The 144,179-nt window shown below is 41.5% G+C and overlaps 1 protein-coding gene across 3 annotated transcripts; it reads right to left on the reverse strand.

Moving 5' to 3' along the window:
* Window positions 1-7,254: 7,254 nt before the first annotated feature.
* On the reverse strand, window positions 7,255-64,494 carry FMR1 (fragile X messenger ribonucleoprotein 1). 3 transcript variants are annotated; one of them, XM_074962636.1, is made up of 16 exons: window positions 64,078-64,493; window positions 53,823-53,875; window positions 52,213-52,306; window positions 50,050-50,121; window positions 49,609-49,757; window positions 47,174-47,267; window positions 46,969-47,085; window positions 39,855-40,025; window positions 39,685-39,763; window positions 35,785-35,894; window positions 34,252-34,314; window positions 24,524-24,610; window positions 19,691-19,886; window positions 16,337-16,516; window positions 15,474-15,556; window positions 7,255-9,711 (listed from the first exon to the last, which is right to left on the reverse strand). In XM_074962636.1, exons 1-16 carry the CDS (start codon window positions 64,126-64,128, stop codon window positions 9,550-9,552), a joined length of 1,761 nt encoding a protein of 586 aa, XP_074818737.1. In that variant the 5' UTR covers window positions 64,129-64,493; the 3' UTR covers window positions 7,255-9,549. The 3 variants fall into 3 exon arrangements, with proteins under 3 accessions (XP_074818737.1, XP_074818738.1, XP_074818739.1); XM_074962638.1 differs by having other exon boundaries at window positions 9,572-9,706; window positions 64,078-64,494; XM_074962637.1 differs by lacking the exon at window positions 34,252-34,314 and having other exon boundaries at window positions 64,078-64,491.
* Between the last annotated feature and the right edge of the window lie 79,685 nt (window positions 64,495-144,179).

Raw genomic sequence — 144,179 nt, forward strand, 5'->3', positions numbered from 1 at the left:
AAGGACCTTACAGCAGGCAATAATCATGCAACAATGAAAGCAAATCTATGTTCCAAATGTAGATATAATGTCACATGGCTATAATGCCACTTCTAATAGAACCTGCTAAATGACATTGTAACAAGGTTTTACCAATTGGGTTGAATGTTTCAAATACATTGAATGCACGGGAAAAAAAAAGAGAACAATACAATGATCACAGCAACACTTACTCCCTGGATTGAAGAAATTTAATAGAGCTTCCGATATATCTTCTAGCTTCGTTTTAGGTTTGTTGGGTGCCACTTCACTTCTTTTTACAACATCCTGAAGTGGTGCAGCAAAACCTGAAAGCTCATAATGATTAGCTCATTACTATCAATATATACATAATTAATTACATGCAATGACATTTTCATACTGATTATCTTTTATTACAAAGGCATTTATAGTCATTATGAATTGTGCCTACTGATAGCTAGCAGGGTTAAGTATAAATGTCTTTTTTGGCTCTATTCAATTATATTACTTCAATTTGCTTCATGAAGCAAGATGAACAAAGAACTATAGCTTTGTATAATTTAAATTATACTAAACACTTTCCATCAGAAATTGTCAAGATCTAAAGCGTTACTGTTCATACACAAGCTGTAGATGACTTAAAACCTGCACCATATAACAGTAGATGTATTTCCTTTTCATTATTTATATAATAGCAGTCCTTTAAGGTCTCACCTGAGATCAGAATGTCATTGTACACTGTACCAACACACCATAAGAACCAGTCTCTGCCCCACAGAGGTCAAACTTAATAGCCATGTCTATACTTACGTCTAGATCAACACTGCTGCAATCGATGCAGCGGTGTCGATTTAGAGGGTCTGATGAAGACCTGCTAAGCCGATGGCAGAGCACTCTCCTGTTGACTTCTGCACTCCAACTCCCCAAGAAGCGTAAGGTAAGTTGGCAGGAACGCGTCTCCCATTGACACAGTGCAGTGTAGACACCTAAGTCTACCTAAGTTATGTCGATGTCAGTTACGTAACTTATGTAACTGAAGTAGAATAACTAAGGTCGACTACACTACAGCTGTAGTGTAGACCAGCCCAAAGGTAGGGGAAAGGAAGTATCATCACTATCCACATTTGGCAAGCGGTGAAATGAAGCACAGAGAGATTGCCAAGGCCACACAGGAAATCTGTGGCAAAGGCAGGGGTTGAATCCAGACTGCCTATGTCTCAGGCCAGTGTCTTAACCACAACACAATCCTCTTTCTTGGTACAACAAAGATAATAATTGAAAATGAAGAAATTCATTACACAATACCGCCGAGGCAATATCAACAGATGGATTAAAAGGAGAGGTGGTGAAACCTGAGAAGCAAAATGTAATGAATCACCAGGACTCATGAGTCAACACAAGGCTGAGTTCCAGCATCTCATAGCTGAGATATTAGTGGCAGATATTGCGGAAATGTTGGTTGGCTAGCAGTCATCTTATTTTTCAATAACATTTGTGGCCATTTCTTGGAAAAACTGTGAAATTACACGCTCCCCTCCAGAGGCTAGGCCATATAAGAGGATAAGATCCTACTATTGCTATCAGCTTATGGGGTTACTCCTGTAATCAAGTGGCAGGGGCAACTGATTATACTGCTGATGAACCTGGTCGAGCCCAGGTTTCCCCTTCTTATGGAGAACAATCCAAGTCTATTAAAGGAACATGCATGTGGCTCCATACTAAGAACAGAGAGAGCTGCGAAGCTGGAACTACCCTGCACACAAGTAGATCCCTGCACGGTTGAAAAATTTATATCTGTATCTGATCCACAAAAATGATCCACAGGTATTGAAGATTTGCAGGGCTCTAGATTTAAAACCTGGATCTGCATCCGTAAAAATGGTCTGTGGATATCTGTATTTGCATCCATAGCTGTGGATATAAAGCAGATATCTGCAGATTGGCAGGACTCTATGCACAAACACAGCTTGTACTATGGAGATTCTGAATGTGTGCATCCATGGCTGGATGTAAACTCTCCCTAGACTATTAGGAGTTGAAGGTGATTAAAAAGTAATTTCCCCTCATGTTAGAGCAACGGACTCTTCCAGATGTGTCTGAACCCTTTCAATATCACTCCTGAAAAGTACTCACAGCGGAGCAACCAATGGCTCTTCCTCTCCCCGCAGGCAAAGTGTGCTGCATTTGTGGTGTGACATCCCGAAGTGCAAAGGGTCAAATGTGAGCGTGGATCCCTCATGTGTGCGTTGTTCTGTTATGCATGTTTGACACTACAGGGTGTGCTTCTACTCATAGCACCCATTGCCTGACAACTTGGCTTGCCATAAGTCCCCTTAACCCTTCCGTGCTATCATTGTACAGGGCCCAAATACGGCACTTAACAGGCTTTCTGGCTCTCCTGATTTCACCCTTTGACAGGCTGAGTCAGATTGTCAAATGGGATCACTAATTATTTCTTTATGGCAGAAAAATCTATAAAAAAGGTAAAAAAAGAATAAAATTCAATACCTGGTAGGAGACAACAGACAGCTGTTTCCCATCTAAAGCCTGGACAGACAGGCAAAAGAGATGGGCTACAATTTGGGGAGAGAAATATTTTTTTTAAAATTTAACATAAATCAATCTGCAGCATCCTGTGCAATTTGAAACACTGGAATTTCTATAGCACTTGGCGTACTGCAGCCAAAAATAACGTCGATGAGACAATATCTTACTTTCCCTATAGTAAAATTACTTGCTACTTCTATTAAAATACTTTTTGCAATACTCACTTGGACAGATGCTAGGAGACATCACCAAAATCACACAGTTCCCCCAAAAGTGAGTACCAGTCACCATTTGCATCATTACTGCAACAAATCAGAGTTATACGTGCATTTAAGTCACCATACCTTAAAAGCCTTTCTGGATTTTTCCTTTTTGTAGGTTTGTAAAAATGCAACATAGGAAGTTGGACAGAGAGCCACAGTAGAAGGAACTGTATCTTCCTCCATTAAAGAAACAAAGAAACAAACGAAGCATTTCCAAAATGTGATGGTCAGGGGTTTTCAAAAGTGACTAGAGATTTGGGGTGTCTGAAATTTTGGGTGTTTAATGTGAGACACCTTAAAAGGGGACTGATTTTCAGAGGGAGGGCAGGGCATTCAGCACTTTTTTTTTTTTTTTTTTTTCTTTTTTAAGAAGAGACTCCCCCTTTGAGGGAATCTCAGGGTGGATGTCTAAAACTGAGATAAACCCAATCTCTAGTCATTTTTAAAAATCTTCCCTCAGAGTGTTAGTCCAGGTTAAGAGGCCAAGATTGAAAAAGCAAAGCCTATGGGTCTTGAGATTCTAGTCATCGCTCAGCCAGTTAAGTTCTTCATCCTTCCAAGCTTGGTCAATAGAGATCCTGTCAGAGTATGAGGGGCTTTTGGATGAAGGCATTACAACAGAGGCCCTGTCCATCCTGCCTAGTCACGAAAGGTCTCATGGCACTTTAACAGTTGGTTTGACCTGATATCTTTGAACAACATTCCCCCCCCCCCCCCACTACTCTGCAGGATGCTGCGCAACATTGATCTGGCTGTTAACTTATTTTCTCCCTGCTGATGACTGACTCTTCAATTGTCATACAGATTAAGCTTTTAAAGCATGCTGGGATCCTGAGGATGAAAGGCCCATCATGATTATTTGTATTGTAGGCGCTCCAATTGAGGGGATCAGGACACCATTGTGCAAGGTGCTGGACAAACGGATATAAAAGTAAGATGGCATTTTATTCAGATAGTCCCCTTAAAATGGTTTTCTTTTGAGTGATCAAGGAAACCCAGTGAGAAGCTGCTAAAGGAGAAGAAAAACACTTGTGCAGTGGGATGGATTAATATTGTAGAATACTATAGAAAAGGATTGGTGTCAGAACAGGAACAAAGAGCCAGAAGACACTGGAGGAAAATTCCTGATTTCCCTGCTCCAGACACATCTCTGCTCTCTATCTACCTTCACCGCAGTCATAGCAGAAACAGGCAGATGCGGGATGTTATGTCTCAGCCAAGGAGTCCTTGTGCAGGTATAATCACTGCAAAGCTGTCCAGGGCAGGCGAGGAAGGATAGTAAGGCAGCAATGTCCATGACAATAGGAACCTCTGTTACCAATGGGATAGGTCACAATAGAGAATACACAGGTGATAGCAGTGCGCCAGAGTCTTTTGTCAGAGATCTGGGGGAAAAGGGAGCAGTCAAGTCAGATGCGGGATAGGGAATTTTATTCCCTGAAGAAGCCAGTACCAACTGGAACAGCGTAAGTTATGGCCTAATAAGACTGCTCCTGTCTTTGTGCTAGACCTAGAGGTACAGGCCTTATTTCCCACCCACCCCCAGCACCGACATGGGAAACAGCAGGACATAATTTGATAGTTTCAACTTCATTGTAAAGAGGCTATATCTGAGCACTCCCAAACTCATGTATCAGTGGAGAGTTGAGAGATACCTTAACAGGTCTGAGTGAATTGAACTAAAACACAAATCCTTCTCTATTTTCTGAAGCCGTTTGACTAAAAGTGCCTTTCTGGAGCCTTTAAGATTTTAGGAATTTCACCTTGGGCTGCAGGATTACGGAAATCTGTGTTTACCTGAAAACTTCCTTTGTGTAATAAGGTCCACAGATCATTTACAATAGGTACTGCAGCCTGGAGGCAGCTGGACCTGTCAGTCGCTGAGAGCAGTGAATGCCCAAAGCTCCTGAAGTTCCCTTCAGTTGAGAAAACTTCCATGGTCAGGGTAATTCAAATCTACTTTCCTACATTACACAGATTGGTCACCAGCCCACCAAACTAATTTATGGTGAGTGATCTATTTCTGGGTGTTGGGGCCATTCTGCAAAGCTGACTTCTGCCAGGCAAATTTTGGGTGTTCATCTCTGAGCACGCTGTGCACATTGAGATAGGACACTTTGCTCCATCCAGGTCAGGAGAATCATTTTGTTCCAACTGGTGAACACTCTGCTTTCTTTTTCTGGCACCCATTCCCATATCACTGTGTTTGCCCTTTAACTCTCTGTACAAAACCCTAATCAAAAATTTTTTTCTGGAAGAAATTAATTTCCTTCTTCCCTAAAAGCCAGTATTATTGCTATCATGATCCTGTACAGATGTTCTAGAGGCACATGCAAGATCAAGAAGTAATAATCAAAGTTGGGAAAATTAAAAAGGCTGCCATCCATCCATCTGCAAAGGTCTGGGGCTGGTAAACTAGGTATGCTTTGAAGACAAGACTCCTTTAGGAACTTTAGATGTTTCTGCTAGTCTCTGATTCTCTGAGGCTAGAAATAAGATTGGGAACAGATTAAAATGTTCTGAAGTAGATGATGGATGATTTCATTCATGTTGTGGCCTGTCCATGAGTTAAGTGGGGAATGGGACAAAGCTGTTCCTGAAATTCTTGCACAGCTCCACAGGGTACTGTCTCTGGACTATACCCATGATGGACCTCATTTGATCAAAGCTATTGGTAGCCCTTTTGTTGCCCGACAGCCTGGCACTGATCAGGGGTCTAACTCCAGCTCTGGGGCAAGAGTGCAGTTACTGATCCTACATTTGCTCTAGTATCACATGTAAAGAAGTATTTTCTATTGTTGCTCTTCACACACTTCAAACTTGCCCGATCACCTCTATTCCTTTCTATAAATTCTGGCAAGGGTCAGGAGTCTAAATTGACTTTTCTGATGAGTGAATAGCCTCAGCTTTCCATAAAGCTTCCCACAGTATCACAAAGATAGCTGGGAACTGATATGCCAGAGCACCAGATCCCAAGGATCAAAGCCTCATATACATGCATGAATCAGAACTGAATCTCATTATCTCCCCCGCCCTTTAGGATGTGTGATATATATATATTTTTTTTTAGGTTGAGACGGACCATACCTTGCAATGCCATCCACTCAAGTGAGCACTGCTTCTGAAAGGATGCCTGGACCCCTTAGGATTTCAGCTGACAGTTCATATTTTTGTTGTTGTTGCCACTTCAGAGCTTTCATGCCCAAAAGAAGCCGCTGAGATGACACCTCCCAGAATGTAGCTACCGGGGGCCGAAGGGGATCTGAATAGCAAGGCCACTCTTTCAGTTAAAGTTCTCCCCCAGTTAGAAATGCATAGTCCCTGGCCATCAGAGAAGATGGCCACATTTCTCTTTGGTAGTGATACCACATTAAATTTTAACTGCTGCACAATGAGGAACATCTTGGCCTTATAAAATGGAGACTGGCACAAAAATAAATAAATGGTGGGCCAAAAGGACCCTTATTACTTGCCTCTTCCACATCTGGGCTGCTGTCCCTCTCATGACTCCATAGTCATCTGCTGTGGGAAGGAGGTAGAGGTGGTAGTGAGACATGGTAACCTGCAACAGAAACTGGGAACAATACTTTGCACATTGGGGCAGGGTGACCCACAACAGCTAGGGATGACAGTCTGATACTTCTCCAATCTTTTAAGTATGGCAGGAAATCAGTCGCCCTGTATTACACCTTCCCAGGCTGTATAAGGAGGAATAATGTAACTATAGCTAGATCAGGGCTGCTGCTGACCTAAGCATAATTTCAGAATACCATATTGAGTACTCTCTTACCTGACAGTCTATCCTCTGGTGGTTTATATTTAAACATATTTTACTATTTGTTTCTCTAAATCTGATTTGGACTGCTGGCCTTCCTCTCGTGAGTAGAGAATTCCCTTTGTGTGGGGTGTCTGTGTCTGAGTACTTAGCATATCCCTAGTGCCTGGCAGTGATTCATCTGCCAGGCTGCACTCCGTGAGGGTAAACAGGGGAACTGTAAATTGAGAATTATACCCCAAGATGCACTCAGTGAAGGTGAGCAGGAGAACAGTGTTAGTTTTATTAGTTATTTGTTTTCCCCATGGGGAATTTCCCCCTGTAATTCTGCTAAGGAGGGGGTGGTGGGGTGAGATAATCTCCTATTACACGAGGTTTCTTATGATCAATAAATAGAACACCTATCCTCCTTGATGAGGCTATACGCTAACTTTCAAACCTCCCTCCCAATAAAAACTAGCTGGGGAACAAAGAAAGGAAAAGTGATTTTCTCCTTATTTTTGAAGATACATTTGTTATTTTAGAGGGTTTGTGTTTAATCCTATTGAGCTTAAATCTTTGGCATCATTCACAAATACCTTTCACTGTTTAAAAAAAAAAACTTTATTTTTTAAAATAATTTTAATCCATTAGACCATACTTTATAAGTTACCAGTAGGATCTGAACCCAAGCATCAGACATGTTGCACTTTCAAGCTTTGTAACAATGCATGATTTTTCAAAATAAAATTTACATTTAGATTTACAATTTATGTTTTTGAAATTTACTAACACTTAAAAACATTGAAATTTGAATTGAAAGGGATACATGTTTAACTTTAGCACACAGAAATACTGTAAAACATGCCATTACCCCAAAAATGCATTTGAAAATGGAATGTGATTAGCCCATCAAATTGAAGTTTTAGTAATTAGTAATTCACATATAACCTAGTTAGCACCTTATTGAACTCAGCCTTTGAGTGTAAAAAAAATCTAGTGCATATTGTAATAGCTCAACATGTATTGTACAATTTCACCAAAGAGGTTCCGTTTTTTTAGCATTATCTGCCAATTTTTGAAAACTGGTAACGTTTCAGAAGCTTTCTACAACATATGGAACAATGGCTACAGTTAAACTTTAACAGAGAAATATAGGCTCTCTCTACTTGTTATAAGTTGACTGTTTTTAAAAGCAATCATTTATAAGGATTGCATCAACATCAGTTAGCAGAGGAAGATCAAACTTTATTGAAACTGCTTGCATACAAAATATATTGCACTATAACCAAACAAATGTCAACATAAAATCCAATCTGTTGTAGCTAATATGTACAGAGAATATTGCCCAAGAGCGGTTACATTACAAGGTCAGTCTACCTTGGTTAATTATCTACAGTATTTTAAACCAAACAGTTTACAGATGATGTGTGCAAGGTACCAATTTCTGTTTTCAAATACTATACATTCCCAAAATAAATAACTAGAAATCAACATTAATGTTTGGCAATACTTTTTAAGACATTTTTATATGTGTTAAATCATGTGCAGTTTGTTGCCATTTTTATATGCGTACTTGTATGCAAGGAAAAACAGTGGAATGAAAAAAGCAAAGAAACAAAACTCACAAAATACATCAGAGGCAAGATCATGTTTGTACAGTTCTGTACATAATCAGTGGCACTCCTACTGGAGTAAGTTTAATAAAAATAGATTAAAATGAAAGTCCTCACACAGTTTTACCCAGTAAATTTAATTCATGATCAGAAATAAAAAGAAAAAAAGTACGTTTAAATCCCCCTTTATGTACTTTGCATCAAGTTCCCTAACTCCTTCCAAACCTGCTTGTGAATCAGACCTTGTACCTCAAAAAATTATGAATTATTCCTGCCTCCAATGTTAGTTAGCTATACTACTCCCTGCACTTAACAGGTTATCACATGTGGGAATGTTCTTCTTATCTCCCTTGAGATAAGCTCCAAATTAAAATTTTAAACAATCTCAAAACTTTTGTGAGGATGAAGAAAGGTTATTTTTAATTGGTCATCTGGCCAAAAAGCAGGCACACATTACTAGCTTGTGAACAAGTTACATTTGTTCCCTCAGTAACAATGAATTTTTAGTTTCCCAGAAATGGAAAGATTTTTTTTTAAACTTCTTGTACTGTCTACAAAAAAATTACACCCCGTCTCAATAACACTATTTGCCAAATCTTCAGTGCAAAAGAAATCTCCTATTCTTACAACTGCCTAACCTGATGCTTATGTAAGGAAAAAATTATGGAAAGCATGCATTCTTCTATAAAGTACTAATGTCTGACAAGGTTTGCTACATATATTTTACATTTAGTGTTTCCAACTCATCTTCCCTGATTTCTGCATCCAAATATAATATTCCTACCTGCCAAGATATAAAAAAGGCACAGATCATACAACTTTTTTTGCTAATGAAAATGACAATTGTTACATCACACATATTTCAGAGTCCACTAAAATACTGAAAAAGTGGACCAAAATGTGAACTGACACAGGACATAAAACGACATAGCATTTCATGAAGAACTTGTAAGTTAGATTGAAAACAGAAGCCCAATTTATTACTGCAAACACTATTTATTCTGAAAATTGAAATTGAGCAGTGATTTTTGACCCAATGCGTTAAAATGGTACAACTGAACAAAAAGTATACCAATGCACAGCTCAGTATTTTTAAAACAAACGAAAAGAATCTCATTGTTTGAAGTGCAAGATGTACTTGAAAGCATTTTTCAGAAGTTCAGATATTTTTATGCAAATATTTGTATAACTTCTTATTCTGAAAACAACTGCATACTGCTGATGTTAAAAAAGGCTAACAGAACTTTTATGTTCATTTCATGCCCTGCGCCATTTTGCCTACTATTTGTCTTTGGCCTAACAAGTTTCTCTAACGTGGAATAAGAATCACTGAAACAGTATAGGAAATATGACTTTAGAATTATGCAGTTTAGGGTACTCCATTCACCAATGGTTGCTGACCATCCACACTGTCTGATTTCTCTTTCTTCTGATTACGATCTTTACCCGTGCGCAGCCGACTACCTTCATTGGAGGTATTCTGTAACGTTTTAGCGTGGACGCTCCTTTCATTATTGCAGTCAATTCTGATCTGAAACAAGTTACAGTTATATAAAGCATACCCTTTAAATATTCCTGAAGTTAACTGTTAAAAGAGAGCGGTGTCAAATAATTTAGGTGCCATCTTTAAGATTTTATTCAAAAAGGAAGCTAGCTTTACAAAAAAGTATGAAACAAAATCCCCCTATGATTTTTTTTTAAAAAAATATTTCAATGAACACCTGTAACTTTTAAAAATATATACATTTCATTGAGTGTTGGAAAGTCAAAACACCATAATGCACTGTATTAGTATAGGAGAACCAGAAAGCAAAACGGATCCGTCTACTATAGTTTTGATGTTCATGCAGAACTGAAAATACATATATCGAAAGATTTTAAGCTTGTTTCAGTTTTAATCAATCAAGATATTCCTAGTCATACAGTGAAAGAAGGATTTTTGAAAATCAACATTGCAAAGCTGTGATGCAACTATACTAATAATAATAAAATCCACTCTGCCACCCTTTGCTAAGATTGAATTTAATCAATCAAAAAGAGCTGTGGCTTTCGAAGTGGGCAAGAAGAATTTTGTTTGAAATGCAAGATTTTTAGCTTGATAATAGAATACCTTTAAATCCATTTTTGGCATACTTTTTTTTTATTTGTTTTTTAAAAAACAAACTTTATTTACCTCCTGATTAGCCAGTAATTACGGAGGATTCATCAACATTCTGAAGCGCTTATTTTATTAGAGTATCTCATACAGCTCTCAGAAGAGTAAGAATTCATGATATGTTGATAAAATGGAGGCTACTTACCTGTAACTGGAGGTTCTTCAAGATGTGTGGTCCCTATCTGTATTCGACCGGTGGGTACGCATTTGCACAGTATGCCTGAATCTAGCAAGTAGTGTCTCTTGGTCCACACATGCGCACTTGTTCTCCTTGTGCTCTGGACTGAGGGTATAAGGCAATGTGGACTGGTGTCTTTAGTTTCTCTTCTTACTGCAAATCCAGTCATGATCCGCAGCAGAGGGGATGGAGGGAGGGTAGTGGAATTAACTTATATTTCTTCTTTGAGTGCTGTCCCTATATGTATTCTATATGTGGGAGATTGTTAAGCAGTAGTCAAACAGGAAGGAGTGCAAGGATACAATTGGTACAGAGATCTGCAGTACTGGTAGCAGTATCAGCAGCAGCCACTGCAACCTGAACAGATGTTTTTGCTACGAGTTTTCCCTGATCAATAAGGGCTTAGCATTGAGATCTGTCCTTCTAGGGGAGTCTGTCCTTGAATTCTTAACATTTTGCATAGTTGATGAAATCATATTTTGCTAACAGTGCCAGGCAGTTAGTAATTTTCAATCCAAGACCTACTGAAGAAAAAAACTTGTCTTTCCAGGAAATCAAGGAGTTTGGTGCCCTTGTCTGAATGTGTTGCCTTGGGATGTAGCAGCCTAGATCTCTCAGTGGCCGCTTGTCAGGTGCTGGCTGAGAAAACAGGAACTTCTCTTCTTTGGCTGGAACAAACTAATGCCTCTCAGCCCTGGAGGTTGCAAAATGTCCAACAGCTTATGCTATGTCTCTTGGAACTCCTCAAGCTGGATCTGAAGCTCATATGTTAATCTCTATAGGAGTTCTTGATATTGCCTGTGATCATCAATGCAGAGATGGTGAAGATGGAGCAACCACCTCATCTGGAGGAGGAGGAGGAGACATCTGTTGGGACTGTCGGATCTGTCTCAGCTTCTTCCTCATACTCAAACGGAGTTAGTAGGTGTTGGCTAGGAGAGTGTAAAGTTCATGCACGGATCCAAGGCGGTCTAGTTTAAGGATCCCAGGGCACCAATAATGCTAGTATGCCAGGTTGATCCATTGGGGAGGACCCCAGGGCATTGGGAACCGCTGGTTTGCTAGGAAGTCATATCTGGGTGGATGATGGAACCCAGATCTTCTGGAGCTTCTATCCAGACTAGTCTCCCTATGTGGGGATGATGGTTCACAGACTCATAGGACCGGAAGGGATCTCGAGAGGTCATCTAGTCCAGCCCCCTGCACTCATGGCAGGACTAAATATTATCTAGACCATCCCTGACAGGTGTTTGTGTTCATCTGGAACCTTCAAGTAGTCCAATGAGAAGGCAGGTTCCTGTTCAATTGGTGGAGCTACCGGTCAAATGCTCTGGCTCATGGGAGGGAACAGGGTGGTGACCCAGGGTTCTTGAAGCAGATTATTCAGGAACACACCAGAGGAACAAAGTCTGAGAGGAGAGGAGACTGATAATAGAATGACTATCTCTAGGATACCAGTGAACGAGACTGTTGGATCTGATACTTCCCTGGTTACAGCGGACATTGGGTCCTTTTAGGAACAGGCCTGTACTGGCACAGAGTCTACTCTTGATCTCGTAGACTGTGCCCAGTGGGTGCCTATCCTCAGGTTTATGCGTCTGAACTGAGGTCGGTACCAACGGATCCTTACTTCTTCATGTTACACTCAACTGAGGAGGTTTAAGTGGGTCTAGGTCCTTAGGACCCACATACAAGGAATCACCAGACTTGGATGGAGTCAGGGAAGGATCTTCTTCAAAATCTGCTCCCAGAAGTAAAGATCTGCCCTTGCCTGAGTGCCCCTTACTCTCATGAGAAGTCCTTGAGAGGGATTCTTAAGATTTAGAACTTGTAGCCTTGGCTCCTGAGCTCATGCTTGGAGGGGCACTGCCTATCGACTGAGCTCGGAGTACCGAGGGGTCCCCCCAGCCAAGATCCGACTGGAATCACATGGCCTTCACCATGGGATGTTTACTCAGCTGGAGCTCTCAAACCTCACATGTTTGGGAAGGGAAGGAGTGGCAGATACTGCACTTAGCTGAGATATGAGCCTCACCAAGGCAATAAAGGCAACACTAATGTTTGCTGCTCACTGAAAAGATGTGGGGGGGGGGGGGAGGAGACGGGGGATGGGGGAGGGAGGTCAGGATATGCAGTGTGTAAACCCCAAGACTCTGGGGTCCTTGTCCACAGGGAAAAGCTTCCCAAGGTGGGGAAAAGCTAACTAAACCACACTAACTATGCTAAATGGTAAAAACTATCAAAACTAAGAAATATTCACCACACGATATGGATTACATTGAAGAAACACTGAAGGAGCTGCGGACACTGAAGATTCCAACTCAGGCCATGTTGCGGTAATAAGGAACTGAAAAGACAATGGTCCACAGTGCCCCTTATAACCTTGGTTTGGAGCAAGAGGAGAACAGCTGTGCATGTGCATTCTAACAGAGGCTACTTGCTAGAAATCTCTGGACTTGGACCATGGTGCACATGCATAATGAAGTGTGGAATACCCAAAGGGACCAGCACTTGAACTGGTTAAGTGTCTTCCTGATAGAAAATTTCTCAGTTATTTCCTTCAAAAATATTATTTAGCAAAGACAAAATGCACACTTGTAAATCATGTGTCATTGCAAAATTCCGCAAACAAAAGTTTTATTCTTCATGTTTGTGTGGGGGAGACGGCATCAACTCTACCAGCTCCACTTCACCCCATCCAGGAAATAGCTTTTTGGCCCCGGCTCTGCAAAACCTATTCACCTTACTTAGGAGTGGGAGCCTCTCAGAAATGGCATTTTATTTCTTCAGGGGGTCCTTCCCAAGCAAAGTTGCCACAAACTCTCCAAGCAGAGACTGCACATATCACCATGCAGGAGGAAGTAGAAGCAGCTCATCTTTTCCTTCTGTTGGGGCAGCTCTTACTAAGTGGCAGAAGACTCTCTGCACATGCCTAAGGCCTGAAGTACACTGGAGGTGCTTCCTTAGAAGACACTACATACACAGGAAAATACACATTCCTAGGCTGGTGTGTTTGTCAAACACCACAAAGGGAACGTTTACTTGTCATAAAAGATTGGAAACAAAATGAATTGTAGAATTCAGTGTCCCTTTATGTGGATTTTAATTTGCTTTCTAAAGTTACTCACTGCTTGACTAGTTCATTGGTAATGAAACATTACAAATGTTTAATTTAATACCATAACTAAATTTAAAGATGTACCTTGTCCCCTCTAGAAAGCTATACTGGTTTCTTACTACAGGGTACTAATTTTTCATGCATTCAATAATGCTTTTTCTAATTTTTTATAGTTCCTTCTCTTCTCCCCCCATTATAATACTTGTGTTCTAAGTACATAAGACAAAAGGTATTGGTGAAAACTAGGAAAAGCCAGGGAAACTAAACTGAATTTAAAATGAAGAATGAGTTAAATTTTTTTTTTTTTTACGTACATCACAAACAGCCTGCCAAACAATCAGTGGGGCCACTGGATGATCGAGGCGCTAAAGGAGCACTCAAGGAAGACAAGGCCACTGCGGAGAAGCTAAATGAATTCTTTGCATCGGTCTTCACTACAAAAGCGGTGAGGGAGATTCCCTCAGCCATTCTTTTTAGTTGACAAATCTGAGGAACTCTCCCAGATTGAGGTTTCCACACAGGTGGTTTTGGAACAAAGTGATAAATTCAATAGTAATAAGTCACCAGGACCAGATGGTATTCACTCATGAGTTCTGAAGGAACTCAAGTATGAAATTGCAGAACTACTAATTGTGGTATGTTACCTATTATTTAAATCAGCTTCTTTATCAGATGACAGGAGGATAGCTAACGAGACACCAATTTTTAAAAAAGGCGATCCTAGCAATTACAGGCCAGTAAGCGTAACTTCAGTACCAGGCAAATTGGTTGAAACTGTAGCAAGGAACAGAATTATCAGACAGATGAACACGATTTGTTGAGGAAGAGTCAACATGACTTTTGTAAAGGGAAATCATGCTTCACCAACCTATTAGAATTCTCGGAGGGGGTCAAACATGTGGACATGGGTGATCCAGTGGACATAGTGTACTTGGACTGTCAGAAAGCCTTTGACAAGGTCCTCACCAAAGGCTCTTAAGCAAACTAAGCAGTCATGGGATAAGAGGGAAGGTCCTCTCATGGAACAGTAACTAGTTAAAATACAGGAAACAATGGAGAGGAATAAATGGTCAGTTTTCACAGTGGAGAGAGGTAAATACTGGGGTGCTCCAAGGATCTGTACTGGGACCAGCATTTTCAACATATTCATAAATGATCTTGAAAAAGGGATAAAAAAGTGTGGTGGCAAAGTTTGCAGACTATACAAAATTACTCAGGATAGTTGAGTCCAAAGCCAAGCATTACAAAGGGATCTCACAAAACTGGGTGACTGGGCAAGAAAATAGAAGATGAAATTCAGTGTAGATAAATGCAAAGTAATGCACATTGGAAAACAAATCCAACTGTACATACAAAATTATGGGGTCTACACTAACTTACCACTCAAGAAATCTTGGAGTCATTGTAAATAGTTCTCTAAAAACATCCGCTCAATGTGCAGTCTCCGTCAAAAAAAGCTAACAATGTTAGGAACCATTAGGAAAAAGAGAGATAAGACAACAGTAAATATTATAATGCCACTATATAAATCCCACACCTTAAATACGGAGAGTGGTTCTGGGCACCTATCTCAAAAAAGATATATTAGAAATGGTACAGAGAAGGGCAACAAACATGACTAAGGGAGTATGGAACAGCTTCCATATGAGTACAGATTAAAAAGACTGACTATTCAGCTTGGAAAAGAGATGACTGAGGGGGGATTTGATAGAGGTCTATAAAATCATGAATGATGTGGAAAAAGCAAATGGGCAAGTGTTATTTACCCCTTCACATAACCAGGGGTCACACAATGAAAGTAATAGGCAGCAGGTTTTAAACAAACAAAGGAAGAAAATTTACCTGAAGAGATCCATCTGCTGTTCTCCCTTTAGAATCTCTTGAATTACGTTGACGGTTATCTGTTCGTGACTGTTCATCATTTCCTATAAAGAGAATGCAATATTCAGCAAAGTTGCTTCTCAGCACTAATTTTGTAAATTTTTCCCCCTGATTTTTCTCTAAGCAGTTAAAAGTACACAGTCAACATGGAGTTACGTTAAAGCTAAATAGCATCAAAAATATTCTTAATGCTTAGATAAAGTAGAGCAGAAGTTCACAAACTAGGGTCCATCGCTGGTTCACAGAATCTTTTGTGGAGGTCTGTATAATGGAACAAAACCATCCTGTGGATTGGGAAAGTGATCCACAGAATGAGAAAGATGAAGAATCAATTTTTGTAGGGTATTACCTATTTAAATTTTTCTACTGACAGCTTATTTATTTTCCAAGCTCAGCTTTATTGTTCCCAAAAATATCATATGTGGCACGATTCCCTGCTCTTGATATGTCGAAGTAAACAAAAAGTAGCCTATGGAAAAGAAATAAGAAAATCTCTATTCCGAAGACTTCAAGTTGTACATTATGGTACATCACCAGAGTGCTAAATTTATCAAATATTATTTAAAAGTGAGAATTTGAGTTAAGGTTTAGACTTCAAGCTTGTTTCTCCCACTTTACTCCTGCTAATTCTTTCCTACTGCATATATAAATTACAACACTAAGTTTTAGTCATACACGGATATAAGAAGAAAAGATGGGCGTAGGGATATCTCAGGCAATTTCTGCAAGAGTACTGTATGTACTGATGTTATATGGCCAAGAGTAGGACAAACACTGATTGACTCATAAAAGGCCTGATCCAAATCCCACTGAAGTCAATTTACCTTTGAAACCTCCACGACCCCGCCCGCCTTGGCCTCGTGCGCCACCTCCACGTCTTCGTCCATCTCCTCTGCGAAGGTAATTGTCTCGTTCTTCTTCTGCTGGGGCTAACGACCAATCACTAAGCTCATCTCTGTGATCAGATTCTGTTTCAGAAGCATTTGATGCTTCAGAGTTAGTTCCTATCAAGAGTTAAAAAAAAGTCATTGTCTATTTTCATTAATGGACTATTGTAGAAAAATCAAACAACACTGCAACAAGCTTCCTTTTAGGAGTGAACTTAAAATTCTTGTTCCATCATCAGTAGAACTTGGTTGACAGAAATAAAGCTCTTAGTTACAGAGTTTATGTACCAATTCACTTAGGTAACATGAATGTCAACCTCAGAAGAAAATCTTCCAGTTCCCAGGGGCAAGTCATGTTCTATATCTACCCACCAGGCAGGGATAATTAAATTCAATTGTCGTTAAACTTATGAAGTTCAAAATTAAAGAGCACACTCTGAATAGACAAAGCCAAGTTTGAATACAGCACTCATTCTTATCAAAAGGTTTTTGGGGTCCCATTATTCTGTATGTTATATTTATAATATACTCCAGTGAAGTTCAGTGGCACATTGCAATAGCCATATTAAAAGTGACCTTGACATGTAGAACTTTGGAGAAATAACTAAAAACTAGCTCATTCACTTTTTACCTGATATTGTACTACTGAAGCTAGATTTTCAAAACTTGACGAAAAGCGTATTACTGCTGAATAAAGACTCAAGTTAGTGGATGGGTGGAAATTCCATAAATCCACTTCAATTTGTCCCTGCCAGGACACCCTTCATTTAAAATGAACTTGATTTCAGTTGGAGCTGATAAGTGTACTTGCACGTCTAAATATCAGACCATTTTTTTAGGTGTGGGTTTTAGGAGCCAGCCTACCTTTAGATTCCTATTTTTGAACTTCTTGGCCTATTAACCCCTGAATGGAGAAAGTAAAAAGAAGACAGTGTGTGGTGGCCTGATGTGGGAAGCAGAAGTGGGTCAAGGACTAAAACGAGTTTCTTAATCAAGTGTGCTGTTATTTTTTCCAACCCCCCAAACGCTGGCTTGTATCCTCCCCACCCGCAAAATAGTAAAAGAAACCCAAAGAACCTCCCCCCTCCAAGCCTGGAAGTTATTATTAAATGAAACACATAGTATATAATTCACTTCACTAGCATATTTATGCTTTAAACTGAAAAAAAGCACAAATCATCCAAAGTGAAAAGTCTGTAATTCTTAACACAATAGCAACATAAAGAGTACCGCTAGTTAAATCTTGGATAATATGCTTTTATCAACCTATTTGCTGTTTTTCATTACCTAGCATATTATGCAATTTTGACCAAACCATCTCAAATGTGCTAAGAACACACATGACTAATGCTTTATGGTTGGACAGAAATGGAGGTCAGTTTAAAAAACTGACAACATTCTGAATTAAACTCTCCCATCTTCCATGACTGTACTTTCACTTTTCTGCCATTTTGAGGTAAACTAACAGCCTTCTTCAAAAACAGACTCGGAGCAGAAATCTCGGATCTTGGATTCTAAATGCTACAAGAGAAGGAACAAACTCCAGATAGCTGTCCAGGTCGTATGTTCTGCCTCTTCCTGTTCTGGGTTCAATATGTGATCTTCATTTGCATTTAGAATCTGTAATGCTGGTTAAACAACTGTAAAGTTCTAGTAGAAAAGTGGTCACACACACACACCCCCCCCCCTCTATATATCTAGATAGTTCTAGATATATAGATATAGATAAAAATTATCTCTGTGAGGTTACAGTTCTTTAATGAGATCAAGCCAAACTTCTACAGAGACTACAACCAGCAACCACCAGCCTGGAATCCGTCTAATCATGCTAAACTTTCCCTTCTGTTGCTTTTATAAATGTAGGTACCTATTCATGGAAGCAAGTGTCACTGGGAAACGGCGACATTAATCCCCCCCTTTTTCAATCAACTAATTATGAGGCTGAAGATACGGAATATCTTCTTTCTCAAGGGCTTTTAAAGAGCATACTGAACTTCCATATACCAAAAGTTTGGAATGATTTCACCTCAGAAGTTCTTATCTTTTTCATTTTCTGTTAATTGTCCAAGTAAATGGCAAAGACCTGTGTTACACTTTTACTTGCATTCTTGGTAGAATCTTCAGCTACTGGGAATAATATTCTGCAGTTTTCTTTTCAGGTGAACAATCAATATTAAGTAGGAAAAAAGTTTTCGTTGTATGATGCTTGTAGCCATCATCAGGTCATTTATCATGTTAACTAACCTTTTGCACTAGTGTCAAGGTTGATTCTTTTATTTATCTACCCCCTTTTATTTCTTCACTTGCAGCTTTTAATAGTGGACCTGTGAGCATATCAGTCTAGCGTAGTATTAACCAGGACAAAGTGCTTCAGTAATTGATTTTAAAAGTTAATTCTGTGCTCCACTGAAGATGTTAGTATAAAAGAAGGCTGCAATGGTCTTATCAAGTTCAAGTCTTTGCCTTTCAGTTGTTATGACATAATCACCAATTGATCTATGCTATTTTCTGGGTATGAAATGAACAGAATGCTTCTGAATGAACAAGATATTAAAGAGCTGCTGGGAGATGTGGCATGTGAGCTTTAAGTATCATTCTAGTTCCACTTTGAAGATTACACTTTTCCACCAAACACACAAAAGTTCCATTCAGTGGCACATTTGATCTTAAACAATCTGAAGAAAACAACTGCATGCGCTTCTTCAGATAAGCACAAATTTGATACCTAATCTGATTAATATTTATTTTATGGTAGTGCCTAAAGCCCAAAATGAGATCTGGAATCTCATTATCCTGGGTGCTGTACAAATGCAAAGACAGTTCCTGCCCTGGAAAGTTTACAATCTAAAGGACACATTGAAAGGTTAGGGATAGGAAAAACATACAAGCAAATGAGCATGATGATGAATTACAGTTTTTTTTAGTTACCTGTAAAATCTTAAAGTTTATATTTTACTTCAAAAGGGTTCTGTTTTCAGTACTTCAGTCCATTTAATTGCTTCTTTTCTATTACCATCCTTCAACATATTAAGATAGATAACACATATACAAGTTTGGTAATCACTGAACAATAATTACATGTTTTTTCCAAGTAGGATATTGGGCAGCCTTCCTATAAATAGTACTCTTGATGAATAACAATTTTAGTCTAATTTTAAAAGCTCCACTACTAATCCCCTGAATCATCCAGCGCTCAAGCCCTGTTTTACTAGATTACAATTTCAGAAAATGATGACAAAGTCAGTGTCCAGAAGACCAATCTTAAATTATAGACATACTGGTAGTAACTACCTGAAGCATAGCCTGGACCACGTCTGCTGTGCCCTCTGTTTCTGTAGGGTCGACTACCTCGCCCAAGTCCTGGACCATCATCAGTCATATATCCTTTTTCCTTGTCAGTACGATTTGGTGGTGGTCTAGAAGTAGCCCCAATCTGTCGGAGCTGTTCATCGATCTGCAATCTTTCCAAACGTAGTTGGTCTACCTCCTATATAAAATAAACAATTTGTCACATATAACTGCTATTAAATTACTACCCAAATGTGGAAATTAGAAATGTTTTCCAGTTTTTGAAAATGAACCACAGAGCAACATGCCATGAAAGAGGTGTGTATTTTTTGTTTATAAACTCACTCCTGAGAAACAGAGATTAGTAACCTTCAAGTCAACATACTAGAAATACCTTACTTTTTCAAGATTAGTTGTTGCTAGAAAAGTCTGCAAGGCTGCTGCTTTTTCTTTCTGGCCCTAACTATTTCACATTTAAGTTTAAGAGTCAAACAACCTATTCAAAGGCAAAGGAAGTGAGGCATGTGCTTCCTCTAGTTCAGGGGTTCTTATTTTTTCTATACCAGGCTCCAGAAATATGGGGAGGACAAGGCAGTCACGACCAGAAGCTCAGACACCACCACTTAGATGATTTAAAGATATGATTATGCATGCTGTTCATCCACTCCTTGCAAAAGGTCAACAGAGAAAGTGCATTGGGAAAAGTCACCTTGGTTGAGTATCATTATCCCAAGAGTCCAAGAATCAGATAGGATACTTAACTGTTTCCTCAGACTTGTTCCTACCCACTTAAGGATCTTAAAGTAAAACTTTACCATCTTTGGAAACATTAACAGTTAAGTCAGATGGCATCTATGTAAATATTAGGGATTTAACATTTGCTCCCACACACTGCTTTTGTGAAACAACTAGCTGACAGTTGCAGTCCTGGTAAACCGCTCCTCTGGTCATTGCCAGCCCTGAATGCTCCTTGTGCTCTGCTGTGGAGTCTAGGCTATTGAGTAGGTATGTGGTTCTTAAGAGAGTATGCCTTGCGCTGAGGTGTTTCTTTTCATGTTCCACTATTTTGTTCAAGGAAATAGTGAGGAGCACAAAAGAGAACAATCCACTGAGGATTCCTGCACAGGTCCAATCAATTCCACTCTCAACTATTAGCTCAGTTGTTTTATCAAACATTTGATTAATTAGCACAGCTTTCTAAAAAAAACTTGTAAATTTGTCAAGTTTATGTAGAAGACACTGTTTCCCAATCCTCACTAATATCGTCTATTTGTTCCAAATATTTTACCCAGCACCCAACCTCAAAAAACGAGGACAACTGTCCCCTCGCAGGGTTGGCAGTCTGACAACTTAACAGCATGGTAGGACCTACTGGAGAATACACTGCGCTATCATTGCTGTCAGACAAGCCAGGGTCACTGCTGTGCCGCTTTGAGGCACTGTGGTAGGATTTTGCAGTAAGATTTTGAGGAGGTAAATGTGCCACTGACAGCATAGCCAGCAAGTGGTTGAAGAAATGGCTAAAACAACACGAATAAATGCGCCCCAGTTCTTTGGGTGTCCCTCAATGCATTCCACGGTTGCAGTGTGGAGTTTGATCGACTAGGGGCTGCTAAGAATCTGAAGGGCCAAAAAAAAAAAAAAAAAAAAAAAGGACTGCTCTCTCAGTGTGTACCTACAACTGCAGGACACTGACAAGAAATGACTTGATCAACCATCTAACGGAGGAGGCGGCGGCAAGGACAGCCTGCGACATCCTTGGTCTCTGCGAAACACAACGAAAAAAGGAGATGGAAGCGAAGTGGAGAGACGGAAGTTCCATCATGTTGGGAAAAGGAGAAGGCATGAGAACCGCTAGAAGGAATTGGTTTGATCGTCAACAAGGAATGGTCTTCAAAAATCTCCTCCTGCAAGTTCAAGTAATCATGCATCGGAGTGCTACACCTCCAACTGAGGAAGAACAGCACCCTCATGATTATCCAGATCTACGCTCCCACAAGCACAAGTGAAGATGATGATGAGAAAGAATTCTTTCAGGAGCTCGAGGAAACTCTCACTCAAAAATTCATGTATAATGATTGTGATGGGAGACTTCAATGCCACGGTCGGAAGAGGGAAAGAAGGCGAAAAGTTCATTGGAAGATACGGCATTGGTGAAAGGAATCCATGAGGAGAACGACTGGCAACTTTGCCAGAGACAAAAGAAATGTTCATCGGTAACACATGGTTTAAGAAGGCCAAGAAGAGGTGGACATGGATCGCACCCACTCCAAAGAACAAGAACGAGATCGACTACATTCTGATTGATAAGCAGTGAATTGTACAAGACATCTCAAGTAGTGCCATCATTCAACACCGGCAGTGACCATCGTTTGCTGAGAGCGAGGCTCAACTTCAATGAAAAGGTGGAGAAGAAAGCGCTACAGATGGCAAATCAGAGACTAGGCAATCCTGAAAGCAAACATTTCCAAGGAAGACTTGAGTCTTATATAAATATGACGAGGACAATAAAAACTTCGCTGATAAGTTGAGGCCACGTGTGAAATTAGCCGAGAAAGGAAGACTGAAAAGAGCGAAGGGAAAAATCTCAGAAGAAACGAGGAACTTGCTAGAGAAGCAGAGGAATATGAAGCAAGATGATAGTGACAAACTTGAGTACTCCCTTCTCTGCAAGCTGATGAGAAGACAACTACAGGAGGGACTTCAAGAAGTACGAAAATGAAAGGCTCTCCAAGATGGCTGAAGATCGGGAATTGACGCTGTACAGGTCGACAATAATGGTGCTGAAGACCAAGGACGGAAAAGCAGTAATCAACAGAACAGGGATGGAAGAGGTCTGCAAAGATTTCTGCACCCAACTGTCTGCATCTCAAATAAAATGTCCCACTACTAACACTTCAACAGACCAACGAGCACGTACTCCCAGTCCTCATCAGCGAAGTTTGACATGCAGTTTACCAAATGAAGGAAGGAAAAACTCCAGAAAAAGACGGACTGACAACCGAAATGATAAGAGCTGGAGGCCAAGACCTCTGAGAAACCCTTGCTCAGAGGTTTAACTGTTACTTGGAAATGCAGAGGATACCATCTAGCTGCAGGGAGTCCAACACCATTTTGCTGTACAAGAAGGGCGATTGTGAAGATCTGAAGAACTATTGTCCAATATGCCTGCTCTCACATGTCTACAAGCTGTTCACCAAAATAATAGCAAACTGACTCTTACAGAGTCTGGACAAGCAGCAGCTGAGAGAGCAGGCAGGTTTCCGAAGGAATTTCAGCACAATGGACCATGTATTCACTATAAACCAGCTAGTGGAGCGCTCAAGGGAATACGAATGCCTTCTATGCATTTCCTTCGTTGACTATGAAACAGCATTCGACAGCGTAGAGATCAGTGCAGTGCTGAAAGCTCTTGCAGAGCACGGCATCGACACAAACTATTTCAAACTACTAAAGGAAGCAAACTTTCACTGCACTACAGCTATAAGTCAGTTTGACACTCCCGTCGCAAATCCCAGCCAAAAAAATTGGGAAGCCAGGAGACACGGTTTTACCAAAACTCTTCACAGCCTGCCTCAAAATGGTAATGAGGTGAATGAACTGGAATGGTGGAATCAGCGTCAAAGGAGAGCAGTTAAAACACCTCAGATTCACAGACGATATCGTCTTGATTGACGGAAACACTATCAAACTACAAAACATGCGGCAAGAACTCGACACAAAAAGCAGCCACAGCGGACTGAAAATGAACCGCTTTAAAATAAAATTTTTGAAGTCTGATGCCTTGCCAAAAGGCCCAAATAATAGTCAAGGGAGAACAAATAGAAGAAGTTGAGCAATGTCTATCTGGGCCAAGAAATTAACATGCACCACGATCAGGAAGGCAAACTCTCGCAAAGGAAGAGAGCTGGTTGGTACGCATTGAATTCTATCGAGGATGTCCTCCAAGGAAAAAATCAGTAAGGCAACACACGCCAACCTCTTCAACTCAACCATACTGCTGGCAATGTTGTACGGCAGTGAAACATGGGCGCTGACAAAGATAGAACAACAACAACTGTCTGTCACGGAGAGGGCAATGGAAAGAAGAATTCTGGGGATTTCAATCCGTGATGGAGTCTCTAATGAAGTGATCAGACAGCAGAGCTGAGTGCAGGAGGTTGTTATTGAAAGCAGGTGTAATAAAATGCGATGGGCCAGGCATGTAGCTAGGCTCACTGACAATCAATGGACTGCAGCTGAGTAGTACCCACAGGAACTGAAAACAACCACTTGGCCGACCTCCAAAGAGATAAGATTTTATCATGAAAAGGCATGGCCGCACATGGAGAAGGAAGGCCCAGAGAAGAGAAGAATGGAAGATGTGTTGTGATCGGTGCAATCTACATGAGGGCTGAAGGACTGATCGATCTAGGTGATTTTACTCAGAAATTACAGCCATCTCTCATTCTCTTCATCCCTTCTAATTTGTCTCCCTACCTTCCTCTTCCACAAACAATCCTGGTTAACTTTACAAAATAGTAGGCACATTTGGCAAAACACTTGTGTATGAAGGAGAGGTAGCATGTGTCTTCTGTTCCTGTATCAGCTGCAACATAGCTATTAAAATTAAAGGATCAATTTTCTGCGGTTACGTAGCCCCTCATGATATATATATAGAGAGAAAACAGTTTTTAAAACATCTTTACTATATTTTTAAATCATCTTTACTAGGAACCCTAAAGGTTTAAGACTTTTTTCATCTCATGTTCAAGCACTTAAGACCCTTTTTAATTGTTAAATTTCCTTGTCAATTATTACAAAAGCTTTGAAGTAGTGTAATATAATTTTCCTCACCTTTAAATAATTTAGGTGATAATCTAAAAGCACAGTTGCGTTAGTGATGCTGTCCTTGGTTCCCACAAATACAAATGGTACCATTCCCTGAAAAGCAAGTACATATTCTGTAAATCCTTGCAATGATATTTACATAATTACAGTGATCCTAGTAATAAATATTAAAGCATGACTACAAAATATATGAAGAACACCCTTCATAATGGGGACACTCATTAAACTCTAAATTTCATAAACAACTGACATATCACCTATATTAACAGCAGTAAAAACATACTTATTTACTTGTACCTATAGTAAACTTAGCCTTACAATATTCCACTCATCCAAGGATAGTAATTTTATCTTGGAAGGGAAATGTAAATTAATATCTCATTTTGTCCATTAACAGTTATCACAATAAAGGTGGGCAAGTAAGTTCTGTAGATGGATAAGCAAATTCTAGACGGAGTTACATTTCGGTAGTGTGCATCATAAAGCCACGTTTTTAGATCATACTTTCTGAGCCATGTTAAAAAATCAATTAGCAAAACTTTTCAGCCATCTTATCTTCCCTCAAACTCAATATAAACAATGTTTTTCCATACAGTACCAGCTTCTAGGTGCAAGGTTCTTTTAATCTACCACCTCAGGAAAGAAACCATTTAAGCACTTTAAAACATAAGCCCAACCAATCTGTGCATAAAATGGCACTTATTTCTCCTGGATCCTATAAAGTAATTTGTAAAAGGTGAACAAATAAAAAAAATCTTCATTAAGGTGAAGTTAGGACTGCAGGCATACCAACAGTGGTCTGAATGTTCATTACTTTTCAAAAACATGAATAGTTTAAACAATCATTTGTTAGAAGCCTAGGAAATTCAGTTATGAAGCTGAACACAATAATTCCAGCATTTGAGAACACTGACATTTACGGGCAAGTTAAAATACCTTAATTCTGTATTTGTAACAAACATAAGCCTCCCATCTTCCCTTCTGTATCTTTTATAACTATTTTGTATGATGTATTATTTTTGTAACAAGGACTGTTTTTAAGGGCTTTAGGTACATATTCATAGGCAAATTCGGAGATATCCTAAGGTCCCTTAGAATGTCACAGGAAGAGAAGGTTACTCACCTTGTGCAGTAACTGAGGTTCTTCAAGATAGTTGTCCCTGGGGGTGCTCCACGTTAGGTGTCTTGATGCCCTGCGCTTGTAATTGGATATTTGTGGTAGCAGTACCCGGTTGGGCTGCACATACACCGTAGTACTCTCACACCACACCGAGTGGTTACGTAACGGTGTGCAACCAACCCTCCCCGTTCCTTCTCTACCTCAGAGAATCAGCCTGAAACTCCAAAGTAGATGGGAGATGGGAGGGTAGTGAACCTTCTCTTTTTCTCTGAGGAGTGTCCCTGTGGATGCTTCACTTTAGGTGACTGTTGAGTAGTGCCTCTCAGTGGAGGGGAGGGGCTTCCGAGTCGATCTATTGATAGTGGATAAGACCGTAAGTCCAAAGTGAGCATCTGATGCTGATTGTTGTTCTAAAGCATAGTGTTTAGTGAAAGTATGGACTGATGCCCAGGGAGCTGATCTGTAAATGTCAGTGGTAGGCCACAGATGCTGCCAACGGTCTGATGGAGTGTGTGCAAACTCCCGGTGGAGGTTGTAGATTGTTGTTTTGGTAGTACAAATAGATACACCCAGATATTCATTTGGATAGTCTCTGTTTTGAAATGATTTGACCCATCAAGTGTTTCTGTTATGGAAATGAATAGTCTAGGTGATTTTCTAAATGTTTTTGTTTTTTCAATGTAGAAAGCTAATGCTTTGAGAACATCCTAAGTTCATATCCACGGTCGCCTGTATTTTTTTCCAAAGCCACATGTGGACGGGAGGGAGGCCTTCCTCTCGTCCACATGTGGCTTCAGAAAAAAATACAGGTAAGTAAATGGGTTGATTTAAATGAAAGGGGAAGGCAACCGTGGGTATGAATTTAGGATGTGGCTGCAGGATTACTTTATCCCTTAAAGAATGTTGTACAAGGCAGGTGTGCCATTAGGGGACCTAATTCTCCCACTCGTCTTGCGGACGTGATGGCAATGCAGAAGGCCACCTTCATGGATAAGTGCAACGAAGAACAAGTTGCAAGGGTTTCAAATGGTTTTCCCATGAGTCCTCAAGAACAAGGTTGAGGTCCCATATAGGTGGTAAGGTTTCTTAGTATGGGATAAGAGTTTTCAATGCCTTTAAGGAAGTGTTTAATTGTTGGGCGAGCAAACAGTGACCCCGTCCACCTTGTTGTGGAAGGAGGTAATAGCAGCCAAGTGTACTCCGATGGAGCTTGTGGATAGCCCCAATTTTTTAAGTCCTAATAAATAGTCGAGAATCCTCGGTAGGGGGGATGACTGTGGTAAGAAGATCTGTTTGCCTTGGAACCAGGTGCAGAATCATTTCCACTTATGGATGTCTTTCTTGCGCTTAATCTTCGATTGTTCAGTAATATATCTTTTACTTCCTCAGAAAAGGCCCTCTTGAATAGGAATGTAATTACTGTTTAAAAAGTTAACTGTTTAAACAATTAAAAATATTTTGTTTAAATGGTTAACAGGGCTGGCCAGGCTAATGCTTACCAGTTAACCAGTTAACATTACATCCCTACTCTCGACCCCAGTCAGCCATGGAGTAACCAGGCCTTGAGGTGGAGTACTGCAAGGGTGGGGTGACAGATGCCTCCTGCATCCTGGGATAGGGGAGGTACCAAGGGAAGGGTTCGAGGCAGTTTCATTGCCATCTGACACAGGTATGGGAACCATGTCTGTCTGGGCCACGTGGGCACAATGAGAATGACCCTGGAATAGTCCTGCCTGATCTTGTGAATGACTTGGCTTAGGAGTGGAGTCAGAGGAAATGCATACATCAGTGGCGCCATTTTATGAGGAGAGTGTTGCCTAGGAAGTGGTGTCCCAGTCCTGCTCTGGAGAAATATTATGGGCATTTGGCATTCTGAGCTGTTGCAAATAGGTCTATGGTGGGGAACCCCCATAGTTTGAATATCAATTTGAGAATTCCAGGATCCATCTCCCACTCGTGGGTTTGTGAGAAATCCCTGCTTAGTAGATCCGCTGTTGTATTCCGACATTCTAGCATATAAGATGCCGATCTCTATGTTGTTGGTAATGCACCAATTCCAAAGGCGTATTGCCTCTGTACATAGGGAGTATGATTGTGCTCCCTCTTGGCAGCTTATATAAAACATGCATGATATATTGTCCATCAGGATCTTGATGGCATTGTTCTTGATTAGAGGGAGAAAGTTGTCGCATGCATTTCAGACAGCCCATAGCTCTAGTAAATTTATGTGCAGGTTGGACTCTGCTGGGGACCAGTGGCCTTGGATCATATTGTTGAGTAGATGTGCCCCACAACCTTTTAGGGAAATGTCTGTCGTGATTGTTGTGGTTGGAGTTCTTTGTTGGAAAGGGACTCTTGATCAGACGTTCTTTGGTTGTGCCCACCATGTTAACCACTTTGGTTCTTGCACAGATGTTCTTTGGTTGTGTCCACCACTTTTACTCTGCATGGCACTGTGAGGAGTCTGTTGAGAGTGTCTGTGCGGTATATATACACACTGTTCAAAGCCAGGCCTGCAAGCATCTCAGGTGGATTCTGGAATGTTTTACAACAAACATTGTCGCTGACGTATGTCCCAAGAGTTGTAACCATGTTCGAGCGGATGTTTGTGGGCTGCACATCACCACTGAAATTAGGTTGACTAGAGCGAGGAAGCATTACTGGGGTAATATTGCTGTTGCTGTAAGACACTCGAGGTAGGCTCCTATGAATTCCAACTTTTGGACAGGAACCAGTGTGGCCTTTTGTACATTCATTTGCAACCCTAGGTCTGTGAACAGGGTTATCATGCTCTCAGTGGCCTTTATTGCTTCTTGTTGCATTTGTGCCCTTATAAGGCAGTCATCTAAGTATGGAAATATCAGTCCTTGTCTGAGGAGGCGAGCTGTAACGACAGTGAGGACTTTTGAAAAAACCCTTGAGGCAGTGGAAAGGCCGAAGGGTAGCACTCTGTATTGGAAATGCTGTTTCCCTAGGGTGAATCTCAAGTATCTTCTGTGTGACGGATGGATGGTGATATGAGAAAAATCGCCCTGAAGGTCAAGGGCTGAGAGCCAATCTCCTTTCTCTAATGCCGGAATTATTGTGGTTAGAGTCACCATTGTGAAAATGTCATGTCCTCACAAATTTGTTGAGTTTTCGTTAATCCAGCATGGGTCTCCATCTGCTGGTCTTTCTGAGTTAGAAAGTAATGTGAATCAAAACCTATAATGGTATGGGTTCAACGGCACCTAATCGTACGAGGTGGTTTTTTCCTGTTGTAACAGGTGCTCGTAAGAGGGGTCCCTTAAGAGGGACGGGGAAGGAGAGTGGATAGGTAGGAGAGAAATAAAGGGATGGAGTAGCCCTTCTGGATAATCTCTAAAACCCATTTGTCTGTTGCGATGGTGTTCCAGACTGGGCAGTATGGTGACAAATGGTCTCCGAACGGGTGGGGGAAGGTTTCTGGTTCCAGATTCAGAGTGTGGAAGCCTCGTGCCCTCGACCACACCTTCAAAATGACTGTTTAGAGATGGACTGTTGAAACATCAAAAGCTGATCGTGGTTCTGCCGACGTCTGTTTTGTCTTTGGTACGCTGTTGGTCGTACTGTCTTTGGGGCTGAGAGAATTGCGTAGACTGGAATCTCCGATTAGAAAACCTGCTCTGTTTCTTTTTGTTTGCAGATACATAAATGTCAAGGGTTTTTAAGGTCGCCCTTGAGTCTCTTAGAGTGTGTAATGAAACTGGTTTTGTCTGAAAATAGTTTCTGTTCCTCCAAAGGTAAGTCCTCGACTGTTGCCTGGAGCTCCCTTGGGAACCCGGAGAGGCGGAGCCACGAGGCATGGCGCATGACCACGGATGTCACGATGGATCATGGTGCCGTGTCTGCAGAGACAAGGGAAGCCTGGAGGGCCGTCCTCAGGATGAGACCCCCTTCAGAAAGATTTGCCTTGTACTGTTCTTTTTTGTCAACTGGTAAATTTTCAATAAAAGTTGATATTTTGGCAAACAAATTGTGCACATATATATTTGGCCAGCAGGGCAGCATGATTGGCTTTGAGGAACTGAAGTGTAGCGGAGGAATAAGCTTTCTGCCTGAAAAGATGTAGCCTTTTCCAATCCTTATCATATGGGGTCATTTAGGAGTGGTGTTTCCCCCTTTGATTGACCGCCTCCATCACTAAGGAGTTTGGTGCGGAATGTGTGAATAAAAATTCCTTTTGCTGGCACATATTTTTTTGTCAGACCTCTTCCATGAGAGTAGTGCAGTAACTGGAGTCTGCCAGATGATTTTTTCAGGCTTCATAATAGCATCATTTATCGGCAGGGCTATCTTTGCCGATGGGGATGCCTGGAATATGTCCATGAGCTTATGCTGGGCTCCTGGTAGCTGTGCCAACAAAATGTCTACAGATTCAGCAACCCTTCTGAAGAGGTCCTGAAAGGATTTGAAATCATCCCCCGTAGTAGGGGATCATGGCATTATGGTTCTGTCTGAAAATGAGAAGTGAGTAGACAGTGAAGTGTTATGTTCGGCTGTGTCCTCAAGTTCCTCAGTATCCTCCTCTTGTGGTTCCGACGGTGCCGGGACAGTTGGTGAAGGGGACCAGGTTGTTCTGGACCTAGGCGGGCTAGGGGCCCTGTGGTTTTGGGCCCTATACATTGCCCATGGATTCCAGTATGACCAGTTAGGTGGGAATGGTATGGGGGGAGGTGCCCATGGGTGACCATACCATCCTCGTACATCTGCATCTGGTTGGTGATGAGATGGTCATGGCTTGGGTGAGGAGTGGCAAGGAGTGCGTATTGTTGCATCATCCTTTTCGTCCTCATCACTGGAGACAGGAGGGGCTGATCTGCAGGGAGTAGTCAGCTGGCTTGGTACCAATCTGGTTGGGTTGCCTTCGATTCGGAGTAGAAGAGATTTAGGTGCCGAGTTCATTATCAGGTCCACATGCCTCATGAATTGCTGCGGTACCGTGAGGCTCGGTGCTGGAGATGGCATAGTGGATGGCCTAGGAGCATGAGTTGAAGCTGCTGGTGCCGAGGATTTATAGCTGTGCAGCACAGGTACAGCAGGTGGCGCCATTGTACTGCTCAGTGCCAAGATCAATTTTGGCTCCATGGGTGCCACGCTGGAAGGTTTCACTTCAGTATGTGAACCTGCATTAGAGCTTGCCCACATAGGATCTTTAGCTCGTCGGAAACTCTTGGTGCCAGACGTTCCTGGTGTCTCGCAGTCTGATGCTCTCGGTGCCATAGGTACCGGGGCAGATCCTTCAGTAGGAGATCGCTTTCGTTTGGGCGATTCTTGGTGCGGGGATATCTGTGACTGCTTTTTTGTAGTCTTTCTAGGAGTAGGCTCCTTGGCAGTTGTTGGAGCAAAGCCCGTCAGAGGCTGCCACTGGCGACTTTTGGTCAGGGGGGTGACCTGGACTCAGGGTCGCTGGCTGGCCTGAGGGATTTCTCCATCATGAGGCGCTTCAGTTGGAGATCCCTGGCTTTTCTTGTCTTGGTTGTCAGCTTTCTGCACCTTTGAGTAATGTGTGTCTTGCCGAGGAAGCGCACACTGAGTGTGGCTGTCAGAGAGCGGTATGGAGAGTCTGCAAGTCAGGCAGCGTTTAAAACCAGGTAGCCTGGCATGCCTGAGTTGGTCTCAAAGAAAAAAATGGGGTAATCCCTGTTTGATGCTAAGGCCGTATGCTTGCTGGAGAGACAGGGGAGGTAGAAGGGGAAAAATTTTTTTTCCCCAATGAAATTAGAGTAGGGCAAGGGGATAGGGAAGCTTACTACAACTAAGATAACATTACCACTATGAATTATCTACTATACATTTTTTCTGAAGTAGGAGAGCAATTCTGCTGATTGCTCCGACTCAAGCCAAAAGCGGTAGAGAAGGAACTGGGGGGTGGTTGGCTGCGCACTGCTATGTAATCACTGGGCGCGTGTCTGAGATGGCTACAGCACGTGTGTGGCCCAACCGGGCACTGCTACCACAAATCTCCGATTACGAGCGCAGGGCATCAAGACACTTAAATGGAGCAACCACATGGACACTCCTCAAAGAACAACAGATATTCATGGGGAGGTAGTATGCTATTTATCTGAACCAAAATATTCTTTTTCATGTGGAATGTGTGTAACAAAGTAGTACAAAGCTGGCACAGCAAGTCTGATTAAGATAAAATTATTCTAATTTTGGTGGTCACTATTAAAGTTATGATTAGATAAAGTAACTGGAGATTACAATTTTCTCATCACATCACCAGGGGGCAGAGTTAAGACTAAGTACATTAACTGTGAATTCTCTTTTCATATGTTTAGGTTTCTTGTAAATTTAATTTTAGCTATGGATGCATGAGTGTACACATTTTATGCAGGAGATAGACAGCAGACGTGAGAATCCCCCTTCTCGCTCCCAGCCTCTCTGCAAAATGCAGGAAGGGAAACATTCTGGCTTCTTCTTTCCAACCCTGTATCTGGAGGCACTGATGAAATAATTCACAGGCTTCTGATAAGCCATAACATGGCTAATAAAAATGTTAACTTGCATAAAATAAAGTGACAAGTAATCTTTGGTGCCGTGCGCTAGAACTTAGCTGAGATATTTTCTCCTATGAGCCATGGACCCTCAGCTATAAAAATAAATTCTTTTCTTTGGAATAGTATTAATGAACTGATTCTGTCCTTAGTAATACATAAATGAGGGACTGCCAGTCTGGAGCATATAACCCAATAAGTACTCCCAGTCTGTGCCAGCACCAGTGGGCCCATTGTGAAAAAACTGCCGAATTAAGTTCAAGACCTTATAAATACTTAAGGATAGACAACCCACACAGAGGTTCTGTTACTGTAACCGAGTCATTCCCTTCTACTGCAGACAAGAAAAACTTTAGCTGATTGAAGTCATGAAGACAGGCGTCAAGATCAATTGCTTGTAATGTAAATACTAGCATGGGTATAATCAGTGCAGAATCCCAGGGCATTCACAAGGTATTTCAAACAGTGGCAACTACTCATTGTGAAGAACCCTAAAAGATTACTCAGGAGATAAAAGCAAGCTACAAAGCTTGTTTAATATCCCCCTAAGTTACTGAAAATGAGTAAATTTCCAAAGAATTTAAGGATGGTTTCAGTTCAAATCACTCCTGATTTAGGGAGATGGGTTTCCAGGGGAGTCACCTGCCAGATAATAGGTGAAACAAAGCATAGCAATTAGAAAGCCTTAGGGTACATCTTCACTACCCGCCGGATCAGTGGGTACTGACTGATCTATCGGGGATCGATTTATTGTGTCTTGTCTAGACGCGATAAATCCATCCCCGAATCGACGCCTGTACTCCACCTCGGCAGGAGGAGTAAGCGGAGTCGACGGGGAAGCCACCACTGTCAACTCACCGCCGTGAGGACAGCCAGGTAAGTCGAACTAAGATACTTCGACTTCAGCTACGCAAATAGCTGCCTGAGGGATTTCTCCATCAGCAAACAGCATAGCTGAAGTTGCATATCTTAGTTCGAACCCCCCCCACCCCCCCCCACAGTGTATCCCAGGCCTTAGAAACCAAAGCCAATGCCTGCATTCTGTGTGTGTGTGTTATCACTGACAGGTTAGAAGGAGAGGCAAGTTCATAATTTGTCACTGGTTTATCAGTTTGGTAACTATTTTTAACTTACATGCCCATCACATCAGATGGGTAAATTTATTTAAGTCCAAATAATTAAGAACAAAACTAGTAAGTTTATTTTGTTATCCTAGCACACCTATGCTCTGATCTAGTACCATCCTCAAACCACAAAAACAGATGATTCAACTTGACTCTCTCAGAGTCTGGAATATTTTCAAGTGTGATTATATTTCACTCTCCAATTGAGAAAGAGTAATTAATTTATATTACATTGCCATTCTGGTTGCCCAGTAATTGATACTCCACAGTAAAATAACAATTGACTTAAAATAGCATTAAAGATCATAAAAACTGCCAGTTGTGGCTTTCGGCAGTGCATCTCTCCACCTGTAGTGGCCTTTAACTTTTAGAAAGTATAAGAACTGAAATCCTTTCAAACTTCTGTTTCAATACGTATAATACTGTCACAACAGGAAGACAAGTATTTACTCACACAGGGTGCCAGACCAACTCTACTCTCTTAAAGAGACTTAGAATTTTTTTTTTTAAATTAACTGAACATTGCTTCTGTATTCTAGGCAGAACCTCTACACCCTAATCTTTGACATCACTGAAGGATTCTGCAGCGGGCAGACTTAAACCTACATTATTTTGTCCCGGTATTTCTGGGAGGACTACGAACTGCACGTAATCATACACCATGTATGTAATGTACTACAAAGATAAGACACCTACAGCATCACTACTTCAAAACAAGACCTGTGGCTTTTCTTTATATAATCACAGAAGTTATGAAATGTTGTCATGTAATTTGTGAACGTCGTTTTGGAATCACTGTATAAGAATGAGAACCCAAAACTGCTTTTAAAGCTTTAAAAATGAACTGAAATGTTACCCTACAAAATATAAATAAAAGCTATGGTATCCGAAGTCTAATCAAGTATGCATGTAGGCTACATTACAAACAGTTTAAAAACAAGAGAACTTAGAAGATGAAATGATTCTTACCTGCCTAGATTTGATCTCAGGTTTCTGTGTTTCCCCTGTTACAGTTGATGACACAACTAACACCTAAAGCAGTGTAAGGAATGCAAGTGTTAGTGATGTGGTTATCTATAAACAGGAGATACACAGAACTCTGAACTCAGGACTTGGCAGGTAAAAGCCTTTCAATTCACCTTTAACAGCTGTATTTTGGATTTGAAAATCATATGCAAATAAGCTTTTTCAAGCTAAAAATGTACTAAATGTGGTCATAGTTACTCTCTTGCTTGAATTTTGAAGCTTCAATGGGACCTTATTTTTATATTTTATGCATCAGCCACACAGTAATGCCATTAAAGTTAAGGATGGAATTTTAGCTTGGAATAAAATATTGACCCTTTTGTTCATCCAAACAATCCAAAACTTCACACTGTAAGAAGATTTTGTTACCAGAAGTAAAATGTGAAATATATAAAATTTAAAATTACAAGTGAAACTTTTAATTCTAAATGCTGGAGGTGGCTATCTTGAGTTGCAGTCAGATGAAAAACTGATATTGCATTTAAATATTTTCATTCCATTAAATAATTGTTCAAGCACTATTAAAGCAGGTTAGAAATTGGGCTACTGCTTCTTCCGTAACAATTTTGCTATGCTAGTGTCAGAACTGTCTCAACTTTTCAGCAAGAATGTTCAAATTAAAAAAAAAAAAAAAAAGATTTCACATCTTATTCTTAGTAGTAAAGGTTCCTTACGTGGTAAATTTTTAGATGCTAGGTAAATAAATGAGGGTTTAAACTGAAAAAAAAAACCTATGCTTTTCCTTTTGAAATTTGGGATGAAATCTTCATATTTTTAAAATATGGGTATTTTTGTGGTATAAATTTCCTTTGCCTGCCACCCCCTCTTCCACAAAAGTCCAATTTTCAAGTTATGCAGTTCAAGGCTTCATTGAGACCCTATATCAGGTCAAAAGTCTGTTTTAAATGTAAACAGAGTTTTACGCATTCTTCTTATAGCAGATCTGGTATACACCACTATACCAACTGTCCAAATATTTTTTAAAAATACATATTAGCTGTTGTGAGCTCATAATCTAATACCTGCAGTAAAGGATTTATAATGAAAGTGCAACCAGACTTAACTATTGCATCAAAAATATTAACATAAAAATGAACGGTGAAGATGTTCAAGATATCAAATTTAAAGCAAATTATTGAGTGTGAAAATAGGTTTATATGTATATTTCTGGGATATCATTACACTGTGAAACCTGTATTAATGCTTCTAACAGAAATAAAAAATGATTTTAAAAAGGTGAATTTATGCATCACCAAGTTAGAAGACTTGGACAAAAGATTACCAATAGTGATAGGTCATAAAAACCTGCACCAATATGTGAAAATTTCCCTTTCAACTCCAGTGAGGAAAAATAAGCTCCATCAGAAAAAACACATTAATTGTATACTCTCTTACCACCAAGAACTTATTTTACTGCTGGATATAGCAACATCACCACCAATTAACAGAGACAGAACACATTTATTATAAACATACCTCTTCTTGTGGAATATTTTTATCGTTTTCAGCTTCAATTCTCACTCTCACAACACCCGATTTGTCCACTATCTCTTGAATCAGTTTTCCATTTTTTCCTATTACTTTTCCTACAGAAAGAGTATACAGAACATTCCACCTTAGGCTTCTTCCCCAAAATCTGAAAATATTACTATACAGTAGTTTAGTAGTAGAATTTAATACCAATACAAAGGGCTTGCCAACACCAACCTAACAGTTTATGACCAAAATTTAGTCAATGAGCCATGAACTAAAATGTCTGAGTAACCTAATACATAAATTTTGGTAACCACTCCAAAGCAGCCATATCATCCTATAGGTAAACAGTATTTAATTAAGGAAGTTTAGAAATATTTAGATAGGAGTATTTGATAAACAGAAAAACAAGGAAAACTAAGAGAACAAAGGAAATTCAATCACAAAAACCCTACATTTGTGGAATATGACTATTTAGTCTTACTGCTACATATCTTAGTCAAAGTGAAAGTTCATGCTGTTTTACATTCTCATTTTTCTTGCTTCTGCGGACTTAATTTAAAATTTTTAAATTGCATACAAATATATGCTGGGGCTGAATGCAAATTTTCTCCTTTTACAATACTACAAGTTTACCAATGGCAAAAGTGGTTAAACAAGCAAAGAAAATTTGATTTGCTAGGTCTTCAAAATTTTAGTCACTATTAAGTTATATTTTTTGATATCAGAGAGGAAAGTTCAGATGGCAAGACTGATCAAATCCTCAGAAGCAAGTTTTGTTTTGATATATGTTTGGCAAGATATTTCTGTTATCAGAAAGTAATTTTTTAAAAGACAGTTGGAAAGAACTATTCAGAATTAGTCTTACACAAAAGCTTTATAACCAAAAATGTGTATCTCAGATAAACTGGAGGAACAGAAATGTATCCAAGGAAATGGAAGTTTTAATTTGAAAATACTTAAAGCTAATTAAAAAACAGTGGAAACAATCATTTAATGCTGCTCTTATAACTAAAATAAGAAAATAATAAACTAGATCTCCAAAGCCAGGCTAGTGATGCTGTTTTATAAAAAATAATTAAAAAGTTACCTACTGTTAGCCAGAATATTTAAAATTTTAATTAAAAAAAGATTAATGCAAATGAGATATTGTGTGTAACAAACAAAAGATGAGAATCTTTAACAGAAAACAGCCTTAGAATTTAACTCTATTTGTTAAATACATTCAAGACACGAGTTTTAAAAATAAGAGCAAAAAATATTCAATCCAAGACAACTATTTATTTGTATTGCTGGTCAGATTTTATCCAGCAAGAACAAGCTGATTAAAACCCACTTTTACTCACACAGGACATAGTACATATCTGACAACAAAATGGAAATTTTGCTAATATTTTCTTAAATTCCTAGATATTCATGAGAGCCAGGTTTTTACATTACATGCAGGTTATACATCAATTTTTATCTTAATTCAGCCCAAGTATTACTTATAAGTAATGATAATTTTAGGCTGATTTTCATATTCTCCAGTTTAATTTGAAAATATTCAGAGAAAGCTGGACACAAGTATAGCCAATTTGTTGTTCTTGACCACAATGATTGCTCTAGGCTCATTACCAGCCAAGTGAGTCAAAAGCTTCTTTTGAATACTTTAATATTTTATTTAATCTGTTATAAATGTTAACAAGTTACCGGTAAATATAATAGATGCATATGAAGAGAGCTACAAAAAAAATCTTATTGGACAAATTACATATTTCCAAACACTATAATAAACAAAGTAATTCAAAATGCAACTGCTTATTTCAACAACTAATAAAATGCTAATCTTCCCCCCTCCTCTAAAAATTCAACAATATATATTATTAATCAGTATGAAACAGACTTGCATGATGAAATGGAATCTATACTTCAATCTTTAGAATTCACATAGTCCTTAAGCAGGCAGGTTGTTTTCATGTGGACTTAAACTTTTAAGAAACAGTTACTATAAAATCTTAGTTTAAAATTAAATTTATAGTCTAAAAAAAGTTACAAAAATATTACTACATATAATTATATTTTACAAATAATTTGAGTGCTGACAGCAGTTTTTAACCTAGACTGAAAATTTTAGTTTTCTGTCAAGCTACTGGTAATCTAAATGTGTACTTTGAAAGAGAGGGAAAAAAAAGGAATGCTAGTGTTCCTCCAAGTATCACTTATTTTGGATATATATTAATAGGTACATTAACAAATGTATATTCTTTCTGTGGGAACTAGGTCAAGAAACAAGATGTGAAGTAAAGAGATTGCTCAAATATAAAATGTAGTTTATTTTTAAAATATTTTTATTTTTAAAGTCCTGAACACATGGAGCAGGAATCAATTAAAAATCCAAAATTAAATTCAGTCAGTCGATCTACCCCTTCTGCTTATCATTAGTGAGAACTACGGTTGCAAGAAATTCACAGTAACATTTATTAAATCAATTAAACAGATGAGTAACATCCTGGTACTTGTCTAAAATCTCACAAGATTCAGACCATGCCACTTCAGTATTGCTTCCAAAATCTCCTCAATATGCAATGAAGATGTCTGCCTTTACAAAGATTGGTACACATATGTATCTCCAAAAACATATACCGTACATACTTGTTCATTAGCCCATTTGTTTATGAGCCTACCCCCCAAGATGGATAGGTAAAAACAGTGAAAACTGTATGACCCTTTCATAAGCCAACCCTGTATTTCAGGGGCTCGCAAACTTTGGCTCCCGGCCCGTCAGGGTAAGCCGCTGGCAGGTCGGGACATTTTGTTTACCTGGGAACGGCGAACCGCAGCCACAGGGAGCTGAGGGGCTCCAGGTCTGCAGACACTCCAGGTAAACAAAACGATAATGTATTAGATATTCAATTGAATGATTTCATAGAGTTTAAAATCATCAAATTCTGGTGTAGACCCGTTTATAAGCCGACCCCCGCTCTTTGATGCGTCACATTTTTACCAAAAATATTCGACTCATGAATGAGTATATATGGTACTCTTGTTATCTGCTACTTAAACTCATTCCAGCTAGCAAGCAAACCTAGATGACATTTTTCTGTTGGTTTACAGACGTTGATATTGCTGAATTATTTTCAATATGCTATTTTTTAACGGGGGGTTGATACATGTTTTAGAGTCTTGACACTTTTTATTGGAAAACTGCTGTTAGATGCTGGATCTTTTGCTAGTCCCACTGCTGCCCCTATATAAAAGCTTCACAGGTAAAGGGCAATAGGAAAGGTAAGCGTAGCAGGAAGTTCTGTGAAAAAGCCATTTAGTGTGTTGCATCGCAGAAGCCATATTTCTCAACACAGTCCAAGACATGCATGGATAGCCGTGACAATCTAGAAAGCAGCCTCTTTTTGTCAGCCGTTTCCTGGTTAGCAAGCTCCTTTTTGGTTCAGAATCCCGAAACAAGGGACAAGGCATATTAAAGTAACTGAATGAGTAATTGTAAACAAAGGCTCTCCGTTAACTATCAATCTGCAAAGAGGTCTGATTTGTCCTACAATGGATTTTCACAATTGCAATCAAAAAGTGACTGTGGGAGAGTCATAGTCCCTTGTGACTCACTGGATTGCTTTAGCCAGGGTTTCTCAACCTAATTTCTAGTCAACTTATGTACACTGAGGGCAAGTGAATCAGGATTCAGTTTCTCAGCAAAACCAATACATTTTAATAAAACTTTCTACAAGATTCTGTAGAGAGCTGAAAACTTCTCTGCAATAAAAGAGTAACAAAAACCCAATCACAAAACAAAAAAGCAAGCATCTCCAACATGTTAGATTGCCCTCCTTGTATTGTTTCTAAAAGTTAAAACAATTCTCAACTAATATTTTTCTACCATTTCAGAGCTAAACACCAAAACTGACATACCTACTAGGTTTCTTGGTACTTGTATAACATCTTCAGCAAATTCTAGGTAGCTTCTTGCCTTTTTCACTGCATCTTGATCCTAAGAAATAGGAAAAAAACATAAAAGGGGTTCTGTGTTTTCCAAGAGCATGTTAGTTTTATTAAATTTTATTATTTGTCTGGAAGCTTACCTCTCCATAAATATGGAATGTGCAGGTGTCTTCATCAAGATCAATAGCAGTGACACCAGGTACTTTTCTGGCTTGCTGAATATTAGCACCATGAGTGCCAATGGCCAGACCCATTAGGTCTTCACGTACAACAAACTGTTCATGAAATCGCGATGCAAGCTGCCTTGAGCTCTAAAGAAAGAATGCATTCCTAGTTAACTCTGATTTTTAAAAAAGTATAGCAATTTACATTGATTTAGGTAACCAGACACATATGTAGGCTACCTCCCTACTTTCCACATCAGTTAATTTCTAAAGTTCAAGGAGAAACTGCCAAACATGTACAATTAAAAAAACCAGACAAACTGACTGAAGCCTTCACCAAATTTTGAGCTAAGAAGGGTAGGGATGGTAATCCCAAAGATAAGGAGAAAAAGAAAAATCACAGTTAAGTCTTCTTTTCTCCAAAAATACATCTCTCTGCATGTATAATAATCCTAAAATAAATCTAGATACTGGTACTATCAGAAATTATATATATTTGAAGTTGCCTTATAAATGGTTTGCATCTATCAAATGTGTCACTCAGTGGTAGAAAGTGGAATCTAATTGCTTAATTGTCATTTTCAGATGCAGGTAAGAAATCAGAGAGAGAGGACGTTTTTACAAGATAGTAAAGTTGAAAGATGAGCTACTCTGGGGTTACAGAAACCTGCTCCCCTCCCCCCCACCCCCCCAAAAAAAACAGAAAAAGTGCCCCCATGAAAATATGAGAAAAAAAATGTTAATTGCTCAAACAGTCCCCAGCTTCAAAGTTACGACTATGACAAAATGAACTATATGGATACATACTGTCCACAAAGAGCAAAAATGAAGAATCAGTTTCTATGTAAGACAATGCAAAAATAGATGAGTTTGCAGAATTGAACAAGAATTCGACAGATGACAAAAGCCCTCGGGATTTTGGTACCGTAATCACTAGGGCGCGGTCAAGCAATTAAAAAAATTAATCACACTGTCAAACAATAATTGAATACCATTTATTTAAATATTTTTGGATGTTTTCTACATTTTTAAATATACTGATTTCAATTACAACACAATACAAAGTGTACAGTGCTCACGTTATATTTATTTTTGATTATGAGTATTTGCACTGTAAAAAGACAATATATTTCATTTCACTTAATACAAATACTGTAATGCAATCTCTATCATGAAAGTTGAACTTACAAATATAGAATTACACTTCTGCCCCGACATAACGTAGGTTTGCATACAACATGGTAAAACTCTGACACGCTGCTCTGAGCTTTACCATGAGTGTTAAGGGTGACGGGCCGGGGGTTGGTTAAGGGGCAGAGGGTCTCGGGCTCCCCCCAACCAGGGTCTGGGAAGCAGAAGCTGTGTGTGTGGGGGGGGGGGCACTTTTGGGGGCCCCGCAATCCCAGAGTGGCCCAGGGGATTAGCGGGGGGCTGGGAGCAGCCCGCTCCGCTTCCCTCGCCCCAACCGTGTTGCTCGGGGGAGGGGGCTTAGGGGAAGGGATTCCCCCCCACACTCACTGACAGTGGCGGAAGCCGAGCAGCCTGGCCCCAGCCCGTTCCACTCCGCCAGCTCCCAGCCGCAGGACCTTTCCCAATCCCCCACCCTCAGCGACACGGCTGGGGCCAGGGCAAGGAAAGTGGAGCGGGCTGGGCCCAAGCCGCTCCGCTTCCCGCCGCCCGTGAGTATGGAGGGCGTCCTTTCCACAACCTCCCTGCACTCACTGGCAGTGAAAAGCGGAGCGCTGCGACTGGGAGGTGGCAGAATGGAGCGGGCTGGGGCTGCATTGCTCCGCTTCCCGCCGCTGCCGGTGAGTGAGTGCCTGTCAGGGGGCAGGGGGTGTGGATAGGGGTCAGAGCAGTCAGGGGACAGGGGTCTCTGGAGGGGGCAGTCAGGGAACAAGGGGGCCAAAGCAAGTTCGATATAAATGCGGTATCATCTATAACGCGGTGAGATTTTTTGTCTCCCGAGGACCACGTTATATCGGGGTAGAGGTGTATGTACAAAAATACTGCATTCAAAAATAAAATGTAACATTTTAGAGCTTGTATGTCCACTCAGTCCTACTTTTTCAGCCAATCGCTCAGACAAACAAGTTTGTTTACATTTGCAGGAGATAATGCTGCCTGCTTCTGTTTACAATGTCACCTGGAAGTGAGAACAGGCATTCTCATGGCACTGTTATAGCTGTCGTCACAAGATATTTACGTGCCAGACGCTCATGCTTCAACCACCATTCCAAGGGACACGCATCCATGTTGATGATGGGTTCTGCTCAAAAACCATCCAAATGATGGTGCGGACTGACGCATGTTCATTTTCATTATCTAAGTCAGATGCCACCAGCAGAGAGTTGGTTTTCTTTTTCTTTCAGGTTCTGTTTCCGCATTGGATTGTTACTCTTTTAAGAATTCTCAAAGCATGCTCCCTACTTCGTCCCTCTCAGATTTTGGAAGGCACTTCTGATTCTTAAATCTTGGGTTGAGTGCTGTAGCTATTTTTACCAATTTCACATCCGAGACTGCCGTAACATGAAATATATGGCAGAATGCGGGTAAAACAGAGCAGGGGACGTACAATTCTCCCCCAAGGAGTTCAGTCACAAATTTAATTAACGCATTTTTTTTTAATGAGCGTCATCAGCATGGAAGCATGTCATCTGGAATGGTGGCCAAAGCATGAAGGGGCATACGAATGTTTAGCATATCTGGCACGTAAATACCTTGCAACGCTGGCGACAAAAGTACCATGCAAATGCCTGTTCTCACTTTCTGGTGTAAATAAGAAGAGGGCAGCATTATCACCTGTAAATGTAAACAAACTTGTTTGTCTGAGCTATTAGCTGAAGAAGGAGGAGGACTGAGTGGACTTGTTTCAGAGTAGCAGCCGTGTTAGTCTGTATCCATAAAAAGAAAAGGAGTACTTGTGGCACCTTAGAGACTAACAAATTTATTACAGCATAAGCTTTCGTGAGCTACAGCTCACTTCATTGGATGAGTGGACTTGCAAGCTCTAAAATTTTACATTGCTTTATTTTTGAATGCAGTATTTTTGTACATAATTATGTATTTGTAAGTTCAACTTTCAAGATAAAGAGATTGCATTACAGTACTTGTATTAGGTGAACTGAAAAATACTATTTCTTCTGTTTATCATTTTTACAGTGCAAATATTTGTAATCAAAATATACATTTTGATTTCAATTACAACACAGAATACAAGATATATATGAAAGTGTAGAAAAACATCCAAAATATTTAATCAATTTCAATTGGTAGTCTCTTGTTTAACAGTGCGATTAAAATTGCGATTAATTTTTTTAAATCAAAATTAATTTTTTTGAGTTAATCACATGAGTTAACTGCGATTAATCGACAGCCCTAGTAATCACCCATAGCACTTCCGCAGATAAAGTCCAAACTTAGAGTAAAGAGCTGAGTGGTGCAATAGAGAATGTGAATGAGAATGTGACAATCATGTACCCTTAACAAGATAAAATGTGCACCCTGTCTCAGCAGGGCAGTAATGATGATTCTGTAGGCCAAATGGGGCCTACACCTGTGCAGTGCAACTGACTTCAGATTAACTACTGTTACATCTTTGCATGTCCCATTAGTTTTAAATGCAGCTATACAAGTGTAACTATTGGCATAAAATGGTCTGCAGAATTTTTTTAACTGGAGATTTTGCACAAATTAAAACTAAAAATCAACTTTCAGCTCTGAAGGCAAGTTTGCAGGACTGGGACTCAGGAAAACTCATTTTGATTAGTAAAACTGAGCAAATCTGAGCTCAAATCATTGAAGTACAATAACCCCAATGAAACTTACAAATCTCCTTCCAGGGTAGAACTGCATTTTAAAAGATTATATATTAAAAAAGCACTGTTTTGCTCTGTGACTGGGGTAACAATATATAAGGTGTAATTAAGGAAATATCAATGGAATCAGAAAAGTTACATGGCATCCTTCTTACAAAAACTTATTTTCAAAGAATAAAATATTGACTGACAACTATCCATTACAAAGACTTCTCATGCCTTATAAAAAAATACAGATGTAATTAATTATCTTATGAGAGAGAGCTCTGCTGAAGAGTGACTGAGTGGTACAATGCCCAAGTCTTGCATTACTGCAAGCATAGTTTTTAGGCACATGCAAAAAGTGCATTTTTTTTTTTGGTCATGTTTATTATGAGGAACACACATCTTCACTAGTGAAATTATCAAATTTAAGTGAATTGTTGCAAGTATTCAATTGCAGTTATGATAAAAACTAAATTTAAAATTTCAACTAAGAACAGTAAAAACAACAAGGAAGTTTTGCAATTAGATCATTCAGCATTTAATTCAACCTACCGCACAGAGGACAATTCTTAGGTAAAATTATGCACTATCCCCAAATGTCCGGGTGTAACAGAGCTAGTGAGAGTGGTAGCTAGCTTACAAAAAAAAAATCTGATTTATTTGATGACTGATAACTGCACAACAATTTTGCATTTTAGTTCCTTTGTTCTCTGATGATAGAACAAATAAATACAAAATACGTAAAAAATCCAACAACAAAACTTGCTAGCCCATGAAAGTATATGTAGGAGGAAATTCGTTTTGGAAATAAAAACTGTCCCTTCACAATTTCTACCAATAGTAAATTGGCTTGGTGATCTCCTGCGGTTCACTGAATTAGTCATATTAGCATATGATGGATCTTTAAGACAAATACGAAACAAATGAAACAGTTATTATTCTTTATACATCAGTTTATTTTGAATTACTACCATGTTAATGGAAGTGTACATAAGTAGCAATCCACAAAAAAACCCCTCCCAAATATCTATGATAAAAAACTGTTTTAAGTAAGCACTTCCAAGAGATAGGATATGTAAAAATGGCAAAAAAAAATGCATGGAAAAAGATACATTCTGGTCACTTAAAATCATTTAAGCCATTTAAAAAAAATAAACTGTTGATAGATATCACAGCCAAGTTTCATCCCACTATACTACAGCTATAGATTTATCCCACTATTATAGTGGATTCTCAACTGTTTTCCATCCAGGACCCCAAATCCATTCATGGTTTCTTGTCAGGATTCACTGAAATTCCCCAATCCTTTGAGGTTGCAAAGAGCTTCAGAACTGAAGTAACAAGAGCCAATGGCTGGTTTTGAGTGGAAGCTGAAGGATGTCAGTGATAGCTGGTGTATGTCAGGAGGAGAGAGAATTAAGTTTAGGAACAAGGTGTTTCTGCTTCCTATCCATACAGTTATTAGCTCTGGGGAAGTAACACTTCAAGAGGCTGTGTCCTGAAGCACCACTTCCCCAGGACTTCACATTGCACGGGACAGAGAAAAAGAATGGTGCAGTGGGGCTCAGGGAAGATCAGCAGGACGGTGAGAGTGAGCTGCTCTTTTCTTAACTCATGGCTTGGTGCTAGTGCCTTCAAAATTGTACTACTCTTAGTTTCTCAACCTGTGGGATGTAACTCAACAGCAACATTCGTGTAATTCACTTGAGTTGTGAAGTCCTGCACTATAATATGTTTCATTAAGCTAAAATGAGAAATTAAAACCTCTGAAAATATAGGCTCTAACATAATAGAACAGAGGTGCCATTTCCCAATATGAAATGTGACATAGTAATAATCGTACTTGACACACAGTTCTTGTCAGTACATCTCAAAATTCTTTACAAATATGGATATTATCTTTGATTTACACTTAGGAAAGTAAGGAAAAAGTTCATTCTACTATACAGCGAAGTATGTATTTGCTTGCCCACTCTTTTCCCACGTACAAACACAAGTGAGCTTTCCAGCCACTCAACACACTCTTGAATCATAAGAATACAGTATGTCATATTTTTTGTATGTTGATTTGTGAACATTGTATCTACCGACTATAAATACTATCCCCTTTGCTTGGCCAACATCAGTAGTCTCATCACTCCCTTCATTTTCTTCTCCAATTCATTGTTGTGCTCTCTTTTATACCACACTCTAAAGCCCTTCATATTCCAGACTCCCACCCTAAACATTTTAAAACCTCATATGTAAACCTGTTTTTTCTATAAAAGAAAAGGAGTACTTGTGGCACTTTAGAGACTAACCAATTTATTTGAGCATAAGCTTTCATGAGCTACAGCTCACTTCATCGGATGCATAAAGTGGAAAACACAGTGAGGAGATTTATATACACGCAGACCATGAAAAAATACACATTGTAAGGAGAGTGATCACTTAAGATGAGCTATTACCAGCAGGAGAGTGGGGTGGGGGGAGAGAAAACCTTTTGAAGTGATAATCAAGGTGGGCCATTTCCAGCACATTTCCAGGAGTTAACAAGAACCTCTGAGGAACAGTTTGGGAGGGGGAATATTCTCCCCCCCCCAGACCTTCTTGTTAACTCCTGGAAATGGCCCACCTTGATTATCACTTCAAAAGGTTTTCTCTCCCCCCACCCCACTCTCCTGCTGGTAATAGCTCATCTTAAGTGATCACTCTCCTTACAATGTGTATTTTTTCATGGTCTGTGTGTATATAAATCTCCTCACTGTATTTTCCACTTTATGCATCCAATGAAGTGAGCTGCAGCTCACGAAAGCTTATGCTCAAATAAATTTGTTAGTCTCTAAGGTACCACAAGTACTCCTTTTCTTTTTGCGAATACAGACTAACACGGCTGCTACTCTGAAACCTGTTTTTTCTATGAGGGCTACAAACATTCACCCACATCAATGCCATGCTATAGCCACAGCCACCTATATTTAAAAACAAACATTCTAAATTATCACAGATCTCTGGATTCCCCAGCATAGTGTTCTCAAATCTTGGCATTTTAGGGTCCAATCCTATGAAGCAATTATTCACTCCTACACATACCCCTGCTGACTCCAGTGGGACCAGATGCAAGATTAGACCCTTAAATTGTAAACTGCTCTGTCAGGGACTACATCTCTACCTGCACCTGGTAGAACACTGAGAATACTGGTACTTAATTATACCACCACCCATGTAAAAAACTCCTGCCAGCTATAAATGCACAAGTGTTTTCAGTACAGTATTCAGGTTATCTGATGGAGAAACAGATAACATACCTCTAGCTGTTTACTAGCTTCTTCATTCCTCAATATCAGAGATAACTTGGTGCGAAGACTTCGAAAGTGCATATCAATCAGCATATTTGCTCGCTTTGTTGTTACTTCATTGATGGACTACATTATTGATAAAAAAACAAAACAGTTGATAAATCCACTGTTCAAACAAACCCTTACAATAGGTAGTTAGGGAAATAGTACTTACCAAAATGATAAGCTGATAGTTTTCAGAATCATATATTACAGAAAATGCTCCAACTGCCTTTTTGAAGTCTTTGTGTGCAGACTCTTTGGCACACCTAAGAATAAAAATGTTACATATTTACAGAATGTTTATTTGATGTATTTGTGGCTCAACCATAAAATGTATCATCTTTGAAACTATTAATAGTAAAATATTTTCTTTGTAGAACACAAGGGTAGTTCTGTAAGTATGCTAAGTTAATATCTGAAAACTATAATTCCACTGGCACAAGTAGATATGGTAACCAGCACCTTTAAAGAAAATATGTGAATAAAAAGCTAGTTCAAATCTTCTGTGTGAAGAATCTGAACTTAAAGATACTCCTTTCTTCTGAAAAGGATGTAGACAATCTTTGGGGGAGGGGAGGTGGGAAACAAAGGGGAAGGCAGAACTTCCTTTCTGATTCAAATATAGAAAATAGTAAAAGGAGATATTCCAACTGTTTTTCCAGGCATGCATGCATGCGTAATTTCTGAAGATGCTAAGCAAGATTAAAAGATTAGTGTTCCAAGTATTTTTTTGGTCTTCACAAGTGTGGGTATGTGCACACTAAACTTGTTTAAAGGATAATATATTTCTATTAAATGAACATTACTGATAGTTGATGATAGAAATATAATTTTTTCTTTAAAGAAAAAATTAAGTAACTATTATTAATTCTAGCGGTTATAGTAGATTTAAGACTTAACACTTTGGATCCAATTCATTCACATATCAATAAAGGCTTCCCACACAATGACTCGTAACAACCATCAGAAAGTGTCATTAGAACCTTGAAACGTAGGTCATTCTTTTGGTCTTATGTAAAATATATTTTTCTTCTGCATTTCTGAATGTTAAGTTTTGTCATTTACATTTTAATTACATCTGGCTACATGTCCATATTTCTGTGATAACGACCACATTTAATTTATCATAGTTTTCACAGATTGCTCTCGCCACCTACTGTATTGGTATAAGCAAATCCTGAACTCTTCATCAAGTTATTTTGTGAAGAGAACCCTCCTGAATCATCTAAGATAGGTGGTGTCTTATATAAATAATGGTTGAATATTAAGATTTTTTTTCACCCATTTTTCCCATAACCAAGCTTTATAGTCTTAACTTTGTACTTCAGAAAAATATTTACTAAACTCTATCTAAACTGTATTAAGTACAGTTATTCTGCATTTGATTGATCAGTTGAATTTTCAATTAAATTTCATAAAACAGAGAGGCTTCAAGGAACTATTTCAATAGAAGTGCTCAGGTTAAAATGTCAAAGGTTTATGATTCACCAGAAATCTGAGATGAAATTATTTCTGTGTAATTCATTGCAGCTCATATGTTGTTCCTGCACATGACAGATTCATCTAACACTGCTTTCAGAAAGTGAAATGATGAGCTTTTTAGAAGAAAAACCATTAAGATCTTCTCTTTAAAAGAGTGTTTAATCTTAAATATTTAAAAAGAAACCCAGCTGTCTTTTTTTAATGTATCTGTTAGGACGGAGGATTTCGGATTCTATATTTTGCCTGCCAGAATTGATGATACAACAAATGAAAGCACTGTAAATGCATCCAGTTCTCTACTCAATATAAATGAGTAGCAGCAGGGTGCATAGTGGACTACAGAATATTCCACTAAGCCTACAATTTTGAAGGTTGGGGAGTGTTATGCAATAGAATAGCTTCTTTCTATAAGACCCCTTCTCCAGTTCTCTGTTTTGGGTTATCTTTTAAAGCTACAAAGGGAAGTCAGAGTTTCAGCCGAGGTTTTTGAACTACATTCTCCGGAATTTTCAGGTAATTGACATGTCAGTATTCTAGAAGAGTCTCACAATTAGTTGTTCTTATTTCAAACCAGTAGATAGTTTCTGCCATTACTGATTTACTATTCAATTATTTCATCCATACATTCATCATTAAAATAACCTAAACTTAATAGGCAGCATGGGATTTTCCTCAGCCATTAAACATGTATTTATATAGCCACTTGTCATATCCAATCTGCTTATCAAGTTAAAAAAATATAAGTATTTTCATGTAGTTTTCAAATAACTTGATAAGATGCATTCAATTCTTATCAAATTCATTTTTTCCTATTTATATCAGTAAACAGTAGAACAATGAAACAAAAAACAACACATGGTTCTATACCCTTCAAGACTATGAAAACCCAAAAGAAAAAAAAATTCTTTATTTCTGCAGGCTTGCAGTACCACTTCAGACATTATTTCCTGAAATGGGTCCAAACTGTAACATTGTTAGTAATGTCTACATTTTCTGCACTTTCATCTGATAAATGTAGAAAAATCTCATTTAAACTATTAATGACAATTTTCAATTCCCTCTTCTCTGAGTTCTTACAGGCAAGCAAAATTTCAAAATAAATTATGTATACAGATTTGTACTTACATTTGCCTTAAATCTTCTGGCACTTCCAGTTTGATCTTGTGAAAAGTATCTTTTGTTGCAGGTTTGTTGGGATTCACAGATCTTAAACGCTCAATTGTGACAATTTCATTGTATGTAGCATCACAGGCTGCATATTCTATTACATAAAACTGATATAAAAAATAATAAAATCATCCAAGCTACATGTTTAATGACAAGAACAAGAATTGTGCTATGACTGCATTGAGTGTGAAGTATTCTTTAATTGCGCAAATAAACTGCACTTTTTTAGTTTTAGGTAAAAAGACACTCCTAATCAAACTTCCTACTACGGGGATAGCCTACATAGTTACTTAAGAATAAATTTAAAAAGAGAAACAACTTCAAATCTGATGTCCAGACAGTTGCAAAAGAAAAGAGAAATACAAGAAAATTGAAGTGTGTATGTATATATATTCCTACCTCACCCTTTATCATTCTCACTTTAGCCAGCCACCAGCAACATGGTTCTTTTTCATTTGCTCTGGAATAAACCTAAACAAAAAGGTATAATGTACAACACTGCAAGATGAGAACTGCCTTATATTAATAAAGAAACTTGTGTAGAATTTGCATAATCCCTCAGACAGAGACAAACACACATCACAAGCTAGCACATCACAAGTCATGACTGATATTACCACTCCTGCTATGCAAGAGCTTTTCAAGCCAGTAAATTATATAAGATCCATAAAATGTAAACAAAGTGCCTAGTTCAAACACCATAGCAAATATAAAATTATAGCCCATATGAATCAGCAAAAAAGTCACGACAATCCTGAAGTACTCAAAAAAGCAAAGGAATTCAGACTTATAGGCCAGCTAATATTTCAATTTCATCTATAACTCTTCTAATTACATACAGGTATTGTACGGGTCATGCCAGTGCACAATATTATATAGTCAGCAAATTGACATATAGAACCTCTCTCATAACATCAATAAAACCAGCTTTATACTAAAAAGTGTTGCCAGGATAGCAATGTCAATTAGGGATGTGATGATTTTATGTTATTTTTTATACATCATAGCTATGTGTCAAAAGCCCTAGTGTAGACATAGTTTTATCAGTAAAGAAGTGGTTTTGCTGGCATAGTTTATTTTGCTCTCTGAATCAAAATAAGCTATATTTCCATATCAGCAAAACTTTTAAATTTAGACAACATTTAGGAAAGGAGTAAGAAGTTTAAACTTGTAAAATAAGGAAGTCGGATGGATAATATTAGAGTGACCTTAATTTTTGTATATTATATTTTCTTAATTGTAGTTCTGCAAGATTGAAAGAAGAAGTAATATGTTTAATCAGCCAATTGTTAACTCTGGCTTCAAAACAACTTCTTTTGATTGTTGCTCTTTGTGCCTTTGAAAATTACCCCACCCTCAATAATACCATACTGTAACCCAACAGTTCTCAAACTGTGGTTCGGACCCCAAAGTGAGTTACGACCCCATTTTAATGGGATCACCAAGGCCTGTGTTCGACTTGCTGGGGCCCAGGACTGAAGCCAAAGCCCGAGGCCCACCACCCAGGACTGAAGCTGAAGCCAGAGTGCTCCAGCCTCTCCTCCCCCAACTCGGGGCTTGGGCTCCCTCTGCCCTCCCCACACTCTGGGCAGCAGGGCTCCGGCTCTCCCATACACACTTGAGGCAACAGGGCTCCAGCACCCACCCATCCGGGGTCATGTAGTAATTTTTGTTGTCAGAAAAAGGTTGCAGTGCAATGGAGTTTGATAACCACTGCATAATCTATCACATTACTGCCAACATCCTGTGACAAAAACAAGTTTTAATTTGCATACAATTACACGAATTTGCACAAAATACTACCCAATTGCGCAAATGGCTCCAATTTCCCATAAACCCTGAAATGAATAGTTCTGTGCCCCTTCAGCAACAGATCTGCCTATCCCCAGCTGTAAGTCAATTATGCAATCCAAGAGCTGGCCCCGGGTCAATTAAACGTGTGCTTCCCAGCCCCACATCAATTAATTCTCAATAAGTCGCACAATTATTTCTGGGGCCCCTGCCCACAAATCAACTCTGCATTCCCAGTCAATCAACTGGGGAAGTGAGGAAGACAGCTAAATCACAAGCAGATGGGTATCCCCCAGAGATCGAAAGGAAGGTCTGAAAACCCATCAAGTTGGCAGGTCTGTTATCAGTGGGCACTATAGTATTTTTTTATTACATATTACAAAGTTGCTTTTTTATCTTGAGGTTTTATTTTATACATATAGACCCTGTCTATACTGCTGAAACAGTTCTGGCTAACATGATTCAAATCCAAGCAGATACTAACACAGTTTCCTTCATCAATGAAGACATGAGGATCTAATTTACAGCACTGTTTGTAAGCCAATTGCTATCATTACCATGGAGGTCAGGAAAACAACTGTAGCATACAAATCCCGCAAGTGTCAAGGATGTGGTTTACAACTGTCAAAAGAAGCTGTTAAATAGACTCAGCATGATCTTCTATAATGTTTGATATCAATGAGATGGTGTAGTGTTCTACTTATTCCCAGTTACTTAGCTGACATTCTTTTCCTGTCACTAAAAAGGTACTGTTTAAAACATAATACATACCTCTACTTCATCACTTTCATTTATATCTTTATTATAGCCTGCAGGTGGTGGAAACCTCACATCATGGAATGGAATTTGTCTCTCTGGCTGCCAGCTGAAAAGAAAAATACAGCGATAGATTGGCCCATGTACTTTCACTTTCTTTTTAAAAGGATGACCACAAGTGTTTTAGACCTGTAATTTTCACACAAAAACTTCATGAAATTTAAATTAACAGAATCTACTATAGAAATGTTGCAAAAAAAGTTTTTAAAATGTAGTTAAGCATCTTAAAACTAAAAGTAATATTAAAACTGTATCAGGGACCTTACCACAAAATAATCCCCCCCACCACTCCCGAAAATCAGTATTTTGCTTACAATACTGTCAAACACCTAGAAGTTCTATTTTTATACTAAACAAATTCCAAATTCTTCTATTTTTGAATTTAAAAAATATTCCAAACTTTACTGAGTAGAACATATCAATAAAGCTGACCATTTAAAGGTGTGCAGTAAAGTATTGAAGATTTCATCAACTTAAGAAATATGTGCTGTATGCATCTTATAACCAGGCTAACATGGATATTCAAGCACAATAGCTTAAAGAAAAAAGACAGCTTGGAAATCTAGCTTTTTAAAAAAAGTTTCAGATTTTACACCTTCTCTGAATCTCACGTCAACTTATTTTGGTTTAACAATCACATTTTTCTGTATCTTTAAATAATGTGTTTTTCTGTTTTTAGTTTGTACAATACTCTGTGTATAGTCAATTTTACTGTTTCTCCTATAAAGTCATTGAACTTCCCCTATTAATTTGTTTGGGTCTTTCAAATGGCAACAGGGAAGAGAAAAAGAACTCTCTCTAATTTTACTAAACAGTGATAGTATGTAAATTATTTTTTCACACGTAAGTATAACTTAAGTTAAAAGCTTCCCTTCAAAATGCACTCTTTCCTCAGGTTCTATAACACCCATGCCTTTAACAGGAGCTAGCAAGGAATGTCCCAGCACACACTTAGTGATGTCACCTCAACCACAAATATATGCTGGAGAGAGTTTATAGAGGCACATGTGCATTGTTTTCCTCCATTAAAAAACCAACAGATACATAAATACAGAATATTACCAAGATTTTCTCTTTTACTTGCCTCTAAGTGTATGTATTCTTAAAAAAAATGGAAAGGGGTGGGTAGCACATGGATTTCTTGCAAGGGGGGCTGCCAGAGGCCTCAGTGTTGATGCTGTTACATTTTAAAATCAACTCAGAATAACTTGGTGAGTCTAACAAGTCTAGTAACAAGAGATACAGGTTGAACTCATGGAACTGATTTTGAGCCATCCAAACATAATATATAACATTAGTAATACAGCAATGTTTACCTTTGTCTTTAATAAAACAAACTTATTTATTTTATTACATCTTTCCTAAATAAAATTTTAAAATAAAATACAATAGTTTTTATTGTGAAGAGCAATAGCATAAGCATTCAGATTTTAAATGTATTAATTTTTTTTACCCATACTGAAAAAGGCAGTATTTATGTATTACTAAGTTAGAGACACATATTAAATAAACACAGTATTAGATTTAAACATTGTGAAAAACTATAACATCAGCAGTACACTTACTTGTTTTCAAATGCAACTGTAATGGAATCTTCATGTACATCCTTTACAAATGCCTGTATGAAAAAAATAGTAGAATTATGGATAGTGCCTATATTTTAAAAATACTGCCATCTTAAAGCTTCTTTTTTCCACTGACACCACTGAAACTCAAAAATTAAGTCTGTTTTAAAATCATCTCTAATTTTGCAGTATTTTCCTAGAAGATGGGACTATACAGACAAAGTTGCTGACATCTTTGTACTCCCCTGGTTTATGGGCACCAACCAGTACACTGATGTGCTTATGCAGTACTCAAATCATACATGCACTATTTTCTTTTCACTTCTTAAAAGGAAGTGCAGAACACTTCAAACAGAATATACAACAGAATGTATAAATGTTAAATACATTATGTATAGTTACTTAATATGTTGTGTTAAATAAGGTTTGCCTAAAATTCTACATTTCCTGTAGTTCTGACTGTAGAACTGTGGTGTAAATCAAAAATCCCAAAAAATTTTTATTCCCCACCCCCATATCCCAGTACTCAGCTCTCTGAGTTCCCTCCCCAGCTCCCTTCTCGCCCCAAAACAAGTTCCAGTAACACCAACAAGACCCAGTTATACCCAATTCACCCAAGCTTTAGCTAGATTCCCTTCAATGCTATTGCCTGGCGCTCAGCAACTTCCTTTCTAGATTAATTAAAGTGGGACACGCTATATCCTTCCCTCCATTTTCCTCCTGAGGTGGTGGCTCTGTAAATATTTCATCCCTAAGCTTCTCCTTTGGGATAAGAAGGAAAAGACTTTAGAGGGCCTACTGAACAGAGAACTGAACTGTGACTCAGGAAACCTGGATTCTATTCTCAGCTCCACCACTGGCCTGCTGGGTGACCATGGGAAAGTCTCTCTGACTTCCCGTGCTTCACAGTGTTTACGTTTCCCTATCTGTAAAATTATGATATCGATACTCATCACTTTTGTAAAGCACCGATGAAATATGTACTGATGAAAAGTGTTACATAGAAAGTTATGTGGTATTATTCAGAGCCTCCAGATAATCATGGTTATGTGGAAGGGAGAAAGGTAGAAATTTTCAAATTTCTTCCACTAACTAAATGCCTACAAAAGAACTTTTGCAAGTGTCTAAAATAGAAATAAATAAATGTAACTGTGTTGAAAAACTATGATAATTGATGATAGGTAGCATGGGTTTTCTGCTTGCACTTGTCCATATAAGAAGTTGATTCATGTGTGTATTCAGGAAAGTAGACGGAGAAGAGGGACATGAATGAAAGGACTATGCTAGTTTGTTCTACTAACAGTGATGGCATTTTTAGCACATCACTAAAATGAAAATAATCTTGACCACTGACAATGTTCAAGATTATTTACACCAAATATTATGTGGAACATTTAACCTTCCCCCAATTTTGAGACTTTTAGTGAAACAAGGGGACACTTTTATAATTCAGATTCCATAGTAACTTCACTTTTCTTCCAAAACAGAAGCACCTAAGTATCAAACAAGAGAATCGAGAGTGACTACTGCCAAAATGAAGTGACATATGTGTACATGAGTACAACTGTGATTCTAGCAGGAAGTTCAATACTGGCTCAATAACCTGCAATGAACTAATAATCTCTTCTGAGCTCAGGTCAAAGCAAAGTGAAAAAGAGCAAAGCCACCGTTAGTCTCTGGAGCCCCTTTCGCAGTATGCCCACCCTTTAAAGCACTCAAGGAACATTAAAGGAACCATTAAAGTTATTTATATTGAAGTACCTTCAGAAAGGACACAAATTGGTTATAAAATTTGGCCATATCACTTACAAAGGCTCCCTTTCCATACATACCAAAAATACAGTTAATATTTTTCTCTGGCATGACAGAAAACAAATCTAACATCAGAGCTCAGCGTCTCACACATGCTGAGATAGGTATAGAAACAGTATTTACATAAGACAACAGAACTTTAGGTTCACATACACCCATATGGGTATTGCAAATTTTGCATACATCTCATATCCATCTTTGCTCTGTCTTGGCTTATGCTAAGTCCAGGACAGCAGCAATTAAGGATATGCATTTGACAAATCTTAGGACAGTGAACACATTTTCAAATGTGTGTCATGTGCAGGTCTGAATCAGCTACTGATCTAGATCAGGGGTGGGCAAACTTTTTGGCCTGAGGGCTGCATCGGGTTTCTGAAATTGTATGGAGGGCCCGTTAGGGGAGGCTGTGCCTCCACAAATAGCCAGGCATAGCCCGGCCCCCGCCCCCTATCCAACACCACCTGCTTCTTGCCCCCTGACAGCCCCCCTGGGACTCCTGCCCCATCCAACCCCCCTGTTCCCTGATGGCCCCCGGGGACCCCTGCCCCATCCAACCACCCCTTCTCCCTGACCCCCCTGACCCCTCGCCCCTAACTGACACCCCCACCCCATCCAACCCCCCCTCTCCTTCCTGACTGCCCCCCCCGGGACCCCTGCCCCCATTCAACCCCCCTGTTCCCCGCCCTCTGACCGCCCTAACCCCTATCCACGCCCCTGACCACTCCCCGAACTCCCCTGTCCTCTAGCCAACCCCCCCGCTCCCTGCCCCCTCACCGCGCTCCCTGGAGCACCAGTGGCTGGCAGCGTGGCTGCACCAGGACAGGCAGCTGTGCCGCGCAGCACAGAGCACCGGGTCAGGCCGGGCTCTGCAGCCCCGCCACCCAGAGCATTTCCCTGATGATGAGGTGAGGCTGCGGGGGAGGAGGGACAGCAGGGAAGGGGCCGAAGGTGAGCCTTCCGGGCCAGGATCTCAGGGGCCAGGCAGGACAGTCCCACAGGCCAAATGTGGCCCGTAGATTGCCCACCTCTGATCTAGATATTAACAGACATGGATGCCTTGACATCTGAAGTATACTGTAATCACTACCACACATTGTATAAACCTATCATTCTGCAGAAAGGCAAAAGAGCAGGTCTATGTACTATTAGTAATAGTCACCTATGCAAAAGCAAGGATAATCTTATCAAAATTATCTGATTACATCATGAAAATATACATCTTAAATCAAGAGCCCCAAACTACTCTTGAGGGAAAAAGTAAGAATGACAGATACCAGTGCCAGCAGGAAGAACCTGAACTTCTTAATTAATCTTTTTGGTTTTCTTTGAACCATAAAAGGATGAATGCTATATGTCTTTTTTAGTACGAAGAAACACTGAGTAGAAGCCTTTCCCTTTACAGTGCTGAGCACTTCGCCATCTTTAAGGACTCCTGAAGCTGTTCTAAACACTGAACATGGTCCATGAAAAATACAGGAAATGGCATGGAGTGAACTGGGATAGGGTTGGGTGGGAGCAGAGAGAGTAATTGGCTCTTCTATCCAAACTCAACAATTGCTAGAATAATGTGTTAATTCCACCACATCCAATAAGGAAATGGCCCAAATAGCCCTAGAAAGGGAATTACAGAAAGAAGGGTAGTCAAATTGAAGACAAGCTCTGTGTTCTTAAAACAATCCATCAAATGTTTTGCTTGGAAAAAGTGAAGGTCACATGAGCAACTGATTAGGACAATAACCTTTGGGGGGGATGGTTTTTCCTTTCTTCTCATAGGCTTTAGTCTGAAGTTCAGGTAGGTTGAATGGTAACCCCCTGCCATAGTTACTCTCTGTGGTAGCAGAAAGAGGAGGCTGTTGAACCTTTCTAGCTTGATTGAAGATGACTCAGATTGTGCAGAGGATTTAGCATCAATTATTTTCTTTGAGTCTCACCTGTTTTCTTACCATACACATTTTCCACAGAAAGGAAATTTTCAACGTGGCTTAAGCCTCAACCAAGAGACATGAACACTTAAAGCCAGGAACACTGAAGAGCAATACCCATATGTAACTGCTCTTGCTGTGATGTCCATATGTGTGGATGCCAAATCTGTCTAATGTCTTTCACTGTCTTCCTCTGTTCCTCTATCAGATGGCCCAGAGGAAAAAGCACCTAGTCCCAAAGCTGATATAAAGTTAAATGTTGATGGACTGCGAAAACTGGAATATAAAGATGCAGAGATATGTATATCTCAGGCTCATAGGTGTATGGGTAAGGAGGGATGGAAGACTAGCCTGAGCAAACATGCATGACAGATAGTAGAGTGTGAAACATACTAAACGTAGAGGGAGACTAAGATGAAGGAAAACGGGGGGAAGATAAAAGGTTGGAGTAGATAACATCAAGAGGAATGATGTTCAGAAAGAAGTCAGGGGAGCGAGGAACAGACCATGAGAAGAACATTTAGATTATTAGTGGCCATATCAATTTTTTTTTTTTTTTTTTTAGGAACTAATGAGCAGAAAGGTTTGCCCTTACTGCTCGAGAGCCATAGAGCACAAAAACAGAAAGCACATAATATAGAGCAGCCTCCAGAAAATTTGAAAATAACTAAAGTTGTTCACTCTCCCCGACATGAAAAACTTAATGTGGTGCACTTTCATCATGGCAACTGAACAACATTAAATCCCTGTGCTTGACATTAGTAACATAAACAAAATAAATAAATAAATAAAACCTGTCCCTGCAACATATTGATGTTACTGGAGGTCTCAAATGTGTCAACATTCACAAACTCTGCAAAATAAAGTTTTACTTTCAGTGATCCAAATATGGCCTAAATTTCATTATTAGTCATTTTACAAATGTAAAAGTTATGCTACTGTAAACACCAATATATATATTATTTCAGTGCCCAAGAGTATGCTAGGCACGTCACATGAACAATTCAAGATATGGTACCTGTCCCAAGGAGTTTAAAGTGTAAAATCAGATGTAATAATTGGAGATCAGAAAGAGGGGGCAGGGGAGGGGCAAGAAAAAGAGCAGGGATAAAGGTTAGGGTCAGAAAAATGTTCAGTTACTCAGTATGGCATATGCACATATTGACCATACTATTAAATTAAGTGTTAGGGGGGTTAAATTAATCATTTAACTTGCTGCTCATGGATGGCTGAAGTAATTTTTTTCTTCAAAGGAATCAGAAAGAGAAAAGTGAGCCAATTTGGGTAACAAGCCTGGGAAAGGCATTTCACATAGAGTAGCAGAATGGCAAAAAGTCACAAAGGAGCATCAGGGGAAGGAAACAAAGGGAATGTCCAGGCTGGCACCATTAGAAGGATGGAGGGGATGGGAATTGACATAAACGGAGACAACGTTGGAGATATCTGTTGGGGATGAATTATGTAACCTTCAAAGAAGGGACAAGGAACTACAATAGGGAGCCGGGGGGAATTCTGCAGGACGTGACGGGATTAAAACAACAAATGACAAAGATTATTTTAACATTAGCAGTTTGGATGGAGACAAGTTCAATATCCAGAAATCGAAAATAAAAATTGCAGTCATTGAGGGAATGGACAAGCAATTTAACCATTAGGAAAGAAAAAAAGGGGCAGATTTTAATATTGTTATGGAAGAAGAAATGGCAAGATTTGGCCACAGACAGGAAGTGGATGGAGAAGTCAAAAATGGATCCACATTACAGACTGACAGGATGCTAACAGTATATCAATAGCAAGAGATAATGGAGGTAGTGGAGTGTCTTTCAGGAAAAGCAGTCAGTATATTCCAACCCCACTGGCATAGGATTGATCCCATTAAACAGCTGCATACAACATTTTCTTATCTAATTCGAATAATTGAATATGCTCACAGCTAAGTGTTTTTTTAAGTGACCTCTTTGGTCACTTGCAACAGAAGTCCCACAGACACACCTACTTTAGGAGATAAAGATACCTAGTTTTAATCAACATATTATGTTGGCATCAGTTTTACATGTGAGACTAGTATTATCGGAGACAGGATTAAGCTATACAGTTTTATAATGCATTTAAAGATTATGAACACAGTAAAAGACCTAACACTGGTAATTTTCAGTAAAACTAAATAAAACTGAAACAAGTACACTACTGAATGTCTTACTTTGTATACTGTATTGTGCCTTCTACTGCATCTGTATTCATTACAGAAAAATACTTATGGATAGGCATCATGGTTTTCAAGATTGAACACAGAGCTGGAAGTCAAGAACTCCTTAGTTCTAAATCATATTTCCATCAATAACTCAGGGAGCAGCCTTCAACAAGTCACTTAACCTATCTACAAAATTAGGATAATAAAAATTATCTACTTACTTTGTGGAGGTGTTAGAGGGCGTTAATATTTGTATAATTCTTTGAAAATATAAAGTACTAAGATATTATATTAAAATCAGTTCTCTAATATACTGTAGAAAAATAAACTATAGTTATATTAGCAGCATCCTTTATATTTTCCCTATGCAACTGAAATGAACACCATTTTCTAAAACTGTCACTGTCCTCAACTGCAATTTTTACTTCTTGAAGTACATTGACAGGGAATAAATGTTTAGAGGGAAGGACATTAAAACATCACCAATTATTTTGTATATGAGGCTGCAGAACAAGTGGGTTAAACCCGCTTATTAATTTGTTCCCAAGTGTAAATTTTCCATTAGATGTAAATTTTGTACCATGACACCCCACACTGAAACACATACCATTCAAAAACTGTAAGTGTACTTAAGTATTCCTCTCTGAAAATAAAACACTGTACAGCACATATATATTAGTGATGTCCGTGTGACGAAATGCATTTGTCTTGCATCTTTGACTATTTTACCTGCACTATGCCCATTAATGCCATATCAGCCAGCACTTAAAATTTTTAACCGTCCAAAGAGATTCAGGTCCAAGCCACAAAAGTCAGGCTGATTTCAAATATGCCTAAAGTTCATATATTTTCAAAATCTGAGGTTTTGGGTCAGGCTCTTCTACAGCTACAAACCTCTGAACAGCTTTAAAACAGCCATTGAAAAAGAAATATACACACAAAGTAGTGTAAAAAAATTTTTTTTATCCTCAAACATGGAACATCCACCCCCAGTTGAACGGGTCTGAGTGACAATGGGACCAGCAACTGTTCTAAGTTCAACATCTCATGTCAACAGGGATCGCCAGAAATAAGCGTCCTACATTTCATATGTGCTGAGCACTCTCAGCTCCCATTGCAATGTGAATAAGAGCTCAGAGTTCTCATCACTTCTGAAAAACCAGGCCAGAGAGCTTTACCCATTTGAAAGCTAGAAATCCTACCTTTTACATGTGATTTGGTACTCGTTTCTAGCTATGACAGGCTATGAGGTATCTGTCCTTAAGTTTGTGACAGTAAGATTTATAAAACCTATTTTAGATCATTAAACAAGGTGTATACTGAAGTAAATATTAGATGCCAAACAGACCAAGGCCCCACTGTAATAGACACAGTACAAACAAAAGCTTCCCCAATTTTAAGTTACCCTTTTCCCCTCCACTAATACAACTGGACTTACAGTATTAAAAACAACCTTGGTGTCTGGTAAAGGGATAAAAAATATCCAACATTTTTAAAAGCTCTCCATTATATTACTAAAACATTTTCTTTTAATATATGTGGCATAAAAGTAGTATTACTAATGGTTGGTGTTACTGGTATGATGAGACTACTGACCTTCATTTGGGATAACCTAAATAATTCTTTGTAAGCTTTGCCAGTCATAAATACATGGTCATTCCCTAACTCATGCCAGTAAATGTCTTCATCCTTTGTCTTGTACTCCATACATACTAGCATGTACCCTGATTTAATGTATTTACAGTATTTTTGCTAAGGGTCTTCCAATCAGAGTGAATTAAGGTGGTTTTATAGTACTAATTGTAGGATGATCACTAGATATTAACATACCATAAAATGAAATGGGATGATAAACAGTTTTACAATATTATAACTCTAGAGGGATCCATCAAGATGCTGCTTGAAGAAATTTCTTATTTTCTCATTGGGACAGTCTTGTGTTTAAGCTGTTCAGGTCCTGGCCCCCATCAGAAATTTAGTATGATGTTAGGCAAGCCATTTCATTCTGTGCCTCAGTTTCTCCATCTGTAATATAGGGATAATCTGACACCTGACAGGGCAGCATGAAAATTAATTAATAAGTGCAAGGGGCTTGGATATTATGGTAATATAAAAAAAGATATAACTAGAATGATAAACTATGCCTTTCTGTTAAACACTAATCTTAGAGTGTTGTTTTCTCTAAGTAACCTTTGCATCAGAGTTGATCATTTTGCTTGCCATTTTAAACCTGTCTTATTTACCCTTCCTATTTGCTAAAGAGAGCTTATATGAATTCTAAAATATAAGAAAAATATAATTTTCGTTCAGAGAAATGTTGTAAAATAGTCTGGATGTACTAAATGATGTTCACATTTAGTAAACAAACTCTCAGTTTATGGAACAGATAGAGTAACTCATGAACCAATGAAACCTTCCATTCATCATATACCTAACTTGTTCTGGGACCAGAAATGTTGGTAATAAAATAAAATGTGCTGGGTTACTTGATCACCTTATTTTTTTTTTTTATTATTATTAGTCTAGAGTAAAAAAAAAATTGAAGGGATCAAGAAATTTACAATATTTCCCAAGCGGAGAACTTTCTGCACTGATGTCATTCAAATAAAGTACATGAAATTGACTTTATATCTTCTCTGTCATCTTGTCACAGTAGTATATATTTTTAATCAATTATTAACCAGAGAGTACATGTTTTAAATGACCTCTTTCTATAAAGCCTGCCTATGATATATAATGCATTTAATTACTGGTGCACAATTAGATAAAAAGCTACTGTCATTTAAAAACCCTTTTTAATTCCTAAAATGCATACTTCATATTCTCAGTTATCTTTTGAACAATTATCATCAACCCCATAAAGAAAAGACAAAGAAAAGAAAAAAGGGACTTTTGTGAGTGTTCAATATTTTATTTCCTGGTACTTCTATACAGATCTGGGATTTCAACTGGAACACTCCAGACCCAACAGATGCTCTATTTAGCACTCATATATTCTCTCCTTACTATGAAAACACATGAGATGGCATCAAATATGAAAACATCTCCCTCCAGATATTTTAAGGAAAAAACCAAAGATTTTAAACAGAATTAACTTTTAAAAATCTGCATATACTGGCATCATTTTAGACCACTAGAACTCAATATTATCTAGGTCCCTGACCCTCCTTCCTACCTCTCACATGCTATAATATGTGATGAACTATTCAGTTCTATCCATCTCCAGTTTATTAACAAACACAGGACACAACTGAATATTAGGCCCAATTCTTGAAGGCACTAAGAACATCCAACACCCATATGAGCAGAGTGCTCAGCACCTTGCAGGAACAGGCCAGACCCATTATGGTTAACTGTATTTTGACAGGTTTCAGAGTAACAGCCGTGTTAGTCTGTATTCGTAAAAAGAAAAAAGAAAAGGAGTACTTGTGGCACCTTAGAGACTAACCAGTTTGTATTTTGACAAAGGGCCTGAATCCACTATAGCTGACTCCAGTGGGAGTAGGCCCTAGCCCAACGTTTTGCTCTTTTTTTTTTTTTTTTTTTTAAATCTTCTGGATCACAGACCACTGCAACCCAAATGATGTTCTACTGTAAACTGACCAATGCTCTTCATTTCATGTAACCCCCGTGGCAACAACAACAAGCAGGAATAACTGGCAGTGCCCGTGGTCCACCCTCAGCGAAGGCTCTCCCCACCACCAATGCACACACGCTACCACGTACACATCCAACAGGCTAAACCACGTTTTCAATGGGAGACGTATTTGGTCAGTAACGTTTCCAGGACCTTGGAGCAGGCCTGAAGGCCAAGGGATGCGCCAACCCCAGGTCGGCGCGGGCATCCCTGACCGCAGCATTAACAGCGCCACCGGGAGCGGCGTTTCATCCCGAGAGCCCGTTAACGAGCTTCCGGGGGGGGCCCGCCCGGCAGGGGCTCGCCGGGGTGCGACGCAAGGCCCCTGGCGCGGAGGCTCTGCTCAGCCGCGGATCCCCCAGCGCGCTACGGGGGGAGAGGCCCAGCCGGGCCCTCTTCATCTTCCCTCGCACCCCGGGAGCGGCGAGCCCAGGCCTCCCTGCCCCCACCGAGCGAAGGTCTCATAGGCCCGAAGCCTCCGGGCCCCCGAGCTCCCTCTGTCCAAGGCGGCCTCCCTCATTCGTGCCCCCGCCCCGCTCCCCTCCCTCCCCTCAGGTGGGGGGGAGGGACCGGCTCTCCCAAGCCGCCGTCTAGCCCAGGCCTCTCTCCTTTCCCCATCGGCGGGAGGAGCCGCCGCCTCCTGCCCGAGGCCCCGCGCTCCCTCCCCTGAGGCCCGGCCCGGGCGCGTGGTACCTTGTAGAAGGCCCCATTGGAGCCCCGCACCTCCACCACCAGCTCCTCCATATTGTGCCGCGGCGGCTCGGCGCGGGATGCCCAGGCCCGGCGCCGCCTCTCTCTCTCTGCGGGAGGGGAGCCTCGGTTCGCTCCGTAGTCGGACGGGCGGGGGCGGGTCGGCTCCGTTCCTCGCCCGCGGCTGCCCGGAAATGAAAGCGAAACGGTCACCACCCGGCGGCGCGCGGGGAACAGGGGAGCGGGGCGCCCGCTTAGAATGTAAACATTAAACCCGCATCACGTGACGGGCTCCGCTGGAGAGGGGGAGGGGCGGGGAATTAACTCGCGCGAGCACGCCCCGCTCGCGACCACCTAACGGCCAGCCGGCCGCACCCCGCCCTCACACAGAGACACAGCCGCGCTACGGCGGCACGCAACCGAACCTCACGGCGCTACGGCGTCCCACCCCCTCCGCCCGCGCTCTGAGCGACTGCACCGCCACCCAATGGCGGCACGCCATCGACGCGTGCGGCGGCCAATGGGAACGCCCGTCGGGGAGGCCCTCTGTCTCGGGAAGGCGCGGGCTGCCATGGGCTTTCAAAGGGGCCCCTCAGCTCCGTGACCGGCCCGGCCCTCCAGGGGGGCCTTGGGTCGAAGGATTGAGGCGGGGGGGTGGGGCTTGTCCAGAGACATAACGGTGATGGCGGGGCCCGTGGGGCGAAGGGTGGGACGGGGGCCCGGAGCGGGGGGAGACGGTGGCTGAGGAAGGAGGCTTCGTGCAGCCTGGGGAGCCGCACGGCTAGTGCCGCGGGACGGTCTGCGGGGGGCGCCAGGGCCTCGGTTTGTAGGTATTAAAGAAAGCCCCTTTGCAGCTGCGTGGTAAGCTGGGTCATCAGCTGACTCGCGCGGACTAACAGCGGGGTTTGCACTTCCTGTTTGGCCTGAATGTCAAACCTGGCAGCTGCTGAGATCTAACCCCATCTCCGTCCCTCATGCTGGGGGGGCAAATGGAGGGGGGGCCTTGGGTCTGGTCCCTGCCATTTCTCAGGAGCTGTTTGCCCTTCTGGAATATTTTAAATGTTCCGCAGATCCAATCTGCAAGAGATTTTCGGGAGCCCCTGTTACCTACAGGTGACATTGTTGGGGAATAAAGTGTTGGTGGTATTAAGTAATTTCCACTCTCTTTGCTTGGGCATTAGTCGAAAGCACCATGCAATACAACAAATAGATACGTTTCATACAAACGGCATCCCAAAATAGTATGTAAAAATGTATGCATACAGTTCAAGTGAAGTATTATCTATTGCTTCTGCACAGCTTGACTGTACACAGATGGTCTGGATGAATCTTCATGATTTATGGTATATGTTCTTGGTGTTGTTCAGTAATCCTACATCAAGGCACTCAGTCTTGATAGTACAGAAATTTCATGTTTTGCAAATGTTCCTTTTGATTCAGTGGCTTCCTTTGAGAGTTACAGAAATACTGTCTCTATGTCTTTCTTAGGGCTGTATCTGATTTTACCTCCTACCAGCTGTAGGATTTATTTAAATGTGTAGTGTGTGCTGTTTAAATACATTATGTACAATAGAACCTCAGAGTTATGAACACCAGCGTTTCAGTCAACCACATGCCTAATTTGGAACTGAAAGTACATGATCAGGCTGCAGCAGAGACCAAAAAAAAAAAGGGGGGGGGGCAAATACACTACAGTACTGTGTTAAATGTAAGCTACTAACAAAAGGAAAAGTTTTAAAAAAGATTTGACAAGGTAAGGAAACTTTCGATACCTGTTTCATTTAAATTAAGATGATTAAGAGCAGCATTTTTCTTCCATATAGTAAAGTTTCAAACCTGTATTAAGTCAATGTTCAGTTGCAAACTTTTGAAAGAACAACCCTAATGTTTTGTTCAGAGTTACGAACAACCTCCATTCCCAAGAGTTTGTAACTGAGGTGCTACTGTACTGTGGATCTGCATGCACAATAGGGCCTGAAATTTGATTTATAAATATTAAATGAGACACTCCATGCATAGATATCCAGGGGAGAAGGAAGAACCCGCAGCCAGAGAGGAAATAATTTGTTTTTTTCAGCAATTCACAGCTTGTGGGCTTAGTTTTAGAGTAGGTTGGGAAAGGCACCTGCTTGCAACCTGCTTTGGACATCATAGTAACAAAGGATCTAGTATTTTAAAAATAGGCTTTTAAGGATAATTAAATCAGAGCTATTAATATTAGCCTCCAGATACCATGACAATATAGGTGAACTACAAATAAATGATATAAAACTACATCAAAAGCACACTAAGATTGCTATGTAAAGCACTCAAAAGTTAGGAAATGCCAGTAGTAAGGTTGCATGTGTGTACACATTATGATAGTCTTATTATATTGATCACATACTATTTTGTGTCATACTGTTTTTTTCTGCTAAAACACAAGAAAAGGAGGGGGGAAAACCTCAACTATTTTGATAAGAGTTTTTTCCAAAAGTTATAAGTTTGTCGTGACCATGACTTCTGTGACAAAACTTTGACTCTCTCACAAGTTTTTGCACAAAAGTCATGCATTGAAATCCTAGCCCCTTTGAAATCAGTGATAAAACTGTTGATGTCTGTAGGTCCAGGATTTCACCCATTGTCTCTCTCATCTTAACCAGCCTGTTCTTGAACACAACACTTCCATGAGTGTTTACAAATTTCTTTGTGTATATACACAGTGTATTATGCAGGTAGGGGGTGGTTGTCGGAATTAAACATATAAATATTTTATTAAAAGTTTTAAATGAATTTTGATGTGAAAATGTTTAACATCTCATGAGAAACAATGTTCATCAGGATTTGTCTTTTAAACTAATTTGTTTTATCATGCTGTGATGGATTTGGAATTTTTTGCAATAATTTATGAATATTAGGTCATGACCTGGTTACTGTAATGTTTACTGTGTGCCTATATTGAAGGACTTTAAAAAGAACTCTCTGATAAGCTCATATCTCTCACCAACAGAAGTTGGTCCAATAAAAGATTACCTCACCCACCTTGTCTCTCTGCATATAATAATATTTCAGTAGCAGGATTGTTAGGAAATGCACCCAGGAAGGGAAATGCTTCCAGGAAATACTTGAGGGACAATGCAAGAGCCATTCACATTGATGCTGAGATTCAGCCCCTTCCTGATTTCCCTATGAGTAACTCTCGGGTATCAAACGATATAGGCAAATTGAAAGAGAGTGCATGAGAGGTTTAGACCCATCGGGAGGATGGTTAGACTCTACGTAAGATACGCATGCATGTAGACTTTTTGTTATAAAATCCTTTTTCCCCTTTTGCTATGGTTTGTTCCTAAGATTTAATTAAGAAGACTTCTGTGTTAAGAAGGCTGTTTTGGGTCACTAAATCACTGATTATAGCCTCCTGAAAGGAAGAACTGCGAATTTCTGAATCAGTTTGGACCTTTTTGGGTATGCAGTGTATTGTAGCCCAGGGCCTGGTCTGGGAATCATAAGAAGGGCCCTATTGGGTCAGACCAAAGGTCCATCTAGCCCAGTATCCTGTCTTCCGACAGCCCCAGAGGGAATGAACAGAACAGGTAATCAAGTGTTCCATCCCCTGTCGCTCATTCCCAGCTTCTGGCAAACAGGCTTGGGACACCATGTGATTCTACCCCTTGAAAGGTAAAGGCACAAAGTCTAACACTTAAGCAGGTGCACTCGGAGACCAGAGAGGGATCAGAGGAGCAGCTAGCCCTGTAGACATTACACATGGATTTTCTCATCTCTGCCTTTCACAGACAATCAGCCTCTGTCACTAAGGGCCAACTTCTGGCCTCATAAATGAGGCACAGTGGGACGAATATTTGACCTTTGCTTTAACTCTTATTTTAATAGTATAAATAAAAATTAGATGTTTATAAAGGCATTCTAAAATAAAGGTTCTTTTTCAGTGAGACCTAGGGGGAATACTACATATATTCATTTTGTGTTGCCTTAACATCAGGATTCCATGGAAAGAGCATCACATTGAGAGTCCTTAACTTTCAAGTTCAAAGTAACTTCTTATGATATGTATTTTATGAAAGAACTGTATGTGCTTGGATTATAGTGTAAAAAAAAAACTGCAATAGGTAGGTAGATATAGCACTGTATGATATCTTTTTCACTCCTGTCTTTTAATGCTGCCAGTCTGTTCACAAAAATGGACTGAAACAAAGCATGCATAGTTGGGAATAGGTTTTATGGGGTGTCTGAACTTTTGTGTTCGGCTAACTGTCACTTGCAAAGGGGAAATGTCAGGCCATAAAGACAAGAATGAGAAGTTTGCAGTTACTTACAGTTGCATTACTGACTGTACTTGAACAGAGTTGGAATAAATTATTCACACTTAGTATTGGGAGGGAGATTTGTGTGTGTGAACATGTTTTCTGCATTTGACTGGTGATTTGATATGACTACATACTTATTCTCTTATTTGCTTTTCCACTAAAAAATGTGACTTCCTTTCAGATGTGAGGGGAGGAATCTATTTTTATGAATATTGCTATTCATGGATGAACATGTGTGCAAACATTGAATTTTTGTGTGAATGAGTTTATTTGCATGATAAATGCTGTGAATCCATCCTTATGTATATAGCCACTATTCCCTCTGAGCTTAATTATTACATATAGGACTCTGTCAAAAGAAAGTTGAAGCCAATAAAACTGGCTTGTCTTTCTTTGTTCAGGAAGGAGTCCAGGTATTTGGACCCTGTAGCCAATATCTGTACTACCTGTATAAAACAGGACAGGAAAAGATGTTGAAATGTCTTAAATTTCTAGTCCAGTTAATCTCCACCCACACTCTCTGAAGTGCTGCTGTGTCTACCAGAAATTCTTCCTTAACACTTGCTAGCCGATAAACGTATCCTCTTGCCTTGTGAGATGCTCTCTGGAAATTTCTCTTTTTTCTGCTTTTTACCACCTTTCTCAGAGAAAAGAAACTCTCCCTGCAGTTTGCAGAACACCAGCATAAGGAGCCCACCATCATTCCCATTACTACAGAACATTCAGATTCCACTCTTCCATGTCTGTGAGGGCAGGTCTTCAGTTGCTATAGAACAGTCTAGTTCCAAAACATTCCCTCCCTTTTCTTGTTAAAGGTATATTGCCTAAAACATTCTGTTAGCATTTCCTTTACAATGAGGCTACCACCCCCTAATTAAACAGTAAACCATGTACGTTGACATATGAAAGCATACCTTCAGAAAAAGTAAATGTGTATGTATCTAAAGATCTTTCAAGTTACTCTGGAAATGCACCATTCTGCTGCCTGTTTTGACTCCTGATCTCAGTATTGGGTCTCAAGTGAGACATTTAAAAAATAGATGGAATGGTATAAGCCTTTAGGTGCAAGGACATCCTAACAAAGGTACCAGAATTTCTGAAAGACTTGGGAGAGGGATTCTCACTGATTGTAGTCTGTGTGGGAACAAGTGCTAGCAGCAAAGGAAGACTTGATATAATCAAACAATTACTTAAAGGACCTGTGAAGTAAACAAGAGGAGATAAATGTAGGTAATCTTTTCAGAGATTCTTCTGGTGTTAACTGTAAGCAAAGGAAGGAAGAATTTAATACAGAAATCACATCACAGCTTTCCTGTGTCTTTTAGGCCACCTTGGTTTAAAAAAAACAAAAACAAAAAACCACACAACCCAAACCATGTTAGTCACAATGATTTTTGAAAGCAGCTGTCAGCTATGGTTCAGTTTAACATAGTTTGTGTTTCTGCCCTGCAGACCCTTGTTCAATAAATATGTGGTGGAGTTGATTTTTTTTTTTGCCTTAACCATCTGAATCACACAGTAAAAATGATTACACATGGCTAGTTGACAGATACACCTGTTCCCTATAAGAAAGGACAGACAGCCATTTGGATCCCAAACAGTCTGATTCTACAGCAGAGGGGGAAAACACAATTATTGACTCCAAAATAGCTGGTTTCATAAATAAACGTTTTGTAATTCTGGGAGGGACTCCTGTCTCTTATGTAGCACCTATTGCATTGTCAGTGCTTAATAATTCCTTCTTCTGAGTTCACACCTCTAATTCATTGTTCCAGGCTGTGAACTCACAAAGAAAAGTGTATTTGGTTACATTTGGTTTACGTGTTTTCTTCATAAACATGACAGCTAGAAACCTACTTTAAAAACGCATTTAGATTCTGTATAAGCTGTTTGTGGCACATGGGCCATGTAAATACATCAAGTAGGCTAGGTTGGGCTACGGGTTTGACACCCAGATTTAGAACAATGCTGATTGAAGCCTTTGGGTGTTATTACATTATTACTGGTTTCAGAGTAACAGCCATGTTAGTCTGTATTCGCAAAAAGAAAAGGAGTATTTGTGGCACCTTAGAGACTAACCAATTTATTTGAGCATAAGCTTTCGTGAGCTACAGCTCACTTCATCGGATTCATCCGATGAAGTGAGCTGTAGCTCACGAAAGCTTATGCTCAAATAAATTGGTTAGTCTCTATGGTGCCACAAATACTCCTTTTCTTTTTACATTATTACTGCTAGCCATAATTTATTAGTCTCCCTTTACCATGGTGGTATGGATTTTATTGTTTCTAAAGCATGCAGAATAGATCAATGTCTAATTTAGCTCTGACCATCACCCACAAATGATAATTTCACAACTTTCCTTGAGCTGGAACCTTGCTATACTAGTTATCTTCTTCCCGAATACCCTAAAATTCATCACTACTTCTTCGGTCACCATTAACTAGTGAGAATATTTAATCCCTATCCTCTTTATAAGCCCAAATTGTATATTTGCAGACAGTTTGTTTAGTCTTATTTTTTTCAGATGACATCTCAACCTTTCCTCTTAAATCTTATTTTCGAAATGGTCATTTTTTTTTGCTCTCTTTGAACTGTCTCTATTTTGTCATTTTTTAAAATGTAATGGTCACAATAGATTAGCACTTTATCAAAACCACCTTTCAAAAGAAGACTGCTGTTTATTGACCCTTTTGAAATGTACCCATTACAAATGCACAGGGACTCTCTCAAAATAAATCTTTTACAATCATAGGGTAAAGAGTGCTTCTCCATTGACTTCTATATGTGAAGTATATTGTATGCAATGTTTTAAGTAAAATATATCCACACACTAAAGAAAGAAGTGGTAATATTTAATTAATTAAAATACACTATAGTACCCCTTTGCTTTCTGAATTCTTCCATAGCCTCTGGCAGTTTTCCAACTCATCTACCTACTCCAGATTATGGCTTAATCCTGCAAGGTTCCTCATCTTCCCTTCAAAATTTGTGGATCTGACAGTCCTCACAGGAGGGCCCCACCCCTTGCAGGAATAAATTCTATATTATTTATAGCACAGCACATTTGGACTACCTTGCTCTCATCTGCAGGAATGATCTAAAATACACTTGTTTTAAGGAACTTCTAAAGCACTTCTTGTTCAATGGTGTAATCTCAAAAGGAGTTCTTTAGTATGTGGTGTATGTGAGAAAAGTTTCTCTTTAACCTTGCCCTAGGTTGGTGATGAGCTAAAATGCTATTTATCTTCAGACTCTGCACCTTTCCCATCATTCTTACCCTGTGGTCTGTATCAAGAGACTTTTTCATGGATTCAGGGTAAATATGGAAGATGTAATATTACCCCCTTTGTTGTCACTCTGAAAAGCCAGTGTTGATAGTTAGATTTTAAAGTGTTTGTCCAGTGGACAAGTTACTATCTCTCACCTAAAGCAGAACCATTCAATAGTATCTCAAATATAAAAAATATTTGTAAAATTAGAAATAGAGAAATAAAGTTCATGGTAATGGCCATTCTCTTCCAGGAAAACTTTTAACAAAATGACTGGTACATGGAAAAATGATATGCAATAGATTTAGATTTGGAAAAAATACTGTGGGTTCTTCATATATGGGCCAGAGTAGATCCCACTGTTGTTGTGCACTTCTCTCATGCACGCACTATCAGATTAAAAAACATAATAGCAGTAGCCATTGGGGTTGCACACGTGTCCTGTGTTGCCTCATGCTCCAGTGCAAAGGCACGAAGGGTGGAGTGGTCATAACCCTCCCTCAGTTCCTTCTTAGTGCCTGTGGCAGCAAGATAGAACACAGCAAGTGTCCAATGTGCTATTTTCTCCAACCTTCAAATGCATCTTCTCCTCTAGTTTTGTGGTGAAGGGAAAAAAAAAACAAACCCACAACCCACTAATTTGGATGTTCCTTTAAAAAAAAAAAAAAGCCAAAAAACCCACATCCCCCACACACCCTGTACAGTGGGGCCTCATGCCAACTGCTATAGTGAACTCTTAAACCTGAGGGTTTAAATCCTATCTGAACTGGGATTTACTCCTTCCCTCAGTTGATGGACATAATGTCTTTTTTGTCTGAGGGACAGCCCTATCCCCTAAGGCCCCTTTTGTTCTTGCTTGGGTTAATCTATTGCCTGGTATAGAGAATTTATTTTTAAAGGATCATGTCTAATGCCTAAGTATGACAAGAAGCCTGGCTTTGGTCTAGTTTGAGTGAAATGTTGTCTTAGTGACCTTGTTATTCTGTAAACTTGTTTATGACTGCTGTATAACCACAGGATGTGCTTAAGAGGGAGAATATTACATGGAATGGAGTTACTGGCAGACAATGGATACATAAAACATGATATCAAGAGGCAATTAGAGAAAAACAGGCAAAAAAATTCCTATGCAGAGAAACAGGTCAAAGTGACCTGACCAAAATATGTTCAATGAGTGCATAAGCAGTGGTAATAAACCAATTTTTTTTAAAAAAAGAGAAATATTAATACGAATACACCAAAGACCAAAAAATTGTCATTTAAAGTTCACACGTGTCTTGTATGAGTTACATAATGGTGACTGGAAGAGAGCTAATGAATATCTAATTTGGATGTGCATAATATGTGGGAGATTGTAAGAGGCAGTTGGCGCTTCATAGGAGAAATTTATCATGACTCACCTATGCTCCAGGAGAAGGTAACAGGCCACTGCTCTTTTCCTCTATGTGTCATTTCTTAGTTTAATAAGAATTGTAATCACAAGGAATGCTTGTGGTTAAAATCAAGGTTTGAATTAATAAACTGAGTGTCTCAGACCTGAGCGTGTGGCATTCTCACCCAAAACTAGTGAGATATCTCAGGCTTTGTTTATTTACATTTATAACCCATTTTTTAAAATGCCCATCCAGAGCTTTAGTCATCTTTGCATTGTATTTTTAACCATGTCAAAGAGAGAAAACCAGGAGTTTCCTCTCATGAAACCAAATGCCAACAAGACCCTGCCTCAGTCACAAATGCCAGTCCCCATCACATTGCTCCCTGGGTAAAAAGATTAGCTTTGCAGTGTTCCCTGAAAGTCAACACCTTTAGGCAATTTTGGACCAATGTGGATAATGGGTCTCAAAACTGAGGGCTCTTCATAGAAGGGTCCCTTCCAGCAGCTCCCTCCTTTCACACCAAGGGGACTCAAGTTGGAGTGCTTCTGCTGACCACAACTATGAAAAGATACACCAGGTGATACGAGACCTGCTATACTCTGTACCAACTTCAGATGCTTTGTTTATTTGAAACATGTTCCCAAATATAGTCTTTTGTAGTAATTTAATCTTGATACGACAAAGGCCTAGATTGTAGTAGCAAGGTCAGCAACAAAGCCACTGCAGTCTCCAGGCCATATAAAATGTGGGGGTGGGAGGGAGTGTTCTTAGACACGTAGAATACGATTATCCAATAGTACCTGAACGTTCAACAGTATTGCATACTAGTAACACAAACTTACAGACAGACAGGAAGATACAGGGTCAAAAATATCTCCACGTATCCCCAGGGCAGCACTAGAGACTCAAGCAGAGAAGATTTCCACATGTTGCCCTGTATGCAAATAAGACCATTCCATCCATGTCTGTTCAATCTTATCCTCCAGCCAGGTAACTTAAAACCTTTTTATACAGTATCTGACAAAATCCTAGTATAAGCACAAAAAGAGCAAAGGAAAGTTGCTAGAGTTAATCTAACCAACAATATCGAAAACAAAAATCCTACATACTCTATTTGACACATGGGTAATGATTTTGTGTTATCATTGCTCTAGGTACTCTTTAATTGAATGACTCATTGCTTCTCATGTCCACTTCTCGCCCATTTCATACAATTACTCCTTCAATAAACTGAGGATTGGGATGCACTGGCTAGGCTTTATTTTGCCACCAATCCTTTACTTGTATAAGCATTGCTTCCCAACAACCGTTTTCAGTCTTCTTCAGTGCGCTGGGTCTTCCTGATCCAGGTGGCTTTTTAGGAAATCCTTTTGGATTTCAAGCCACTTCTGTTCACTTTGCAGCTGCAGTTCGAGAGATTTCTCTCTTTCTGAAACTGAGCGAAGAAAGTCACAGTATGAGTCTAAGAGTCACAAGATTACTGAATTCAGCAATTTATGGAAACAATATCTTTTTAAAAAATACCCTGGAAAATACCTTGACTGTTGCCTAATCTCGAGGCTACTCAATTATCCTGTTTAAAAAAAAAATAATCAAAAATCATGCTGTCATGCTGTTTCCTTATGAAATAATTGTCTAGCTGTTTTCCTGCCTTTCTATTTGCTCTCCATGTGTTAGAATAATGGGTCTTAATAGTTATTTCCTTCTCACCAAACAATTTTAATATACTTCTCTGTTGATTCATTAACTCTGATTTCTGTTTTTGAAAGTTGGTGATAAGTATAACATTTAATTTTAAAAATATCACACACCATTTTGCTGGTTCCTTCCATCTCTTGGATCATTAGCACATTAAGCCTGTGTGTTATATCCGCAGCAAGCAGCATGTTGCTGTCACAAACTGGAGCCCTCTCTATACTAATAGCTAGTGTTCCTGCATCCAAATGTAAACTTTATGAGTTAATTATTCAGTTAATGAATAATGAACATTCAATTAAAAATTAACTAAATGACGATGATATGGAAATGAAGATAGTTCACGTAGTTGTGTAGCATTTGCCCATCAACAAGTAAAGTTTACTTTTCTTGCCAGGAGAAGTCAATTCCTCAGGTAATCTTCATAGCAAAGATACACTACTTCCCCCATAACAGTTATGAGAATTACACTGCAACTAAATATGACAGTGTGACGGGGTGATCTACTCACCGCAGGATGGCACCTCCTCCTGGCCATTCTGGGGATTAGCTCTGCATGGCCAATGCTCCTTCCTACAGTTTAACTCTTTTTTTCTCCCTCGCTCCAGGAACTGCAGCCTCTGCTTCATGACTAAGTCCTCCAGCCAGGTCACTGTGTGGTTTTCCCTTCCAGGGATGTGTATCAAAGTCCCTGCTCATAAGCAGTTTGAAGCAGTCCTCCCATTCACTGCCCCAGCCGCCACTCTCTCAGTGGCTGGCAGGGGAACCCAGGTCTGCCCTGTACCCTGCGTTCTGGATCAGGGATCCTCTAAAGTTTAGAGTCTAAACAGCAGCCCAGGTGTGGTCCCCTCTTGCACCTTGCTGCCTTTCCCCGAGCCTCTTCCTTAACTATTGGCCCTCCCCATTCCTTTGGGTTTGCCAGCCTCTCAACGCCCTTCTCCCAGGGAGTAACCATGGGCTACTTGTCTCTATAGTTTCCCAAAACACCTCCCTCCTCTCAGGGAATGACTGCAGATAGTCTCCTCTGCTTCCAATGTCCTGTCTTTATATAAATCCCACCTGTTCCCACACAGGTGAGATTCCCCTAATTAAGGTTTTCCTCCCAGGCCTAATTCTCCCAGATTGCAGCCCAATTCAGCTGTAGCAGGGACATTGTGGGGAGTACACTCCATCTGTGACAGGCATCCCTGGGTTACAGCCTGCAACTGTGGGACCACTGTGCCCCTTTAACTCTCCAGCCTGGGCTTTAACAATGCTTTGCTAGTGGCAAGAGAAAACACCTCCAGGTGCTGTTTTCACTCAGCCACCAGCATACAGAGATACATGCAACCAAGTTGCATGTATGCTCTCTAAACTACTCATGAACTATACAGAGGGAGACACCAATAAACATGCCCAACCTCCAGCTTTGCACCCTTAGGCGCCGACTCGATGGGTGCTCCAGGGTTGCTCCAGCTCTGCACCTACCGGCAGCTCCCTGTCCCCCCTGCCCCAGCTCACTTCTGCTTCCTCCCCTGAGCATGCCACGTCCCCGCTTCTCCTCCCAGTGCTTGCCTCCGTGAAACAAGCTGTGGGAGGGAGGGGGGGAGGAGCCAGGGAGGGGATTTGGGGAAGGGGTCGGAATGGGGGCAGGCCCGGGGTGGAGTCGAGGCTGGGGGGGGAGGGTCGAGCACCCACTGGCACTACGAGAAGTTGGTGCCTATGCTTGCACCCCAGAAATGTATTGTTTTACACTGCTCAAGACCTTCTCTTCAACAATGCAAGCTCAGTAGTTAGTTCACCACTTTGTCAACGGATAGTGGACATGCACCAACCTGTGTAATCTGAACAGATTCCCCAAGCACATCACACAAACTCACTGGTAAAGATACAACATTAAAATAAGTTCACTAATTACAGAAAGATGGATTTTAAGTTATTATAAGTGATAGGCAAAAAGGTCAGAGATAGTTACCTAAGAAAATAAAAAATAAAACCACAGTCTAAATACTAAATTTTATTAAAACTAAGCAAGATTGGACTCAAATGGCTTTTCTCACCCCACTGGAGGTTACAGGCATGTTATAGTTCCTGAAGTTCCTTCTCAGCCTGGGACCAATCTCCTCAGTTCGAAGTCTTTGTCTTCCCAGCGTTCTTGTTGCCTTTAACATAGGCAGGGGAAAAGAAAGGTGGTCTCATGATGCCACTGTCCCTTATTTTATACTCTCAATTCATGTTCCAGGAAAGATACTGGCGCAGACATGTCCTGGTGGGCCTTGTTGTGTCACAGAGTTGAGCAATCGCCATTGTGTGGTGCTTGCACAACTGTCTCTTACAGAATTGTAAATCTTTTGTTTACAATTCCCCTGCTGGTCAATGGCTCGTGATGGTCGCTTAATGCCCGTTTGGATATGGCTCATCATCTTTGTTGTCACTGGAGAGCTAGGCATCTTCCAAATTCACAACACAGTTCAGAAACAGATGGAAAAATCTCATAACTTCATACACACTAAGGAGATATGTATTTTGACAGAACAATGAGTTTCAGCATATGGTATTTTACATGGCATGCTTTGTATGAAATATCACAGCTATATACAAATGATGAATATGGGGGTTTATAGGATGCTACTTTGAGGTTCAGTGCATCACACCCACCACAGATAGGTTGTCACATTTCACTCCCTATTAAAAGCAGATAGAATCAGGAACATTTGTATTTCTGCACTAAGTTGTTACAGGAAAGTTGTGATCTTATACTGTGGTTGTAGATAGAGAATATAAAGTAGAGTAAAGAACAAAAGAAGCAATCAAACTATTTAGGGTGCTTTTAGTCCCGATTTCAGTTTTGTTTTCAGCTACATTTAACATTCTTATTTTCAAAAACACAATTCTTGACATTTCAGTTACATGCTCAGACACATATATTTATGCTGTAGATGTTTTGATCTATTTTGACCCTTCTGTGTTTTTGTGGTTTTCAAAAGCCACTTTATATGAACATTTATTTTCTGTAACTTTACAAACCACACATGAGGATTTGGAAAGTGGATCAATAGAATAGGTCCATAAAATCCATCCAGATTTTAAATGCAATAGTTGAGTTTTACCACAAGAGGACATCCAAAGACAGTTTGTCTTGTAATGTACTCACTAGGTAATGTGGAAAAATGAGGATATACATATTTGGCTTCAGAGTGCCAATGCCTCCCATACCCATTCTAGAACATAATGAAGTGTAATATATTTTACTCTAATGTAGAATTAGCATATGATATGATGCCATAAAGGTTAGCTATAGACTTGTTTAGACTAACAATATTTGAGGCAGACCCCAAGTAATCTATAATCACTCCTAATGCCCTCTGCAGGAAATCTTTTCCCTGTTACATTGTGCTGGTGCATTTTTAAGCAGTATTATAATGGTTAAACATATATGAGTAATGGAAACTGTCCCAGAAACCAGGATCTAGATTGCTCTTTCATAGTACTCTTCAAGTCAGGTGAAGAATCAGAAAACTGTAAGTATATAAACACATACATTGAACCTTTACGGTGACTTATTAACCCTTAAAACAAACAACACTTGTGACTCTTTCACTTTAATAGATTTCTTTTTAATTCCCACAGAATTTCAAGACAGAGTCATATATTGAAAGTGGAACATAGGGTGTCACTTTCCTTCTCCCTAGATTTAGCATTCCCTTTTCACAAGATTGGCTTTGATTCTATAATCACTTACTTCTCAAAGGTCTCGCTTTAATAATTCCCTTCATTCTCCAATCAAACTATATTTTCAACAAAACTATCTGACACCAATTGAGACATTAGTCGGGAAGTTTTCAAAGCGATGATCTGGAATAACTTAATCTTGTATACAGCATTAAAAAAAAGATTAATAATATATTCACAGCATATAAGACTAGAAGGGACCATTGTGATCTTCTCGTCTGACCACCTGCAGAACAGGTCATGCTAACTCTCTGAACTAAAATCTTGTGTTCCAGGCAAGACTTGCACTTGCAGCCTTGGCATTGCTCCACCCAATACTGCTTTATAAGTTCATGGACTCACCGATTGTGCCGCTGGAGCACCTCTCAAGTATAGAGTAATATAGAATTGCCCAAACCCTTAATCTTCTTCATGTTGGAAGTGGAACAAGCCTATCTTTCCTTTCAAACAACAGAAAACACAAAGGCAAAGATTTTAAAATGTGGGCTGCTTAGTACTTAGTGCTTTTGAAAATCAGGCCACTTACTTAGGTCCTGGAATATAGATTTAGGAGCCTAACTTTAGGAAACTTTTTTTAAATCTGTCCCAAAATCCTAGAAACACCTTGCAAAAAAAGTGAGCTGTCCCTGTGGCTCCCCTGTGGCCAAGTATGGCACTGCAGTTGATTCCTGCCTTACTTTTCCCAATTGGGCATCAGTAAATTCATGTTCACATATTGGAGCCATAAGGAACCAAAACAAAGTAATCAAAATAATTGTGTCTCCTTTAATAAACCCTCATGGAAGGAGAACTTGGAATAGCAGTGTCCAAAAACAAAATCTCTGCACTGGTCAGGTTAGTCTTCAGAGCAGGAGAGAGATCATCAACCCTTGCAACCTGGATGGCTTCTTCACTCTCCTTCCTGTTCCTGTTGAAATAGGCCATCCCTAGCGCAGAGCCAGAAGCCCTCTTAATTGCATCCAGGCTGCTTTGGTTGTGAGTCCCGGGCTCTCTTTCAAAGGGGCAGGACACTCCTTTATCAACCCAGCTTAGAACTTGGTTTCCAAAAGAACTAAATCTACCTGCATTTTAAGGGCCCAAAGCCCAGGTTATAAGTGTGCAGACAAAACTGGGGACTCTTACCAAGACTTCTCAGGCAGCACAAAAGTGTACGTACTGTACAGTACCTGACATATCACTGAATGATGTTTCAACCAAATATAACTCCATAGAAATTAACAAAAAACATATTTTGATACCATAAAAAACTGCAACAATCCATTCAAATTTACAGTATCAAGAAAAACATATGTTCCACTATCACTGGAACATCAAATCCTCCTAGGTGAAGGCTTCTGTAACAGCACTATGGCCAAGAAAAGCCCTAGGCCTGATGACCTACTGGTGGAAATATACAAGCAATATTCTCAGGAACTTTGCAAACCATTTTTTAGTTATTATTACCTATGTATTCACCAAAAGCACCTTCCCCAAATCCTTTGATCTGGACATTAAAATATTAGCAATATATCCTTGCAGCTAGACTGCAATGATCATTTAACCACTGACACAAAAATACAATTAGCTAGATTATTCAGTATTAGTTCGTATCCCTTTAGTAACCAGGATCATGAAAGATTAACCGCAGTCTCACTGTTATTCTCTATCCAGGAGAAATAATCATTGCAATATGAAAACAGATTGAACTGGTGAAAGCAATTGACCCCATTGAATGGTCTTTATTTTTTGCCATTTTGAAAAATGTGAAAGAACACTGCTGGAGCCAATTTAAATTTATCAAAATAACTTCCTTCCTTAATTACAATATTATACTTTAAGTGTACTCAGACCCAGCCTTTATATTTGCATCACCAAATAACAAAAATGCAGATATCCAAGTACCTGATTTGTAAGTTCATTTGCAAGCCCAAATTCAGTTATATGTTAGCATAAATTATTGCAAATGAAAAACTGCGAGAGCAAATACGAAATCTGTTCTTGAAAATGCAGCTTCAAAAATTGCTGCAGCACAATTGTTTGTTGTGTGACAGATTATCAATGATATGAGCATAATGTGATCTTGGAAATGTACTTCATTTGCAGATCGTGAACCCAGATAATATGTTAAATAACATTGATAATAGGTGGTTTCAGAGTAACAGCCGTGTTAGTCTGTATTCGCAAAAAGAAAAGGAGTACTTGTGGCACCTTAAATTGGTTAGTCTCTAAGGTGCCACAAGTACTCCTTTTCTTTTTATTGATAATAGCTGTATATTTAGATTTGACACACCCAGCTCCATTATATTCCCCTTTCTTGTATATTTGACACCTTCTCTTTTTCTACTTAAGAAAATAACTTGTACTGTTAACAATTGTGTTGATCTTTAATAAAAATAGTATTTGAAATATTTGGCATATATCCGAATTGTAAAGAATGGTACGGCATTGTAAACACCATTATTGTTCTGGAAGATGTTTTTATTTACGTGGAGACAGGGAGGATAAAAAAGGATTGTGAGAGATGGAGATTTCATTGTTGTCTTATAGGGTATGTCTACACTTCATGCTGGGTGTATGATGGCCATGTCAAAGAGACATAACTGTGCTAGCTCCCATTAAACTAGTGCACTACAAATAGAATGTAGCCACGGCAGTACAAGCAGCGGGAGAGAGTAGCTGCCACTGGGCCACAAATCCATACCTACTCTCTGATGGGTACAAACTTGGGGTGGCTAGCCCCTCCCAATGCTCATGCTTCCCCCATTACATTCTATTTGTAGCGCCCCAGCTAGCTAGCGCGAGTCTCCTTGAGCTGTCATACCTTTAGTTTGAGGTTACTGCATGTGGTAGCAAACCTCGTTTGTTTCTCTTCATAAAGCATCTTTTGCTTTTGTTCAAATCACTGTCAAAACATCCAGTCCTGCACTGGAGTTAGATTAGGGATTCACACCTTTGTAAAAGGCTTGGCAAGACTCAAGTGTTTTGATGTCAGACGTTACTATTGATTTTCCTTTGAAAACGATTCCTTGGAGAATCATTCTTCCCTTTGTACTTAACATTTTTCTGTACATTTACCCTTCTGTACTGAACAGAGATGTATGTGTGGAAAAACAAACACCTAAATTTATTTTCTGAATATTCTATTATTATTGTAGACTATTTTCATAATCATCCCTGTCCCTCGGGAAAACCAATGGAGGGTCACTTCCAAATTCTTCCAACAGGGGTAGGTGGAGGTGATAATTGAGCCATGGGAAAAGCCGGTGGTTTAGTCCTGCAAACTCATGCAATCTGCTGGACATACAAGGACATCAGGCAGAGATCTTGTGCCTCCCTTACCAGCTCCCTGCTGCCCCATCTCTTCTGCCCTCCTCGCAGCTTGGCACTATTTGACACTGCCCATCCTGAATGCACCGTGGGATGATGTTAGAGAGGACAGTCCACTAACTGTAGCTTCCCTATCCTAAGCACTAGACGATCCTGCATTGTGATCACGTGAGCAGACTAGTGCACCTGTACAAAGTTTTCAAGACTTTGACCTTTCCTCATGAGTCTCAGATTATAACTGTTGTAATGCTAAGGCTAATATCTGTGTAGTAGTTACAGTGCTGGGCTGAAATCCTGGCTCAATTGAAGTAAATGGGACTTTTGCCATTGATTTCAGTGGGGCCAGGATTTCACCCCAGGTGTCCATCACTTATGGTACAATCATGCTTCAGAGCACGTGTGCACCATTTGATGGGTCAAAAAGTAATCCCCTATGCAGTCAGTTTTCACTGAAGATTAAAAGGCCGTATCTTCAGTAAAGAGAGTTAGGTGACAATCCTTGCCCTCTTTATTGAATCTTTAGCACACAGAGCAAAGCAGCTGGAGAATCAATTACAATACATCACTGGATTAGAAACCATGTCACCTGGAAGTAGGAAGAGTGTAAAAAAGTCATAAGGACCTACCACACTGACATTAAACAAGAAGAAGGGTATTGATGGAAAGTAGCTGATGCAGAGCAAGGAACAAGAAGGATTCAGTTAAGCAGAAGGAGAACTTAAACTTCAGAGAAAAAACTCCTTGCAGTAATATGAAAAAAAACTGTATGTGCAGTTACTGTACAAAATGTCTAAGGAAAAGGCAGGTGTCTCAGTCAGACTTGTAGGATGCCAATTGTTCTTATATGACATGATGATAGGCATTTTGACTCCTGAAAGAACCTGTTCTCAATGAAATAGACTGGCAGTTTCATATAGAGTATCTTCCACACTATAACTACATTCTATAAATTCACATGAGCTGAAACTCTGTTGGACTTGCTTTGTGCAGCAAAATAGCTGGAAAGATCAATCCCTCTTATTATATCACCTTAACAAAGAGGAAATCAGTGAATGTTTATAGCCAATCTGTGAGCAAGAAGGCTCAAAGAGGTTGTCTGCTTATCTTCTTGGCAAGAGGAAGAGTGGGGAGATTGTAGCTAACTGAAGACTGGAAAGGTTTTAAATGAGGTAAAAATGATATTGCTAATCAGTTCCTCACCTATGCCATTTGAGTGGAGTCAAAAATAACCCTGAGATTGTGGGCCCAAGTGATGGAGAGGATGGTACCGTTGTTAACAAAAATAGTGAAGGAATTAGACAGAGAACATTTGTGAGAAAAGATAAAGACTTCTGTTCTGGACATATTAAGATTAAAATGATGACATGACATCCAAGAGGACATGTCATAGACACAGGTTATGGTGAACAGATAGATTTATGAGTCACCAACATAGAGAGATAGTCATCAACACAGCTCAACATGAAGCTATGTGAGCTGATGAGGCATACCCTCTTTCTTTCCCACTCCAAGATAGGTTATAAAGTAAGAAGAGCAAAGGGCCAAGGACAGGGCCCTGGGGAACCCCACAGAGAGTGAGAAAGAAGAGGAGGAAGACCCACGTGAAAGATTCTGAAGGACAGGACAGAGGTAGTAGAAGAAACAGGATAGGACAATATCGCTAATCTCAGTGAGGATAAGATGCCAAGAAGAGGAGAAAGCTCTTCAGTATCAAAAGCAGCAGAATATACTGAATGATTCTATTAGAATTCTTTGAGGGTGTCAACAAGCATGTGACTAGAGGTGATCCAGTTGATACAATGTCCTTGGACTTTCTGAATGCTTTTGACAAGATCCCACATAAAAGGCTCTTAAGCAAAAGTAATCAGCCATGGGATAAGAGGAAAGGTCCTCTTGGAACAGTAACTGGTTAAAAGATAGGAAACCAAATGTAGGAACAAATGGTCAGTTTTCACAATAGAAAGAGGTAAATAGCAGGTTCTCCCAATCATCTGGCACAGGCCACTGTCAGAGGACAGAATACTGTGCTAAATGGACCATTTGTCTGACCCAGTGCGGTCATTCTTATGCTATTATGTTTTTAAGGTGAGGCGGGTGTAGAGGCCTTGCGATTTGGCCAGAAAGAGGTCATTAAGAACGTAAGAACAGCCATACTGGGTCAGACCAAAGGTCCATCTAGCCCAGTATCCTGTCTTCTGATAGTGGCCAATGCCAGGTGCCCCAGAGGGAATGAACAGAACAGGTTCTATCCCCTGTCACCCATTCCCAGCTTCTGGCAAACAGAGGCTAGGGACACCATCCCTACCCATCCTGGCATATAGCCATTGATGCACCTATCCTCCATAAATTTATCTAGTTCTTTTTTTATCTCTGTTATAGTCTTGGCCTTCACAACGAGTTCCACAGGTCACATTAGAGACATAGTGAAAACAGTTTCACTAGTGTGAAAATGTCAGAAGCCAGCCTGGAAAGGACACAAAGTCAACACTTTGGTCATAAACTGCTTAGTCAATGGGTGAAATCCTAACCCCCACCCCACTGATATCAATGCAAGAACTGTCATTGACTTCAATGGGACTAGGATTTCACCCATTGAGTTCTGATGTTCAGAGGTGGGAGATGGGACAATAGTAGGAGAGGCAGGTAGGACTGAGGGATGGCTTTCTGGGGATAGGGAATACCAGGACTTAAATGTTTTTTGTAAAGGGAAGGAATCAGAGGACAGTGAAAGGTTGAGAGGGAAGGTGAAAAAGAAGGGAAATACAGGGGAAATTGAAATAAGGAGTCAGGAACAAACGTGATCACTGGGACAGACCAAAGGGTTGGAAGTGAAGAGAAGACAAGAGATCTCAAGGTTCACAATGAGGAGAAAGAGAAAAAAAGAGTAAGATTGTCACAAAATTAAGGAGAAGGCAATTTAAAGCTAACACTCTGGATTTGCTCTGTCTCCATCTTCAATTTGTCCTGTTGTGTTTGGAAACTGCAACACATATGGGGCATTTTTAGACTGAGTTCTTTGAAACAGGGACCATGTCTTCGTATATTTTTGTGCAAGACCTAGTACAGTGGACCAATTATTCTAATCAGGTGTTATAATATTTATATCAAATAATAATGATCTGTTCTCAAAGTGGAGTTTTGCCACTGACTTCAATGGGAGCAGAATTGGACAAATGGTACTATATACACATCAATAGGTCTCCTAAGCCTCTGCCATATCTGGGCATATCATGATCAGCTGTGGTTGATGTGTAGTCTTGACTTTGAATTTGTTTGATTTTTTTATTAAAGCACAAGTTTAATATTTTGAGACAAGCAGTCATGAAAGCATGCAGGTATGATCTATGCTGGAAAAATGACAGAAAGGCTATATGTACTCTCTGGATGAAGAAATAATATATCTCAACAGAAAACAAAAATTCTCTTAGGATAGAGTTGGGGACATACTTTAAAACTAAAATGATTTATGAAGTTAGAATGACAAGCAAAGAACTGCTGTTAGTGGGTCCACTTTCATATCTTAGCCTCCCTAGCAGATTGTAAGAACCATCTCACATTTTTTCCATTTAAATGAGGTGTATGGTTAATGAACAAGTGCTTTTCCTGATCTGCCCATTACTAATAGACTCATTGCCCTAATCTATGTGTTACTCACTTACTAACTAGGAAAAACTGAAGCACAGGATTTGCAAGCAGGTTAGGGTAATCAACACTTAAAGCACCACGGGACCAATATTGCTCCCATTGGTAGTTTTGCAACTGATTTCAATGGGAGTAGGAAAGACTGAGCAGAAAACAAGTTGGAAAACACTTGAGTTTCTACAAATCAAATAATATTACTTGCCTTAAAAATATTTGTACCTAACTTACTGATCTAATTGCCTGTGCATACAAGGGAAATTCATATGCATGCCTTTTAAAAGCTATCATCAACTCGGCTAAAGCCATGCTGACTTCAAATGAAGTATGGTGAGAAAATTATCTAGACTGGCAAAGACCTACAATAAGAGAACTATCAACACTGGTGAGATCAAAGTAATTAAAGATGAAAATGGAAGTACGTTAATCAATGAGAACCAGATTAAGGAATGAAAGATAAGTTACTTTGAAAGGGTTATGCATAAAATCCAAGAGAGCCAGGCTTTATCATAAAAACAAACCAGGGTCTGGTAGCACCAGTCCTAGAAGAACTTGCAGGAGTATGGAGCAACATGAAAAATATGAAAGCTCTCAGCCTCATTGGCATACCAGCAGAAGTATGGAAGTGCCTGGGGAAGTAGGAGTGAACATATTGACTCAACTGTTTAATTTCGTCATGATGGCTGATGCCTGGAGAAAAATAGTGGTTCCTGGGTGCTCTAAGAGAAAAGGAGACATACAAGACTGTGGTAACCACTGCATTGAACTCATGAGCCACACAACGAAGATCTGGGATAAAGTTATTTATAAATGAGACTACGAAGAGATGTAAATGTCCGTGACAATCATTTTGGATTCATGCCAGGCACATCAACAATGGCTGCTATCTTTACATTAAGATTTATTGTGGAAAAATATAGAGAAAAGATGAAAACCCTGTACATAGTATTCTTCATTCTTTAGAAGGCTTATGACTGACTGTGTGCTGAGAGAAGTCATCTGGTGGCATGTGGGCATGAAACAGATACCTGAAGACCATATCAGACTTCTCTAGGACATGCACAAGGGAGCTGTTACCACAGTCAGAAGGCCATGTGGAGAAACAGAACAGTTTCTAGTAAGAACCAGAGAACATCAAGGCTTAGCACTAAGCCTTTTCTTGTTCATTGGTGCTTGCACCTACAGAAATCATCTGGAAAGTGGCACCCTGGTGCATGCTTTTTACAGATGATTTAGTGCTCTTGGGGGAGAGCACAGATGAAGTGGAAGAAGATTTAGAGAGATGGAAGTGAAAGAAATGGCAAGACAATCAACAGAAGTAAAACAGTGTATGGTTTGTAGGTTTGATACCTTCTTGCAGGAAGACAAAGAGATTGTAAGTCGGGGGCAGGGGGCGGGAGGGGAGTAGCCACTACCAAAGATACTGAAGTTCAAGTACTTAGGTTCGACCCGATAACGGAGAACTCAACAATGAACTTATAAGCAGAACAGGACACTGAAGAAGAGACAGGAGTAGATCTTGAATACGGTGGACATGAAAATGTTAAAATGGAAGCTTGTAGTTATAAGGATGGACCATGTTTGGAACAAACAAATTCGGGGAAGCGCGAAGGCTGTACCAATTATAGAAAAGCTGGGGGAATCTAGGCGTAGATTTGGGCATGTGAAAGAGGATTGGAAGACTATATAGGAAAACTGTGTTAAACCTAGAAGTGGAGGGTAAGAGAAGGGTTGGAAGACTAGGTGGATGGATGTCATCCAAAAGGATTTTTAGCTGCAGAGCTTTTGAGGAACTGCTTCAAGACAGACTGGAATGGAGAAGTACTTGAAGAGCTGACCTCCTGCCAATAGGACTAGGAGGAAGACAAGGACAAGGAAAAGGAGAACAACAACAACTGGGTGTAACCACGATTTGAGATCCCCCACAATTGTTATGCTAACTGATCTATGCTGAATTAATCTTCATTAACACTCTTACCTGAATTGAGTGAAACTTAGCAGCCTACCTGCTGAAACTGCTGGCACTTAAAGCATGAACCTTTGTATCTAAACTCAGTATCCAGACCACTTGAACAAAACGAAGAATCTCTATTAGATGACAGCCTAAGTGAACAAATAGCAGACATCCCCTTTTAACTCTCTGTAAGATCATACAGTAGTTTTCCTGAAGATTTGTTGCCTTCTTTGTGGATGTTTGTCTCCTAAGAGTGGTTGTTTAGAATCATAGAATATCAGGGTTGGAAGGGACCTCAGGAGGTCATCTAGTCCAACCCCCTGCTCAAAGCAGGACCAATCCCCAACTAAATCATCCCAGCCAGGGCTTTGTCAAGCCTGACCTTAAAAATATCGAAGGAAGGAGATTCCACCACCTCCCTAGGTAACACATTCCAGTGTTTCACCACCCTCCTAGTGAAAAAGTTTTTCCTAATATCCAACCTAGACCTCCCCCACTGCAACTTGAGACCATTATTCCTTGTTCTGTCATCAGCTACCACTGAGAACAGTCTAGATCCATCCTCTTTGGAACCCCCTTTCAGGTAGTTGAAAGCAGCTATCAAATCCCCCCTCATTCTTCTCTTCCGCAGACTAAACAATCCCAGTTCCCTCAGCCTCTCCTCATAAGTCGAGTGTTCCAGTCCCCTAATCATTTTTGTTGCCCTCAGCTGGACTCTTTCCAATTTTTCCACATCCTTCTTGTAGTGTGGGGCCCAAAACTGGACACAGTACTCCAGATGAGGCCTCACCAATGTCGAATAGAGGGGAACGATCACGTCCCTCGATCTGCTGGCAATTCCCCTACATATACATCCCAAAATGCCATTGGCCTTCTTGGCAACAACGGCACACTGTTAACTCATATCCAGCTTCTCGTCCACTGTAACCCCTAGGTCCTTTTCTGCAGAACTGCTGCCGAGCCATTCGGTCCTTAGTCTGTAGCGGTGCATGGGATTCTTCCGTCCTAAGTGCAAGACTCTGCATTTGTCCTTGTTGAACCTCATCAGATTTCTTTTGGCCCAATCCTCTAATTTGTCTAGGGCCCTCTGTATCCTATCCCTACCCTCCAGCGTATCTACCTCTCCTCCCAGTTTAGTGTCATCTGCAAACTTGCTGAGGGTGGAATCCACACCATCCTCCAGATAATTTATGAAGATATTGAACAAAACTGGCCCGAGGACCGACCCTTGGGGCACTCCACTTGATACCGGCTGCCAACTAGACATGGAGCCATTGATCACTACCCGTTGAGCCTGACAATCTAGCCAACTTTCTATCCACCTTATAGTCCATTCATCCAGCCCATACTTCTTTAACTTGCTGGCAAGAATACTGTGGAAGACCGCGTCAAAAGTTTTGCTAAAGTCAAGGAACAACACGTCCACAGCTTTCCCCTCATCCACAGAGCCAGTTATCTCGTCATAGAAGGCAATTAGATTAGTCAGGCATGACTTGCCCTTGGTGAATCCATGCTGACTGTTCCTGATCACTTTCCTCACTTTCCTCTCCTCTAAGTTGGGCAAAGTTTTGGTGGGGGAGGGGGGTGAAAAAGGCTGGTTTTGTGTCCTCTGAAAAAGTTCCAGGTTTAAAATTTCTTTTTCTTCTATCAGGCCAAAAAATAAAACAACTTTATAACCTTAATAAAAATAGCTCACACAAGTTCTCTTTCTCCATCTCCGCCATGGTTTCAGATGAAGTCATGAAGCTGCAACACTGATTTTCCCATCATCTGTGTGAAAACATGTAATTAACAAGTGATTATTCAATTTGGTTTTGCGTTTTCCCCAAAACCGTGGCATGAGCTCTCCAATCTTTAACTCAAGTCAAACAAACTATACCTTTCAGTAGATGCAGTGTTGAAGATGCTTTTGCCTTCTTTGAAAAGAGAAGGATGACTGATGCTTGAAGGTATTGCTATAGAGATGGCAGATGGACTTATGCAATTAATTGAAGATTTTTATGGAAAATTGCAATATTCAGTGCATCTAGGCATTTCTCATTGTGTCTCTATGAACTTTGGTAATAGGGGTTAGTGGAACGTTTAACCCTATTAGGCTAATATAAAACATGCAAAACAGGGATCAGTTTATGTCCAGTAAATTGTGGGGTTTGGCTTCGTTCTGAACCACAGGCTATAATGATAATAACAAGGTAGAAAATTGTGTATTGCATCATCTGCAGGAAATGTAATGAAATAGCTACCAGAGGAAATGTGTTCGGGATTATTGTATTGAACGTTTTATCTAAGATATGTTAGAGATTAGAAACAATAACATCTTGTCTCCTGTGGTAAAAATATGCTAATAAGGATGGTAACAACATTAATGGCATTGTTGCAGCCAGTCTTTGTTGTTGGAGTACAACACATACTGCAAAGAAACAAAGGAGTTTCCTCTTAAATCTAAAAATCAAGATTCTCTCTTTTCACCATAAATTTACATTACAGTATTTCTTTGGTCATCAGGAGACTTTGTGAGGTCTCAGAATCTGGTATTGGGTAATCCATTGCTCTTACAAGAGGTGTCATAGGAATGTAATCAGGGGTGAAAGTAAGTTAGAGGACTTACCGGTATGCCGGAGTACTGAGCGGGGGAGTGGCCTCAACCAGAAGAGGCAGGGCCTTAAATCCCCAGGCCCTTTAAATCTTTATTTAAAGGGCCAGGACTCCAGCTGCAGTAGTGGCGGCTGGGAGCCCGGGGCCCTTTAAATCACCCCCAAGCTGCCAGCTGCAGAGGTGGCTGGGAGCCCCGGGTCTTCGGGGCAATTTAAATGACCCAGGGCTCCAGCTGCCTCTACTGCAGTGGAGCCCCGGGCCCTTTAAATCACTGAGGAGCCCTGGGGGCTCCCGGCTGCCACCACTACCGCCCCGGCCCTTTAAATCCCCTCTGGAGCCCCACCGCCGCTACCCCAGGGCTTGGGCAGCAGGGCTCAGGCCGGGATTTAAAGGGCCCCAGGGCAGTAGCAGCGGCTGGACCTCTGGGGCCCTTTAAATCCCTGCCGCAGCCCCGCCGCCACTACCCCAGGGCTTTAAATTGCTCTCTGGGAAAGCCGGTCCTGGTACGGCACACCGGTTCTTACTGGTATGCCGTACCGGCTTACTTTCACCTCTGAACGTAATGTTCTACCCTCCTGTTCAGTGTGCATAAGAGACCACGAGGGGAGACAGTGATTGGATTTGTGTCATAGTGCCATGATATATGCGGATAACACTAAGCTCTATAGGCTAACTGCCACTTTAGGTGCCTAAGTCCCCCCTTCTGAATCTAGCCCTTTGCTTGTTTTATTTCGCCATAACTGGTTGAGAGTGCAGCTTGGATGAGACTAAGTTGACTGAAGCCCAGTATAGAACAAACCAGCGCTAGTTCTTCTTGGTTTGGGGAAAAGCAGCCAGAAGAAACAGTGTTTTTGACTGCTTTTGCACATTGAGCAGATGTTTTCAGCGAGCTATCCACAATGACTCCAAGATCTCTTTCTTGAGTCATAATAGCTAATTTAGACCCATAACTTTGTACGTGTAGCTCAGATGATGTTTTCCCAATGTGCATTACTTTGCATTTATCAACACTGAATTTCATCTGCCATTTTGTTGCCCACTCACTGCAGTCTGCTTTGGACTTAACTATCTGGAGTCATTCTGTATCATCTGTAAACTTTGCTGCCTCACTGTTTACCCCTTTTTCCATCATTTATGAATATGTTAAACAGCACTGGTCCCAGGACAGAGCCCTGGGGGAACACCCCTATTTACCTCTCTCCCTTGGGAAAACTGACCATTTATTCTTACCCTTTGTTTCCTATCTTTTAACCAGTTACTGATCCATGGGATAAGAGGGACGATCCTCTCATGTCTGCTTAAGAGCCTTTGATGAGGGATCTTGTCAAAGGCATTCTGAAAGTCCAAGTACCGTATATCGACTGGCTCACCCTTTTCCAAGTTTGTTGACACCCCCCCCAAAGAATTCTAATAGATTGGTGAAGCATGATTTCCCTTTACAAAAGCCGTGTTGACTCTTCCCCTACAAATCGTGTTTCTCTACTTGTCTGATAATTCTGTTCCTACAATAGTTTCAATCAATTTGCCTGCATAAATTAGTACAAAGTGTTTTACATAAGGTTACCCTGGAAGAAGCGTTGTAAAATTCAGCAGCCATAATGCCAAATGCACTGTCCTTTCTGAATGACACACATTACACTTCTTTTCTCCGTAGCCTGCATTGACTTCCAATTCATTTCCAGGTACATTTCAAGATTGGGGTTTTGTCCCTTCATCTTCTACCACTGCAGCTGATCAGCTGAGATGCTTCTGCTTACATTCCCCAGTTTATTATTTCTAGAAGGGTTCAAAAGATTCTCTGCTGAGGGCCCTCAACACTGATATTCACTTCGTTCACCTCCTACACATATGCTTGCTCCAAAAGTATTCAGATTTGCTGACCTTCAGGGACCATAGGAAAGTCTGTTTATTCAGGTTCTCTCTGAGGTGGGCTGAACAGAAAGGGTTTTAGTTTTTACAATTTTAGCAGTTTTTGGTGGTCTTGTCACTGTGTCAACTCTGATATATTTTGTAAAATGTTTGTAATATGGATTGTGTATGCACTTAAGAGTTTCATGAACGGTACAGTGTGTAACACACACACACACACACACACACACACACACAAAACTTGTCAAAAAGCAGTCTGTAATTGGCTTCTGAAGTTTGAGTGTTTATAGTGTGTGGCTCCCAACTTTAGGGATGTACATTTTGGAGAGCAACTGATGTTTGTGATGCAAATTAGGTTGACCTCTGCATAACTGATCTGCACATGGAAAAATTTGTACTTGAAAATTGTTTGAGCATTAAAAATGCAGATGTCTAAAATTAAGATAAAAAATGTTTTTCATGAAGTCCTAAGCAGTGATTGCTGTCTCAGAGCAGCTACCTGAGCCTGGCTAGGTACTGTGCCCAGCTAAGCTTAGCTAGATATTATGCCCAGATGTCTCCAATTCACCCTATGGTCACGTTTTCTGAAGTGGCCACTAATTTTGTAATATACAAAGGAATGTTCAATTGTTCACATCTTCCTAGGTGAAGATAAATTAAATATGCATTTGATTAATTGTGGTGCTTTCAAGCTATATACAAATCAGATGTAAAATATCTAGCCTAAATAGTTACCTTTTTATTGAAAGAAAGATGAAGGACAAGCATTGTAAATGGTCTTTTCTGGCAGTTTTGTTGGAAGACAGATTGCAGTTTCTATTTCCATTTTTAAAAAAAGAACTGTAATTAGAATAAATAGGAATTATCAGTGGTGGATTAAGTCTGGAACATCTGCAGAGAGTGTCAAATTTCCAACAAATATGTTGATTTTATGATGCGATATTTCTGTTTTATTTCCCATCTAAGTTTCTTTTGGACTCCTTGGTTAAAGTGCTGTGCAGCTGTAATTTCTATTGCTGCTTTTGGCCCTCCATTCATCTATTACTTTATTTTTCTTTTAACGAAAGAAATGGATCCAAGACTCCTTTCAGCCTTATCCCCAAATAACTTCAGTTATTCTTCCCTTTTGATTTTAGTTTTGCAGCAAATCAACTTCTTTGTGTCTCTCACTTTAGGCTGTTATTAGTATTAATCATGTTTATTATGGTAATGCCTAGGGACCCATTGTGCCAGACACTGTACAGAATAGTAGACAGTCCTTTCCCCAAAGAACATACAGTCTGAATAGACAGGACAGAAACAGCATAGGGGAAAGGGGTAGAACGCAAGAGGAGTGACCAATGTGATGACAGTAAAAGTCATGTTGGTTTTACAATTTTTTGTGTGCGGGGGTGGGAGGGGAAGGAGACGGTGTCGGGGGAGGGGGTTGAGCTGAGAGGGGATAGCAAATTTTTTTTTGCTGGGAGGGTTTGAGAGGTGGTTTGAGTTGAAAGGGGATAAACTAAATGGAAAGAAACGTGAAGGGAGAGGGGATTAGAGGGCTAAACCTACTCCATACCCTTTTTTCAGCAAATTGCTTCCAGACGTGGGGGGCAACTCTGTAGCAGTCCCACGCATAGGGGCAGTAATTATGCCTGGCCCTTATGTGAACTGTGCATGGTGGGAGAGGAGCCCCCTTGCTACCTCTTCCTGCTGCATTGTATCAGGACTGGCCATGATCTTGCCCTTAATAGGTCTTAATCATTTATCTCCTCCTTTCTAATGACCACAATCCAGTTTTCTATCCCCTCCACATGCCTACATTATACAGTAGGCCCTAGAACTCTTACATCCCACTTCCTCTCCTCAGTATCACTTCATCAATGTACTTTTTGTAACGTGAACCAAATATGCATGCAAAACTCCAGGCATTTCCTCTCCAGCCTTTTACACAGAGCCTATCCCAGATAGTACTCGGGTACTGGAGGATAAATGTGATTTCCAGGGAATAGAAGACATTTGTTTCCCTAAAACAGATTTTTTGTAATGGTGCCTAGTAAAGCGTTAATAGACTGTGGCTGATATCCAGGCTGGAAGAAGCCGTATTTTAGAAAGAGAAAATCAGTGTGACATTCAAGGAACAAAGACCTTCCTAGCCAACAGAGTATTTTCCCACCATTTATGACTTCAGATATTATCAAAAGGAATAAGGAAAATGAATATTTATATAAACCACTTTCCACTTATGGATTTCAGAATTCACTAGAACATCAACTGTTTGCTTCATAATAGAATGACAAAGGGAAATACTATTACCTCCATTTACAAATGGGGAAATGGAGACACAGGCTAAAAGCTGTGTTTGCAAGTGTGGCCACCGATTGTGTGTGCCCACCTTGAGACATTTAGGGACAGCTTTTCAGGTATTCTGAGTACCCGCAGCTCCTACTTCAAATTGTTATTGGTGTTCGACATCTCTAAATATCACAAACTAGGTGTCTCAAGTTGGATGCCCAACAACTGAGATAACCATAGTCAATAAACCCTTTGGAAAACTTTGTAGAACTTTGTCTAAGGTAACCCAGGAAGTCGGTAGCACAACTAGGAAGAGAACCCATGTCTTAGGACTGTTAGGCCTGTATTTGAGCAGACCACCATTTCCTCTGTGTTCCCTTCTTCACCTGTAGTTAAAACATATGCTGTCTGTAAAGTATCACTAATTAGAAGCAGTATAGTATTAGAGAGAGATAATAAGGGTGGTAGCAAAAACATTTTGGCCTTGTTGCTACATTTATCTCAGAACTGGAAGCCACAAGGCGGCGTAATAAAATTAGGAAGTCTGTTAGATTCTCTGCTCATGAAGATCCAGATTCAAATGCAACAAGTCAGGCTGGCAGTTTATTTCTGGTGCGGAGTGATATGTTTTGAAATTTTCACTGTGCTGGGATAGGGGTAAGGAAAAGAAGCGGACTAAAGAGTTCCCATTGACCTATAATGCAAACAAGATTTCAAACACTAAATGGCTTGCTGATTTGCGAAGCTGAAAGCTCTCCTTCTGGGTGCAGCTTTAGATGAGTTCAAAAGAGTAGACTACCTGCTGCACATTTAATCAATAGGTGTCAATGTGATTGACTATAATTGTCTATCATAATAGTTCTCCCAGGCCAGATTAGGATAAAAAGCAGCAAGGGTGAGATCTTCAGCAATCTGAAGCCAAAGAAGCTATGCTGATTTACGCCAGCTGAAAAATCTGGCCTACGGATATACGGAAGAGCTGGTTTTCTCACTGTATTTTTCTATTTTTGCACTATGCTTCTGCCTGAAAATGTTCTTTACCACGAGAACCATAAGACACGATTGCAGAGTCATCAGAGAAAGCATGGACATAGACAAACAGGAACATCCATCCAGGAGAAACTCTACAGCCTAATCCCCCACGAACCCACCCCAGAAACCTTCTACATCTTCCCACGATACACAAACAAGGGAACCCAGGCAGACCTATCGTATCTGGCCATGGCACCCTTATTGAAAGAATATCAGGGCTTGTGGAAACCATCTACAAACCACTCTCCACAAAAAGGGCCAGCTTCCTCCACAACACAACTGGCTTCCTCCAGAAACTCTGCAATATTAACACACTCCATCAGAACACCATCTTTGCCTAGATGGATGTCACCTCCCTATACACCAACATCCCTCACAATGATGGGATTGCTGCCTGCCTCAAATATCTACAAGACAATGGACAACACTCAGATATCCATTTCATCCTCATTCATAAAAGTTTACATTCAACAGCATGCACTTTGTCCAAATTGTGGGAACAGTCATGGGCACTAGGATGGCTCCCCAACATGCCAACCTCTTCATGGGCCACCTACAATCGGCTGCAACGATGGAATCCAACAGACAACTATGTCTAAGAAACCCATGGATCACCACACCTACCTTTGCAGATCCAGTAAGCACCCCAAACACACCAAGAATTCTGTTACTTATAGCCAGGCACGCTGCTACCACAGAATATGCTCTGAGGAGAAAGTCCAGGGTACGCATCTTAACACTTTTTACATTTGTCACTTATCACCCTGCATTGGAACCCATAAGGGGTATTACACAATTACAACTCACATTTGATGGGATCACACCCTAAAAGGAATCTTTCCTGAAGCCCCTCTTTTAGCCTTCAACTCCCTCCCAACCTCAAAAGCAAGCTCCCCACAGACCAGGACCCACCAACTCAAAGTGGCACCAGACCCTGCCAGAACACCAGATGCAAAACCTGCAGACATATCTCCACTGCCACAATGATCAACACTCCGCCCACCAGACACTTTCAAGAGCCATGGGTCTTACACATGCCCATCACAACAACATGTGGCGTACCTCATCCACTGAACTAAATGCCCCAACAATAACTATGTGGGTGAAACCAGACAAATCACTACACTCTCAAATGAATGCACACAGGAAAATGATAAGACAAAAACACCATGTCACCTGTAGGTGAACACTTTCATAAAGTGATCACTCTATATCTGACCTCAGTCCTCATCTTCAGAGGAAATCTACACAACCCCTTCAAAAGATAACCTGGGAGCTTAAACTCATAACTTTGCTAGACACTAAAAATTATGGTCTAAAGACACTGGATTTATGGCTTATTACAACACTTTGTAACCCATTAACTCCCCCTTTGTCCTGTGACTGCAGATGTGTTAATCGGCCACTTCACCTTGAATGGTCTTAGAATGTGTGTTAACTCCTTCTGCTAAACAATCTGTCCCACCTTGTATTTAGCTGTGAACTCTGAGTATGTTTCCCAGACCTGAAGAAGAGCTGCGTGTTGCTCAAAAGCTTCTTGCACTAGCAGAAGTTGGTCCAAGATACTACCTCACCCACCTTGTGTCCCTAAACAGGCCAAATCTCTGTCCTGTTCTCCATTTCACAGCCCATCATACTCACCCCTATTCCATTCCCATGGAGCACAGCTTGGGGAGCAAATCCAGATGGAGCACCACGCAGTTTCACTATTCTCCTGGCACAGTGGGCTAGAACCACTAAGGTTACTTGCTTTGGCATTGTCTCTTAGGATGCGTCTACACTGTAATAAAAACACCTGCAGCATCCTGTCTCAGAGCCCAGGTCAGCGGGGCCAAAAGTAGCAGTATAGACATTTGTGCTTGGGTTGGAGCCTGGGCTTGGAGACCTTCCTCCATTGTGAGATCTCAGAGCTCGGGCTGCAACCTGAGTCTAAACATCTACACAGCAGTTTTATATCCCTTCAGCCCAAGCCCCATGAGCCTAAGACAGCTCACCCAGGCCTGCTGTGGTGGTGCCATGGATCTTTTATTGCCGTGTAGATGTAACCACTAACACTTAGGAGGCCTTTCGGGTGAACGTCTAATAGAATGGGCCTTCTCCCTCTTTCCCTAGATAGTCAGGCTCTGCTACCCAGTCAGAACCCTAGCGTTGGCTATCCATTCTGATATACGGGACAGAAACATCAGCTAGAGCCAGATCCAGCACAGTATTAAATCATTAAGGAACAACCCCACAGTTATCATAAGGATTAGAAACACTAATTGTATTAATTCATTCTTCATGTAACATGCGTAACCATGAATACACACGGGCGCTGTATGTCAATACAAGGAATACATTAAATGTTTCCGTTTATGTTAAACACCACAGACTTTTTCCTGTTCTCTCCAGAAAATGCCATTATTCACACCAAAATGATTTTCAGTTTAAAATGTGCCAGAACCAAATCATTCGTTCTCTCTTTATACTGGTCTAACTTTATGCTCCCACAGAACTATCATTGACATCTTTGTCTCAGTTCAACATTGATCCTCACGGGGGTGCTCTCTCACCTTAAATAAATTTTATGGCATTATATCATACTCTGAGTGCCTCGGTAGATTAGAATAAAATTGTGACATACCTTGTAAGAAGAAGTTTGCTTTCCTCTTTCTTTCCAGCATGTTCTGTTACTTTATTTCCCATAGGATCTTATGAACATTTTATAAGAAACTTGACAACTTAGGATGTCTTCTGCCAAAGAAATCCTCAAATAAAAATTAAAAAAAAAAAAGAAAAAAAAAGATTTTTTGGCAGAAGTAATTTGAGACCTTTACTTGCTGCAAATTTTAAATAAAGGCGACTTTGATTCTGGTGTACAATATAATTTTTATGCCACAAAACTTCTTAAAAAAAAGCATATTTTGGGTGGCAAAGTCTGAATGTTGCAAATACAGATTTATATAAATGATTCAGTCTTCTTCAGGTTTCATTAAAGGAAAACACAAACAATATACTGTAAGGAGCAGAGTTACACCTGCATGAGTGCAGAGTGCACCGATTTCCATGGGGTTACTACAGATTTACACTTACCTGGGTAACTGAAATAAGCAGCTGGCTCCAAGAGCACAGAGTGAGGCTTCCTGTTTCCAAAAGCTGACTCCATAGTTTCTGACTAAGGCAGCATTACTTGTCTGAAGTCCTTTTCCTGATTTGCCGTTGACGCCACAACCTCTGAGTTTCCCACGTTTGCAACCAGCTGCTAAATATGGAGACCCATAAAACAACAATCATAACAATTCTTAGGGCACATAGTTCATCTTCAAAGTACTATAAAGAACAGAGGATAAATATCCGAGTTATTTCCATGTTTTCCTTCACCTTTCTCACTGTCCAGAAAAGAATGTAAGCACATTGTTAGTGTAGCTTACATTTCCTGCACTATTTATGGATCTTCTTTGTTTCTCTGTACAACTTCAGCAGGAGTGTGACAGGGTTGGGACTCACCATCGCGACTCCTCCGGTTGGTAGCTCCAGGAATTAGCTCAGTCCATGTGGAGCGCCCTCCGCTGGTGGTGTCCCGTCTGTCTCCCGCCCTCTGTTGGTGTCTGGACCCGCGTTGCTCCCTTCTCGCGGCATCCTCTTCAGGACACTGCCCTCCGGCAGTGCCCACAAGTCCATCCTTACTCTCTTTTAGGGTGGGGGGTGGTGGTGGTGTTAACAGCAGTCTTTCTGCTTCGCCCAGCCGCAGTGGCCAACCACACCCCCAAAGTTTAACCCCTTCTGTCAGGGGTCGGGTGCAGTTCACTATGGCCACTTCTAATGGCTGGGTGTAATACAAGGGGGAAGAGGAGGACCCAGGCCCACCCTCTACTCTGGGTCCCGGCCCGGGACCCTCTGGTGGCAGCCTCCCTGCCCTCCTTCACTCCCCTTGTCCACTTCTCCTCCCTGGGCCGCTTCCCCTTTGGCCCCATTGAACCTTGTGGGCCCTTCTATCAGGGCCTGTAGCCTGTCAGGTACCAGGCTGGAATCCCCTTCTGTTCCCCCGAGCCTTCCCAGAACTGCGCTGTCCCAAGTTGGCGTACGCCAACGATGTTCTCCTCGTGGTCCAGGACCCGGGCGACTTGGCGCTGGTGGAGGCTTGCCAGGCCGTTTACTCGGCAGCTCCTCTGCCTGGGTCAACTGGGTCAAGAGCTCTGGCTTGGTGGTGGACTGGTGGCAGGTGAGCTCCCTCCCACCTGTGCTTCAGGCCATCCGGTGCGGGTCCACTGCTCTATCTCGGCATTTACCTTTCTGCCACGCATCCGTCTCCGCCGGAGAACTGGCACGGTTTAGAGGGCAGGGTGGTAGAGCGGCTCCGGAGATGGACAGGACTACTCTGGTGTCTCTCCCTTTGAGGGAGGGCACTGGTGCTTAATCAATTAGTCCAGTCCATGCTCTAGTACCAGCTCAACACCCTGGTTCCAGCCTTGGGTTTCCTGGCCAACCTCTGGACGGCGATTCTGGAGTTCTTCCGGTCAGGACTGCACTGGGTCTCTGCAGGGGTTCTCCATCTACCCCTGGAGGAGGGAGGGCAGGGCCTGAAGTGTCTCCACACTCAGGTCCATGTCTTCCGCCTCCAGGCCCTGCAGAGGCTCCTTTATGGTACAGGTAGTCCGGCGTGGAGCATACTGGTGCACGCCTTCCTGCGCAGCTTCCGGGGGCTCCGATATGACCGGCAGCTCCTTTATCTCCATCCGAGCGGTCTTCCAAGAGACCTCTCCGGGCTGCCGGTCTTCTACGAGGACTTCCTCCGGACCTGGAAACTGTTCACAGCGACCAGGTCCGTGGCAGCCTCCGTGGGGGAAGATCTCCTCGAGGAGCCCCTGCTACACAACCCCCAGCTCCGTGTGCAGGTGGCGGAGTCCCCCTCGGTGCGCCAGAGGTTGGTCCTGGCAGAAGTCACCAGATTCGGAGACCTCCTGGACTACGACCGGGGAGACTGGCTGGATCCCCTGACGCTCGCTCAGCGCATGGGGCTCTCCAGACCTCGTATTCCCCTACGCTTACTTCAGGAGGTGAGGGCCGCTTTGCCGCCCGCTGCTTGGGTTTACCTCGACTGGGTCCTAAGGGAGGGCGTGCCCTGCCCATCCTCCATGCCAGGCCCTCCTGACCTTTTCATTGGGCCCCTACCCCGTGGACCAGACCAAGCCTCCTGCCCCTTCACTGTGAGCCGGCTACACGAGCTGCAGCCGGTCCGTTTCCAGACCACGCCAAGGAACCATCTATACACGCTCGTGCTCCACACCCTTCACATCCTCACCCTTGTGTCCCGCCCCGACACAAAATGGGGGGACCTCCTGCCACCTCTAGAGGGTGAGAAGCCCCGGTGGGCCCACCTATATTCCACCTTGGTCCCGAGGCCCACCGGGGATATCAGTTGGCGGGTCCTTCACAGGGCCATGAGCAGGGGTGTGTACTTGGCGCGCTTCACCCCAATCCCGGACAAATGCCCCTTTTGCGGCGTGAGGGAAACCCTGGTACACGTCTACCTGGAGTGCACCAGGCTGCAGCCCCTATTCCGGCTCCTCAGGAATCTTTTGTTAAGATTTTGGTTGCACTTTTCCCCTCATCTCCTTATCTATGCACTCCCTGTCCGTGGCCCCACTAAGTCACGGGACCTCCTGGTCAACCTCCTCCTGGACCTGGCTAAAGTGGCCATCTACAAAACCAGGGTGAGGAGGTTGGCCGATGGAGTCTCCTGTGACTGTGCGGCCTATTTCCGATCCTCCGTCTGTTCACACCTCTAGGCCGGGTTCCTCTGGGCAGCGTCCACTGACTTCCTTGACGCCTTTGAGGAGCAGTGGGTGCTGTCTGGGGTTCTCTGTTCGGTGTCCCCGTCCGGTTCCCTTCGTTTGACCCTTTGACCGCACTCCTGTCCCTGTTGTTCATTAGTTGTCCCCCATAATTATTTGGTTTTCCAGGTCCTGTGGACCCCCCTCTTCGGCAGGGGGGGATCCTTTAGCAGGGGGTGGGCTTTGCCCGCCCACTTCCTGGATCCCAATAAGACTGCACTGTCCCAGGTTCTGGTCTCCTCACTCAGGAGACAGACCTTCCCCTTTGAAGGTCTGGGAGAGACTGACTGCCTTTCGCCTGGGCAGCCTTTATATAGGGCCTAGCCTGGACCTGATTGGCTGCCTCTTGCTCAGCCCTGACTGGCTCTCTAACAGGCCCTCCCTGATTGGTTGCCACCCTGCGCAGCTGCTCTGGCCTGCTGTAGCCCAATCTGGCATGGCAGTGGGGTTAGTTGGGTAGGGCAAAGCCCCTAATATTGACACAGTCCCAGTAATATCAGGATGTCTGGTCACCCTAAGTTAAGGTTTTGTGCACACATTTATTAACACCCTCCATGCTGTCTCAGAAACATTCCTTTTGGAATGAAATTTACAACGCCCGAAGATGCATTTGTTTTAGAAGACTTGAGGCACGTTCGCTTAGTGACTTTGGAACCCTGGGAGCGTTCAGAGGAAATACGGAAGTGAAGGTCGGGGAGGGGAAGGATGTTTTGCAGCCGTTACAAAACGGAAGATTTGTTTTCATGCTCTGGAAACCCCAAAATGGCTCAGGAAAAAAAGGATTCCAAAACAACTTCTGAAGCTGGCATGTGGTTAAGAATCTCTGCTAAGTTAGAAAAAGAAAATGTGTTTGAAGCGTCATTTCAAAGCATGATCATTGGCATCTGCTAAGATTTTAGCAGAGACTAGTCAAGGCCAGCTTTCTCTATCATGTCACTAGGGGCTTCTTCAGATTTCTCCCTCCCCCAGCCTGACGCAGACAAGGGTTGCTAAGTTACAGGCTGCTCCTCTGACAATGGGAAAATATCTTCATCCAACGCACACAGCAAAATCCTTCAAAAGTGCCTGAGCAACACTGTGAGGAGAAAACTGCAGGTGGGAAAACAAAGAAAAACGTGCAGCTCCAACAGGGCGTAGGCCTCCTTCAGCAACTTGCGCTGCAATAGGCAAGTTTTACAATTTCTAAATTTCAGCTTAAAAAATTAAGGGCCATTCACGTCAGAGCTGCAGTAATTTAAAGCTGCTAAGGATCTGGGGTCAAATTTTCAAAAGCACCTATGTGATTCAGAAGCCTAAATCTCTTTGAAAGCCAGTGGGATTTAGGTTCACGAGAGCATATGTAACTTTTGAAAATGGGATTTTAGTGCTTTTGAAAATTCTAGACATGGCCTTAAGTTTCTCTTTCTGTTGGGGATACACTGGTGTAAGCCCTATTCTCTTCTACTCCCCCTAGCGGGGGTTTCCACGAGGTTAGAAAACACCTGGCACTGAGACAATCCTAGTGCTATCTCAGCACAGGGTTAAGGAGTGCCTGTGCTTGGACGTTGATCTAGCCTTTCACTCAGAGATGTGGTCCCACTAGTCAGGGTGAGATACATTGGGAAGACTCTGCACGGTGTGAAGAACGAAGTATTCGGTTTAACCACAGAATAATCATGCCATGGGCAGTAGTAGCACAGTCAACCTGTAGACTTTGTTGCACTGGGATGTTGTGAAGGCCAAAAGTATAATGGGGTTAAAAAAGAATTAGATCTATCCTCCATGAACATATCCATCAATGGCTATTAGCCAAGAGGATCAGGTCCGCAACCCCATGCTAGGGGTATCCCTAAACGTCCGACTGCCAGAAGCTGGGACTAGATGATAGGGGATGGATCTCTCGAAATTGCCCTTATCAGTTCATTCCCTCTGAAGTATCTGGCACCAGCCACTGTCAGAAGACAGGATATGGGCTAGACAGACCATGCGTCTGACCCAGCATGCTCTTTATGTTCTTATTCTCTAGGGCTTTCAATCTGGTGCTTCTTCAAAGTAATAAAATCGGTCTCTGTCATTCACCCCCACTTAAGGTTCTTTAAAAAAATGTATACATCATGAGCCAGATACTTGGTGTAAATCAGCATTGACTTCAATACAGCTACTGTAATGTAATTTATGCCAGTCAAAAATCTGGCTGCATAGGTATGAAATGCCAGTTCTTCAATAGCCTGACACCAGTTTACCTAATTTGTTCTGCACATAATACTTACCAGTCTTATTTGCTTTTCTGTAACAGGATGGTTACAGATAGATACCAGATGGTGTCCCCATCAAGCGTATCCAACAGTTCTGTATTTTCACTTTGGCCTCAGCTACATGAGCTTAATCCTAAAAGGAAAAAAAGAATGTCTAATGATGATGGTCCAGCAAAATTCAAATATGGTAGTTATGTCTGGAAGCAGGGAAAAGATACCTCAGAGAAACAAAAAAGAATTCAAATGAGTTTTAATAAAGTCTAGATCAGCAATTACTGGCCTCTAAAAAACATAAATATAGTCACATTAAATATAGTTACATAAAAGACGGCAGAAACTCCAGAGAGTTTCTCTGGTTACTTGAAAGTATTTGGATTTCACCCTGAAAATCCTTGACCTTTGCAAGACACTGATGCAAATTAAATATCCATTTTTATGAAGTTTTCCCCTTCACGCCATTATAAATCTTGCACTGCTGTAATAAAGCCACGGGAGAGTGCTGGGTCAAAAAAAGAAAAAAAAAAAGATAAGTGACTTTATATTTCACATGTGGCAATGGCCCTACAGCCTCCATAAGTTATTTGTTTTCTGATTGTTCATCCCCAGAAATATACGGTGGCTCTTCTGGACATTGGTACTAAGACCCAAAGGGCTCTGGGGATCACAACATTTCAGCCCAATTTTTAAAAGCCCTGAGCAAATGCACATTTCTGAAAACTATTAGTTGCTTTCCTTCATCTTCCCAGGAAAGCAATAGCAGTATTAGTTTTTTGTTGTCTACTTCTTTGTTTCCCAGTCTTCTACTCTGTTCTTTTAAAAAAATTGGCTCTCCTCTGTTGTTGGAATCTTATCAATAAAATAGCTTTTTTGCAGGGTGCACCAGCACAGAATGTGAAATGTCGTGCACTTTGGCATGCAGTGCTCCTCTTTTCAGAGACCAATTTTGTCAATGGAGTCTTCTAGATTCCATGCTCAGAGAAAATTACAAGTGTGACTGCAGCTTTCTCCTTTCCCCATAAAAGCCCCAGGTTCAGGGAGGCTGTAGCAGTTAGGGTGATACTGTTCAGTTTTATCCCTCTTTGCATTCTTGTTAGGAACACAGGATTTGACATACTGGATTAGACCATTTGTCTATCAAATCTTGTACCCTGCCTGGGGAAGTATGAATACTTTCCTTCAGAGGAAGACAACTCTCCCCACCCCAGTTCACCTACCCAGTTGGTTTATGCTATAGGTGGGGAGGAAGAAAACCCTTTTTTTGGCCTCTGTATGATGAGCTCGTTCCCAGAAGCACCAGCTTCTGTGCAGAATGGAATTACAGTTAATCCAGAAAGGTTACCAGGCAGATTGATTATACTTAATGTGTACAGTGCTTTGAAGTTCTAACAGGCGAAGGTATTACTAGAGATGGGTTTGAGCTGCCAAGTTTGGCTCAGGTTCCAGATTTGAACTCTCTCAAAGAAAGAGGCATTCGGATCCAGGGTTCTGGTTAGGGATCTTTAAATAGAAAGGTGAATAGGCTGTGAAGTTTGAATACAGCTACTGGAAAAGTTGAGGGGGAGAGTTAGGTTTGGGATGTGGATGTCTGGTTCTTATCCATCCCTAATTATTATTAGACATAAGCTTGAGCCCAAACGTTCGCAGTGCAGCTATTGGTGGGTATTGAGATCCAGGGATTTGGTGCCGCCCTTCATAAAGGGTGGCTGTTTGGAAAATGCAGATACAAATCCAGGTCCACTTAAAAGATGGGGTATGTTGGGGCCTGGGCTTTTGATTCTAGTTCATCTAATTATTCCTTTTTTATGTTCAGCCGATTCAGAAATGGAGTGGTAGCAGTGGGCTCACTACAACATGCTTTACCAGCAGCTTGTTCTCAGGTGCTGCCTTCTCTCATCCACCCATTTCACCAAAGCCCTGCTCTTGTGCTGAAGTTCTTTGGAAAATATCTGCTTAGCAGGTTCAAACGCTAGGGTGGTTCGAAGGCCAACATTCTAAATATGCTCCCTGGTAACCCTGCAAGAGGAAAGTGGTTTCCCTGAAGGAATTAGCTCTGGTAACCCTTAGGGCTCAATAGAGACACCTGTTCTATTGACTCCGCTCCCATCCGCCATATGCCTTGGGAAAAGACTGCAGAGAGGAGCCAATCAGTGACTGCAGAAGCAGCCAAAACAGGGACTTTGGGACATTCAGAGAACCTTCTACATTTTTGTATGGACTTCTTTGTCCTGTGCTGATTGGCTGTTTGTTCCCCCCAGACTCTTCACCTCAGCTTTACTCCATGCCTGCTCCTTTTATCCTCTCCTCCCCTGCTCTGTCCCCCCATAGCCCCTTCCTTTTTCTTTCCATTTAGCTGAGCCCCTTCCAAGTAAACCCAATTCCCCCCCTCCCCATGAAATTGTGGAACTGACATGACATTTTCTACCATCACATGGTTCACAATGGATGCTCTACCTCCTCCCCCACAATGTGTCAGTCTTATCTATTTAGATTGTAAGCTTTTCAGGGCAGGGACTTCTTGCTACTCTGTTTGTACAGCACCTAGCACAATGGGGCTGCATTCTTGGTTGGCCCTTATGAACTGCTGTAATCAACATGATTAATAAAAACCAGCAAGATGGTAGCCAGCAAAAGTATTAGGCAGCTTAATCTGAAGTTGTGTTGCTATTCAGGGGACATCAGAGTCGTCTATTTCTTCCCTCCTCAACAAGTATGGCAGTTTCTGTGCTTTTTAAGGCCTCAATCCTTAAAACACTTACTCCAGTCCTTAATTTTACTTGACTGAGTAGTGCTATTATGATCAATGGGTCTGTTCATGGTAACAAAGTTCAGCACATGTGTACTTGCGGGACTGGGGCCCAGGCGTCTGCTTGGAAGTCATTATGCAACTAGCTATGGCTGAATCCATCTCACCCAGAGTTGCTCCTTGGCACTTAGAAAAATACAAGAAGGTCCTTGAGTCTGCAGTTTGATGAGAGGACAATACATTGTTAGTAAAACCTTGAATGTCTTGGGGTTAGTTTTGACCCTGTGCTTTCTTTTGCTCAGCATATGGCAGCGGCACTTGGGTCAGCTTTTTATCATCTAAAAAAAAATATTGCCAGCAAAAATGGGATTCACTCAGCATGGCTGATTCTGCAACTCTCACCCAGGGCTGATTATCACAACCTTTGCCTGTCGACATATGCTCTGTGCTCCTGTCAGCCAGACTTCTGCCTAGGACACATCAGACCTGTCCTGCTCTCTTCACTAATTTCCATTTCACAAGCACATTATGTTTCAAATCTTGATCCATTACTACCGGTATGTTGTGAAATGAATTGTGATCTCACAGCCATGATCAATACCCCCACAACACACCTCTTAGGATCCAGGGGTCATACACATGCCTATCACAACATGTAGTGTACCCCATCCAGAGCATGAAAGCGCCAGTAACAACTGTGCGGGTGAAGCCAGACAATCACTATCCTCTCAAATGATCTCACACAGAAAAATGATAAAAGATGAAGACACCGTAACACCTGTGAATGAACACATTTCACAAATCGATTACAGTACTCCGTGTCTGGTCTTTCAATACTTGTTCTCAAGGGAAACCTGCACAATGCCTTCTAAAAGCAAGCCCAGGAACTGAAATTTGTAACTCTGCTAGACACCAAAAGCCATGGACTTAACAAGGAAACTAGTTTTGTGGCTCATTACAACAATCTGTAACACACCACACTGCCTGCTACCTTTAACCGTCCCTTTCTAACCTTTATGCATAACAATCGAACCCCAACTGACCACCTCCAACATGCGTTACCTCTTCTGCTTAGCAATCTCTCCCAATTTTTATTTAAGTCAGACTCTCTGCTTCCTTCCCCAGACCTGAAGAAGCGCCCCGTGTAGCTCAAAAGCTTGTACCTTCCACCAACAGAAGTTGGTCCAATAAAACATATTACCTCGCCCACCTGGTCTCTCTCATATCCACTAACCAACACGACAGCACCTTATTTATCAGTCCTGTATCTTTATGATGGGCCCTTTAGGTCCTTTCTATTTCTGGGTTCCTACCTGTCCCAATATCCTGGTTTTGCTTAACCAATCATTTAGGGATTTGCTCACAGTTGGCTTGATCCTGTAAGCATCTAGTCTGGCTATGGACTCTTTGCACAAGGACTAATCTAAGTAGGCTTGAAATCTGTGCCCCTCTCTCCAGAATCCTTTGCTCTTGGAACCTAGGAGAAGCACTGCAGTATAGAGCACATGCTGCTGTAGTTGCAAGCCAAAGCTGGGTGTTCAGTTTGGCTTATTTCTTCTGCAAGGTTTTGGTAACATGCCAAGATACACAGGTGGCTTGAAGATGGAGATTCTAAAAGGAAGCTTTTCATTTCAAAAAATATTTCAAAAGAAAGTATTGTTCCACTTTCCACAGCACTGTATCTGACTGAAGCTTGAGCCCTTCGCTATGTGAGTAATCACGACAGAAGGTAGACCCTTACATCAGGCCATTGGGACGATAGCAACATGCGCTAGGTACCTTTCAGAGCATGCCAGAAGGGTCTACTTGGGGCAAAGTGCAACACAATAAAATTTCTCCTAAACAAAAATCTGCTTTTTGTCCAAAAGGTTCTAGTTTTTGTGGAAAAACAGAGAAAACAAATTTTCCTCCCTGACCAAACACACTTTTTGGGAGTGGAACACCAAATGTTTTCAATTTTCTGCAACTGAGAAAAAAAACCTTTTTTTTAAGTTTAAAATTCAGTAATGTTTGCTTTTTGGTTACTTTATGAACATGGAAAAATTCAAAGACAAATAGTCATCTCTACTTGGAAGGGTAGTCCAAACCTAGGACCTGCTGCTTAAAAGGCTCCACTTCCAGCTGCATCAAGACCTCTACCTAAACTCCGGTAGTTACAGTAGGCAGGATGGTTGCTGTTTCCCTGGTGAGCCCTGGAAGAAGACATTATCCTGGACATCCCAGGGGTTTTATCTTGTTAAAGGCTTGCACCAGAACCTTGTCATGCATCAGATTGTGGCTGAAGAGCCGGAGAAGGTTGCAGGTACTTATGTAATATATTCCCCTTGGCTTGTCCTACATGGGAACTGCGGTGCAATCTCATGTAGGTAGGATAGTCCAGTGGTTACAGCACTATTTTAGGACTTGATACCTAAGGTCAATTCCCAGACCTGCCACAGCCTTTCTGTGTGACTTTGGACAAGTCACTTAGCCTCTATGTGCCTCAGTTCCCCATCTGTAAAATGGGGACAATAGCATTGATCTAGCTCACTTATTTGTGAGGCTAAATATGTTCAAGACCTTGAGATGCATTGAAGACTGTGAGGTGCTCAAATTAAATGGCTTCCCCCACCCTGGCCATCATCACTGTATCTACTTCAGGTACAGTAAATTCAAATAATCCAGACACAAGGTCACAGACACATGGACTGCTGTAGCCTGGCATTAGAGGAGATGAAAGGGGAGAATCTCCAAGTCTCAGATAGAAGACTTTTCTTCTTTTAAATAACTTTTGAAATAAATTTGCTGCTCCTGAGAGATGTGGGGCTGATGGCTGTGGAATAGAGGATTCCCTCTGTTTGTCACAATACAGGTATCTGCATGGTGCAGTCCCAGCCTGCCCTCCTCTGGGGGAGGATCTCGGAGGAGGGGGGAGCAGGAAAGAGTAGCAGCTCCAATGGTGCAGAGAAGTGCAAGCTGCACCCCAACAAGCAGTGACTTGAGCCCCCTATCTGTTGACGAGGGTGGAGGGAAACCTTGTGAAATCAGTTGCTTATTTATTTTTTATATTCTGAACACAAGCAAAAAATTTGATGCATGAATAAGAATGAACTTTGGAGATATCCTGAAGCTGCATTTGCACAAGGCTGAACTGTGCTGACTCCCGCCGAACTGAATGACCACCAGAAACAGGTAACAGCTGGGGAACATCTGCTCATCTATCTCCACAGCTGAATATTCAAGCCTATGCATCATGTACCAGGGACAAGTGATGGAATCAAGTGTTGAGACACAATAAATATTCAGATGAAATTATCTAAATCCTTAGAGACAGCAGGTTAGATAACTATGTTCTCGTTCTCTTTTTATTGGAACAAAGTGAGCAGTTAAGAATGTAATCAAAGGGCCCGGACATACATTTGATACAATGTCTTTTGTAGATTGATGCATTTTTACAGCTACAGAGCTGACAGCTGTCTAAAGCTAGGGAGTGAGAGTACTATGTGGAAAGAGGGCAAGAGGACCTGCCAACAAATAGGGATTTCGGAGCACTCAAGAAGCTGGCATGGAAGATTGTGAGAGGGAGGACACAGCGAACAAAAGTATCCTACCACGGGGGGGGGGGGGGGAGCTTCCTCGATCTAATTGAGCTTCTATTCATTTCACCTTTTTAGGAATAAAAAAGAAAGGTGCTATACTCGTTGTACCTAGGATGAACTCAGGGATATTTAAGGCCAGATCTTGATCCCACTCAAGTCAATTGTAAAACTCCCGTGAGCTGCAATGATATTAGCATAACCCCTGCTAACACGGTGTGGCCCTTTGTTCCCTCTAGTAGCTAGGCCATGCGAAGAGGTTTGAGAGCCTGCTTCTGCCTTCAAGCTAATGGAGCTCATCTTTTAGCTCCGGTAGTAAAGGCTCAGATGTTCAGCTCCAAGGGTTAGGAGTTGATTGCCCCCAGATGTACCAGCCAGGGGCACTGTGATGACGGGGCGCTGTGTTTGTGCAGGTTACAGTAGGAGTTAGCCTGATTTTTTTTTTTTTACAATAACAATTTGTAATTGTCTTTGATCACATCAGCTGCCAATAACCAGAGCTGAGAGCAGGGCCGCTCAAGGGTTTTGAAGTGTTAGCACTCTTCAGAGCGTAGACTACGGTCAGTGAAGTGACAAGAGTGACAGACTCCTAGTCAATCAGGTGGGATGCGGTAGAACGAGCTACGAACTTGCATTTATGTAGTTCAAGTCACTAAGCAATTATTTAACTGAGCCCCACAGCACCATTACAAGGTATGTATTTCTTTGTCCATTTTACAGATAAACTAACCAAGCCATAGATAACACAAGACTGGGATTCTCAAAGGAGCCTAAGGGAGTCATGTCTCGCTCACATTGAAGTTCAGAATGAACAGATGAGAAGGAGAATGTCTCCTGACTCCTTTAGGCTCCAGGTCACACAACAAGTCAGAAGGAGAAGCATGCATAGAACAAAGAAGTCCTGACTCCCAGTTTTGTATTCTAACCAACAGATCACACCGCCCTTCCCTTAATACTTGATATCTGTTGAGATTTCTCTCTCACCTTCTGTATTGTTCTCATAGCCCACATGTCCCTTTCCATCTCCTACTCTTTCCCCATAAAACAAAAACAGAAATAATTTAGCATGGTACATGGATTTTATTTGTCATTGAATATTTCTCCAGATGCAGTCACTGCCAAGACATTCTCTTTGAATCACGAAGCATTTGCTGACTAAGACTGAGCCCTAGCAACACAAGAAACAGAATGTGATCTTATTCTACCATTCCAATCATAGACTATGTCTATACTACCACTTATGTGGGTATAACTTATTTTGCTCACGAATGTGAATAAGCCACCCCACGGAGCAAAATAAGTTACACTGACCTAAGCACTGGTTTGGATGGTGCTAGGTCATGCTGACATAGCTACTGCCATTTGTTGGGGGTGGACTGAGTCAATGGAAGAGTTCCCTCCCATCAGCTTAGAGTGGCTAAACTAGAGAGCTTACGGTGTGCCATAGCCTGATGCACATCTTGCATTTTCCCTTAGAAAAAGAACATGGGCCCCAATTTTCTAGTACATCCAACAGCCAGCAGGTTCCATGGTTCTATGATGGAGCTGCTGGGTGCCGAGAGTTGTAGGAAAAGTGTTGCCCCTTCTTATATATGCCTTCATGGCTGCAGAGCAGTTCTGAAAATTGACCCTCAGTCTATTTTTGCTCACAGCAAAATCTGCTAAAACCCCCAAATTAAAGCTCTAAAAAACAAAATTAGAAAGGCCAAGGCACAAAACAAGATTAAACTTGCTAGAGACATAAAGGGTAACAAGAAAACTCATTCTACAAATACATTATAAGCAAGAGAAAGACCAAGAATGGGGTAGGCCCGTTACTCAATGTGCGGGAGGAGAGAAAAACAGTAACAGAAAATGTGGAAATGGCAGAAGTGTTAAATGATTTTTGTGTTTCAGTTTTCACTATAAAGCTTGGTAGCGATTGGGTGTCTAACAGTGACTATCAATGAAAATGAGGTAGGATCAAAGGCTAAAATAGGAAAAGAATAAGTTAAAAACTACTTAGAGAAGTTAGATGTCTTCAAGTGACTAAGAAGTGATGAAATACATCCTAGAATACTCAAGGAGCTGACTGAGGAGATATTTGAGCCATTAGCGATTATTTTCGAAGAGTCAGGGAGACGGGAGATATTCCAGAGAATTGGAAAAGGGCAAATATAGTGCCGATCTTTAAAAAAGGAAAATAAAGACAATCTGGGGAACTGTAGACCAGTCAGCTTAACTTCAGTACGGGGAAAGATAGTAGAGCAATCAATTTGCAAATACATAGAAGATAAGGTAATAAGTAACAGTCAGCATTGATTTGTCAATAACAAATTGTGTCAAACCAACCTGATAGCTTTCTTTGACAGGATAACAAGCCTTGTTAATGGCGGGGGGAGGAGGGACGGGGGAGAGAGTGCAGTAGATGTGGTATATCTTGACTTTAGTAAGGCTTTTGATACTGTTTCGCATGAACTTCTCAAACAAAATTAGGGAGATACAATCTAGATGGAGCTACTATTAGATGGGTGCATACCTGGTTGGAAAACCCGTCCCAGAGAGTAGTTATCAGTGGTTTGCCGTCAAGCTGAAAGGGTATGTCGAATGGGGTCCCGCAGGGATCAGTTCTGTTCAACAGCTTCATCAATGATTCAGATAATGGCATAGAGAGTACACTTATAAAGTTTGTGGACGATACCAAGCTGGGAAGGGTTGCCAGTGCTTTGGAGGATAGGATTAAAATTCAAAATGATCTGGCTAAACTGGAGAAATGGTCTGAACAGGACAATTCAATAAGGACAAATGCAAAGTACTCCACTTAGGAAGGAACAATCAGTTGCACACTGAAATGACTGCCTAGGAAGGAGTACTGTAGAAGGGGATCTGGGTGCCATAGTGGATCACAAGCTAAATGAGAGTCAGCATAACACTGTTGCAAAAAAACAAACAAACAAAAAACCCCCACACAAACCTAATTCTGGGATGTATTAGCAGGAGTGTTGTAAGCAAGACACGTAATAATTCCATCCCTGGCAGTGAGTGGCGAGCCTGGATTGGATTTCTTCCCTCCCCCGACATCTGGGGGTGAATCCTTCCTCCAGCACAATTGCTTCCAAGGGTGCAAGGGAAGGCAGACTGCACTACGCTGCCCCCACCAGAGAGTGGATCTGACCCATAAAATGATCATCCAGAAACTCAAACAGCGCAGATTACAGTCATTCACTGTCAGTGGTAAAAGCTTTATTACTCTACTTAGAGTCAGAGGACTTGCCAAAATATTAAAATAGAACATAATACATCTGCAGCAAAGCTTTCCAACATTAACGAAACGTATTGGCATTGACAGTACAATTAGATTGATTCACCTCTTACAGGTAAGCTGCATGAACTGACTCATCTCAAAGGGCGTTAAACTGTTCAGCTAAACCATTAATCTCTAGAGGCCTGACATCAGACATTAGATTCACTTTTACATTTGTCATTGTGTTTTAACATTATTATTAAAGTACCAAAAAAGGCAATTCTCAAGAATAATTTATAATAATCTAAGCCCATCATTCACAATAGCATCCTAAAATTTACAAGGAAGCTTTAACAGCATTAAGGGACATCATTTCTATAGTGCCATCTGTTAAGACTTGCATTGCCCAGGTACGTAGCATATAGAAAGTGGCTGTTACCAGATAGTTTTATATAAAGAACCCATGATGCCAGACTTTTTTCATAAATGAGTCTAATAATCTGAGTTTCTATTGGGGCTACACGACAAAGTTTGAGGCACTTATCAAATATAACGAGGATTATGTTAGGCATACAGTTTAATTGAGCCTTTTTCGGGAAGTTTTTTCCCCAGATGATGCTGATCTTTATTTAGCATTGTGAATATAAATGGCCTTTTTTCAAATAATAAAAAGTCTTCATAATTGGCTAATATAATATGTAAAAAAAGAGACTGAGGATTTCCTAATGTGAATGCACTAAAGCAAAGTGCATCAGAGCACACGAGTGAGCTATGCTCCAAACCTGCCAAAGTTAAGGGTTTTTAAGGTGTCACTTTATCCTTGTAAGCAGGCTCCAAGTCTGATACCTACCTTCAAAGTCACCCTTCTGTAAACAGATGGTTTTATTTGTCCTCCCCAGATATCAAAAAAGGTATATCAAACTGGGGCTTTGAGGACTGCACAGTACTATGGCCACATAGAAACAGGTAGCACCGGGCATAGGGAATTGGACCTCACTGAAAATCAACAAAATGCGGAGAGTGGGACCAACATAACCCAGCTAGTTAGTGTTTTTATAAAGTACGAGTTGTATCTTCAAAATTCTGATTAAGATGCAAGTGAAAAGGAGGTTAGTAGTCTCATTTTAATCCCCCCAGTGGCCATTGGTTCACATATTTGTATATCTGCACAATAAAAGCTTGCTATGTCTGCCAGTCCCTGCTCATCAGCCACCCAAAACTTGGTATGTCAGAGGTGCTACAGGTCAGGAGCAAGCTGCAATAGCAGAGCCGTACGTAGCAATCCCCATGTCCATGGCACGTGCCTTCATTATACCTCCCTCCAGCCAGTGCTCTTTGTTTCCTATCTTTAAAAAAAAAAAAAACCCAACATCCCAGAATTAGGTTTGTGTGGGGTTTTTTTGTTTGTTTTTTTGCAACAGTGTTACGCTGACTCTCATTTAGCTTGTGATCCACTATGGCAGTACTCCTTCCTAGGCAGTCATTTCACGTTTTATATGTGTGCAACTGATTGTTCCTTCCGAAGTGGAGTACTTTGCACTTGTCCTTATCTGAATCATTGATGAAGCTGTTGAACAGAACTGATCCCTGCGGGACCCCATTCGACATACCCTTTCAGCTTGACGGCAAACCACTGATAACTACTCTCTGGGACGGGTTTTCCAACCAGGTATGATGAAGCTGTTGAACAGAACTGATCCCTGGGGGACCCCATTCAACATATCCCAATGAAAAGGGAAAATGAAGAAAAGATTGAGACATTTCTGTAGGTAATGACTAGCCTATGCAGACGGGACAAATTCTCATGCAACAATGGGTAAGTGCACTAACCTGAGGCATCGGAACTACGGGACAGATTGTGCCTGACCATAACAGGGTCATGCATAAAAACAAGGGGTGTAAGAACCCCCAGGTCCCCAGTGTGAATGCATTAGCACTGCCTGGAACTTGGGGCGAAGCATGAGGGAGAGAGAAGGGATTTGGTGCTGTCCTCCTTTCTAGTAGGTGGGTGCAGAGGGAATTGCAGAGCGGTCTGTTGCCCATCATGGTGGTATCTAAGCACCTTGCAAAAATAAGTTGTGTAATGAACTATCCCTGCTTCTCTCCCCCACCCCTGGGCAGCGGGAGGGTCAATATATACTTACTATGGAGGAGGGATGGAGTCACAGTGGTTGAGGCTCCACTTCCCCTCTCCCCCGAAAGGGGCAGAGCCAGAAGCAGGAGGGTGAGAAGCAGGAATAATAAATGATCCAGTGAGTTAAATCTGCTTCCCGAAGCATTATCTCTTAGTCCTTTCTGCAGCTGCTAATGCTCAGCTGTGGGGAGAGGGATCCTAGAGCTGGTCCACGGCATGTAGACCCTCCGGCAGTGCAGAAAGCAGCTCATCCACATGGAAGCTCCAGGATGGGAATAGAGTTTGGGGATGACCTTCACAGTTCATTGGCTACCCCTTAGCTCCTCCCCATGAGGACAGCTCTCCTATCGACTGGGAAAGCGAGCAGTGCTTTAGTACATGTTAGTTAGTTAACCCTAACGGGGACCCTTTGAATGATCACAGTCAGCTAATCTGTTTGTACACATCACTATCTTGGTCTACAAGGTACAATATGATGTTTAAAAACATGCAAACACAACCTATTTTCCTAGTCTAGACATGCCCTGAAAGGTCTGTTTCCTTGGTCCTCTGCTCCACTCCCCTTGGTTTTCTTTGAGACAGTCCGATGTGCCATTACTCTGCATCATTTTCTCATGGCCATGCTGAATATACACAAAGAAACCCATTAGTCACAACTCCTTCTCACTAGAAGTGCTATTGAGAAAAAAAAGTAATTGCACTGTGGCTGTTATACTGTGTTCTTTTACAATAAATTCACCCCTGTGCAGAGAGCCAGTACAAACCTATGCACCACTTAAGACCATTTTGAATCTTCAAACCAAGGCTGAAGTGGTATATAGATCTTGTGCTGGCCCTCTGGATAGGGATAAGTTTCATCCTTATTGACTATCTGTGTGAAAGTTATTGATCCTATTAGTGCTAATGGAAAAATATCTAAAATGCCAAGTCATTTTCTATAAATATTAGATTGAAGACCTACAGCTGGAATATCTATGATTAATGTTTTACTGAAGCATGTGAAATGTTTTGGCACTTTCCCTTCATAAAACTGAAATTGAAATCAGCTTCAGGGTAGATGACCAAAACAAAAACAGCTGTCAAAGAACCAAGTAGCAGTCCAAAAAGCTAAACACCATATACAGATGTCCATACAACTAGAAGAAAAAAAAGTATATTTTAGCATGTTAAGCAACTAGATTTGCCTTAAAATGTGGGCTCTTACTAAAAATGTTGTGTTAAAACAATTATGCCATTTTCCAAATCACCCACCTTAAGAAAAACAGAGTAGTAATCTAGCATAAAGATGCCAGAGAGATTAAAAATCAATTTGCACATTTTAAACCAGAAACTGGATGATTTCTATTTTAAAATTTCAAATTAAGAGATTGAGGATTTTCTAAGCTTTGAAATGAACAGGTCTTGTTTCCTATAATGCAGATGAAGGTTCTGATGCTGCAATGCTTTTGTCAGATGAGGAGTCCCATTAACTAATCACACAAATCAAGGCTTGCAAGGTGCAGACAAGCTGTTCTATCTGTTGTGTGTTATTCTGCAAATGAAATAAAGAAGGTCAGTTTACCCATAGTCATTTGATTCACAGAACTGTTATGGGATGTGGCTTAAGTAACTAACAAGTGCAAACAGCTACTGTTGCAGACATATGCCAATGGAATTCAAGATCGACTTTAAAACTACCAACGCCCAAATCCTACTTGCGTTATCAGTTGGATGGAATTATGCAGGTGATTAAGGTGAGCAGATTTGGCCCTTCCAAGGAAATCACATTGGTTCCCAAGGAGAACTGTAACAATGGGCCAAATTCTGTCCTCAGTTATGCTAATGCCACTTTATTGACTACATTTTCTTTTGCACAGGTGTAAAAGAGGGCAACATATGTCCCAGTATTAGGGATACAAGTATCCCTATCACTGGTAGCTGACCCTGTATAAAGTGAAAAGAAATATGTTTGAATTTCATTCATATGCAAAACAGAACATTCATAAACAGAACAGGTATTAACTTGAAGCTACCAGGAAGTAAAGGCTGACTTCTAGCAACCTGAGTGCTGTCTCAGTTCAGAGCAACTGCCCCTGTTTTTTCCTCTCTTGGCTGGAGACCTGCGTCTCACTCCCTTCTGACTGGAGTGTCTCCAGGCTGTACAGTTTCCTGCCTTCCTTGTGTTATTCCCAGTAGAGCCAGGTGTGGTGTTCAGATGTTGCTTGTAAGTATTAGAATTGGGAGCACTGGCTGCTGGGAGTCTGAAAGGACAGGAAACAGGAAGGAGGGGGAGGAGTTGAAGAGGCTGAGGGAAAGCTACTGAGGGTGCAGCAGCAGCTTGGAAAAGAGGTTTCCACTTTAAAAAATAAAGTCCTGGTGAAGTCTGTTAGTACGTTGCCTGGCTACTACAACATTTTGGCGACGAGGACGGATCTTCTTCCTCTGAACCCACCTGCGCCCTCTCTACAAAGCCCAGGTGAGCCTCCAATTGCATTTACTGCCTGGATCCATATGTTTGAGACTTATCTGCTTGCAATCAGTGCTACAGAGATTTCTGAAGTAAGAAAGCATGCTCTGCTAATCCACTGCCTTGGAGCAGAAGGGCAGAATATATTTTTACACCTTTCCCCTTGCAGGCGATAAATATGAGACTGCACTCACTGCATTAAAGAACTTTTTTGTACCAAAAGTGAATGTAGTAGCTAATCACTACAGATTTCGCCAGTGTGAGGAGAAACCAGGGGAGACTATAATGCAGTATATTGCTTCCCTGAGGAGTCTGGTTGTAACTTGTGACTTTGGGAATAGGGCAGATGAGATGATTAGAAACCAGCTCATTGAGAAAACAACCATGCTTCGTGTAAGAGAACGTTTACTTCTAGAACCACAACTTACACTAGAAAAAGCAATAACCATTGCTACACAGATTGAGTCAGCTACAGCTGAAACCAAAATAATGAGCATGGATACAGGAGGCACAGTCCAGGCTGTGACTCCTTTGCAGAAAAGTTCACTATCGCTGCAGACAAACAATTACAAGAGGAAAACTAATGAAAAACCACCAAATCAGCAAATTCAGAATACAGTAAAAGCATGCTTTCGCTGTGGATCCCCACAACACCTTGCAAGCTACACAGGATGTCCGGCAAAAGTAGCTCAGTGCAATCATTGCAAAAAGATTGGGCATTTTGCTAAAGTATGTTGCAGCAGACAGTTCAATCAACAGATGCATGCAGTTACAATACCAGATGTTACTGTGCTGAGCATGGACAAAATCATAGAATCATAGAATCATAGAATATCAGGGTTGGAAGGGACCCCAGAAGGTCATCTAGTCCAACCCCCTGCTCGAAGCAGGACCAATTCCCAGTTAAATCATCCCACTACTGTACATATTCCAGAACAAATAAAATGCATGGTAAATGTTTCCGCATACCCTGAGGCAAATCACACTCTATTCAGCTAATGTTGGACACTGGCTCAGCAGTATTTATTCTACCTGATTCCATCTATTTACATTACTTTAAAGATGTGCCTCTCCCTGAACCCAAGCTTCACTTGGTGTGCTATTTGAAAAACCATATTCCAGTATGTGGCTGCCTGCCAGCAATAGTTACTTTTGGTGATTGCTGTGTAACTGCAGAGTTCTACATTGTCCACAAAGGCACTTCTATTCTTGGCAGAGATTTATTGGCTGCTTTAAATCTCAGGATAGTTAAATGGATGAATTGATCTTCCTCAGCAAAGCACTCTTGCGGTACACATACCAGTTTCAGCTGGGACCCAACACCTGGTTGAGGAGAAACTCGGCTGTGCTTATGGGTTTCTGCATAAAGTTAAAATGCGGAATAATGTGATGCCTGTACGACAGAAATTACAGCACTTACCATTTTCAGTCAGGGAAGCTGTTTCAGAGGAACTTAGAAAACTTGTTCAAGAGGATATTATTAACTCCTCGGAATGGGTTTCACCTATAGTAGTGACGCAGAAGAAGGGTGGAGGCATTCGCCTTTGTGTGGACTTAAGGGAGCCAAATAAAGCTATTGTGATTGACAGCCATCCTCTTCCTCACATATAAGAAGTATTTGCAGAACTCCGTGGAGCAAAGATGTTTTCTACTCTTGATTTGCAGAGCGCATACCACCAGGTTATGTTGCATGAAGATAGCAGAGACCTCACCGCATTTATTACACATGCGGGACTATTCCATTTTAAACGTGTTCCATATAGTCTCACATCAGCCCCAAGTGCCTTCCAAAAATGATGTCATTGATTTTGAAGACTCAACATGGAGTTCAGTGCTATTTGGATGATATTATCGTGTTTGGAAATACTTTGGAGGAGCATAACAACAACCTGCAGTCTGTACTAAACTGCATCAGCAAAGCAGGCCTCAAGCTCAATAGGTCCAAATGCAAATTTAGACAAACTGAACTCTCCTTTCTGGGGCATACAATTTCACAGGCTGGACTAAAACCTGATCCGGCTCATATCCTGGCAATTTCAAATGCTCCTCCTCCAACAGATTTGCAAACCTTACATTGCTTCTTGGGTCTTACCTCCTGGTATACAAAATTCATTCCCAGTTATGCTTCTGTCATTGAACCGTTATGAGAATTACTACGGGGAAGTTCAACCTTAGTGTGGACACCAGATGCACAAGCTAGTTTCGAAACGGTGAAAGACTTGATTGTACATAGTCCAGTACTTGCACTATTCAGTCCTGCTTTGCCCACAATTGTAACTACTGATGCTTCTGATTATGGACTTGGGGCTGTCCTCACACAACTTCATGAGGACAGCACAGAGAGGACTGTTGCATTTGCTTCAAGGACACGAAGTAATGCTGAGAGGAAATATTCTACAGTTGAAAAAGAAGCACTTGCTTGTATCTGGGCTACTGAAAAATGGAGAACTTACCTGTGGGGCCGCACATTCAAGTTGCGCACAGACCACAGCCCTTTGACAACGTTGCTCACCACTAAAGAACTGGGAAGAGCAGGATACTGTATTGCTAGATGGTCTGCAAGACTACTTTCTTTCAATTATGAACTGGAATATAAGCCTGAAAACCAAAATGAGGTAGCCGATTGCCTTTCTTGCCTGCCTTTGCCTTCACCAGATGGTCCACCGGAGGATGAGGATGTAGTAGTTGCGCTTATTATAAGCAGTCTCACTGCAGTTACAAGAGAACAATTCCAAGCTGCTTGTTCAGCGTGTCCAATTCAACAAAAACTATGGAAATTTCTGACAAAGAGATGGCCCAGTAACCCTAAAAACCTTGACCCAGTTTTGCTGCCTTATTTTAGAGTTCGGGATGAACTTTCTTTGCTCGATGGCTGTGTGCTACGAGGTACACACCGACTATTTGTGCCAGAAGAATTAAATTCAAAACTCATACACCTAGCACACGATACTCATCAAGGACTACGGACCAAACAACGACTACGGGATCTGTATTGGTGGCCAGGGATGGACTCTCAAACTGAAGCACTCATAAAATCCTGTGTCACTTGCCAAATGCATGATAAGAAAGCAGTGACTTGTACCCCTCCATTACAGCCTGTTCCTCTTCCTGAATCTGCATGGGAAAAAGTGGCGATTGACACTGTAGGACCCTTTGATAGTTCTTCAATTGACTGTCGTTATGCCATCACCTTAATAGACTATTTCAGTAAATGGCCTGAGGTAGCGTTTACATTGCAAATCTCTTCTGCTACAGTAATTAAGTTCCTCTCTTCAGTTTTTAGCAGGGAAGGTAACCCCAAAGAACTGGTTTCAGATAATGGTAGTCAATTTACTTCCCTGGAGTTTGAAACTTTTCTAGCAGAGAGGAACATTTTACACAGAAGGTCATCCCTATACTACCCTCAAGCTATTGGGGAAATCGAATGGTTTAACAGAAGTTTGAAAGAGAGTTTGCTTTCTGGAACTGGAAGGGCGATTGTGGATAACCTTCACTACTGATTTCTTGCAAGCATACCGGGCTACACGACATGCCACAATGCAAAGATCACCTGCAGAGTTACTGCATAGGCAACAGATGAATGCTAAAATGAACATTGCTGGATTGTTAAAGGCACGACCTGAGGCCCCAACCGAGCATGATATGAGAAAAACAGTTGAACAGAACCAAGGAAAGTGTAAGGCTTTCACAGACAAGGGGCGGGGTGCTGAGGAACCAAAGTTTCAGTGTAGTTCCTTTGTTAGAATACGAAAACCTGGAATTTTACGCAAAGGGGACCGTAAATTCACAGCTCCTCTTAAAATCATAGGTGGGCGGGTATGGAACACTTCTTATCTTGTACCTGCCTATGCACCAAGAGGAGATTATGCCAACACCCAGTCTGTATTGGATGTCTTCACCGTAGTATCAACACAACAAGACATTGCACTGGAACCAGGGCTTGAGAGACGGCCTGTCAGACCCAGACGACCACCTGTCTGGACTACAGACTGTTATATAGTATCTATAGTGTTTTTAGTGTAATATTTCTGTCAACAGTACAGTGCCTTGTTTCCTATTTGTTCCTGTGGTTAGAACAATGTTTACTGTAATTGGGAGAGTTTCTTAAGAGTGGAGGGAATGTGGTGTTTAGATGTTGCTTGTAATTATTAGAACTGGGAGGACTGGCTGCTGGGAGTCTGAAAGGACAGGAAACAGGAAGGAGGGGGGAGGAGTTGAAGAGGCTGAGGGAAAGCTACTGAGGGTGCAGCAGCAGCTTGGAAAAGAGGTTTCCACTTTAAAAAATAAAGTCCTGGTGAAGTTTGTTAGTACCTTGCCTGGCTACTACAACACCAGGCTTCCCAAGCACACCTGCTTGCTTTCTCTTCAGAGATGGCTACAGTGTGACTGCCCCCAGCACAGAAATTTTTATGCAAGCTATTTTATTCTTAAGATAAAAAAACCCATACACACATGCTAATAAGTGTACCAGAAATCACCCCAGCTCTAACATGGGCTCTGGCAGGAGCTGTCCCGCAAAACCCTACAAATGGATCTCTTCTATGGAGACAAGTTCATAAAAGCCTCAGCTCAGGATGAATACAGTCTTATGGGACCTCACTAGGCTCAGTCCTTCCAACCCTTCCCTAAGGAATGGGACCCTCCATGGACCAATGATCTTGTCCATTTACTGTGTCAGGAAGAAAGGCCCTGAGCCTGCTTAAAACCAAGATATTTATCTAAAAATCCTTTGTCTGTTGGTCTCTGGAGAATCCAGTTGTAACTGGGATATGCACTCCTCTCCAGAGGAGTGGCTTGCAAGGCCTGATAACTGGAGGAATTACATTAACATTCCCCTCCTACTAGAGGAGTTACATACAGTTCCACAATAAGAACTACACAATTTCATTTTTTAATACAATGGATCCCAAAAGGTATCAAACCTAACTCAATGAGGTTTAACTCAATTGAATGAAGTTGATCTTAATTCCATAAGGTTTGTCCAGGATGTTGTAGGATAGAGCCCATCTGTCACAAATACATCTTGTTATGGGCAAGGCTTCCAGGAATCAGCAGAGATTTAAACTGACAGGCGGACTAGCCTTGTCCCACTGAAGTCAATGGGAGCTTTGTTGATGACTCAAATGGTAACAGAACATGGACTTCGATGTTGCACAAGTGTTGCCATTTGCCGATTCTTTCTCTGGAGTTAGACAATGCAGAGGAATCTTATAAATACTACCATGTAGGGAGTAATCTGGCTTACTAACTTAGGGAACTGATTCAACACTCACCTAGGTTTGGTCCTGCAGACACTTCTGCGTGTTTAACTTTATACCCAGGAGCAGTCCTCTTGAGGTTAGTGCTGCAGGACTAGGGTCAGAGAGAGGAGAGAGCCACCTGCTGAATCCTCAGCTCTACTTCTTACAGCTCCTAGCATAAGCTTCCATAAGCCGTTGACCATGGTGTAGCTATTCAATTATAACTGGCTCTCCTAGTTTTTTATGTAGCAGATTTCAATGTTGATTTCTCGCTCAGTTATTTTTAACACTAAGCTACAGTGTTTTCAGCTAATTGGAACATTAAGGAAAACCAATATCAACAAACCATAGTTGTTCATGTATAGTCTTTGGCACAAACAAACCGTGTTTTCAAGTGTGCTTAAAAAATGCTCCTCGCAATTTTTATTAAAACAGGGTTAAAAAACCATCTCCAGCACAAAATTTGGCAGCTGACCCACAATCAAATTGCTGTGGCTGTGTCAGCTCCTGCCTTTAGGGAGCCTTTGTAAGTCTTGGTCACAATATGACAATCATTTTGGCAAGTAAAAACAAGAAGGGTTGGGTGGTAGGAAATCATGTGATTTTTTTTAAGATGCTGCTTTCCAAAGAGAGGCACGAAACCATCATAATGAATGATAACTGCCAGGCTCCAGGGCTTCCCTAGAGTGTTGGCAGGAAGGGTCTCAAAGCAGTGTGTTTTAATGGGAATGCTACGATATCTTCCTGGCACAAACTAGCAGGAGCCTGGTGGCATTCCAATGACACACAGCAAAACATCACTTCCAGCATCCCTCCCCTCCCCCAACTTAAAACCAATTTTGCTATTTTTTTGCTCTAGTGTGGTGTCATACATTGAAACACAAAACTCTAATTATAAATAGACCAGCAGTTCTCAAACTTCATTGCACCGTGACCCCCTTCTGACAACAAAAATGACGACATGACCCCAGGAGGGTCCCACCTGAACCCTGCTGCCTCGGGGCAGGGTGGGTAAAGCCCAAGCTCCACCGCTCTGGGCAGGGGGCCAAAGCTGAAGCCGAAGGACTTCAGCCACAGGCAGGAGGCCTGTAACTTGAGCCCTGTTGTCCAGGGCTGAAGCCCTCAGGCTTTGGCCCTGGGTGGTGTGGCTCAGGCTTCAGCCCTGGGCCCCAGTAAGTCTAAGCCAGCCCTGGCAACCCCATTAAAATTGGGTTGCAACCCACTTTTGGGTCCCAACCCACAATTTTAGAACTGCTGAAATAAACATAGGTCAAGCCTGTGCTGAATTTAGGCAGGGAGGGTCACCTGGTGGACAGAGAAGAGTGGAACTGGATGCCAGTGTTGTAGTCCTGATCTGACCACTGCTTTACTATGTGACCTGTGGTAATTCACTGAGCCTGTGTGTGCTGTAGCTTTCTCATCTGTAAAATGGGAGATGAATTTCTACCTCAGGCAGGTATAGTGAGATGGAGTTCATTTTTTGTAAAGAAAAATTCCTATTGACTTCACATGGTGCCAGGATTTCACCCTTTGAGTTCTTTGGATAAAGTCACTATTACTAAAATGTTTTGCAAAACATTCTTGTCATAAATATAAAGGGAAGGGTAAACCCCTTTAAAATCCCTCCTGGCCAGAGGAAAAATCCTCTCACCTGTAAAGGGTTAAGAAGCTAAAGGTAACCACGCTGGCACCTGACCAAAATGACCAATGAGGAGACAAGATACTTTCAAAAGCTGGGAGGAGGGAGAAAAACAAAGGGTCTGTGTCTGTCTGTATGATGCTTTTGCCGGGGACAGAACAGGAATGGAGTCTTAGAAATTAGTAAGTAAGTATAGCTAGGTATGTGTTAGATTATGATGATGTAGCTAGCTAGGTATGTGTTAGATTATGATTTCTTTAAATGGCTGAGAAAATAGCTGTGCTGAATAGAATGAATATTCCTGTCTGTGTGTCTTTTTTGTAACTTAAGGTTTTGCCTAGAGGGATTCTCTATGTTTTGAATATAATTACCCTGTAAGGTATCTACCATCCTGATTTTACAGAGGTGATTCCTTTTTACTTCTATTAAAAGTCTTCTTGTAAGGAAACTGAATGCTTTTTCATTGTTCTAAGATCCAAGGGTTTGGGTCTGTGGTCACTTATGCAAATTGGTGAGGATTTTTACCAAACCTTCCCCAGGAAGTGGGGTGCAAGGGTTGGGAGGATTTGGGGGGGAAAGACGTTTCCAAACTATGTTTTTTCAGGAACCCAGATAAAGTTTGGTGGTGGCAGTGGAAGTCCAAGGGTAAAATAGTTTGTACCTTGGGGAAGTTTTAACCTAAGCTGGTAAAAGAAAGCTTAGGAGGTTTTCATGCAGGTCCCCACATCTGTACCCTAGAGTTCAGAGTGGGGAAGGAACCTTGACAATTCTCTCTCTGCCCCCCCAGCTACTGAGGTTCTGCAAAACTAAAATTGTCCCAGGGTTTTGCTCAGCATAAAACAGTAGAAGTGAGGAGTTGTGTGAAAAAGGTAGTGATAAGAAACTCCTAGCACAAAGCAGCCAGGATGGAGAGGTAGAGAATCTTTGTCAAGAATTATAACATTCAAAAACCAGTCAGAGAACACTTCAATCTCTCTGGTCACTCGATTACAGACCTAAAAGTGGCAATACTTCAACAAAAAAACTTCAAAAACAGACTCCAACGAGAGACTGCTGAATTGGAATTAATTTGCAAACTGGGTACAATTAACTGAGGCTTGAATAGAGACTGGGAGTGGATGGGTCATTACACAAAGTAAAACTATTTCCCCATGTTTATCTCCCCCCACCCCCCACTGTTCCTCAGACGTTCTTGTCAACTGCTGGAAATGGCCCACCTTGATTATCACTACAAAAGGTTCCTTCCTGCCCCCCCCCCCCGCTCTTCTGCTGGTAGTAGCTCACCTTAAGTGATCACTCTGGTTACAGTGTGTATGGTAACACCCATTGTTTCGTGTTCTCTATGTATATAAATCTCCCCACTGTATTTTCCACTGAATGCATCCGATGAAGTGAGCTGTAGCTCACGAAAGCTTATGCTCAAATAAATTTGTTAGTCTCTAAGGTGCCACAAGTACTCTTTTTCTTTTTGTGAATACAGACTAACACGACTGCTACTCTGAAATTTGTCAAGGTCCTAATCTAGGTCTTTGCTTTGGGAATGAACTTCCATTGGATGGTCCACAGCCTGCCCCACTGCTATGCTTCACACAGGTGCGTGGGCTGTGGCACTGAAGCATGAACCATCCCAGGAATTCTCCTGCTCCCTAGCCTTCTCCGTCAACCCACAGAGAAGGAAGTGGAAAATTGCCCTCTTTCCCCAAGGCTGTTGATTGAGCTGTCAGGTGCAAGAGAGGAAGGGCAGGGTGTAAAAAATGAGATGGGGACAGGCTAATGCGACAGCAGGGAAAACAAATAAGGCCTCCTAAAATCCACCAGACCAAATCCATTAAAAGCCAGCATGTTCTCAGCCAAGCCAAGACACCCAGTTAGCTAACTCTCACCGATCACCAGACACTGAAGGACCGTCTGTCCTGGAACAGAGAAGCCAGACACTAGATCATCATGTTACTGATGGATTTACTTAGGCAGCCTGGAGGACTTCTCCTCTGCTCTTTTCCAGCAGGAGGCCTCCGGACCTAGTCCACCCTGTCACAAGAACAAACAAGATAAAAAGGGAGTTAGCTCCGACCCACTCTTCCCTGAAATCCATTAAGGACCTATAAAAAGAAAAGACTTTCCAATCACTGCTGATGAAAAAGTTCTCAGACCTCAAAGAATCTCAGGCATTGGTATTTTTCTCATTTAGGAGATGTCAGAAATGAGGTGATTGCCAGCCTGTTTCTCCCATACCCATTTTATCCCTTTTGGTCCCTGCTGTTGTACTCTGGTCCTCTTCTGCTTCTTGTCTTTAAACTTTACAGTGCAAATGGGACAGAAATTAAAAGAGCAGTTATGAGTGATACACACCACAGTCTAAGATTTGTATTTATTATACAGCACATAATAACAATGGTATTATGTGTTTGTGTGTGTGTGTGTGTATACGTGTGTCTGTGCGGAGGGGTTGTTTTTATTTTGTTCTGCTACCATACCATAGAAGCGTGAGAATTGAGAGCAGGGAAATAGACATTTGCAAATGAATAAAAAGCTTTCACTGAATATTAAAAACACTCTTGTGACTCAACTGTGTTTAGAACCGAATTCAGCTTTTTTTGCAAAAGCTGAAATACTAACAGGTTTGATGGAACAGCCCATGCATATACATGATCACAGTTGGCACTAACTGAAACATTATAGGAATTGCCATGGAAATTGAGGAAAGGAAAGCTAGTGCCAGTACACATTAGATATCTCCCAGGAATTTAGATGGGCTAATGGTTATGTTTCTATTGAAGTTACCAGCTAATTGCTGCAGGGTTTCCTTACAGAACTAATAGTAGTCTAATGGCTGTTCTTAGTCAATATCATTAGACTCCCATAGCATTCCTTGCTGCATATAACATTTATACCCATTCTGTCATGGTAGCTACAGTGGCTACTGAGGCAAGCAGAATGCTGGTTCTCTGACCTCTGCGGACTATGAGATGTAGAACATGCCCACCCAGCCACTGAGACTGGAAAACACGAGGAGAAGCAAACACAGATTTCAGGTAGCAGATGCAAATCAGAAGCTGAAGACACCGAGAAGGAACTATTTTCTGACCAAGCAGCAGTTGCGTGATCAGAAGGCCCGTGAGCTTTACTAATTGGCTACATTGGTTTGTGCTTTTTATTTCCAGCTGGTATCATCTTGTATTTAAATTGGCTTTAAAAAAAAACCCAACAACATAAAAGGAAGATGTCACAGTAGCCAAAGCCAGTTGTATGACGAAGGTTATGGAGCTTTTGTAACTCTGCCTCATGTCACACGATGGGGATGAGGAAATAAAACTAAGACTCCTTCCAGCACTCTGGAAGTCATGCCTTTATTACACAGTCCAGAAGCTTTAGTTTTTGCACAATACAATCAAACATCAGTTTTTAAGGCCGCTCAATATATGTCACTAAGTCAAGGCAGCAAAGAAAACAGATTGTACATCTTTGACAGAGTTTCTCTCACTGAATTAGTAGTCTCCCAACTAACAGAAATATTTCTGTGCACAGGTAATTTCTAATCTGTTGCTTATATAGTGGTTCGACAACTACGCCACAGCTGTTCAAAATTATTTTAACTGGAAAAAAACCCATTACATATCACCTCAAGCCAATTTTGTTGTTTAATACAGTCTATCAACTGTGACAGATGTGGATAGCCGGTAGATTTCACTGCAGTAAGGGTGACCCATGATGAACTAATGCTGGCTGCTACTCCCTTCTTCTCTCCCATGCTCCTTGTTGTATTTACCACCAGCTTCTTTAGGCTATCACGTCTTAAAGGCAACATTTGTGTTTCCGTGATACTCCAGTGGCACACATTTTAGACATACTTCACAGACAAACAGCCCTTGTTTGGAAAGTGCTCCTTAGAACGCTGACTCCACTTGTGGGGTTTCAGGACAGATACATGGTCATGCTTCCAGTACGCTGACCTATTCATCCAGTAAGCTGCTCAATGGACAGCATTAGCACAACACAGCATCAAATACTAAAACTCACTTTGTACAGTGTAATGAAAGCATTGTCTACACAGTTACAACAGGATTATGGCATGCAGTACAAAAATCCACACTCCTAGCTCTGTAAGTAGCTAGCTGATCCCCTCATACAAAAACCTCCCAACTGGTTTTCCTTTGTGAGAGTTGTGGCATATTGGAAAATTGTGCTGGAATTTGTAGGCTGCCACTTTAATTGTAAGGGGGTTTCCTGTTCCTGCTTGCAGGCTAGGGGATTCTGGGGGAAAGCATCCCATGAGAGTCAGTCTGGAATGAACCAGCCTGGAACAGGGTGGAATGAATTGTGCCTTTTTGCTTTAGGGAGCAGACTGCTTTGTCTCTCTCAGTTTCTGGTTATTGTATTTTGCGTTATCCTCTGGAGGGTCTAATAATAAAAGTCGTGTTACGTGGCAACCTGCCAGCAACAGCATTAGATGTTTTTAATCTAATCTCTGTGCGTATACCGTGAACATACACAGGAGTGTCCCTCAGTTTAGATCCCCATCCACACTGATCCACCTCCCTTTTCTGCTATTAAGGGTTGATATCAGAAATGATGACTCAGGAAGCTTGAGGGCATTAGACAATTTTAGTTTTGAAAATAAATACCCCCCCTCATGGGATTTGAAAACTTCTGGTACTATTGTTAGTTTATTAATTTTTTTGGGGAGGGGGAAAGGGGGCTTAAGTCTTTCAGCAGGCCACAACTAGGGGGAGGTGTGATGCAGAGAGAACATGACACCAGAATGTCAGTTCCTAGTAATCAGAGAGCTTGATGCCAACCAGGTATTGACTCATTCAGAGGACATAGTGGTTACTTCATAGCTTTGTTGTATAATTAACAAAAGACACAGCAGAGGATCATTATCCACAGTTTCATCACAAGTTCATCTTTCCTTCTGGAGGACACATGGAAGTAGAAACATGGGCATTAGTAAATCTAGATTTTACTCCTGGCACTGAGCAAGTTACAACTTCTGTCTGGCTCAGTTTCCACTCTGTAAAATAGAAATAATACCCATTGCTGATACTGATTTATTCATGCTTATAAAGTACTATGAGCTCCTCAGATGGGAGGTTTTATAGAAGCACAAAGTATTATAATTATCCCCAAGTCCTCCATCATAGAGAGTTCCATTTCTTTGTTCAGCTTCTGGCTCAGTGCTCTGTTTCCCAGTTCCAGATTTATCTCTCTAAAGGGCCGATGAACAGAGATGATAGGCTATATCCTTTGCAGCTAGGTCTCTCACCTAGAAATTCAGCTGCATTTAGGCCATCATCCAAAAAGGCATTGAAGTATGTGCTTAACCTTAGGCATGTGAATAGTTCCAAAGAAGTCACTAGGAGGGTCTTACTGGCTTTCTGGACAAGTTACCAAGATTCACCCAATCTGTTCTCCAGGGATAGCGTACGTCCTTACTGGCTGATGAACTGGGCAGCTGTTATCAGGTTATCTGCCAGTTTGCTTTGCAACCAAAGCCCTAGCATTGAGCCATCGTGTGGCTAAATACAGCACCCCTCTCTTCCTTCTGCTCACGGCTGTTTCCCATTCCCTTTGAACTGCAGGCTGATACTGCTGAGTCCTCAGATACTTCTTATCCTTTTTCTTTAGCCAGCCAGTCAGGCAGCAGCACAGGAGCCAGCAAACAGAGCTGTAAACAGGCGCGTTTGAGTGGGAGCTCTGTTGGAGGAGAAAGTATTTGTGTTTGGTTTGGTATTTGTAGGTGTAGAGGCTTGCAGGGGCTTTGTGCTGGGAGAGAAGCTGAGCCCTGATTAGGGAGCGGGGCTTCTCTGACTAGGGGCCCTATAAAGGGAGCCAGCCAGTCAGGCCATGGCACAGGAGCCAACAAACAGAGCCTTAAACAGGGGAGTTTGTCTTGTTGTGCTTGTTTGGGGTTTGTTTTTTGCTGTGGGTGCTGGCGTTTTGGTGTGGTTTGTGTTTCCCAGATTAGCAGGATTTAGGTGGGAAGGCTATGACAGATACAGAGGCAGCAGCAGGAGTGACCCATGTAGCGGAAGACACAATGAAGATGACTGGATGTGGAAGCTGCGGTATGTACATGAATCTGGAGGGGGTACCTGGTAAGAGTTTTGTCTACATGAAATGCCGCCTGATAGAGCTGATGGAAGAAAAGATCTGAGGATTGGAGATGCAGGTGGAAAGTCCGGTTGAGTTTAGAAGGGGGTTCGAGTGGATTATGGAGCAAAGACATGAGGCAGCTGAAGGGAAAAGCTCAGACTTGCAGATGGAAGGAGGACTGAAGAATTCTGAGGGGAGACTGCTGGGTGAAGAAAATGGACAGTGGAAGCATGTGACTAAGAGAAACAGGCAGAGGAAAAGACGGGTTAGTGAAGGAGAAACAGAGCTCAAGAACAGGTTTGCAGAGTTGGAAAATGAAGAAGGGGCTCAGCAGGTGGTCACTGAAGGTGGAAGGGCAAGGAAGAAGAGAAGAGCAGCTAGTCCTATAGGAAAAGGGGAAGAGTCAATGGAGACTACACCAAATATGAGCCCCAGGAGGATACAGGATGGGTTGAAGAGGATTACAAGGGAGAATAGGAATGGAAAGAACTTGCAGCCAGAGGGAACAGGGGATAGACTGGAGAATCGCACCGTCACCAGGAAAAGGCAGATCTATGTGATCGGGGACTCCTTACTGAGAAGAATAGACAGGCCTGTAACCAGAGCTGACTCAGAGAATAGAAGGGTGTGCTGTCTTCCAGGTGCTAAGATATGGGATGTGGACCTGAGGTTGAAAAGGATCCTAAAGGGAGCGGGAAAAAATCCACTGATTGCCCTTCATATGGGAACAAACGATACCGGTAGATTCTCGCTGTAACATATCAAAGGAGACTATGCCAGGCTGGGGAAGACGCTTAAGGAAATCGAGGCTCAGGTGATCTTCAGTGGGATTCTGCCTGTTCCTAGAGAAGGGCAACAAAGGTTTGACAAGATTATGACTATCAACAGATGGCTTTGGCAGTGGTGCTATAAGGAGGGCTTTGGGATGTATAGCCACTGGGAGGCATTCATGGACAGAGGACAGTTCTCTCGGCATGGACATCATCTGAGTAGGGAAGGAAATAGACTTCTAGGATGGAGGCTGGCACAACTGATTAAGAGAGCTTTAAACTAGGAATTTGGGGGACATGGTTGGGAGATGTCCAGGTAATCTCCACACCGGATTTTAGCATGGAGAGGGAAGAAAACAAAGTAAGAAAGGATACAGCCGTGGGTTGGAGAATGGACATAAGGAGGAAGGGCAGTGTGGATTCCAGTCTAATAGGTCATACTGGCTGTAGAATGTCCATGCCTAATCGGGTAAAGAATGTGAGCGAGGCCAAACAGCAAAAATTAAGATGTTTGTACACGAATGCGAGGAGCCTAGGTAACAAAATGGAGGAACTAGAGCTACTGGTGCAGGAAGTGAAACCAGATATTATAGGGATAACTGAAACATGGTGGAATACTAGTCATGACTGGACAACAGCTATTGAAGGGTATGTGCTGTTTAGGAAAGACAGAAATAAAGGTAAAGGTGGTAGAGTAGCATTGTATATCAATGATGAGGTAGAATGTAAAGAAATAAGAAGCGATGGAATGGACAAGACAGAGTCCATCTGGGCAAAAATCACATTGGGGAAGAAAACTACGAGAGCCTCCCCTGTGATAGGGCTTGGGGTGTGCTACAGACCGCCGGGATCTAATTTGGATATGGATAGAGCCATCTTTAATGTTTTTAATGAAGTAAATACTAATGGAAACTGCGTGATCATAGGAGACTTTAACTTCCCAGATACAGACTGGAGGACAAGTGCTAATAATAATAATAGGGCTCAGATTTTCCTAGATGCGATAGCTGATGGATTCCTTCATCACGTAGTTGCTGAACCGACTAGAGGGGATGCCATTTTAGATTTGGTTTTGGTGAGTAGTGAGGACCTCATAGAAGAATTGGTTGTAGGGGACACCCTTGGTTCAGGTGATTATGAGCTAATTCAGTTCAAACTGAACGGAAGGATAAACAAAAATAAATCTGTGACTAGGGTTTTTGATTTCAAAAGGGCTGACTTTCAAAAATTAAGGAAATTAGTTAGGGAAGTGAATTGGACTGAAGAACTTATAGCTCTAAAGGCAGAGGAGGCCTGGGATTACTTCAGGTCAAAGCTGCAGAAGCTATCGGAAGCCTGTATCCTAAGAAAGGGGAAAAAATTCATAGGCAGGAGTTGTAGACCAAGCTGGATGAGCAAGCATCTCAGAGAGGTGATTAAGAAAAAGCAGAAAGCACACAGGGAGTGGAAGATGGGAGGGATCAGCAAGGAAAGCTACCTTATTGAGGTCAGAACATGTAGGGATAAAGTGAGAGACGCTAAAAGTCAAGGAGAGTTGAACCTTGCAAAGGGAATTAAAACCAATAGTAAAAGGTTCTGTAGCCATATAAATAAGAAGAAAACAAAGAAAGAAGAAGTGGGACTGCTAAACACTTAGGATGGAGTGGAGGTTAAGGATAATCTAGGCCCAATATCTAAACAAATACTTTGCCTCAGTCTTTAATAAGGCTAATGAGGATCTTAGGGATAATGGTAGCATGACAAATGGGAATGAGGATATGGAGGTAGATATTACCATATCTGAGGTAGAAGCAAAACTTGAACAGCTTAATGGGACTAAATCAGGGAGCCAAGATAATCTTCATCCAAGAATATTAAAGGAATTGGCACATGAAATTGCAAGCCCATTAGCAAGAATTTTTAATGAATCTGTAAACTCAGGGGTTGTACCGTATGACTGGAGAATTGCTAACATAGTTCCTATTTTGAAGAAAGGAAAAAAAAAAGTGATCCGGGTAACTACAGGCCTGTTAGTTTGACATCTGTAGTATGCAAGGTCTTGGAAAAAATTTTGAAGGAGAAAGTAGTTAAGGACATTGAGGTCAATGGTAAATGGGACAAAATACAACATGGTTTTACAAAAGGTAGGTCGTGCCAAACCAACCTGATCTCCTTCTTTGAGAAAATAACAGATTTTTTAGACAAAGGAAACGCAGTGGATCTAATTTACGTAGATTTCAGTAAGGCATTTGATACAGTGCCACATGGGGAATTATTAGTTAAATTTGAAAAGCTGGGGATCAATATGAAAATTGAAAGGTTGATAAGGAATTGGTTAACAGGGAGACTACAGCAGGTCATACTGAAAGGTGAACTGTCAGACTGGAGGGAGGTTACCAGTGGAGTTCCTCAGGGATCGGTTTTGGGACCAATCTTATTATTACTGACCTCGGCACAAAACGTGGGAGTGTGCTAATAAAGTTTGTGGATGATACAAAGCTGGGAGGAATTGCCAATTTAGAGAAGGACCGGGATATCATACAGGAGGATCTGGATGACCTTGTATACTGGAGCAATAGTAATAGGATGAAATTTAATAGTGAGAAGTGTAAGGTCATGCATTTAGGGATTAATAACAAGAATTTTAGTTATAAGCTGGGGACGCATCAATTAGGAGTAACGGAGGAGGAGAAGGACCTCTGAGTACTGGTTGAACAGAGGATGACTATGAACTGCCAATGTGATATGGCTGTGAAAAAAGCTAATGTGGTCTTGGGATGCATCAGGCGAGGTATTTCCAGTAGAGATAAGGAGGTGTTAGTATCATTATACAAGGCACTGGTGAGACCTCATCTGGAATACTGTGTGCAGTTGTGGTCTCCCAAGTTTAAGAAGGATGAATTCAAACTGGAACAGGTACAGAGAAGGGCTACTAAGATGATCCGAGGAATGGAAAACCTGTCTTCTGAAAGGAGACTCAAGGAGCTTGGCTTGTTTAGACTAACTAAAAGAAGGTTCAGGGGAGATATGATTGCTCTCTATAAATATCAGAGGGATAAATACCGGAGAGGGAGAGGAATTATTTAAGCTCAGTACCAATGTGGACACAAGAACAAATGGATATAAATTGGCCATCGGGAAGTTTAGACTTGAAATTAGACGAAGGTTTCTAACCACCAGAGGAGTGAAGTTCTGGAATAGCCTTCCAAGGGAAGCAGTGGGGGCAAAAGACCTATCTGGCTTCAAGGTTAAACCCGGTAAGTTTATGGAGGAGGTGGTATGATGGCATAACATGATTTTGGCAATTAACTGATCTTTAACTATTCATGGTAAATAGGCCCAATGGCCTGTGATGGGATATTAGATGGGTTGGGATCTGAATTACTACAGAGAATTCTTTCCTGGGTATCTGGCTGGTGAATCTTGCCCACATGCTCAGGGTTCAGCTGATCGCCATATTTGGGGTTAGGAAGGAATTTTCCTCCAGGGCAGATTGGAAGAGGCCCTGGGGGTTTTTCACCTTCCTCTGCAGCGTGGGGCATGGGTCACTTGCTGGAGGATTCTCTGCACCTTGAAGTCTTTAAACCATGATTTGAGGACTTCAATAGCTCAGACATAGGTGAGAGGCTTATTGCAGGAGTGGGTGGGTGAGATTCTGTGGCCTGATTTGTGCAGGAGGTCTGACTAGATGATCATAATGGTCCCATCTGACCTTAATATCTATGAGTCTATGAGCTGACTCTTGATATTTCAAACAAACTCTACAGGATGCTACCCAGCTACATGGACTGAAGTGCTCTCCTCCAATCAAATACCTTAATACCTTGCTAAAGGCACATATACAAACAAATACAAGTGTGCTAATGCAATTACCAACTTCAGTGATATTAGACAATAACTTGGTATGGTTTGGTATATAAACATTGATCTCTGTCTTTTAGTCTGAGAAATGCAATATGCAATATGCACTCCTTAGAAATTCCTTCTGAGGATAGCAAGGGGGTCCCATGGCCTCCAAAGAGACATCTCTACTCAATGTCCAGTTCATCCCCATGACCTAATACAACAATCAGGTTCCTCACTGCCCTTCAGCCAGCCAGATAATAATTTAAGGGGGTCATAAACTGGCAGCATGGTTCTGGGGCTCCAGCAAGAGTCTGCTGGACAGAAGATTTCCCCCTGCTGCTCCCAACAAGTCCAGCCTTGGTAAGCGAGTACGCTTTGCTTTGGTGATCCTTCCACAAACCGTAGTGTACGAAGATTAAGATGGTGCAACCCACAGGCTCTTTGGTGCCAGATGAAAAAGAGCTCTGGGTCAGCAAGTCCTATCAGGCCTGATAAACTCACTGCACCCAACACGCTGCTTTCATATTACTTATCCAAAACATGCCTTGTAAGGTATCAGATGAATGCTGATGCCACAGTGGTCATGAATATCGTTGTGAAAAGTATGTACTGACACTGTACAAGGAATTGTGTTTTAAAGTCTGAAACAAGGCAGAGTGGAGAAAGAGGGCTTCTGCCAGACAACAGCTTATCTATTCCCCTGTCTATGCTGTACATTAAACATTGTAAAGTCAACAGAAAGGAAGCCCCATTTGCATGTGATGTCAACAGGAAAAGCAGATTAATGTGGGGAGATGTGAAACCAATTGGGAGGGGTGGGGGAGCACACTGGAATATAAGCAATGGGGGAAGAAGAGTCTTATCTGGTGGCATACATCAAAAGGACCATTTCAAAGGGTTACTGGACTACAAGAGGAAGGAAGAAGGACTCCTTTCTTATCCTTCACTGAGGAAGCAAAACGGACAGCGCTTTTTGCATTCATGAAAGTTGGATCCTGGCCATGTGGGCTAGTGACGCTGGGAGGTTGCTTTACATGAGAAATTGCTTTAGATAGGGATTTTACCCTGTTCAAGTTACATTTAGACTGACACTCATGTAATCCCTTACGTTTGACATGTAACCTATTGGTTTTATTATCCTTGCTCACTCTCTCTTAATCTTTATAAATAAACTTACTTTTGTTTGCACTATCAGTAGATTCCAGAGCTGTGTTGTTATGAAGATCTGATTCTGAGGTGTGCCAGCCAAGCTGTGTATACACTGTCTCTTCTGAGACAGTTTACCTGGTTATTTCTATGAGTGTCCAGTGACGGGGGCTGGATGCTACAGAGGGGGATGTTAGCAGAGGGGTTTGGGGGTTGGTGTGTGTCTGTCACTAGCCTGCACAAGAGAGGGCAAGGTCTGCAGAGACCTGGAAGTCAGTGGCTGTTTGTGGCTAGCAGCCGCTTGTTTCAGGATGCTGAGCTACAGCCGGCCTGTGGGAAGACTGCTTCATGCTCAAGACAAGGGGTTGTGAGGTGCTGGAAAACCCTGAACACCCCTAGGGAGCATTAGATGGCCGATAGGCTGGCTGGTACAATTCCTCCTCTCCATCTGGGGACACAATTTGGGGAGTGGGGCATTAAAGATGTTACTATTTCAATTGTAAGGCCGTAGCCACACTTGCAACAGCTGGGGTCAGGTGTGGGATATAGAATAGCAGAGCATGGGAGATAGGAAGGTCGTTCATCTTCTGTGCATAGCAAAGGAGTTTTTTGGCTCTGCACAGCAGGTCAGCTTTTCTTCTGGACAGGCTGATTTGCTGTACAGCCAGTACCCATAACTCTGTGGGACTGGCACGGCCTCAGGGGCCAGGCTTACCTTCTGTTGGATCAGGCTCAGAGTAGTTGAGTATCAAGAATAAAACCTGGGTTGGAGCATGGGAACAAATATTCTTCCATGCATCCTGGACTCCTGCCTGCAGGTATGTTACCAGCGTTGCCAATAATAATCCCTACTAGCTCTGTAAATCTGCTGCAGGCACCCCACTGCATGTGCTTTGGGAATACCTGAGAATTAAAAGCTTTCGGGAAAATGTTACTATGCGAATACAAATGATTTTAGGCATTACGCTGCCCAGGAGGCCTCCTTCCCCCAGCCTCCTCTCTGACTGTTATAGGCCATTTATCTGTTGCCTGAGCTGATCCAAAAGATAAGCTGAGATGAGGTGGGTGGGGATTTTGTAATCTTCTCTTGGCGAAGATATTCATTCTTACGGAATTGAAATTGTGTACTTCCCTAAATCATGGGTTGAAGTGTTGGAAGTAGGTAAGCAGACTGTTTGACAAAACCTTTTAGTCAGGAGGGCCTGGATCCAAAAAAGCACAATGCTTAACTTTACATGAATAGGCCCATTGGCTCCAGTGCGACAATTTAAAGTGAAGGACATGTTTAAGTGCTTTGCTGGATCATGGCCTAGATTAGATATACACAAAAGGCTGGGGTAGAATGACTGGGACAAATTCTGTTTGCTAACTTATCTGATTACTAGAACCCAATTAAGGGTCCTACTCAGGCAAATAACATCACATGATGGGGTGCTGGGCCGTGCTACACTAATACAATAATAATGAGGTCAGCAGGATCTCTGTGCTGGGTTTGAGCATTACCCACAGCTTTTGCAATATGGTTTCTGCATGAGTCACGTGCAGCTAAATTGCCCCCAACATGAACAATTCTAAAATACAGATGGATCAGGTTATGTCTACACTACAGGCGCCACAGCTGCAGTGGTGTAGTCACGGCAGTGTAGACACTCGCTAGACAACAGAAGAATTCCTAACTTTTTCACAGCCCTGACCGCTGTAAAGTTAGGTCAATGTAAATTTTAGGTGTAGACCAGGCCTCAGTGTGATCACTGTTTTGTTCTTTTTGTAAAAAAGAAATCATACTTTCTCCATTTCCTCTTTATTTCCTTGCTTCTGCTGAGAAGAAGGATGGTTCAGAAGTTAGGGCCTTAGCTTAGGACTTCAGAGTCCTGGGTTCAAATATCTTGACCCCCAAAGGCTTCCTTTGTGACCATGGGCAGGTTACTTAGGCTATATCTACGCTATGGCTTATGTCGGCATAAATTACGTCGCTCACGGGTGTTACTCCTGAGGACATTCTGCATGAAAAATTAAAAATTCTGCTCCAAAAATATAAAAATTCTGTGCACAATATTTTTAAATTCTGCAAATTTTATTTGTCAAATAAATGGGGAGGCTCCAGCATGGCATTGGGGAGCACAGGCCACTGGCTGCATTGAGGTGGGAGATCACTGTGCAGTTCCGCCCCTGGACACAGATTCAGCGGTGAGGTGCACCCAACCCTGACACAACTCAAGGACCAGGCCTTTCCCAGAAACACCCCAGGGCCCTGCCCCTCAGTGCCAGGTGCACCAGGTGTGGGCAGGTAGGCTCAGCAAGGCAGGATCCAAATGTGGGGGGGCTAAGCATGGGGGGATCTAGGTGTGGGTTGAGAGGGTTCTATGTTGGGCAATCTGGGTGTGGGCGGCTCAATAGGGGATCCAGGTCTGGGGGGGCTCTTGATGCCCAGGGGCCTGTTGGGGGGTTCTGGGTGCAATGGAAATGGGACTCTGCAGGGCGGTTGAGGTGAAGGTGGTTGGGGCCCAGCAGGGAGGGGTCAGGGTGTGGGAGGGATAGAGCTTGGCAGGGGTGTGTGGATGTGGGGAGCTTAATGGGGGGTCCAGATGCAGCTGGTTGGGGCTTGGTAGGATGGAAATCCAGGTGCGGGTGGCTTGTTGGGGTGGTCCAGGTGCAGGGGGAGTGGGGATCATCGGGGTGGGGTGGGGTTGGGTGTGTTTGGAGGTCTGGATGCATGGGGGTTGGAAGGATGGGGGAGCAGCTCCCTGTACAGTGATCCCTCCCTCTGCAGCTGAGGAGTGATGGGTGCAGGAAACACAAGGGGGGCGGGGAAGAGTTTGCAGAGCTTCCTACATTCGGGGAAGAAATCTGGGGGTGGATCTGATAAGGCCCCAGATTCTGTGCAGGGGAAGAGGAAGTCACGTCCTCCCCAGAGCAGCTGGGACTAGCAGCTGAGCTGGGCACACGGTAGGAGCCAGCAGCCAGGTCATCCCTTGTCCTGCCTCATGCCCCACAGTGATTTACCTCTCTGCCGGCTGCTCTGGGGACCCAATACTGCTGGCAACGGTCTCATGACTGCTCTTGTGGCTTCCCTTTGCTTCTCCATCAGAAAGTTATTTTTCTGTGGGGAAGCAAAGAAATCTGCGGGAGACACCATGCGCAGTGGCGCAGAATTCCCCCAGGAGTAGGGTGTGAATCTTCTACCCTGAGCGACATAAGTTGTGCCAACATAAGTGTTCGCTTCTGCCCTTCACAGAGGTAGTTTTATTATGCCAATGGGAGAGCTCTCTCCCGGTGGCCAAGAATGCCTTCACCAGACGTGCTGCAGTGGTGCAGCTACATTGGTATAGACAGGGCCTAAATCTCTCTGTGCTTCTGTAAAAATGGGGATAATACTTTTATACCTGTGCGGATAGATACATTAAAAAACTGGAGTGGGTTGAGATTTACTGAAGAAAAGTACTCTATAAGAGCTAGGTATTATCATGCTCCTCTGTTCTAATCTCTCACCTGGAAACAAGGAAAGCCAGTACCATGTAACCAGGCAGCTCTCCATGCACCACCAGTGTTCCAAGCACCATAGTCTGGGAAATTTTGACCTAGCTAAAGGTGGGGTTTCAAAATTCTGTATTGCTTCACCCCTTAGATTGGCCATCTCAGCATCTTCATTAGACACATTGATTCTCACATTTTAACTTGGGTCTCCTATACTCCTTTGACATATTACCACTTGGAACAATGTTTTTAGTCTGGGGAGCTGTAAACAGCATTACTGGAGGCATACCCATGATTGATAGGAAAAAACAAATTGGCCATTGGCAATCTCCCTTCAAAAGTATGCTCACTGGTGGTCTTGGACCACACTCATAAGAAATGTCAGACCACCATAATGCAAATGTCCTGAAAACCTGGTACATAATTCAGAGTATGTTTCAGGGTTCACTGCTGGGATCCTGCTCTCCCTAATGCCTAGCCATTGTGTCTCTCATTATACTATATATATATATAACCAGGACCGAGCAGTCAGATGTATGACCTGTCAGATAATATTTGATGGAGCAGATGAAAAGTTAGGCCAGAAGTGACATGCTACTCATTGAAATGAAGGACATGTCATACACGATTTCCTCCTCCTCTCAGGCTCTGTCATTTTGCCCCACCGTCTGGCATGTGATAATACATGTCAACTGCAGTGGTTCCTGTTTCATGCACAACATCTGTTTGTAGTTCACCGCTTAGATGAACAAGACACCGCAGTCGTACAAGACAGCTGGGAGAGAGGATATGTAATTTAAAACTGTTCTGCAATGAGGGAAAACTGAAGAGGAATACGGCAAGAAAGAAATGTTATGGGCTGGGCCAGCCATTTAGCATTGCTCATCTGAGCTGTTGACATTGCAAGGGGGTTCCTCAAAACAGTTTGCTCTGAGCTGTTATGTGTCAGGTGGGCTATTTTCAAAAATTACTGGGAGATATTTTTTTAATTGTGCTACTGGCCAGTTGACTGTGCATGAAGATTGCCACAGCGCTAGAATTGGACATGTCTGCAAAACCATATGTATGGGCTTGCAGGTGAACATCAATCTTTGGAGCAGGAGTAATCCAGGGAGCATTAGTCTAATTATCCTAATCATCCAACAGTTATGGAAATTTTGAGTGTACATCTCTGAGGAACCACCTGTATGAGATACTGGCTGAAGTATCATCACCTTCAGGGCATATTGTGGCAGTCCAGATAGAAAGGGAGACAGGACCAGATTCAGAATCAGGAAGTGACTGAACATTAGCGAGTGAGGGTGTCAAGGTTCCTTCCCCACTCTGAACTCTAGGGTACAGATGGGGGGACCTGCATGAAACCCCCCTAAGCTTATTTTTACCAGCTTAGGTTAAAAGTTCCCCAAGGTACAAACTATTTTACCTTTTGCCCTTGGACTTTATTGCTGCCACCACCAAGCGTCTAACAAATATATAACAGGGAAAGAGCCCGCTTGGAAACGTCTTTCCCCCCCCCCCCAAATCCTCCCCAAAACCTACACCCCCTTTCCTGGAGAAGGCTTGATAAAAATCCTCACCAATTTGCATAAGTGAACACAGACCCAAACCCTTGGATCTTAAGAACAATGAAAAAGCAATCAGGTTCTTAAAAGAAGAATTTTAATTGAAGAAAAAGTAAAAGAATCACCTCTGTAAAATCAGGATGGTAAATACCTTACAGGGTAATCAGATTCAGAACATAGAGAATCCCTCTAGGCAAAACCTTAAGTTACAAAAAGACACAAAAACAGGAATATACATTCCATTCAGCACAGCTTATCTTATCAGCCATTTAAAGAAATCAGAATCTAACACATATCTAGCTAGATTACTTACTAAGTTCTAAGACTCCATTCCTGTTCTGTTCCCGGCAAAAGCATCACACAGACAGAGAGAACCTTTGTTTCTCCCCCCCTCTAGCTTTGAAAGTATCTTGTCTCCTCATTGGTCACTTTGGTCAGGTGCCAGCAAGGTTATCCTAGCTTCTTAACCCTTTACAGGTAAAAGGGTTTTTCCTCTGGCCAGGAGGGATTTTAAAGGTGTTTACCCTTCCCTTTATATTTATGACAGAGGGTATAACTCAAGACTGCAGGTGGCAATGTCTGTTAAGGTCACTTGTCTCTGTGGTGACTCCTGGACTTCCTCAAGGTCATTGAAGAGTTAGGACTAGGGGGGATTTCTTAGACATCAGCAACAGGCAGAAAGGATCTCCTGCAGGAACCTAATTCTCCCCTGAACACTAAGGGACAGATCCTCATCTGGTGCAAAGTGGCATACTTCCATCAACTTTTATTTGTTTTTAAAGTAAGAGTCAGACACTCAGCAGGTCACTGAAGTCAACAGAGCTATGCCAGTTTATACCAGATGAGGATCTGGCCCTTGAAAAAGTTACATCCATATTGGGCAATTACTTTTGATCCCCATTTTTTTACACAGAGCTATCTGGTTCCTGTCTGGACTACATTACACCTGTGCTCCACAGACTGTATTAGCTTCCAGGCATGTTTAGGTGCAATTCCACATTTGTTTTAATCCAAGAAGCTCAAAGTAATTTGTCTCTTGGCTGCTGTAGAAATCGCCCGCCCCCCGCCCCCCATTTGTGCTCTGGGCCAGCAGTCAGATCAGCCCAGAGGATTGATCAGACGCTCTCTAGCTTTGCATGTTTGGCGGCAGAGTGTTTTCCATACAAAGGCCCCTAACTCTGGAATTTGTGTTCCCCGCTGCCTTGACATATTGACTTTCTGGGGATGCTGTTAGGCACACATGTTTTGTGTTGGGGGAGGTTGGGAAGGTGGGTTCTCCAGAGGGGTGTTCTCAGCTTGACATTATGTCAGTTCCATTTAAGTTTATGTTTTGCAAGCATACCCAGAGGACGGTGTGCCTATTTAATAAAGCCACTAAATAAATAAATAAAAATGACAGGCTGAACTACCTGAAATATCAAGAACATTGATAAAGAAATCACACTGCATTTTTCATCTTGGGTCCCTTTATGAAACAGATGATTAAAATGAGTGGCACTATATTCCGAGCTCAGGAACTGCTTGAAAGGTTTAATCTATAATTTTAACCCACGTCAGTAGCACATAGCAGCCAGGGAAAGCATACAATCAGTCAAAATCCTATGCTGCAGAAACTCTGGTACAGGTTGTCTGATGTCCTTAGCTGATCTCACTTTTTCATTGGTGTATCTCTGGACTACATTGGATTTGTTCCTGATCTACAACATTGCAAGGGAAACCAGAATCAGGCCCTCAAAGCATTCCCCACCCCAGTCTGACCCCTCTAAGAGTTTTGCCTGAGCAAGGACTGAATAAAGAATCTAGGTTTAGCCCAGAGAATAAATAACTCTGTTGTCTGAGAGCTACAGTGAGCTGACAGGACAAAATGTCATGTGGGAATTACTTTTCCAAACAGAAATAATACCAAATAAAACAATGCTGAAATGTAATTTGCGCATTTTAATAATTTCCTTTTTATATTTTAAAGCTATAATATAAAATAAATATGACAAAGCACTGAATGCATAATTAGCATGAAATTACACCTCATTTGTTTCCTCAAAGTTGCTTTGTCTGGATTATAAATGGTATGTGGAAAGAGTGGAAACTGAAATATCTCTGAGTATTAAAAAGTCTTTTAAGATGGTGCCATGGGGGCTTTAATGTCCTCTTTTATTCCTGACTTGAATTTATTCTCCTTGTGTTGTCAGTAATAACCCTTCTAGAAAATGTACTCTGTCCCTCATCTGAGCCCTGGGGCACTGGGCACTGTCTGCCACAATAGCTGGTGCAAAACGTGGCACTTTTATACTGAATGGAAAGAAGAATATGCTTCCTTACCATAATGTTCCCACAGAGAAGCAGAGAGAGTTCCCATTCTTTTACTTTATGGAGCATCCCGTGCACATTCAAGGTAATACACTGGGAACTAGAAGAGCACAAAACGATTTTATGAGCCCTGCTGGGAGTTTCATGATGACCTGAATTTCCATGCAAACCTGTAGCTGACTGGGCTGTGGGCAGTCAGGCTAGTGGTAGACGTGAGAGTTCTGCCTAATGGTTAGAGCTGGGTCCAGGATGGGCAGAGCCAAGGGTCAGTAGTGGAGAGACAGAAGCCAAATGCCAGAGGGTAAACTAGAGTCATAAGTCAAAGGTGGAGTCAGGGATCAAACCCAGACATGTGGAGACAAAGAGGAGCAGGGGCTGGAGCAGAGTGACAGGTTACATACCACAGTTAGTAGTTCTGCAATTTTATATTTGAGTTCCTTCAGATCCCCAAAAAGAATGTCTTGCACTGAGTAGGAAAGACACAGAGAGCAGAGAGCTTCTGGCAAACAGTGGGATGATCAAGTGTCCATTATAATGTGTTCAATTCTTTCTAATGGTTGCAGTTGGTTTGGGATCAGACCCATTCCTAGCAAGGGAATTTCACAGGCAGAATTCCTCAGCAGTGGTGTTTTTGTCTAGCATTTCTAAGATAATAAAACTAGGTCTTTACATTTTGGAGTTCAGATTTTGCTCTGCATCAGTCAACTGCTGGTCACTAATCATTCCTGCTTTTGAGTCATGTGGGCGTTCCTTAGACTGTGCAACTGCTCATTTTTTTACAAATATTTGTAATAATTAGCAAACAAAGAAACAGTCTGAAAAACCATGCATGCATATTCCACCTGGTCTGCACAAC

The sequence above is a fragment of the Natator depressus genome, chromosome 9 (genome assembly GCF_965152275.1).
Source record: "Natator depressus isolate rNatDep1 chromosome 9, rNatDep2.hap1, whole genome shotgun sequence".
Taxonomy (NCBI): domain Eukaryota; kingdom Metazoa; phylum Chordata; order Testudines; family Cheloniidae; genus Natator; species Natator depressus.

Bases quoted from the DNA above. Each gene is read 5' to 3' on its own strand.
- FMR1 (XM_074962636.1), bottom strand. From the start codon at position 64,128: ATGGAGGAGCTGGTGGTGGAGGTGCGGGGCTCCAATGGGGCCTTCTAC. The intron at 47,268-49,608 runs GTAAGTACAAAT...TTTTATTCTTAG, and splicing joins CCAGAAGATTTAAGGCAAAT to GTGTGCCAAAGAGTCTGCAC. The intron at 24,611-34,251 runs GTAAGAATCATT...CTTGCTTTTCAG, and splicing joins CTGAGATCAAATCTAGGCAG to GGAATGGTACCATTTGTATT.